Source organism: Strix uralensis, chromosome 9 (genome assembly GCF_047716275.1).
Source record: "Strix uralensis isolate ZFMK-TIS-50842 chromosome 9, bStrUra1, whole genome shotgun sequence".
Taxonomy (NCBI): Eukaryota; Metazoa; Chordata; class Aves; order Strigiformes; family Strigidae; genus Strix; species Strix uralensis.
The window spans coordinates 22,806,518-22,950,696 of NC_133980.1; the positions used below are offsets into that span (position 1 = coordinate 22,806,518).

At 40.3% G+C, this 144,179-nt stretch overlaps 1 protein-coding gene across 1 annotated transcript; it reads left to right on the forward strand.

Annotated features, from left to right (window-relative positions):
• The first annotated feature begins 14,262 nt into the window (after positions 1–14,262).
• Positions 14,263–109,178, forward strand: SPSB4 (splA/ryanodine receptor domain and SOCS box containing 4). Its single transcript, XM_074878250.1, has 3 exons — positions 14,263–14,523; positions 39,409–40,264; positions 107,880–109,178. The coding sequence occupies exons 2-3, from the start codon at positions 39,571–39,573 to the stop codon at positions 108,005–108,007; spliced, it is 822 nt and encodes a 273-aa protein (XP_074734351.1). The 5' UTR covers positions 14,263–14,523; positions 39,409–39,570; the 3' UTR covers positions 108,008–109,178.
• The last annotated feature ends 35,001 nt before the right edge of the window (positions 109,179–144,179 follow it).

Consider the following 144,179-nt stretch of genomic DNA (forward strand, 5'->3'; position numbering starts at 1 on the left):
GGATGGACAGACTGCAAAGGAAACAGGGAGACCTTCCTCCAGGTTGTTGCGTTAAGATGGTTTTTCCCTTACAAGACTTTCTTCTCTCTATTGGCTCAAGGTCAGCAGTGACTTTCCTGGCTCACTTGAAGCACAGCAGTAATGAGAACAGGCTTCTGGAAATGTCTTTGTTGTCTGTTGCCCTTGGAACTAGTCCTTAAAAAGCGTTTTGTCCTTAAAAGTGTGGAGGAGCAACATTCAGCCTTAGCTAAATTACTTTTCATTAGATTCATAGTTTGTAGGATGGGAGACCACATACGTTACTTACGCTCCCTGAGGATTTCTCCCTCCTCTGTCACCTCCCTTGCTGACCTTGTGGAGGTATTTGGCAGGAGCCGGCGCTGCAGTGGTGCTGGCTGACACACAGGAGTGGAAGAGCAGGAGATCCAAGCCTGAACTGCACAACTGTTAAAGCTGCTCTTTGGTATTTGCCAACCATAATTCCACTGGAGTTTTACATTAATTAAGACTTTGGTACATTGTCTTGAAGATTAGTTAATCCTGTCATTGTTTCAGTGCTGTTTACTGGTACAATTAACAGGTATTAATCCCTATGCTTTTTAAGAAATGAACAATAATAGAATTTCCATATCAGCTCATTTTTTGCAAGCATCTTTTCTGAGCTACACCTTTATGGCAAGATAGTACTAGATGTAGCTATCTGCAGTTCTACTAGGCTTAAAAAGTCCACCATTTAATTCGAAATGGCTTAAGGGGCCCTAAAAATACATTTGAGTTATAGTCAGTTTCTTAACATATTTCAGGTACCTGTACCAAATACCAATTTTTCTATTTTATATTTTTAGAATTTTCATATTCTCAAAGCAACACTAATTCAAATTACAAGTGCAGTTGTCAGCAGCATAAATTCATGTTATCAATCAATCTTCCTTCCTCCAGATAGTAATTTTCTAGAGGCTGCATTTTGCTATGTTGTAATGAAAGTAAAGTTAATGCATTTTTTGGCTAAATGATGGTTGAGATTTTGTTATGTATATGGTTTGGCTATTTTTCTATTTCTTGTGGCTCAAATTGGTTATAATTGTTCCACGCTTAATGTTATTTAATTATTTCCCATCAACATTTTAAGCTACGTGTCTCTTGATCTCAATGTTATATAATTAAATCAAATCTTAATAATAAATGGAATCTTAAAATTATTTAATTCAATTTTTAATATATACATTTATCATCTTCATTTTAGTAATCTCATCAAGATATTATCTGTCACTGAGAAATCAAAAATGTTTCTGTTACTTTGTTGGAAAAAGTCTAGATTTGAACTGAGCTTTTTCTTAGCTGAAGTTTTTGAGGGTGTCATTTTTTTTTTTGTTCTTAGGATATTTTTTTTTTTTATGAGGAGAAATATCAACACTTCTTTTGTGTAGTAAACATACTTCTTTTTCTGTAGTGAACATCTGTCAATATATATAGTTGAACTAACATTTTCTCAAAAGTTCCATATTCAAAGTCGAGTGTAACTATCTAGCAGTCCAGAAAGGGGAACACATTCACATGGATGTCTCAATAGCAAGATTTCAGATGTTTCAAAAGCAAACAAGCAATTATTTAAATAATAAAAAGAACACCTGCTCCTTAAAAGCCAAAAACAAAGAAAATCCACCCCCCCCTGCAAAAACCCAAATTCAGAAGCATACTCTTCAGAAGAAAATTAGTTACTCCCTTAGGTGTTTGCTGACATGAAAGATGATTCCAAGCTCACCAGTCGAACAATAGTCATGTTTATAGCATTCACTTTAAATAAATATTCTTTGGCGAGTGCCTCTTTTACTGAACATGCTTTTTGTTGGTTTTAGTTCTTCTGCAGCATCCTCCTCCTTTCATCTTCTAGATTTTGACAAAGTGTGATTTATTTAAAAAAAAAAAAAAAGGGGGGCAAAAAGCTTTATGCATCTTGTATGTGGGACTTTACAATTTTCTTAGGTTAAAAAAAAAAGGATCTTGTCAAAGTTGATTTCTGTGTTGATCTAAAGAACTCGAGTTAAAAGCTTTTTGAAGTGTGTAGCAACTGCAGCAGCAATTTCTATGGATGGGAGATCAGAGCTATTATAATAAATAGCTGCATATATGTAACTTCTAAAAGCCTACTATCTTGTCCATTAAATAACTTTTTTTTAATTAAAAAAAAGCCTCTAATTAACCATGTGGTAATATTGTGGTATGAGTAAGGGAAATTTCATTTGAACTAGAATTCATTTATTTGCCAACATGAACACAGTTTGGCAACATACTATTTAACTCCATCTCTGAGCTTTCTGCCTCATAGTAATATTATTACAATTTAATGATAGAGCTGCTGCCTTACAATATAACTAGTGTGCAATTACACAGCCTCTGGAGCAGCCTGCTCTCATCCCCAGCTCCGCCGGTAGAGACTTCCCTGGATGACTGCCCCAGCGATGGCTGACACTCTGTGGTCATGATGGTTCACTTCCACATCCCACGGCAAAATATTTGGGGGAGAGCGGTCTGTGTTACTGAATTATTTCTGGAGGGAAGGATTGAATGTCCCACCCCTACTCTATTGTATCAGGTTTTAACAGGGAACACTGAAGTTGTAAACCTAACGAGCAACAGTGAAATCTTCCTCCACACCCTCTGCCATTGCCTCCTGTGACTGTGTGCTCAAGCTTTGCTTTGCTTTCCTCCTGCATAGCTTAGGGAAAGGGTATCCATGTAAGATCATTCCCTGTCTAGCAGTAGGTGGGTGGTGAATGTGGTTTCATGCTCCTCTGAGCTGCCTCAGCAGGCTCTCTTGAGTACCAGCCACCCAACGAGCTGCTTGTAGGGAGGATGGCGGGGTTGGTTTTCCTTCCTGCTTCACTTGCTCTGGGTCGGTGGAATGGAGGAGCTGCACTGACTTGCTAAAGCCCGCTGGAGGTTAATGTCTTATCAGAAGCAAGTGTCCAGCTGTGCCTGCTCTTTCGGAGGCACCCGGATGTTCCAGGGAGCTCATGCCCAGCCAGTACCAAAAATATTGAGGATGTACTGCTAGGACAATCCCTCAAACTGTCTCTGATGTCTAATGTTATGCTGCTGAACATGATTATTTCAAGTAATACAGAAATGTGAGCTGATTTTGTGATAAAGTACCAATGTAGTAGACCTCTGAGCATCATCTGAAATGTAGAAGTCACAGAAATTCTCTTACCATGTGTTTTGGGATTGGACTGATTGCTGCAGGATATGAGAAGGAACAAAAGTCATTTGAACCCTCCTTCCAGAGGGTTTAATGCTAAACTTTAGTTTCCTAAGCCATGATTGAAATAGTTGTCTTTAAGTTGTCTCTTCATGTGAAAAATCTATGGCAGAAGTAGTTAAGCATATGATCTCCAGTAACATACAGGATATATAATTTTGATTTGGCTCATGCTGATGATTTTCTATCTACTGTGTGAAGACAAGGAGGGGTGACAAGATGACAATCTTTCCTTCCCTTTTTCTGAACAAAGAGGATAGTTTTTCCATATGTGTTTCATCCTAACATTTTAGGTCCCATATCTTTTCTCATGAAATGTTCAGTCCTGCTTTTTTTGTACATCTGAAATAGACTGCGTCTTTCATTTGTAAGGAATGCAATGCAGCTGACTGTACCAAAGGGGTAAGAAAATGTCTTTCCGGCAAAAATGTCCTAGAAATCAGGCTTAAAACAGGGAAGTGCAGTTGTGTATGTCTGTATATATATATTTAGGTATCATCAGTGATGTATATGTATGCTTTGAAAGGTCTGCTGGTTTGTTCTGCAAGGGTATGATATGGTGGGTAGCTAATGTAAGAGATGAACGTGGCCTCGCTGGCTGAGAGGGCTCTGTGGGATGATGGCAGCACAGGGCAGAGCCGGGTAAGTTGGCACCTTCTCTGGCACTGAAGTTTAACTTGCTCTGTTTAGATCAAAACTCAGCAAATGGATGGTTATGTATTAGCATTTTTGGTGCTGAGTTTTTTTCTAAATGGTACTTCATAGGCTTCTAATAAAATAGAAAGGGAGCCTGTAAGTAATATCACTTATCCCCAAATATGTTGCAGAGTGAGTGAGTTTGCTTTTTGGGAAGGCAATTCTGATGAGTTTTGGTATTCTGCGTGTATTCAAGACAGGTTTTATTGTTCTGGCAAACTATTGGCATGTCTGGCTGCTTGAATATGCTATTATTATCAGTTAACTTTCTGAACTCAGGCACTGAAAAACACGAAATTGCTGTCACATTTTCTTTCTTGGCCAAATTGTTCTTCTGTCATATGACAGAATTGGGAAGAAGTTACTGTTCAAACATACGCGTTTTTCTTGACAGAACAATCTCTAAATGTAGGTATTAAATGTTCAGTCTCATAACATGTATAAAGAATGCATAAGATACTTTATATTGTGGAATATACCCTGAGGATATAGTTTATTAATAGAGCTAAACAATGACTAATTTGTTTCTATTAAAGATGTCTTTTGATAACTTTCTGATTAAAAGAAAGAAAAAAAAAGTAGCTTTCTCTAAAAAAGTGAAAACAGCTGAAATGCATGCAAATCAGCATTATGAAATGCATAATACCATGCAATTATTATTTTAGCTACAATCCAGTTAATCTTTCAAAGGAAAGGAGTTCTTGACATATCCAGTTTCACGTACTGGCTGCGCTTCCTGGTGTCACCAAGCAAGGTGTGTGACAGCACTTCTTTCAAACAAGCAGTTCTCCTGTTAAAATGTTTGGCTTATGGCATCCAGGAAGAAATCAATTAGAGGTGAATAGCTTGTAGGTAGGAATGCTGTGTTGCAGAAAATGTGTTGATCCAATTAACGGCGGGGGCGGGGGCGGGGGGGGGGGGGGGAGAGAGAAGAAGAAAATCAGAGTTTCTGAAGTCCTTGTTTAACTTCCAGCAGAAAAAATGTTAGTTTTTCCTCTCTCAGTCTCCACAGTTTCCATTAAATGTCCTTTCCTCCCAGTGAATTCAAGGAAACTCAAGCTGTTAACTAGCTGGTAGGATAGTGTTTGTAGCATGTTGGAGTTTGTCTCAAGCTAAATGCAGGCTGAAATTTGGGAAGTGGACTTGCCTTAGAGACAAAATATACAGTGGCATTAACTCCTAAGAAAAATATTTTGATATAATGGAAATTCTGCCTAGCTCTTAGCTACATCAATATGAACAGTACCATTTGATTTATGACTTCATGTATAACTCCAAAGGTGGAAAAACAAAGCACGTTTCCAGCTGCACACTCACTTCATTTTTATTTTTGAGGGTTGGAGTGCTGCTGTGATAGAGATACCAAAGAAATCCTGGGTCTTGAGGTTTAAGAGCTTTTACACCAAAATTGCAGATAACAAAGGGAACTCTATATTAGTCCTGAAGAGCTTTTCCTTCTTTCCCTAAATAAATTAACATAGTCGTGTTCAATTTCTTTTTTACATGCTTAAACTTGTATTGTGTCTTCTCTGTGCTGATATGGCAGTGACATGCTTCTGTATTTGCTCATGTTGATTTCATTCAAAATTCACACACTTCCTGCATATTAGCTCTCCTTACTTTACTCCTCATCCTTATTCTTCTGTGACCTGCTATACTTGTTGGAGCAGCTGTTACTACGATACTACCTTTTCCCCCATCTGGAAGGCAGATGGGCTAATCCACAAAGAGCCACTATTTGTTCATGGATCAATTTTCAGAGACTCTAAAGTGAACAACTGACAACCTTCCCAAAGATGCTGAACATGTCCACGCCTGGGCAATGTTCCACAAAACAAGAAAAGTCTTTCAAGACTTCTATATATTGCTCTTTATATATAGGAATAGGAAGAAAGACAGACCATGGTCTTTTTTTTTTTTTTTTTTTTAAAGAAGGAGAGTGTTTTGCACACCCCCTTATACAAGTGTCCCTGCATTTTTTATTTCATTCTATTTTTTAACAGAGAAGATACTACAAAATCAAAAAGGAAGGACTTATTCTCTGCTCCTAGACAACAGCAACTGCAGTAGTTTAAGTATTTTACAAATTCAGCAAGGATTGTGCCATATCAGAAGACTAATGCTTGTTTGTATTGACCTATGATCTCTTAGATTTTTCAGTTTTCTTGCTGGCACCCTGCTCTTTATGTAAGTACTTGGGCTTTGTTGCCTGGAGGGTCACTATATCCGTGCTGTTTAAATATGATGTAAAATTATTTAGCCTCTGGTTTTGGAAATTTTGGAGAAGTACAAGAAGGGTAAGAAGTACACTTAGTCATTCAGACTTTAGTTAGCAGTGGGATGTATGCCATAGTATATCTTGACATCACATAAATTGTATATACATTACCATAAGAAAAAAGCTCTGTTGGAGGGCAACTTGTTACTTTATGAATCCTATTTTTAACTAAATCATAACAGATTGAAAAATAAGTGAATAATGGTTTTCAGGTGTACTTGTTGGGGGAGTTTTTTCTTAGTCTCCTCAGACCTTGAGTTTCTATTCTAAAAGACAGTCAGTGGGACAAGCAATTATGCCAGACTAGTATCTGTACTGCAGTCAGTGTTTTCCTTCCCAGAGATTGTATCTCTCTTGTGAGCCCTGTGTGTTGTCCCAGGTAGGGTAGGCAATACTTCAGAGAAAATATTAAGAGTCTGCATATACTGTAAGTTGCTGGAAAGTGGCCCTGTAGGTGTGACAGTCCCATAAAGAAAATGATACGTTTTCATTTCACAACATAGGATGTCACAAGGGTTGTAACATATTTTAATTGAGGAGTGGAACTGCTTTCTTGTATAAGCTGACCCACACGTATTGTGTGCTTTTCACCTTTGTTCACCATCTGTCCTTGCTGGAGCTGACGTCTGCCATCTGAGGGCTGCTTCCCTGATGCTTAATTCTCTTATTAGATGCTTATGGCACCCTCAAAAAACCCCCAGAAAACCAAAGACAATCGGGTGCCTTTGTATGGTACACACTTCCATATCCCCATGGTGCTTTTGTGCGTACACCCTTACGAACAGCCTTTTGTGTGTCCAGACCCCAGATGGTTGCCTGCAGCCACAGCCTTTACTAGAAGAATCATATTCAAATTATCTAATGGATAATAAACTGTACTGACTTTGCTTTTGATGTGAATGGATGTTTTCAGGTTGAAGAAACAAAAGATCTCCTGGGGAAAATTGCCAAAGATACGTATCATTGTAAATCTTGAAGACGGGAGGGCAAGCTGAATAAATTACAACTACTTACTGGGTTTGCTGAGGAAACAAACACTGCAGAAGTTGAAGATTAAAACCCAGAAAATACGGTAGAATTAGTAGAATATCTACCAAATCCTGTTGTCTAGATTATTGCGACTAAACAACTAACACAGACTTCTTTGTACGTTCTGAATTCACACAGGCCATATTTGATACTTGGGATACTTAGCAGCTTAATTTTACTGAAACAAAATGCTTTCAAGAAGACGACTTGACAGTTTCTAGAGTATTCTCAGAAATTTGCAATGGCAATAACTGAAAACCTTTGAGGCTCTCTCCCCTCCCCTCTGCCCTTCAAATCAGGGAACAGAAAAATGTGACACATCCTGAGAGTTTCAGATGTTGGTAATCAGTCTGAGCAAAAAACAGTCCACATGGATATTAATCAGGCTTAAGTGGTATCTTTAAGTATCCCAGGGCTGGGAAAACAAAGTTGTGGGTTTGTTTGTTTGTTTGTTTAACGTGATGAAAAACATATTAATGTAATTTTTTTTAGCTCTCTGAGGCATGTTGCTAAAACATGTTTTTCTAACAACTAAAAATTCTAACAACAATGATTTTTATCATTTTAGAAGCATCAATTAGCAGTGGATAGAGTTTTTTTAACATAGAAGGTAAAATTATGAAACAGCAAAACTCTTAGATATATCTAATATTCCTGTAATATTATATATATATTAAAAAAAACCCTATAAAACAAAGGAGAATGTCTGGAATATGCTGGGTAACAGCAGTAGTGTATTTTTACAGGGAGAATGTGAATAAATCCATCTTTGATACAGTTTCCACAAGTTTTGGAAAATGCAGGATTTTTGTTCCAGAAGCAAGGCAGAATGCAGGGTAAATTCTGCATTTTCAAAGAGAAGAATCTTTTTTTTGACATACCTCTTAATTTGTCTGATAGTTATATTTTGAAATCTCATGGAAATTATCCACTAAGCAGTTTAGAAAGCACTTCTGAAACAAAAACCAGTCTGTTTCAGTTAAAAAATGTCTGGGCACTGTGTATGAGAGATACATTATTACTTATATTTCCAGAAATACATCATGGGGAAATCTGGGTGACATTAGCTCCTCATGACAGGATTTGAAAGAACAGCTAATGTGGTATGGTTTTTCATGCTGAAGTTGCCTGTGACCCAAAGTATGCATCTTGTGGCTTTCCACAAGTAATTATTTTGGGATGTCGTATTCACATTAAGAGAAAAAGATAAGAGAGAAAGATCATCACAGTGACTTCTTGCTAACTATAAAGTCAAAACTTTTCCCATGGGAGGCCATAAAGACCTATTCTCTCACTTGACTGGCTCAATGAACAAGTACCAATATTACCAAAACCACCAATACTATCTAATCTGAGTTTCCTTCACGTGTGTAGTAGCTGATGTAACAGAATGAATACGCAGTGATCTGATGATCTAGGGGGGTTGGATCAGTCATGATTCGGTCTAAATCAAACTAAGATGATATTGATGTACTGAAGAGACTTAAGTGAGCTAATGAGGATCTGTCTGCACCCCAAACCCCTTAATGTCACTGTCCTTTTGCAAAAGAAGCACATTATGTACGGCAGCATTTGCAGTCTTGTATACTGACTTAGTCTGAGGTGTTCCTGTGACAGCCCTTGTCCCAGACTCTATATCCATCTCTTCCTACTGACAATTTTATGTTTGATTTCTCTCCTGAAATGGACCTTTCTATAGTTGCATCTGATTGCTGTAATGTACTCTGGGAAGTGCTATGTAGTAATACCACTTGAAAATTAAAGCTAGTGCAGAATACGATTACATTCATTATTAGATTTCAAAGCAGAGACCACAATGCCAGAGTCTTGTGATGTGAGTGAGCTGCCAGTCAGGTTCTGGTGGGGTTTGTGGCATTGTAATCACTTGAAAGGGTCTGATGGAGTTTCAAAGCAAGTTCTGAAAAAATGTCTCTTTGTACTGGACTGCAGCAGGCAGAGCAGGTACGGACTCTCTGGGCTTCCCAAACAGCACCTACCTCCTCAGAGATTATTCTCGGACAGGGGGTTCTGTGGTAGAATTTAACAACTGGAATTTGCCCTTTAGGTTGTGCAGAACCCAAAATAAGTGAGTAGAATGAGTTTGGGATTGTTTTCAGTACTGTAATAACTATGGCCACTGTTTATCAATTGATTCTGTTACATCCTCTGAGGTGTCCCTACCTTGTTTACTGCCAGCACAGGCCAAGTAGTCATTACAGTGTTTAAGAAAAAACCCTTCCCTAAAAACCATGGTCCTGTCTTGTTTCTGTGTTGGTAGAAACTTATGGCTGTCTATGTCCAAGTAAATTTTGCATGAAGGGAAAACTTGACTGCCAACTCCACAGAGGAATCTGTTACTTCAGACAGTCCTTGAGACCATGAGCTCTGATGAAAATAATACATGAGCAAACCGAAAGGGGACTTGAGCTGCTTTCTTCTTGCCTGAGAGTATATGTGTGTATAGTCTGAGTATTTTTTTTCCTTATCTGGTGTGTCTGAGGAAGAGACTTGGCTATGTTATAGGATATGAAGTATATAGTAAGCTTTGGAAATATATCTGAGAGTGTGGGTAGCTTTGCTTTTGGATAGACGGACTTTTGACATTTTAAAATAAGCTACTTCTGCGATGTTAAGTATTTCTGAATGTCATCCTTATTTCTCAAATGGGGCATGCAGAATCTTTATCCTCTGTTTAGAATCTTTGAACTAATGAAACGTTTATGCAAGTGCTGATTTCCTAATCTCTATGGGTTTTCTTAGTTGTGGTTGTAGAGGGATGTGCTGTAAGAAGGTAAATTCTAACTTCTGGCCTGTGGGAGTGGATCTCAGTAGCAATTTCTCAATTCATTAAGAGATTCACGTATCCTAGCTTCCTGGTTAATAGTTTTGGTAGACTCCAGGTAGCAGTGGTAAAGTTTGAATTCACTCTTCACTGGCCAGGTCAGAATGAAAACGCTCGTGTAGAGAAGCTCTGTCACCAGGTAGTGCTTTGAATGGTTAGAGGATGGTGTATGCTTCAGTGTTTCTCTGGGTGCTTTGATAGAAATGTCCAGCACTCATGGAAGCAGAGCTTTGGGACTGGAGTACTTTTAAGATTTAAACTTCTTACGTGGGAATTTTGTGAACTTTAGGCAATTATAGATAAGAGTCTTGTCTTTTCATGTGGATATCTAAAATTTGTGAAAACAAAGATTTTAATCATAATTCTCAACTTTGCTTCCCATCTAGGAATGATGATTGTAGTATTGCTGTACCTAAGAGAGCTGTTGCAAATAACATGGGTTGCTTAGGCACTTTAAATGGAAAATACGATGCAGTGAAACATAGTTCTTACAGTCCATAAATCTCAACTGTGTATTTGTGCTGTCTTGTGGACTTCAAGGTGGGCATTGTCCATACTGTCCATTCTGCTGGTGACCTTAGGTTTGCAGCCTCGCTCAACTCTGCCCTCTGCCCTTATCTGGAGCTTGCCCAAAACTCAGGCCTGCATCCAAACAGGAAGAATTCCAGGGATGTAGATACATGGGATATAAAAGCAGTGCCTAAATGGTCTTTTGTTGTGAGCTGCTCCTGCCTGTGCTGTGAGGCAGCTCTGATGGGAAAGCCCAGCAGCTGCAGGGTATGCAGCCTGGATGTCAGCAGAGCAGCTCAGCCTCGTACTAACAACCAGAGTGGATGTTGCCACCCTGAGTATAGCAATGCCCAGAAACCAAGTGGGTAAAATAATAGCGAATGGATTTGTTATTTAGACAAATCATAAGGTCAGGGCTCAGTACTTTGTGTGCGTAGCAGATGTTTCCTAATTACTTCTGAGTGGAGCTGAAAGTGGATGAAGGTTCACCATGTGGTAAGCATGGAACTTTCCCTGAAGTTGAGTCTGTACAGGAAGAACAAAGTTGGGCAGTTCACTCTTTTGTGGTCTGTTTGCCGAGCTTAGATGCCAAGATACAACTTCAGACTATGAATCTAATGTGTGGTACAAGTAGAAAGCAAATTACTGCCTTCTCTCATCTAAATCAACTTTCTTTTTCCTCATCTCTTTTTTCTTTACTGCACTTAGTCTTTCATGGGCAGCTTTTACTGTCAACTGGTCTGCCCAGCAATTCCAAGCAGATAGGAGAGGCAGAATATTTCTCACTTGCCTCTCACCACCTAACGGTGGTGTTTCCCAGTCATGTAGAGAAATATATATTATTCTTAAGCTTTCCTTTCTGACTGTAGTTTTTATTTTGTGAGGTAAATCAAACCAGTAGACGACTTGGGAAATCTGAGTGATGCACAATGCTTACGATACAGTCTGGGATCTGCCCTTCGTGGTGCCAAGTTCCAGAAACTATACCAAGTGGTTGGTTTTGCTGATGGTATGTGTCACGGAGTTTGCCTTGAAAGGTTCATAATGTTGTTGTACAAACGTCCACCTCTTTCTCACCTCCCCAGGTATTGTATGAGATCATCTCGAAAGAACTGGTGGTATTATCTATACCAGGTTTTAAGTCTGTTTTAAAACTGTGTTAATATTTTAAAACATTATTGTTTCCTATTCTGTTAATGAGCCCTGTGAAGAGGTGCATACATTCTCATCTATATACAAATAGCATGTTTTAGCCCTCATTAATCAAAATGACACCTTCTATACCCTCGAGTGTTTTCACATTTGCACATGAAGTGTGTTCCCAAAAACTCTGTGCTGCCTGATTGATCTCTGCATTGTTCAATTTTCAGACCTAGGTGTCTCAAGCTGGCGGAAAAGATATGAAAGTTGACTTCTAATATGATTTCTTTAATCTTCTTTCATAGAACTAGTATTACAAGCCATGTAGAAAGTCTCTCCAAGTTTGCTTCATGCATCAAGCTTGGCATAGGCAGGAAGGACCACATCCCATCTTACACTGAAAAACATACCGCTTACTGCCAAAAAAAGTGTTAGGAGGCACTGCTTGCATGGGGAAAGTGTGTAAGAGAAGTAAGTCTGTCAAAAACTGAGGAAAAGAGAGCAAAACATCCTTCAAGGCACAGACTTGCCCAACTTACTCTGTTCAAACATAGCCTGTTCCACGGCTCCTCTCCCAAAAGAGTGTGGTGGAACAGACATTAGCCGGTACTCACATCCAAGAGGAGGATTTAAATTCAGCAACTTGTCTGCTAATAGAGAGCACAGACAACTACTCATTTCAAGACTTCCACGTGTGTATATATAAACCAGACAAAGACTGCCTGAGGGAATGGGAGGCAGCAGAAAGCCTTTTCTAGGCTTAAAGAACTGTGGAGCATATAGAAAACTCCCATTCATCCTTTGTATCCCAAGGGCTGGGGGGGGATGGGTGTGTGTGCTGGGCCTGGAGGGGAACTTGAGTTTAGTGCTTCTTTCGGAAATATTTCGTCAGGTTCAGGAGCATCTGACCCCTGGAGGCACCTCTAGGTCCCCTTAGAAAGGGTGCTGCCATTATCTTACGCTTTTTTTTGCCCACATGGCATGTGTGAAACACACGGCCAGTTTTAGTGCAGCTTGTACTGAGGATTTCTTGACTGAAGACTCAAAGAATTTGCAGAATTTCCTCTCCTTTTTTTTTTTTATGGTCAAAGGGTGGGTATTTCTGTTGTCTGGCTCAGTTCTTTCCTAAAGGTCTGTCTGAAGACTTTAGTAAAAGAAATAAAAATAATGTAGAAATAAATATCACCATGAAAGAGTGTATGGGGGAAATCTTGCCCAGTCCATTCTCAGAAATATAAGACATAGGTAGAAAAGCAGAATTTGAGGAAAAATACTTTAAATTACCTTTGTAAGTTGTTGGTTTGTTGGTTTTGGTTTTGTTTGTTTGTTTTTTTTGTCTCGTCCTGCAAGAGACAGCTATTTTATGTCACCTTTATGGATTGCTCTAAGGTCTCTGAGAGGTTACCCTCGTTTTTTGGGAGGAAGTGCATAGACAGGGTGAAGAGAAGCAGTATCTGACGTTTCTTGTCTTGAATGCTGACCCAGGCGCTGTGTGTGAGGGAAAATGCGACATCTGTGTAAACCTGTGCTGGTGTTCCGGGGGTGTGTGTGTGTGTGTTAGAGCCAGAGATTAGAAAACAGTGATTTTCAGGTTGGTATTTACGGATGTTGAGGAGCAGGGATGGAAGCGCTCGCCTTTTGACTGTTTTGTAACCTGCACTGGTTTGACAGGACTTGCCTTGCCTGTAGCCTTGTAGAAGACTCGAAGCTTACCTAGAAGTGTGGGTTTGGTTTTGGCATCCAAAAGTGTAATTAGAGCTTCACCTGCATGTCTATGGCCTAGAGAGATCAAACAGTGCAGCACACACACCCCCCCCCCCGCCCCGCAGCCTCCGCCCGGGCCCCAGCTCCGTGTCGCCCTCGCAGCCCAGGCGGTGCCAGCAGCAACCCCCGAGCAGGATTTGTGGCGTTTCCCTGCTGTCCCCCTCCCGAGCGGCCGGCCGGCAGCCTGGCTGTGGCGGGGCCCTTTCCCGGCGTCACAGAGCAGGCTCCGCGGTCGCGCAGCGCCGCGCACCCCCCGCCCGAAGGGCTGCGGAGCCAGGGGGGCGGCGGCGCGGCGTCCTGTCCTGGCTTTTAAGAAAAGTTTGTAGGTGCCCCAGGGTGAGTTTCACGCGTGAGCGGCGGCGGGGGGGGGGGTCGGCGGGGCGGTGCGGAGAGCGGGCGCTGCGCGGCTCGGCGGACGCCGGCGCTGCCTCCGCGGGGGCCGGGCCGGGCCGGGCCGGGCCGTGCCGGGGCGGGGGGAAGGGGCGTCGCCATCTGTTGTTAATTCCCCGGTCATTGGATTAGTAACCCGCGGTGATGAGATCAGCGGGATCGGCTTTCGCGAGGGGGCACGGCGCTGGCCGCGCTCCCCAGCCGCGCCGGCTCTCGCCTGCGGCGGCGGGCGGCCCCGGGGCAGGCAGCGCGCACAAAGCCCGGTAGCCGCCACCGCCCGCCTCGCCGCCGCCGGGCACCGGGCACCGGGCGGGGCTCCCGGGCGGCCCGGCCCAGCCGAGCCGAGCCCAGCGGGGCTGCGCCGCCCGCAGCCCACCCCCTTCACCGTCCCCGGTGCCGGGCCGCGGCGCCTCCCGGCTCCCCCCGGGGCAGCTGTTGGCAGTCGGCGGCCGGGATCTGTCCCCCTCCCGGGGAGAGCGGCATGTGGAGGGGACGCTCCTGCAAGTGACGGTGGCTGGGCTTTCTGAGTTTGTTTACTTGTGATCCGCGGCTCTTCCTCCGGATTCTCTCTCCTCCCGTAAGGGCTCGGTTGCGCGGCTCCGGGGGGTGTTTATGGTAAGTTTGCGACGGGTGGGCTCCTCTCCTCGTGGGGATTCTGTGGGCTGTTGCACTGTGCGTAGAGACGAGGTGGTTTTTGGTTTTGGGTTTTTTTTAAAAACAGTGCTGTTTTTCAAGCTGCTGGTTAAAGAAATACACTTCTGAGCCGTTTTCTGGTTTATAATGAAATGCTTTACAATAGCAATTAGTTTCCTGAGCTATAAAGAAAATTATTTCTAGATGTTAGATAGCTACATAAACTGAGTTTATTTGAGTTTGCGCTGGTGAAAGCAAAGCCTCTTGCCTAATAATTGCCACAAGCTAGTATTTCACAGTGGTTAGTCCGTGCTTTTTCGCGCAGTAAAAGCCAGACCTCAGTTCGACTGCTCAGACGGATCTGAAATACTAAACTATCTTCTCGGCAAGGGTAAGAGGCGAGCTGACTCCTTGTCAAGTGAAGCCTGAATTTGAATGCGAGACTTGGCTTTCGACAAAGAAAGGTATTGACAGGCTTTGCCCTCGCGTCGGTTCCGAGCGCTCCCGGCCGGGCGTGTGGCCGCTGCCGCTGGAGGCTCCGTCCGCGGGCCCCGGGGCCGGGCCGGGCCCCCCCAGCGCCGCCCGCGCTCCCGCCCGCTCCTGGGAGCAGCAGCCGGGGAGGTTGATGTGGCAGCGTCCATGCTGGCAGCAAATCGGCTTCATTTCTTTGTGTGAAGACTGCTATGGGGGGGAAAGCGTCCTGTCGAGAGAGATGGCCAGCTCCTACTTCGGTCGCTGGTTTGATGGTGGCTACGGCCCTTCGGTGCTTAAGTCATACCTGATATTTTCACTGTGCTCTGTTTGCCTTCGGTGACAGAAGCAATCCCTGATAAGCTATCTCCACGTTGTGAAAGACCTTATCCTCCTGGGAAAAAACAGCCCCAGAGAGTTACTCTTGATGCCTGTGGCTGAAGCTGGCCAGGCTTGTGCAGCGTGTCTCAAAGGATGCTACATTTTTAATGTTGTTTCTGTAACTAAAGCAGCCCGTCAGGGACGTGAATATCAAATTGCCGTTAGATTATTTGGTGCTGCTGACAGAGTAACGCCAGATACTGTATGTTCTCTTAACAACAAGTGGAAGTTTTATAACTGGCCTTGGTAATGGAAGTCTGGTTTTCTTGGTAGCTAATGTGTCTCGGTGTCGTGCTGCTGACTCTGAATGTCCTTGGATGACCGTCCTGTGCCTCAGTGTCCCTGCCAGGGCTGAAGGGAGGCCTGGTACTTCCCTGCGTCACAAGGATGATAAAACTTCACAGCTCCGTGCCTTGCTGAGGCCCTCATGTGGGTGTTGCTCTGGAAGTACATAGTGGCGCTGCTAGGCTCCGAGCACCCTGTGTTCACACCGACACCATCCTACCAGTGTGCTCTCTGGACTTCTGTTTGTCTTTGCAAATGTCACTTCAGCCAGCTTTGAAACGCCGGGCTTCCTGTCCGACAGGCTTTGGGGCTTGGGAGGAATAACGTGGGGCCACCTTTTCGCGAGGAGATTGTTTTTTTTTTTTTTTTTTTATCGAAACATAAAAAACCCCTAGTGAAGTACTGATGGAATATCTTGCTTCTTGAAGGAACCGGAACTTCAGATTTTTGGTTTGACCAAATTACAGTCATCTTTATGACTTGATTTTGTGCAGCATAGGAATTTCTGAACGATGGGCCATCTCTCCTGCGACTCCACAAGCGAGCAGCTCATTAACTTGTCAGGCTTCACTGTTGCTGCGTAAACTTCTCTAATGGATTTTCCATGTACCAAGAAAAATCAAGCAAGCTATTTTTGTCTCACGTGCTTGCCTGTCTTCCATGTATAGGTCACTGCCCTCTTTTTGTGGGGAAGGAAAATAATTTTCACAGTTGCACTCAATGCCATATTGCAGGACTCCGTGTGATGGTTACTTTGAGATGGCTTTTTAAAATTCAGACAGCTGGAGACTTTTCCTTTGAGGAGCTGTTTTGCCTATACATTTGAGGCTTAGTGACAGCAATCAAGGGTGCATGGTTTTCTGAGATGGTCTTAAAAATACTTGGTTAAAGTGATTAGCAACATCATGTTAGATACTCAACTGTCCCATCCTCATAATTATTCTTGGCAAGAAGAGAAGGGTAGAAAGAGGTTGAAAGAGCCTTTACCAGATTCATGTTCTGTAAGCCATGCTGCGTTTCAGCTGTCTTCTCTATTAAGCCTGCTTGGCTGCTCTCTACTACTGTACTGACATCCTTTACTTGATTCTTTTTGTGCTGGAGCAACATCACTTCAGTGCAAATTTGAGGCTTTCAGAGTGCTTCTAGGCGTGGTAAATAATGGGAATGCAGAGCAACCTTGATACTCACTTCTGTTTCCTCCCTTGGTTAGTGAGGATAAATGCATTCTTCTTCTTACTAGAATATCCATGTAAAGGAAATCTAGACATGTTTTCTTTTAGCAGGATTCCCAGGATAGAGATTTGATGTAAATATTGCTGGACTTTGTAAACTCTGGCCTAAGACCAAGGCAAGACTGATGGTAGAGCAGAGTGGAGGCTGGTATTGCAGGGGTGCCTACCTTCCTGACACCATCCAGGAGGCAAACCTGGGTTCGTGGCTTGAGTGGTGAAGGGCACCATGATGGCAAAACTCTATTTAGATAGACACGGCTAACTTGGTGTAGTCTCTCTGAACTGTGTTAATGCAGTACACAACTTGAGGCTAGTGGAGATGTAAGCCACACGTGTTGTCTTGGGGACTTAAAGTATTTAAGCCAGTATAGATCCGTTTTCTGTGATGAAGGCAATGTTAAGGCTGCCCATTGAACAGTTAACCAACGTTTTGAAGTCAAAACTCAATGTAAGGTTGCTATGCATAGCTAAATATTTGCTAATAATTGTGGAAGTTAGTGTTGTTGGACTTGCTGTTTGAAAAATAAACATGTGCTGTGGATTGGAACTTGCCAGACCAGATAACTACCTCGCCCACACGTATTTTTCGTGGGATTGTGTACATGCTAGTGAATCTGCGTCACTCCCTGCAGCACACACATCCTTCAGGGATGGCTTTAAGCTGTCTTTGTAACATGCAATTTAGGCAGCTGAGAACTCTGTCAACTGATGTGCTGTAGGATAAGATGTTAATGCATCATGTGCTTCCTGGAAGAGTAGTTTATGTCTTCAAACTTCTTTAGCTTTACTCAACTGATGCTCAGGTCATTTGTGGGAGTTGGTTGTGTGAGGCATTTTGCTTATTTGCTTTTTGCTTTGAAAAGGTGTGTGTGGATCACAAAGACGGTTGGTAGACCACATCTTACAAATCTACTGGAGTGTGCCACTCCCAAAGGGCTGAATCCAGAGTTTACCAATAACAATCAACTTTGAGAAATTTTTTTTGTAACACTGTCCAAGCTAATGTTGCTTGAAGACAGCTGTGTACTTGACCTATGCTCTCTCCAGAATAAAAGTATTTGAAGTGGTGTGTGCTATCTGAATCCGGCTTTAAGGTGATGTCCGGTATGATGTCAGGAAATGCCTTTGCTTTGCCTCAGCTGCTTGTGCTGCTTTACAGCCCACAGTCTTTTTAGATTGTATGGTGATAAAATTGGGTTTGCGTTTATTTTTTTGAGTTTGGAAAGCTGACAGTATAATCAGTAGCATTCATGACGTATCAAGGAAAAAACCTTGCCTTGAAGACATTTGATTTTAAAGCAAAGCTTAAAGCAATCCGTGTGCCCCAGTAGCCTTGGTGGCAGCATGGAAAAATGCATCAAAGAGGAGAGCAAGAAAACGTGGCTTGTTTTTGCAAACTGTGCTGCATAAGAGAGCAGTGCTCGTGAGGTGCCATGACTTGGAGCTAAGAACCGCAGTTACATTTGGTTGGCAATATTTGATTAAAACCCAGTGGCTGTATTTTGGCTACCTCTGCCCTATTAAAGCCTGGGCCTGCCAATCAGGAGGGCTGAGTAGAGCTTCTACTTTCCTTCCTTTGGCTCCTTTTGCACCAGAAATGGAGTAGTGACAGGTACTAGCCTACTTAAATTTACATGTGTGTATATTTATAGTTTTTTGGGGGGTATCTTTTTTAAATGAATGTCATCTTTGCCTCAGAGGCCACTGCAGTGCAGCTCCTCATTTATGTAGAATTGAAATGCAGAAATTTAACATAATTTGCTGTATTTTGGCCATAGCAAAGAAACAAATGAGGGAGAGTTTACATCTGTTTTCTTCCTTAGTAAGAGGAGAGGTGCCTAGGCTAAACATGGGTGCTCAGCTGTGGCCTAAATCTGTTCATACTGAAGTCACTTGAACTTAGACCAATGCTGAGCAGTATTTTGTGTATTTTTTTGCTTTTCTGTGCTTATTTTGTGTATCATTGGGTTGAATATCATGGAGTAATCCTACTCATGACTGGTGTCAGATGACAAGTTTTATTGTGTTGCCCTGCAGAGTGCGAGTGACTTTAGAAACTTTATCTTTGAGGATTTGTCAGAGGCTGAAGTGACAAGTAAGCTTTGGTGTGCAGTAGAAGCGCAGCAATGTATGAAATCCATCTTTGAGCTGATTGCAAACTAATTTTTTCAGAGCTGTTGCAGCAGACTCTTTTCTTGAGTTTGTTTTCTTAATTTAAGTATGTACATTTCCAAAAGCTCGTTCTAACACTGCCTTTCTCATTTTACTCTGTCTCTAAAGTCTGGCGTGCATTTGGCTTCTGTGAGGCTGGGTTGTCCCTTTCTGTGGTATCAGTTCCTGAAGAAGATCTCGCAAAGGGATTTTGAAAGAGAGAAAAGGTTGCCCATGTTTATACTGTCTTGTCAGAAGAACAAGGCTTTCCGTCCTGCAGGAGCAGCTCTGTGCCCTAGGACCTAACTAGGGTCCAAACTGCAGTAGCTTCAGTCTCCCAAAACCCCTCTTGGTGGGGTGGTGGCCGAGCCTCCTGCGGTGAGCTGGGCAGCCTGGGCAGCCTGGACCTCCCGTCTCTACAGGGCTGCAGTAAGGACTGCTGATGGGCACTTTGCTATTTTATTTCTTCAGTAGTTTTTTCCGCTTTGTACCTGGATGTAGCAAAGCTCTGTGCGAGGGGGGGAAAGGGAAGCTGGTACCTAGCGACCATTCAGGCTGCTCCTACACCTAGCAGCAGCAGCTACCTCATGTGACTTTTTTCTTGTTTTTCTTGTGATTAGACTGGGATGTTCAGTGGTCTGAGCAATGCTGTTTCTTTTTTTTTTTTTTTTTTTTTAAATTCAGTAGCCTTTGTTAAAAATCGTTTTTGAATATTTAAAAATCAGCATATTTAAAAATCAGCATATTTAGAATTGCTCTTTCAAGGGGGCGTTAATCATGAGAGCACTTGCATAGCTTTAGGCATGGAAAAAGGTGAGATTTTTCAAAGGAGCTGAAAGGTTTAGGTACTCAGTTGCCATTTTAATTTTAACTGCTTCTCCTCCATGAATTCTTCAATGAGTGCAAAACCAAATTGCCTCCAGTGGAAGGATACATTTTTTCATTAGATATTGGAGGTCATAATTTCAAAAGAAAGCCTTGTTGCACAAAGTATTTACGTCAGTGGTACATTTCATACTGAGAATGTGCTGTCCACAGAAATCCCTAAGTGGTGATTGTAGGCATAGTCGTGATCTGTGTGGTTTTTTGTTTTTCTTTAAGAATATTCTGAAAAATAGTTTTATTAGGGAAGGACAGAATGGCTTGGAAGAAAGTTAGCTGGTTTTGTCTTTGAACACTGAACTAATTTCCCAAAATCTTGAGCTTATTTCCTAATTAAAGAAACTATTTTATGACAGAAGCCACACGAAATTAAACAATAAAAGCACAATGTTGTCAACGAGGATGGTATTATTTCACAGGTGAGAAAATGCTGTGACTGTCAAACCTATGTATAGCCAAGGAAATAGTTGTATTAAGTCTTGGGGAAAGGGAATTTTGGATTTGGAGTGTTAACTAGTTTGTAAGTTACTAGCTAAATTCTGAAAGGTTTCTTGTTTTGAGAATTATTTTAAGAGTAGCTTGGACATACAGAATAATCTGGGGGCCAGTATTGATACTTCAGAAACTTTGTTTTCCAAGTTAAATATTTTAGACTTCATTTCCAGAATAAGGTCTGCTCTGTTCCTTGCCAAAGGCTGTCATGTGCTTTTGGCAGCAGAAACATTGCAGTATTTTGAAGTTAATAGTTGCTTCAAAATAAAACTCAAATATTAATTTGTTCATAGTAGTATTTCTTGCTCAGTATTGTCATTGCATATAATTTTGTGGTGTATCCTGTATATGTCTTCATTTATGTGAATTGTTGGCTCAAGTTAAAAATGATCCAAAAATTCACTGTAGTTGATCTGGGGATTTAAGAGTTAAAATTGAAACCTGGTCTTATGGCATTGTTTGTGTTGTATTACTTAGTTTTCTGCCTGAGACAGTTAATTGAGGTTAAAAAAAGCCCATTAAAATTTACTCCATTTGGTTATCTTTAAAAGTTTATCCTTATTTAACCTGTAAAAAGATGTAGATTTTTTTTTTTTTTTTCAGATTTGTGTAACATATTTGCATGGGGAACTGAGTATCTGTTCCCCATGGTTTATCACCAGTCCACTTTGGCCTTATATTGAGGATCTCAGTGTGGGATACTGGCACGTGCTCAAGTTTTCCAAGACCCTGGGAATATTTTGGGGCTCCAGCTAGTTCTCTTGGGCAGGGCCGTTATTTCATCCTTTGCATAGGAAAAAAGCAGCAGCAGTAGGCCCTTTGGACATGTGTTAAACCTGAGACCGTTGATAAATTCTGACCTTTGATGGTTTCATCCCATGCTTTAGCGAAGTCCCTGTCTGTGGAGCACAGTAGCTAGGTGGTTATTTTGGGGATGTAACCCTGCAAGGATGTTTAGGTGCATTATATCATCTTGCTTTCATAAATTATGATGCCATTGCTAAAGAAGCCAAAATACTCCGTTGCTGAAAACTGTTGTCGAGCATGTCAAAGATGACAGAACCATAGAGTGGTTTGGGTTGGAAGGGACCTTAAAGATCACTTAGTTCCAACCCCCTGCCATGGGCAGGGACAGCTTCCACTAGACCAGGTTGCTCAAAGCTTCGTCCAACCTGGCCTTGAACACTGCCAGGGAGGGGGCAGCCACAGCTTCTCTGGGCAACATGTGCCAGGGCCTCACCACCCTCACATGGAAGAATTTCTTCCTTGTATCTGATCTAAATCCATCCTCTTTCAGTTTAAAACCATTACCCCTTGTCCTATCCCTACACCCCCTGATGAAGAGTCCCTCCCCATCTTTCCTGTAGCCCCCTTTAGGTACTGGAAGGCTATAAGGTCTCCCCAGAGCCTTCTCTTCTCCGGGCTGAACACCCCCAACTCTCTCAGCCTGTCCTCACAGGGGAGGTGCTCCAGCCTCTGATCATCTTCATGATCCTCCTCTGGACCTGCTCGAGCAGGTCCATGTCCTTCTTATGCTGGTGCCCCCGGAGCTGGACACAGCACTGCAGGGGGGGTCTCACGAGAGCAGAGAAGTTGTCTGAACTAGTGATGGTGACATATCAAAGTGTGTAAAAGACAGCAAACATTGCCATCCCAACCTCATTTTGACTGTGTTGCTGCATATTAGTTTTACACCTGGTTTGTGCCAGCGGTTGACTGCGTCCCTGCATTTCACTATTGTCAGTCTCTGAGGCTGTTAACATCTGGGTAATACTGTGATATTCTCACTTCTAATTCAGAGTGTACTGATCATCCACTAAATATTTATATAGTCCTTTGGTTTTGATGTTGAAAGATAAAAAGGGTATGTTTTCTATCATCTCTTGTATTCAAAGGCAAATAATGCATTGAGGATGCTGATTATTTAAAATGATTAAAAAGTGAAGAAGTTCCTTTGTACTTTGGTCAGTGCTGACGTAACTGTTTCCAGCAGTCTAGAAAATCTTACACGTAGTTCATTGATGGCTTGTTTAGACTGAGATGCAGTGTTTTAAGTGCAGTGATCATCTACCAAAGATGTGAGAATGTGCTCAGGAAGGATTTGTTACAACTTGTATCATATCTTTTCCTTTGAGGTTTAAATAAAACAAGATATATTAAACAAGCATGAGCATGACACCTGCTATATATACTGGTTGTTCCTAAGTTTCTTAACGTTCATATTAATGGTATTTGAAGCAAAATGTGTGGGTGTAGAGAAGGAAGAGAGGCTCACCTGTGCAATAACTCTCCTGGTAGCCACTGAAGTACTGAAGCGTGGACATAGCAGGAGGAGGAAAGGAGAGGATCATTCAACAGGACAAGTTCTTGGAGGCACACCTGGAGAAAAGGTGATTAATTTGTTAAAGGGACTAAGCCTAAGTATTTATCAGGATTGAAAATGAAATGGGGAGTGGAAATAGACTTCAGTCAGGGTGCACAAATGAAAGTGTCAGACTTGCTGCAAGATACTTCTGTGATGCTTAAACTCCTGTGAGGAGTCAGCACTGGTGTGGTAACATACCTTCCCTTGCCTCAATAAGCTGCAGTGGGATGGGAGAAGTGCAGGAGGCTGCTGCCTTGAATTCGTGTTTAGGGATACAGTGGTATTTCAGTTTACAATTTTTTTTTTTTTTTTTAAAGAGCCACCTACAGTGTTGATAATTGGCTTGCATTTCCTGCTCTTAGACCCTATAAGAAGAATTGAGTGGTTTATTTTTACTCATACACACCTTTTTGTAGCAATGTTGAATGATAGTACAAAAGAAAAAAAAAAAATCCATACATGTCAGGCCATTACAGCTTGGCTGCTGGAAGAAGACACCAAAGGGAAATTCAAGCTGAAATGTATCAGCACTCCCAGGACATGAGAATTGACTGATGCACTGGCTTTTACTGCTGTACTCCATCCACATCCTGGTAATAGAGGATGTTGGAGCAGGAAGTCTTAATGAATACAGAAGCCAACCCTCTCCCTTTATTCCCTTTATTTTTAGATTTTGTTTTCCCTGTGATAAAATAGTTTGGAACTTGGGGGAGCTATGCCCAAGGTTTGGCAGAAATGTGACTTAGTAGTGAATGCTGTCAGGTGTGCAATTATTCAGGAGATGAGGGCAGACTATTTCTCTTTTCCTGTAGCTAGAGGTTCCTGTGATAGATTGGTTGGTTGTTGGTGTAACGTAATTCCAGTGTGTGGAGGCCTGACATACTGTTTGCTTCTTCAAATGGATGAGGATAGTGAATTAATGCAAAATGTTTTTATTTTGGGTGTTGGAAAGAGTGGGAAAATGACAGCCTAAATCTGGCATCTAAATTTAGATGTCTGAATTAGCAATGCAGGAAACATAGTAGTGAGTGTAGCAAGCAACTCAGTTCCTCCAGAGCACTGCTGGCAGTATAGACAACTTGGGCACTTAACTCATGCAGGCATCTCAACTGTGCAGAGCAGGCATCTCTTTACACAATTTGTGAAAAATGTGTGTGGGATGCTTCCTCTTGATATCCTTACACTAAGGCATAACTGGCATTTTAATACAACTTTCATCACAGAGTTCCCACTGAAGTGATCTTCACAAGGGATTTTCTGCTTGTACATTTTTTTGATCTGAATATTTGCATATAGTGGGTTTTGCTTCCACAGCTGTTTTGCATTTGGTTTCCAAAGTGGTAAAAAATGTGGTATGCTGAAATCAAAGCTGAGCCTGATAGTCTATTGCATAAATACAATTGTAAGGGAAAGCTCAAGCAGTTACTGTATTACAGCAAAGATGTGTGGGTTGATGGTCTTGGTAAAATTCAGTTCTTGCTTTTAGGTCTCTTATGGTGCAAGAAGAAATTTTTATTACATGTAATAATTAGCTTTTGAAACAAAGGGGATTATCTTTGATTTTAGTCACTCTGCCTTTGTAAGAGTCCCAACTCTGTTCTCAGTGTTTTCTAGAATGACTTCTTAATTTAATTTTATATTTATGGGACTGATACTTAAAATTTGTCATTCTCATGGGTTCTTACCTATTCCCCCACTGTATATTAATTGGTTGTATTTTTAAAGAGTGTAAGCTTCTGTCCTCCTTGTCTTACCAAACAAAAACTCAGTAAACAATTTTTTGTGAAGAGAATTATTACTTCCATTGGTCATTTTTAATGTGTAACTACTATTCAGCTACATTTCTCTTGTTAACGCAAAGCGTTATATAGTTACTTCATATCCAGTATGTGACTACCTTGTAAATAAATAACAAAAATAGGTTTAAATTTTATGCCTGTTCTTACAAATCTAATGGATGGTAATTAGTGTAATGGCTGATGATAATGACTGCACTGTGCCATCAGGGGAACTTGCACCCAGAAGTAGTAACACAAGATTGAAAATGGCTAGAGACTGGTTGGTGAATGTGTTCTTCCCCAGATGCTTTCTTAATTCCTTCAATTAACCTGATTAAGCAGCTTAGCTTAAATAAGCAGAACTTGTGACTTGGAAGTTCTCCCATGTATTACCTTCCCATTGCCTTAGGAATCAATTCCTTTAATACTTTGTCCATGTAAAGCAGGCAGCCTTGGTTGCTCCTGTGTCTTGCACAGACACGAGATGGTGTATGCTCAGTATGAGAGGCACACACAAGGGTGGGTTTTTTCTGCTCTGCAGTTGGATCTAGGCAGAAGTCATAAATCATAGTGATTTCTGCACAGTGCAATTGAATGGAGACTGACTACCTTATTTTTTATTAGTACTGAAAGTTCCCCCCGCTTAGATCACTATGAATCCTTTGTCAACAGAGAAGAGCGTGCCCTCATTTGCCTTTGCCTTTTACTCTGCTTTGGAGCTGTGTTTTGTAGTGCCAGGTTAGCTCCGAATGCCTGAATCCGATACCTGAGCTAGGTAGCAGGTATACCTATGGCAAAGCCTGGCCAAAGCAGCGACTGAGAAGATTTTATACGTGGGATTCTTTGTTCAAGAATGCTACGTGCTGTGTTCCAATTATAGCACTTTAAGGTGCGTTTTCTCAGAGTTCTTGGGTGTCTGTGTTGGGTGCAGCTGTGGCATAGTTCAGCAAATATTTTTCTTCTACACTCAAGTGGCTGCTCTTGTATTCTGACCACCATTTTAAGGCAGTGGTTCCCAAGCAAGGGAATTGTTCTCAGGGACCACCTTGGAATATAATTAAATTTCCTAATTGTACCACCAGTGTCCTTACCAGATATACTACTTCAGCCTCTTTCCTGCCCAAAGGCTTTATCTTCACAGTGTGTGTCATTAAATAGGCAATAGGGATAGGGATGTTAGATAGGGAAGTTAGATGGTAGCACAGGGTTCCTGTCCATCTCTCTCTGCCGCCTTTGAGGATGTCTTCTCCCTTTCCAGTAAGGATGATAGTTATGTTATAATATCCTATATTTTTCAGACTGCAGAAAGTGAACTCAGAACCAATTTCTGTGTATCCTGCAGACCCTGATGGTACTAGGGAACCCAGTCAGCAGTAACTGCTGCAGTGCAGAAAGGATTGACTTCGGGGTATTGTGGTAGCCTGGAGCTTTGTTTGGATCATCTCTCAGGTTTTCAGCTCCTGGCCCAACAAATTGTTGATTTCCAAATTATAGGTCTTTCAGTCTGGTTCTTCTGGCTTGCCCTCCAAGCAGCAATATGCCCTCAATTCCACTGGTACGTGGCCACAGGTTATTTTGAATAGTTTTTGAATAAATACAAGTATTTTTGCAGTATTAGAAGTTGCAGTGTCTCACAGAGATTGTCATTAAATCCATGCAGTAGCTTCAGAGATTGGGATCTGTGTTTATGTTTCTTTTTTCTCATGAGAATTTCAGAGAGGACCCTGACCCTACTTCTACCTTTTCTACTCCCTTGATTATACTGCATTAATCAAAAGTGATGACATGTTTTGATAATTACTGGTGAGTCTAGACTGGGATTGAACCAGGTATCTGCTACCTAATGAAAGGTGGTGGTTGAGCGAGCTTCCATGATCCTTCTCTTTGCAGCAGTGCCAGGAGTGCTGCATTAGCCTTAAGAGCCTGTGCTGTAGAGTTGGAGGTAAATGTCTTAAAGGAATATTAAAAAATGGGAAAAATATTAGAATATTTTTGGTGGTCTTCATATATGCATCAGTTTCTTCCCCTTTCTCTATGTTGATTATGAGGGGAACATTAAAATGAGTTAGTGTGTTGGTTCTGGAAGTGTGTGAGATGAATTCCTTCCTCTTCTTTCTCCTCTAATTTTGGACAAGATTCACTTTTATGTCCATTGCAAAAATGAGCATTTACTGGCCTTAATTTTATCCCAGTGATGAGTTTATCTGCATCATAGAGTCTAAATTTAGTCAGGCAAATCCCACCTGTGGGGTCTGGGTAATATTTGCTGCTGATTTTTATAATTTGGAAACAAGTGGTCTATCAGTAATCAAAGTGGGCCGGTACCTGTGGAGAAAATAGGAGCAGCATCCACTGGTGATTAGTTGAGATGATGAGGCCTCTGAAGTGAGGTCAAGAAGACTCACAGGGGAAGGAGCTCTGAAGGTGGGGGAGAGGCAAAGCCTTAGTTCTTAAAAAGGGAAAATCCAACAGGGACAGACAAATAAGGTGGTTCCTTCTGTTACGCAGTGAGATGAGTTTGGTGTAGAATCTTGTGTCTCGGTGACTAATGAAAACTGGCTAGCTTTTATAAACTGGTCTTGCCTATTTGTAATTATTTTGGGGATGTTTCAGTTTTTTGTGAATAGTTGAGTCCTAATATGAGAGCAGATTTAAGTCCATCAGGAAGACCGCATGATTAATCAAGCTGCATGTGACTTCCCAATGTTAAAGAACCTGACAATGGGATGTACAGGGAGAGGAGGAGGGGAAGGGGTGGAAAGGAGAGGGAGACTCGAAAGACTGGGATTGTAATAGCAAGCCCTTTGCCATATATCTGTGATGAAAATGATATATGGGGCAATTGAAAATATCTGTTTTTCATTCCTTCCCTCAGTGGAGGAAGATCTCTGTTCATGAGAGAGATTCTTCAGGTAGTTAGAAGCGTTACTGAACAACTGGATTTTAACACTCCATTTAGCTTCCATACCATGTAAATTACTTTCTTCAAACTTGGCTCTATTTTTGATCTGTCTTTACTGTAAGTTGTAACAGAGTTAATGATAAATATAAAAATACCCAACTGTTCTTGATCTCATGATTCTGGTAGTAATTTCTGTGTCTGCACAACGCTTCTGGGAAAAGTATGTGTCAGTTTGTCTTTTGAAAGAATGATTGGAACTTAAAACCCCTCAGATTTCTAATATCTTTAGATATTCTGTTTTCTTAACCTGTTGGCCAAACAGCTTCCTTTCCTCTGCTGAAATAATTTGTAGTGTTTGTGCAGAATCTGATGTGGTTTTACGTTCAACAGAGTGGTGTGGTTTGTATGTCACATCCAAGTCTTTTGCAATAGAAGACCATAGTTTGCTTGATAAATGCAAATTTGCATTTATGCTCAATACCTTGGTCAGATGTCAAATGATTCTGGAAGGTTATTTGCCTTAGTCAACTTGGTTCTATCCTGCTTGTGCTGTTCTTGAGGATGTGGTAAACAGAAACAAGTCTAGCTCTGATAAAATTAAATTTTTTCTTTTTTTCCAGTATTTGTTTGGGAATGCAGGCCATAGTGAGTGTGCTCTGGTTTTATAATTCAATGGGAAAATGATTTCCCCCCCCACAGGTAGTCACTTACTTTTAAAGATATTTCTAGTTGTTACTGCTATTCTTTATTATGCTGGAAAACAAGGTGGTCTGTATATCCCACTGCAGTCTAGGGTTTCACTTGGTTTTCCAGAATACAATTTTTTTTTTTTTAATATTACACCTGTTGATGGAGCTCAACTTGGATTTACTGATGTGCTTTCTCTTTGTGTATGGTGCTGCTGATTCAAATTCAGACTGAGCATATTCTTCTTCAGGGCAAAGCAAGGGCCTGCCTGATTTACTGGAGAATCTGTGTCTGGCAAATTTAGGTGACGTCTTGAAGATTCTTTGCAATAATATCGAATATGTTTGTTTTGTGCAAAGATTAATTGGAGCGTGCTCCTTTTTGTATAGCTTGCGTGAGACTTCCAGAATGTGATGCTAGTTATTTTATTTCAGTGACACTACACCTAGAGACTGAGTACTAATATCTTTTTATTCCCATTAAAACTTGCATCCTTGTACGGTTTTTTTCCAAATAATTTTCAGTCTTTTTCATTTTTCCGTTTTCCCTCAGTGCATTAAAGAATGAAATACAATTAGTAATTAATTGTTACAAATAAAATGCTGCTTGAAAGAAAATTCTCTGTGGAAGACTGAGTAGCAGTGGGAATGAAAGTGTGAAGTTATTTTGAGAAATACAGACCTTGCATTTGAGCTTACAGATCATAGTCTGTGTTGAGACTCCTGTAGGTAGGCACAAACCTGATTTATTTTTATCCATATCTCTATTGGGAAGTCTAGTGTGGATTTTTTAAAATACTTTCCTGTGGTCAAAAATACCTGGAGTTGTTGGCACTTGTAACATGCAGTTCTTCTAGGATGTACACTGTTAGGTCAGCAGTAAAGAGATGCAAATGCTACTCAGAGTAGCAACTTTCATCATGGCTTTTCCTAGTTGGAGGCCCTCTGATCTTAACACTGGAAGCAGTCTGGGATACTTTGTAGAACAGTATTTGTTTGAAAAGGCAGCCTTTCCACTTAATCTGTCTCTAGGACAATGAAAGATCCAGAAAAAAAATAACATACCATGTAGCCTTCACCACTATGAGACCCAGACCCATCCTGGGTTCTCACCAGGGCGTCCGTTATGTCTTCAGGAGCAGACTCTTGACATGGGGACATAACTGGCTGTAAATCTTTTAACTCCTTAAAGCCCTGTGGCCTTTCCCAGCCTCTCCTGCATTACCAAGTGCTCTGTTTCCTAAATTAATAGCAAACACAAGCAAAAATACTACTCTGTAAAATAGGAAAGCTTTTTATATGCATAAGGAAAATCAATTTTGTTGCTTAGAGCTCAGGCGGTTTGTTTCTATGATATTACTTTCTCCATCATCCCCATTTGTCTGTGCAATTGTTCTCTACTGACAGATCGGCTTTAGCAGAGGCGTGTGTTTAAGACAGGAAATTAATTGCTGTTGCTTAAAAAAATGTGTTGAGTTTTTTTGAGAAAACATTTATTTATTTATCAGGAAGTTGGTTTGTCTTTTTGGTAGCACACAAAAGCTGTATGTAACTTTGCTACCTCACCTGGGAAATAAAAAATCATCTGCACAATCTGAATTGGTGATGATGCTTCCTTGACATATGTAAAGTGTGTTTACTTAGTTTCTGTTCTTTAAAAGAACTCACTTTAGAATCTGCAGGACTGATGAAACTGCTTCCTGGATTTGTCTTGTGGCTGACTTGATGTGAAATCTTTAGGACACTTTGCCTGCAGTTGGAGCTTTGAAGTGAGCTCGTTCTCTTCTGGGTTCCTTGACAAGGTGTGAACTCACAGCCCAGCCTGCTCTTCCATGTGGTCACTTCCAAGCTGTCTGTCCTCTCTCCGGCTGCCTCTCCTGTAGGAACAGTTACCTTTGAGCCTGCTGCTGTTCTGTCAGATTTGATGGTGGCTATTGACTGAAATAGTTAAGGGGGAAGAGTTAGGAGGGATGCAGATGGTGTGATTGTGTAAGCCTATTTTCCTATTAAACAAAAGAATACGCTTTTGTTCAGGATCGAACTTGTTCTCATGTATTCATCTCCTACGTGTTTGTGCAAGTACAATGGCTGGGTTCCCTCCAACCCTGTCCTCCCCTCTCCCAAGGCAATCCTGAGTGGAGGGAATGAGCCTGAGCCCCGTGTGTGTTGGTGGCTTCTCTACAACAGATCACCCATGGTTTGTCCAAGACAGCCCTTTTGGGCATCTCTTCTGCATCAGTCTGTTCAACTCACTGTAGAGGGAAGAATGTCTTCAACTCTTGCCTGTTGTGTTTGGCCAGAGGCACAGTATGTTTTTGTCACTACAGTTTGGCAGCATTGTTTGAAGTATTAAAGTCATCCAGGTCAGATCAGGAACTGCCTCTAATGGGCTGCTTTGGCTGGAGCATCTGATGGGTTTGCTGCTGGCCCACCAACAGTGTGAGCATCTGACAGGTATTGTCTGTATGCTGCTGCTTCAATTCAAATGAGAATTAAACAAAGTAAGGCTTAGAAGCAAAAGAAGACAAAAGTATCCTGGCCATTCCAGGAGCATTGCAAATTTTAAGCTGTTAATGAATGTCTTTTTATAGATGATACAGAGGCTAAGCACTAGAATCATCCACTGCAAAACATATAGACAGGCACTGTGAGAGTGGAGCCATCTCTTGTAGAGTCTGCTAAGTCTGCAACAGCCTTGTGATGCTGTAGATGCCTACAGAGCTGCTATTAGTAGGTGTTCCTCCTTACCCCCATCCTCATCATGATACTGCCCCTAGAAAACTCGTTGTAGACCTAGGCTCTGTCATGATTTACAAAGACTCGCCAGGCTTGGAAAATGTTGACACGCATAATGCACTAAGACTGAAGCTTGAGCTAAGGGGCCAGATTTTCACTAGAGCATGTTATTGCAGCTTCTGCAGTTGCAATAAAGTTCTGGTGAACAGTTGTGTCAAGCTACAGGAGCTCCTGTCTGTGTGACTGTCGCTTTCTACCATCTTTGGACCTTCCCTCAGTTTGCTCAGGGATTGTCTCTGGCAAATTCCTTGGGATTTGCTGCTGCCTAGACAGTGAAGAATGATGCTATCCAGGAGTCTTTTTCTCATCTATGGCTTTCTAACTTTTCTTTCATTTTAAAGGCCAACTGACTCCACTGTACATTACAGCAAAAGGAATTGCAGCAGAAGAAAGGTGGTGGGAAGGTATTCAGCCACATCTGAGGTCATTGTTTAATGAATGTTCTGGTTTTGAAATTGAAGCTGTAGGGGTATTGATCCTCTACAAAGCTGTAGAGGTAAATGTAAAACAAATTGTCTAAAAAAAGTGTTAGGCTGGTGAAAAGTAGTAATGACTGGAGAGAATTACAACATTAAAACTTAATTATTCCTTGGGCTTTAAATCTCACGTGGTCTGACACCTATTGGTATTACGTACTTGGTGAAGCATGTCTGAGTAGAAGTGTGAAATGGCAAATGATCCTGTAAAATGCAAAGTGGAGCTGAAAACATAATTCTCAATTTAGTGTTAAGCCTTTTTCATGTGTTAATTTGCTCTTTTAGTATAACCCTGACACTTGAATATTCAAAATGGCTACATCAGCCATTCAGGAAAGACAGGAAGGTATTCACTGTAACAGAAGGGTGGCTGAAGGATGAAAGATGCATGATTTTGTTCCAGAAGGGTGAGGAAGATGTAAGCAGAAGCTCATGACTGTACTGAATTTAGACATGAAGTTCAGTTGTGCCCCTTAGGGCAGCTTGAAGTGACTGTGGAAATTCTCTCCATGCTGCTGCCTAAATAGATGTTTCTGCCTTTGAGTTCTTTCTTTTTCTTTTGTTTCATTCTCTCTTTCTTGATGCCAGAGCAAGCATATACATGACTGTCTGATGTGTCAGATCAGAGGGCTTATCTACCTGAAAATAACCTGGCAAAACAAAATACAAGGTTTTGCCCACTTTAATTTTCTGAGGCAGATCCATCTCAGGGCCCTTTGAATGCAGGTGGCTGCAAGACAAAAGGGAAGAATGAATAGGAAGGAGTGGTAGAAGGGATGTAGCAGCTTGAACATCTGTAAGCTTATGGTAATTGTCGAACCACATGGGTATTCCTGTTAAATACCCTGAAAAAAAAAAAAAGTAAATGTTTCCTTTCAGTAACTTTAGAACTGGAATGTTGCTGTTTTAAAAAGTACTTGCATAGTAAAAAAAGTAATTTTTATGGTATTATGTTACTGTATTTGTTTTTCAAATTACATTGCTGTGTTCTAACTGAGAAGTCGTTATGCAAAAAACCTGTTTACAGAATTGAAGTGGTTTTTTGTCATCTTTCATGTTTCTTCAGAATATAAATGTTTGCTTCTAAAACCAGCTTTCAGTACCAGAGAGACAAATTCCAGAAACACATGCAGAGAGACGGAAGGCATAAAACCAACCCAAAACCTCAAATCAGCTCAGTTCCAAAGTACAGTAGATGGAAGTATTTAAAAATACACATTCCGCTGTATTCAGAGCTACTCAAGATTCTTTCTGAATTCTTCATCATATGACTAAACTGCTTCTAACTGTGGCAGTACAGATGGTGTGGTATGTCAGATTATTCTAATTCCAAGCAGCTAAATGCACAGTCTATTTTAATAACAAGCTTATCTTGAATTTTGAAACAATTACATTTTTGTAACGTTACAAAACAAGTTACTCTTTGCAAAGGAACGTCCTTGGGATTTTCAGGATTTGCATTCCTTTCAGGAACTGAAAAAGTCATGACTTACTGCTGCATTGTTCACCCCACATATTAAATGTCATTTGCTAAGTGTGCATGCAGCATAAAATTTTATCTGTAGCACAGGATAGTTTAGAGTATCCAAGCATTTTTGGCTGGTTGCTTTGTTACTGTATATTCCCAGTTTGACAAAGGAAGCCAACATTGTTCAAAATGGGCAATAAATCAACAATGTTGGATACCAGGATCTGTAGTCAAATCCAAGCTGGCCAATCTTTTTAGGGTGCCAAAAGTGTGCTTAATTAATTGTCACCCTCAAAACAGTATTGTCATGGTTATGTAGCCATGTGCACACTGGGAACATAGTTGATAGACACTGGGCCTCATGCCTCGACATTGTCTGGGTAGAGGTAAAAGTTGTTGTTCTTGAACTTAGAAACCCTTCTTCATCAACTCGCCCAGCACAGCAGAGCTGGTGTTTTTCTTCTTTGTTGCGGTCAACGGCTCGATGTCCCAGTGGAGAGCAGTGACAAGTGGCGTTCCTCAGGGGTTGGTGTTGGGGCCAGTGCTGTTTAGCATCTCTGTTGGTGACATGGACAGTGGGATTGAGTGCACCCTCAGCAAGTTCACTGACAACACCGAGCTGTGTGGTGCTGTCGACACACTGGAGGGAAGGGATGTGCCATCCAGAGGGACCTGGACAGGCTGGAGAGGTGGGCCTGTGCAAACATCATGAAGTTCAACAAGGCCAAGTGCAAGGTCCTGCACATGTGTCGGGGCAATCCCAAGCACAAATACAGGCTGGGCGAGGAGTGGATTGAGAGCAGCCCTGTGGAGGACTTGGGGGTATTAGTGGGTGGAAAGCTGACTATGAGCCAGCAATGTGTGCTCGCAGCCCAGAAAGCCAACCATGTCCTGGGCTGCATCCAGAGAAGTGTGGCCAGCAGGTCGATGGAGGGGATTCTCCCCCTCTACTCCGCTCTTGTGAGACCCCCCCCTGCAGTGCTGTGTCCAGCTCTGGGGGCACCAGCATAAGAAGGACATGGACCTGCTCGAGCAGGTCCAGAGGAGGCCAAGAAGATGATCAGGGGACTGGAGCACCTCCCTTATGAGGACAGGCTGGGAGAGTTGGGCTTGTTCAGCCTGGAGAAGAGAAGGCTCTGGGGAGACCTTTTAGTGGCCTGCCAGTACTTAAAGGGGGCTACAGGAAAGATGGGGAGGGACTCTTTATCAGGGGGTGTAGGGGTAGGATGAGGGGTAATGGTTTTAAACTGAAAGAGCATCAATTTAGATTAGGTATAAGGAAGAAATTCTTCCCTGTGAGGGTGGTGAGGCCCTGGCACATGTTGCCCAGAGAAGCTGTGGCTGCCCCCTCCCTGGCAGTGTTCAAGGCCAGGCTGGACGGGGCTTTGAGCAACCTGGTCTAGTGGAAGGTGTCCCTGCCCATGGCAGGGGGTTGGAGTTGGATGATCTTTAAGGTCCCTTCCAACCCAAACCACTCTATGGTTCTTCCTGTTCCTTCTGTAAAGACATTAGGACCAGGGTTAGATTCAGAGTACTCAAACACTTAGGGTATCGGTTCTGTTCAGGCATCTGAGGAATGAACAATTTTGGTGCCCACGGAAAAGAGGCAGGCCTTGGTTCAGAGCCTCTTCTTGCAACTCTCTTAACATTCAGGAGTCCTTGCTTGCTGATGACAAAGCCCAGGTCAGCAGGGGAGGTGACAGTGAGGTCTGGCTGCAGGAAGGAAACAACCAGAGTCAATAGCAAAAAGAGTGGGAACTGCTGTGTAGAAGTTTGGAATGCTGGTAGCTAGAGGGATCACCTTCCCTGCTTTTTCTGCTAGACAGTTTCACTGACCAATATCGTTAGTTGGGACCTACCTAGCTGCTTCTCACTTTTTTGGTAGGTGTCAACTTAGCAGACTTAACCTAAGCCTTAGCACATTCTTACTGTAGTTTCGAATTGCATCTATGTGGTGTCGTTTCTCATGCATGTTTTTCAAGCTTTCTGCACATCTAGTTCATAATCCAGAGGGAAATGTAACTATGAAGGCTGAAAGCTGACTTTGCAGAAGGCATGTTTCTTTTATCAGCAGTTATGTTCTACTGATGCCAACATACTGCATTGTTAAAAAACACACCCTATTTAATTACAGCGAAGTGATGTCCCAGCAAGCCTTTCTCTGGTAGGTATCGTTTGTGTTTTTATTGTGAATAATTTCCCGAAATATTTTGGCAGTCTGCATAAGGACGCTGCTAAGCGACATTGACACACTTTTCCTGTTTGGAGTTGGCTTGTTCTTGTACAGTACGTTTAATCTAATCATCATATCCTGACAAAACGTGGCATGAATGTGAAACTGAGACAAAAATAATTCAGGTTACAAAAACTAACAGTCTTCTCAACCAGAGATTTCCAGTTGCTGAAGGAGTGCACTAATGTGGTGATTCTTCATTTCCCATGGAAATACTTTATTTTCCACAAAATCTTTTATCATAGGGATAATGGATGAAACTTAGTGTTTCAGTTGTACGCACTAAACACGTACAATGGAGAGGTCATATATTAAGTCAGATGGAAATGTTTTCTTATTTCCTAACTCCTGTAGTGGGTCGGAATTACTGGAAGAGCAAAGCTTTGGGAAAACCTTCAAAGCAAAACTATACAGTGAAAATGCATGTTCTTTTAATTTCAGAATATTTATGTGTCTAGTGAGAAGATACAGGCAAGGAAATCTAAGTTTCTGTAAGTAGTATAAGATTACAAAAAGTCACAGCAACTGAATGACGATCCTGTGCTTTGGCAAGTTTTTATTAATTCAGGAGGTGGTAAAAAGGTTTTACAACCAAATATTTCTGTATACGGATTGAATAGTACATAATCTGAAAGAAATAATCCTTTCAGGTTGACCACAGCTATTACTGATCCCGAGTGGTGTAGCCATCCAGTCCTGCAGACAGGAAGCCAGTTTGGAGTACATTTGCCAGATGAATTGGTAGTTGCTCTGCTTCCCCCTGCAAGCATTGTGCTCTGCTTTCCCAACAGCCTGTGCTGCGTGAGAATTGCACAGCTCCGTGGGGAGAAGCTGCCTGGAGATCCTGACAGTAAGAGTGCGAGTGTGACGTTTCTGAGGCTTCTGTGTCGGAAGGGTGATGTTACCTGTGGAAGTAGGGCGGGGATATTTGTCAGTGGAGGCGGGCTGGGCCCTGGTAAGCTGCAGTCCTCCAGCTGCAGCTTCTGACAGGGTGAAGAACAAGGTGATGCCTCTGCTGCTGTTCCTCGCCTCAGCGTGGGTCTCTGCCATCTGCTTGGTGTAAATGGACAGCATGCAGACGAGAAAAGGGAATAGATGATCTTGGCTTTGAGACAGGTTGCTCCTGCAAGCAAGCAGTGGGACCATTGAGCTGCCAGGAAGACTTTCTGCATGAGTCACTCCCTGTGGAGCTCACGTTAATGTTGTATGGGTTGTGAGCAGGAGGCATGCATTGTGATCCCTCACTGCCTCCTCATATAAAGTTTTCATGTCAGCTACTACTAAGCACCAGCAATCCGAGCTGTTGGATCACAGCCAGCACAGGGTTACACCTTTATTGCCGTACCCGTACAAATGATTAAATGTTCACTTTGGGTGTGGGGTTGGTTTTTTTTGCATTTACTTGGTCAAGTCCACTGATACTTGTATGGGATTAGTGTGGCTATAGTTGGCCTTCTAGTAGAAGCTGAGAACAGCTACCAGCTACGCAGAACTAGGATGCAATATGGTGGGTGGGAGAAAGTATTTGATGAAAGGTATCTTTTGAGCTGTACCACTGTTTAGGAACTGCTGCATCTGCAATGCATCAGTAACTTTTTACAGTATTGTTCAGCCCTATGTCCATACAAAGCTATTTGGCAAAATGCTACATTATACAATTAAATGATGTGGTAATGTCTGTGTGTGAAGGAAGACTTAATATTCTAAGATATAGTTTCAAACTGAAGTACTTAGAGCACATCCCAGAGTAAAGGCACAGTTGTGCCTGTATCGAGGTACTTATAATAATGGATTTTACTCCTCTGGATTACCAATCTATCTATTAGAATCCTATTTATGTTACAGTTGGGGCACAATACGAAGAATGTCTGTGGCTTGCCAAGTGAGTCACTTTAGTGTTTATAATCTCTTGGTGATTTTCCAGCTAAACATCTGTGCCAAGTTTAGTTTCTCATGTGATCAGGAAGTGATACAGGAGGATGCAGTGAGGACTTCCCCGGCCATCTCCCCTCAGCACCCTGACAGGAATGTGGCAATTGTGCTTTAAAGAGGAAATTTTCAAAGGCACGTAGAGCTAAATCTCATACATAAATCACTGAGGTTCCCTTTGAACATCTGACATTTTCCCTTTTCATATCCTTGTTTCAAGCTCAAACAATCAGGCACCTTTTTAAAAGGAACTACCCAATCCCTGAGCATGTGTCCTCTAGGAAAGCTTGCTTACCTGATGACATTTACTCCCTCTTGCTTCCCCGTGTGTGTGTTAGTGTCACTCTTTCATTTCCCCCAGGATTATTAGTGTGGAATAAAGTATTGAACTTGCTTTGGTGGGCCAATTTTGCCATTGTACCTTTGAAAAAACCTATGAGTGCTTCTGCAATAGTGGAAATGGCATGCATCATCTTAAATCTAATTACTGTTTAAACTTTTAGATTTCTTTTACATGGTTTGGAAAGAAGGAGGGAGGATTGTTCAAGCTGATCTCATGTGGGGAGCTCATGTGAATTATTCTGAATCCTCCTGCAAGCATAATATAAGGGGCTTGGGGGCTTATGTTTAATTTTGATTTTTTAAAGGTTAAAATTAGGTGCAAAGAGGTGTACACATATACCCATGTGGGACCAGCCACCAGAAAAGACTTTTTTATATAGTAGCGTGACTGTCACAAGGATTTGAAAATCAACTTTTTACTTTCCTGTTTTGCAAAGAAAATTTTCACATAACACAGGCATGGTTTCATTTCTGTATTTAATACATACAGAAAACACTGTACATGGTATTTGTCATGGTAAATAAGGACTTCATTCACTTCTAAAACATGGCTGGTAAATTCTACAGGTGTTCTTTTCCTAGACTTCTTTTTATTTCTTTCCATTGTGAGTACATGTTTCTTACTCATCTTCTTTCAGAAATGATCTTTATAATGGGACAGTGTATCTGGGGTAGAAGTTCTTTAAAAGGAAGAACGTGGACTTGTGATTTACCAAGTAAAGTCTTGCAACACTTCTTTTTTACAAGACATTTATGCCCCTGTCTGTTCTTTGGTGTTTTATGAAAACTAGCTGTCACCTAGGCTTTTGAGAGTCTGGTGATTTTTGCTGCTTCTTGAAACACTTCATCACTCTGTCGGTAAATAAGCAGAGTAGGTCTACTCGGCTATATTTGAGTGTTTCTGGACTTGGCATTTATTTTACTAGAAGACAGAAGTATGTCTGCTGGTGCAGATACTTGTCACATGTCAATCATCTACTTGATTTTATAGGATTTTGTGTCCATTTTTATTCGTTTAGTACTTTTAGAGGTTCTTGACTGCCCTTTGCACTCTACCTGAGCTCTAAAATGTGAAGGAGTCTAACTTTTCCAGGCTGCAAAGAATCTTTCCTAGGTGCTTTTGAGCACTTCCAGATAAATTACCATGCTTATCTATGGAAGTGCAGAAATAATACATTTCAAAATCATGTATTCCCTTTAATGTGTCTTCCTGTGTTCCAGTCCCTTTCATCAGCCTAATACTGAAATGCAGAAAATGTGGATTAGCCTGCTGTCCAGTACCATGAAGAATATACCCAGTTGTAGTAGCTGCCCATTAGAAAAGTCTGCCAAAGAACTGAAACTTCGTTTATCCTTCCATGACTCCTCTTCCCTCATTCCCTCCTATTTTTTTTTTCTCCTTTTTTTCCAGCTCCTTTATAAAAAACCTAAAGCTTGTTGAATTTTTGTCTTGTCTTTTATTTAAGGACAGGGTATGTTAAAAGGAAACATTTACATTTTGCAGCCATTTGCTTTTATGTGTTTGAATAACGGCACAGAAGCTGAAGCCCTGTTGCCAGGGCCCAGGGAAGAGAACAGCTAGAAATAAAAGGAGATTCTGACATAGTGCATATTTCTAAGGCTATGAAACAAAAGCGTAAGTGAAAGTGAAGCTACTGCTGAACATAAAGTTTATCACTGTTGCTGGGGAATGGTGTACGCCTTCTTGAGGACTGCTGTGAACTTGGCCAGACAAAATAGGTGGAAGGGCAGAAGGTGGGGAATGTCTGCATCCTATTATGAATTGGAGGAAATGACTGTCTGCACTCTGTACGCTGGTCGGCTCAGTATCCTGCTGGCAGGCTGGTTCGTGCTGTAGGATCCTGAACAAAAAGTGGTGAATTGTCAACTTTGGTGTTTCAAATAGCTACTAGGGATGAGAAGGAGTTCTTTAAAAATATGCTGTGGGTTTTCTGTTGGCTTTCTTAAACTAACTGGAAACTTTCTGCTTTCTTTCAGGAGCATTTTTTCTGTGAACACATTGCTGCTAAAAAGCTCCAAACGGGACAACTAAATCCAGTCAGCTTGTCAGGTCACTGGCTCAGTGTAAAAGTGCTTTCATGAGGTAACGTTGGGCCAAAGTCAACTTTTCTTTCTCCTTTGTAAATCTGCAGCCAAGCAATGGGCCAGAAAATCTCAGGGAGCATAAAGTCTGTGGATGTGAGGGAGCCCCCTTATAGACCTGTTAAACGAGAGCTGAGAGGCCCGGATTTTTGCAAGCCAGCACGACTGGACATGCTGTTGGATATGCCCCCTGCCAAGCTGGAGGTCCAGTATAAACATGCTTGGAACAATGAAGATCGCTCCTTAAATATATTTGTAAAGGAAGATGATAAACTCACTTTTCATAGACACCCAGTTGCCCAAAGCACAGATTGCATCCGGGGCAAAGTCGGCTACACGAGAGGCCTGCATGTCTGGCAAATCCACTGGCCCACGAGGCAACGGGGAACTCATGCTGTGGTGGGCGTCTCCACGGCCGAAGCTCCGCTGCATTCAGTGGGATACACATCGTTGGTTGGTAGCAATAGTGAATCATGGGGCTGGGATCTGGGACGCAACAAACTCTACCACAATTGTAAAAACCAGCCTGGGGTCACGTATCCTGTCTTTTTGGAACCGGATGAGTCTTTTGTACTCCCAGACTCCTTACTGGTGGTTTTGGATATGGATGAAGGGACACTTAGCTTCATGGTAGATGGACAATATCTTGGAGTGGCCTTCAGGGGACTAAAAGGGAAAAAACTTTACCCCATAGTCAGTGCAGTTTGGGGGCACTGTGAAATTACCATGAGATACATCAACGGACTTGACCGTAAGTGTTACCATATTTCATCATTACACTGTCAATGTTTCTCATGCAGGACTTTTTTCTTTATCTTTTTGTTGTGAACAGAGTCTGCTGGGGGTGGGAGTGCGACAGAGTGGGCTTTCCACTGTGAGTAGGCTGCATCCCATAGTGACTGCACACAACTAGTATCTATCAATTTTGTCTTGTAATGATGGTATAGATTGTATCAAAATATCTTCCCTTTGGCAAGCAGAGTGGCAAGAAGTCTGTGGCCAAAGAAAGTGAACAGGCTGAGAAAAAAGATGTTGAGAAACTTCCTGGGTATATTTAACAGTAAAACTCTTGTTTACTGGAAGATATGTTTTAAATCTGTGGTTTTCAAATAGGATTTGTGGATCCAGTAAAAATTTCCTGTAGTAGTGGGAACTCTTACATGGTGTGCATAAACATACTTGAATTCAGGCCAGTAGGCTTTCTTTTCATAGTTGCCTTTCCAGGACCCTCAGAAGCAGCTGTGGATCCCCAAGAATCTGGTAACGCAGGTCAAATAATTACTTTCAGCAGTTTTTCTGAAAGAAAGCTCTGTTCCTTAGTTCATTTCAGAAGGTGCTATCTCAGGGTATTTTCTTCTCCAGAAATATGAGGTTTTGGATAAGCATTATCTACTCTTGATCTAAAGGGGTAATCTCAAATTAAATAATTACATAGTAAGGAGCAGCATGTTGCTGCTGACTTTGAAGTAGTAGCCCACCAGAAGATGAGTTGCAGAACTGGGTCTTACCCAGTTCTTCCCACTGCTCAGGAAGCCATGCTCTGCCAGGCCCACACACAGCACAGCCTGCGTTCAGTCAGGCCCAGTTGTCTACAGTCAGCTCTTGGGCTGCTGTGAGTTGGGGAATGGAAGGCTGAACGAGGTAGTAAGTGGAACTTTGTTCCTGTTTAAGACTGTATTATCTGAGCCATAGGAGGGACCATGAATATAAATACATAGATTTAACAAAAGTAGATGACTGATCAAAACTTATATTGTTTTGGGCTTTATGAATAGAACTCGGTCTTGTAAAAAGAGAATAATAGCAAGTGTACAACACCTGCCTTTCAGTTAGTAATTTCTAAAGGAATTTCTTATTCTTTCTGGTTGGGATGGTCTGATTTTTTTCCTGTCAAAAATTAATTCTCAGCTCATTAGCCTTACATCTGTCATACAAAATAGAAACATAATTAAATAATTTGACCCCGTTTTAAGATTACCTCTTCATAAACATCTGTAATAAGCACTGGGGGAAAGAATCTTTATCCACAGAAGCCCTGCAGGTTATTACAGCCAGATGCTACATGGCTGCTTCCTGAGTGCTTTCGTACAGGGGAATATCAGAGGATCGCAAGTATTTTGCAATTACTCAGACATTGCAAAGAGTGTACTGACAGTCTTTTTTTTTTTTTTTTTTTTGAAGGTGGTGGGGAAGAGATACTTTTGCAAACAGAATATTTGTGTGCAAAAGCAGTTTTTATAATACTGGGAATATCTGCCAAACTAAGCAAAGTACAGCTCGGGTTGGTCCACCACGTCCACACAAGGAATCGTTCTGCATTCCTTTTGTAGCCTTTGCTCAAGGGAGCTTTAGAAAGATGAAAACACAGGAGGAGGATGTGAATGAGTTTGGTAGAAATTATAAAATAAAAGGGGCGAAGTAGAGAAGGATAGCTGTGGTCTGTGAGATGGCAGAGAGAAAAATTCCCATCCGGTTTCTCGTGGGATAATTTTGCTGGAAGAGGCAGGGTAGTTTCCTAAACTATCCCTGAGAAAGTTGTAGTAGACTTTTTTTTTTTAAAGCATGAACGCGTGGTTAAAAGTAAACTTGAAAACTAAGCTTTTATGTAGCCCTGGGTGTTAATCTGATCATGTGAAGAGGAAGTTTAAAGCTGCTTTGCCGTGGGGCAGTTTGACATCCTGGAATCACATCATTTGTTATCACATGTTCACTGATCCATTACTGTCCTGCAACAAAAACAGCATTCAAGAAACCAAAGTAGCTTGTTTAGCGGGTGCTCTAAAGCAAATACCACCTCTTCTCTGTTAAAAGTGCCAGCCAGCCCTTGTGTAGCAGTGCAAGTCTGGTCATGGCACTCTGCATGTTCACTCTCTTATAGCACTTAATATTACAGGTTTTTGTAATTGTTCTTGTGAAAACTGAAGAACAGCGAGATGCTCATGTTGCATCCACAAATTTAAATACATTTGAACATAAATATGTGGGGTCTGTTGTTGTTTGGTTGCTGTTTAACCTTACAGATTCTCTCTGTGTTGTGTGTGTGTGTGTGTGTCCCATTTCCTTGGAAGTATCTCATACTACTGATTGCAGCCTTTAGTAGATCTGGCAGTAGTAACTTAGCTGTTCTTGAAACTGTGCTGTCAAACAGTGACGTGTAACTTGCTATTTAGTGATTGATTGTTACCACTCGGAATGCATACCACAGCTTGCAATGGTTGTTTATGTGGTGTCTTACAGGGCAAATGGAGACCTCGACTGCAGGGATTTCTAGTGTTTTCAATACTTGCTGTTTAAATAGAAGATATCTGAATACTTTAAAGGCCCATGTATTTCAGTTGCCTGGCAAAGAGTGAAAGGCTTGCCGGAATGGAAGAGTGAAAGGATCAAATGATGGGCTTGTACAGCTGCAATGAACTTAAACTTACGTTGTAGTGGTATAGAGACAATGCAGACTTTGAAGTATGTTAATTGCATAGATGGCAGAATCATAGAAGGATGAAGCTGCAGGTCAAAGATTTGAGAACCTGTGCTCTCTCTGGACTCTGAATATTGCTCCTAAAATAATGCTGTAGTTAAAATCAATCATAGTTCTTCCAGCTGCATCTGATACCCTGAGTATTCTGCTTCAGAAGCTACTCTGAGCATCACATGATGATGTGCTGTGACTTTCACTAGACAGTTTTTCACTCACATTTGAGAGACTGGGAGTTGCAAATATTTGTCAGGGTTTGGGAGGGAAGTCAAGGGGACAGGATGGAGAGTGCTCAGCATAAGCACATTGAGTTCTTCCAGGACAGACTTCTTTGATCAAATGTGATCAGTATTTACCACACTGATGTTTGCCCAGCCGCCTAAGTTTTACAGAATTTTACATCAGACTTCTGACTCATTGGCTATTGCAAGAATTAAAAAAACTAAATAACATAAATGCAGTATATGTTATTTTTCAGATGTTCTTTTCATCAGGGTGCATGTATGTTTAAAAGCAGCTAGGCTATTTATGTCTGTTGTCTGATGAGGAATCCTGAAGACTTTATAAACTGGAACAGAGAAGCAGCAAAACACTTCTGTATAAATGTACATTGCAGATCGTGACTGACACATTAGTACTTAGGTGTTTAAACAAAGCGACAGGAGGACAATATGACAGTGCTGTGGTGCAAAACTTGATCATTGAGTGAGTTGAACACAGTGAATTATTTTGATCCTTAAAAATACCTGACAGAATAGTCAGTATTTTGACTTTTCATAAGCGTCCATTACAGGTCCGACTCTGCCCTGTTCTGAATCGGTGCAAAGCAGATGGTGTGTATACTGTATATAATGATAATAATAGGTGATCCATAGACAAAGAGTTGATAATGCAACTCATAGGTACTAAATTTAGAATTTAATATCTTCCTATGCAGGGAGAAGGCAGAAGGAGGCTGCAGAAAGATTATTTTTTTTCTTTTTTTCTTCCAGCCTTCCTTGTGTGATAACATAGAGTTGGTTGAAATGAAATACCAAGTGCTGGCACGAGGGTTTGTGGGGCTCTGCTTGTCTTGGCAACCATCCCATGTGCGTACGTCAGCACAGCACGCTTTCACTAGTGTCATGAAGAAACATCTGCAGGTGTGCATCAGCACTGGCCTTCTGGCCATCTCTAAAAATGCCTGCTGGTAGCACTTTTAGATTTCTTCATCCTGTAACATACACTCTTGCTGAAAGTGCAGTGCTGGCTGCTACAGCTGCTGCCTTGGAGTGAAACATCTGGTTGGGATACGCTGTGGGATGCGTCCTAATTAGAGACACCGTCTCCATGCAGTCGTGACAATTTTAAAGAAAGTTACAGTTTACCAAACTCTTGCCTGAACATTTGACTTTTGTGCATTTGCATGAAGGAAGGATAAGTCAATGTGTAAATGAGCTGTAAAAAGCTTGACATTGCATGAGAAAGGACTCTGTGTTGTGTATTACATGTTGAGTAGGCTACAGTAACTGAAGATTAAAAAAATCACACCCACTGCTGCCAATTGATATGTTTCTAGTTATAAATCCTAAAGCTATTTCTAAGAGATGAATAAATTTGGCAAGATTTTGGGGTAATGCTACCCAACCAACTTCTCAGTAATAATGTCTGATGGCATAGCCATGTTTTACTCTTAGAGTATCTTTTGCCTTTTTAACTTCTAGAAAGAATAACTCCTGGTTTGGTTGAAAATAGACTGTAAGACTTTTTGAGATACACAATAGTATCCGATTAGTTTCCTTACTTTCTTCCATTCAGAATTTAGCCATCTTGTCTTAAACTGATATTTTCTTAGACCCAAGAATTACATTTATGAGACAATTGGGGTGTTGGCTGATCTTTATGCCTGAATCTCCTCCTCTTAAAACTAGGAATGTTGATTTACTTTCAATTTCCCTTATGTAATAGTACAACTACTTTGAAATATTCTATAGCAGGCTGTTTATTTCCTTTTGTGTGGTATTTGCAGTTCTTTTTGCTGTTTAGGTGTGAAAGAATGCTTCTTGATACTGATAGCCCGTTGTGGTTCTTGTGCTAAACTTTGCATAGCCCTTACACGGTTTTCAAAGTGTTGAGGTCAAGGAGCTGGAAGCATTTGTCTCAAAAGAGAAGACAACTTTACTTAGAAATGTAATTTATGGAAAACATTTGTGTGTACCTGTTCATATTTTAACCTACAGATCCTTCTTGTAGTATTTGGTACTTACCGAGAAGGGTCCCTAGGCTCTCTGTCAGCTGTTACTGACCCCTGCCCTGCAGCATATAGCCTATTTTTAACATATGTAACTATTTACATCCCAAATGAAACAGAAGTATTATTCAAAGTATGTGCTTCAAACTTACCTGCAATGAATGAATAGGGGGTTTAAAGTAATCATCCAAACAGAAATTCTGAGGTCCTGTTTTTACATGCCAGCAGCCTGTTCGCTGTGCCTGCAACGAGCTGGTGTGAACATAAAACTGAGGATGTTTGGAGAACGTAGCTCAGTGCAGGCAGCTGTATCTGCTCCTGCATAGAGGCCCAGAACAGTAGTTTGTGTTTTGGGATCCTGTGCTCCCTCTCTGCCCCAGGTTGCCTAGGGTGATCTCTTTGGCTCCTGCCTCTCCCAGGTTTGGCTGCTGCTGCTGAGGCTGTCTGTGCCCCTGCAGCCCACCGGGACAAAGCCTTGGGGTTGTTCTGCATTGCAGGTGTAGGGAAGGCGGGGGGGGGGGGGGGGGGGGGGGGGGGGGGGGGGGGGGTGAGGAGGGTTCAGGGCACATCCCCTTTGTTAGCTGATAGGCTACAGAAGTTTTGGGATGTGGGGTGGGTTCAAACCTTTTGCTCTTTGCCTTGCAGGAGACCACAACTTAACCCTTGAATCACTTGCAGACCTTAGGTTGCATGTGTTCAATACTGTGAAAAAAGAATGCTGTTTCTAAGCTAAAACAACTTTGGAGCTATGGAGCTAAGCACAACTTCTTTGCCCTTTACTACTGTTCTCAGTTTATTTTAATTTACATTGTTCTGTCTCTAACATACCACAAATGCTAAATATAAATATGGAATCTCCCCCTTGGAGGCCTTTTACCATAAAGTAATCTAAGTCAAAATTGCAGAATTGTTAACTGCCAGGAGGAGTATGTAATCTCTCTTCAGACACTCTGGGTTTCCCCCCAAATGGTTTTAAATTAAATTTTTTAAATGGATATCCTAGAATGGTTTGGGTTGGAAGGGACCTTAAAGATCATCCAGTCCAAACCCCCTGCCATGGGCAGGGACACCTTCCACTAGACCAGGCTGCTCAAAGCCCCGTCCAGCCTGGCCTTGAACACTGCCAGGGAGGGGGCAGCCACAGCTTCTCTGGGCAACCTCTGCCAGTGACTCACCACCCTCACAGGGAAGAACTTCTTCCTTATACCTAATCTAAATTGATGCTATTTCAGTTTAAAACCATTACCCCTCATCCTACCCCTACACCCCCTGATAAAGAGTCCCTCCCCATCTTTCCTGTAGCCCCCTTCAAGTACTGGAAGGCTGCTGTAAGGTCTCCCCGGAGCCTTCTCTTCTCCAGGCTGAACACCCCCAACTCTCTCAGCCTGTCCTCACAGGGGAGCTGCTCCAGCCCCCGATCATCTTCGTGGCCTCCTCTGGACCCACTTGAGCAGGTCTGTGTCCTTCTGATGTTGGGGCCCCCAAAGCTGGACACAGCACTGGGGTCTCACAAGAGCTCAGTAGAGGGGGAGAATCCCCTCCCTCGACCTGCTGGTCACTGATGCTTTTTTTGTTTATCTAAACCTGTTTATTTTAGAAGATACTTAGATAATACATTATACTGGATATTGCAGTGGAAATAGTGTACCCTGAAAATCCAGTATTGCTAAACCTTAGGAAGAATTTTGCCTACAGACGTGCAATCAGAGGATGAAGCATTAGTAATTAAACTGCTAACGCTGTGAAGAAGCAATCTTTAGCTTTTGAGATAATTTAACAGGAAACAGCATTTTCAGTTCCTACTTCAGGAATTAGATAGTTCATTGTGGTTTTTTTTTTTTGTCATCTTCTACATTCACCCTACTTCACTGGGTTAAGTGCACTTCTTGTTCTTTAATCCTAATCTGTTGACACTTTCTAATTAATTCTCAACCTCTTCTCAGCAGGTTGAAACCACTACATTGTCACTAGAATATGCTGCTTGGTTAATTGGCTTTTTGCCCCAGCTACCTCCTGCCCCTTCTTGGTGGTCTTTGTGTTACATCTCTCTCCAAGATACTCTTCTTTTTTTTTCAATCCTCCTGCTTATTTCCTCCCTTCCCCAGTTGAGTTTCTCTTCTTCTACATTATCACACTCTTAATAACAAATTCGTACCTACTCCTCCCCCCCCTCCCCCTTCAGGTAGTTTTTGTTACTGATAACAGTAGAACATTAGGTGCAGTGTCACTCTTCCAGAGGAACTACAGTTCAGATTTAAGGGTGTGACTTTAGCTGTAATGATGAATGGTCTTTTTAATGGTCTTTCTGTGTGAATGTTGAATACTTATATTTTTTCATTTGTATAAATTAAACATGCAGAGAATCATCTGATTATCTCAGGTTGATAGCAAATAGTTGCTTATGAAAGTATGTAGCTAGAAAGACCTTCACAAGCTCCTACACTTGTTAGACTAGCCTTGTCTTGTTCTATACAACTTTGACCTATTAAGACCTCCAGTGATAGATACTCCTCAGGCAATCCAAAGCACTCATTACTTTACAGATAACAGGTTTTTTTTCTCCCTTACAATCTAGCCTAGTTTGTTTATTTAGCAGGGAATCCAGTTCTCATTGGCCTAAGACATAAGAAGGTGCTGGCATACTGCTTTAAGTTCAGTAGCTCCCAAGGCTAAGAACAAGCATCAATAGTCCACAGCTCTGTTACGGTTTATTTGCATCCTGATATACCTATGCTTTTTTTTCCTGCTCTGGTTCATAAAGGTGCCATGGCAACTGCCAAATCTGACAGTTATAAGGAAAAAACGTGTGTTAACATGTTCTGGTCACGTTTCCACTGATTTCTCATGTATCTTGTTTTTAACAAATAAGAACCTTGAAGAGCATCAACCCTCTGTTCTCAAAATTGAAGTGAATGTTGTAATCTAAAGGTACACTTTGAATATTGTATTTATTACTCTAAAATAGCAATTAGAAACTTGGTAGCCTTGCTTAATCCTTTTATGAATTTGCTCAAGCTGCAATGCTGGAATTGTTCAGCAGTGTGAACTAATTCTCACAGGTTTGTATTAGAAATGGAAATTTGTAAAGGGTATTTATTTTCGGATTTGCTCTATCTGTATTGCTGTTGGGCATTGTACACCATAAATTCAAACTTCAGTGCACATAATGATGCTTCTGCAATACATTATCCAGTGATATATTTACTTTATTGCCAAAAATGTGTGTGCTTTGTCCATTTTGATTATGATTGTGTACAAGTTTCCTCATAGGTTATATTTCTCTTTAAGATACTACTTTATTTGTCTCTCTGGCCATGGAAGTTTCTTCCTTTCTCTGATGACAAGCTTTTTCTGCAGATGGCCTCTTCTTGTTCTCTTAAAGACAGTGTAGCTTCTCTATTAGGAGAGGGAGATAGCAACCTGATTTCTAGTTGGGCTCAGAGCAAATTCCACTTAGAAAAGATAAACATGAGAAGATCCTGATCTTCCTGGAGGATATTGTGGTGAGTCTTCATGTTATGGCAAAATCCATATGTTTACAGTAAATCAACAGGCAATGTGCCTGAAAAAGAGTACATTCAGAAATGCTGCTGTGTTCTGCAGATGGTTCCACTGAAAGTACTGATGGTGCGTCTACCTCCCTGTGTGAACGAGAGGAAAGCTGCCCCAGCAGTAACACTGTGTTAAAATAATGCTGAGGCTGTGAAGTCAAACACTCAGAAATTGGCAAGTGGCAGAACAGGATTTGCTTTTTTGCAGCTGTAATTCTGAGCTCAGCAGCCTTCAACTGCGCTGTGGCCCACTTTCTCTCTGGTAAAAGGTGGTAAATTCTGCTGCAAGTCATCCTTTTGTCTTCCTTTTCTGCCAGCATTTTTCCCTTGAATCTTTTCTCCCCAGTCCTCTGTGTGTGTGACCTGGTGTATTTTGTAGTTTCCCCAGGATAGCCAGCAGGGAAACCTGACAGAGCATGACAGTCCCTGTGTTCTCAGGTTCAGTTTTGTGTTGGCCTTTGAAGATAACAGATGAAAAGTCCTGCTAGTGAGGACAGGACTGGATCAAAGCTCCCCCTCGTCTTGGTTTGTGCATATAGAGAGAATTTAAATAACTTTAGTCTTTTCACTTTTAAACTGTTCTGGGGTGGGATGGATAATCAGATCTATCTTCAGGCCTGTTACCAAACCTGATTTTTGATGAAAACCCTCCAACACTAGAAGTGTGAGATGAGGCATATCAATCTCCAGCGCCAAAACTCGGGGCTGAGGCAGAGGAGATGTTACGTTATAGGTTATTGACACAACTTCATGTTACAGTTGTTTAAACATTACTTCTAAATGTTAGTTGGTGTTGAAATCAGAAGATAAAATGGTGACACTCCTAAGAGGATTTCTGTTGGTAATTTGAAACAAACTTGAGCATTTTGTATAGCCTTCTGTGCATTGGCCAGGATTCTGCATGACTGGTTTTGGAGTTGCACATCTTCAGCGTTGGTGGTAAGAGTGTCTGTTGCAATGGGAAGATTGTTCACTAGGAGCATTGAATAAAATAATTTTGGTAACGCTTCTTCAGAGTGGACTTAGCAGGCAGTAATTGAGTGAGGCAAGTGTCCAATGTTAGATCAGTTAGTCAGAGCTATAACTGTGTCTTCCGTGGACATGCCTAAGAAAATGCAAGTTTGGTAGATGTGTCAAACTTGTATGATGAATAACAATAACAATCCCTGCCTTATGTGAACGTGTCTTTCAGAAAGTAATGAACTTCCAGCTCTTTGGGCTGTTTTTTCTTAAAAAGAGATTACTTATTAGCTCTGTCTCTGCTGATTTCTTATCACTGGTTGGCCAAACTAATTATCTGATTCCAGAAAAGGGATTTGTATGAAACCAAAATGTATTTTGAGCAAGGAAGTAGGTAGCATTAAAAAAGGATAATTTTTAAGCTTCACAGTTGCATTTTCTCACAACATACATTTTTATTTCTGTATCTCCATTGCAAATGGGAGTTCGTGTCTGCATGTATCATTTGGACATGAAATTTAAAGCAGATGTTCTTCTGCTTTTCAATACAAAGTAACTATAAATGTTTAATAATATTCTTTTTGTGTATGCCACATATCTGTATGTCTATTCAGCATGCCACTGAATAGGCCACAAAGCCTTGATACAGCATCTTGAAGCTAAAACAAATTGCCGCTTTTTCTCTGTGGTTTTGCAAGCTTGACAGCTACAGTACATTTAACCAATCCAAAGTGATCAGATTCTTTTAGATCCTGGTGCTTTTCCTCATTTCTTGTAGTGTTTACCTTTTATTTTTTGGTATTCTCTTTAAAGCAGAGAGCCTGTAATTGCTCTCAAAAATACCTTCCTCAGTCCATCGAAACAAAACAGAGCATGGAGTTATATTAGTACCCCGTTCACTCTTGCAAAATTGAAACAATTTATGCTTCTGAAAATGCCTTGTTTCCAGGTAATTTGTATTATGTAAAATATGCTGTTTGGAGAGGTTTTTTAAAGTATCTTACTCTATAAAGGTTAAAATATTTTTAAAGGCTTAGGAATTAGGTTTTTTAAGCACTTAATGATTTTTTTCTAAATAACAAATTCTAGTTTTAAAACTAGCGTAAGTATTATGAAAATAATATATTTTCACTGAACAAAGAACTTCTCCCCAGTAAGTCTGGTGAAATGTATCATTCAGTCACGGGCACCGTATCAGAATTTGGCATTTAAACAAATGCAGCCCAGCAGCCTGCTTGGAGTTCATGTACCTTCAGTGACCGCTTCTCTTCCAGCCTTGCCGTGTAAGCTTTTATATTCTATGCAGTATTAACTGCCACAGTGCTGCACTAGCACTTGCACTTAAAAATATGTAAAATTTTGACACTGATGTCAAAGGCTGCCACTTTTTATGAAAGTTACAGTGAATGACTTGGGTTAGACCAGACTGAAATGTGTGCATTGGCTTCTGAAGAAATGCCAAATAATTTCTTAGTTCATACTGAGTTTCACTGCACTGGAAGGTCTCCTCATCACGTATGTGGACTCTCACTGTATCTTTGTTATTTTAACTAAAGCAATTGCTTTAATGTGCTGTGTATGGTTGTAGCCATGACTACATTACTGCTCCATGCATGCTTGCCATATGTGTAAACAGTTTGCTGATTTTAGTGGTATGACCTATTGGCCTCTGCCTGTATAAACAAATGAAGGCCAAAGTTCAGAGAGATCAGAGGGGAAACTTTAAACATCCTGCAAAATCTGCAGTCCATTAAGTGTATGTTAGTATTTGGTTACAGCCAATCCTTTTGTACTTCTAAATAATTTGTTCATGACACGTTTGAGAAAGGAGGATAGCTTCACCTGGTGCATGGAGACCTCAGGGAGCATAATTGCATTGGGTTTATGTTAAGAAACCAGCTTCAGTGGTATTTTCTTGCCTCGGGAAGGGAAGTAATGCTAGCACATGCTTTACTTTTAATTTAGATTGAGATTTAAATGTTAAAGTGGTGGGGACAGACCACTGGAAAAACGGCTATAGTGTACAAAGAATGAACAATGTCATGAGAGACAGATGACCCACAGGCAACAGAATGAAATGTGTGTCAAGGGAGGAGGAAAAATAACAGGTAACTTGAGAAGTGCCAGCAAGATCTAGGAAGATACGTTTGAAAGAGCAAATGTGAACAAGGCGCTAGTGCTGAAAAGAGAGAAGGCAGAGAAGTGTGGTAAGAGGGTTAAAAAAGGAAAGATGCTGAGATTCTGACAGAAGGAAACAAGCCTTGATGTAGTAAGCCAAGTAGCACACGGAAAAGAAGGGTCAGCACTATCCAAGCTCCTGAATGACCAAACATCCCTACTTCACTCACTTTCTTTACTTTCATCAGCAGTTTTTCTGGCAGGAGCACAGAAGCTCAGATTCCAACCCCCAGCTGTATGGTAGGGAGTGAAAATTCACCTGGCTCTTCCTGGTGTTAAGCACAGCCATCCTGGGCTTTCCTGACTGCTGGTAACTGCTTGTTTTTCTTCAAACTAAGAGCCTGTAAAAGTCAAAAATTGACAAAGGTTTGCTGTGTTTTCGGTATGAACTTTACAGGAATCACCGTGATGCTGTTGGCATCTCACAGGGTCTTTTGTTTAGAGAATTTACAGAATTTACAACTGAACTTTTCAATTTGAGTAGAAATGAGTGAACTGTTAATATTTATGGATGTGAGAGGCTGAATTAATCCTGCAGACTTTTTCTGACTGAAATATTCTTAACTAATTTCTGATGGACTTTTATGTTTCTAAAATGCTTTTTTTCTCTTAATTTTCTGAAAACTTACTAAAAATTTAAATATGTTATTTATACGTAACAGATCTTGTATCCTCTAAAAGAATTGTGTTAACTTCCAGGTATAACTGATCACCAGTAAGAATTTTAAGGCATTTTATAATTTCATTGACCAAGAATAAAGCAGAAGCTAAATCATCTATGATGCAAATGTTTTCAAAATCCAACATGTAACTTGCTATAAGTCCAGCATTTCATGTACATCCTTTTACCATCATCCTGGGCAACATTTCTGAAATGAAACTCTGATAAACTGGCAGCATGAACAATGCTAGCATCTGTATGCAAACAGCAGCTTCCTGAGAATGCAATTTTTTTTCTCAAATCACTTATGCAGACGAACTTTCAGGCTTCCTCTGGCCTATTTTTTCAAATACCTTTAATACATAATGCATATATAAGCTATAACCTTAAAATATTAATGAAAATAAGTTTGTCTGTAAACCATAGTGGAGATAGAACAAAACAGAATGACTGTTTGGACTTTGTACCAAAGGGGGTTATGCCTTCAGCAGCTTCTCTAGCTGTGGAGCAGCAGCGGTTCTGTACTTCTGCTTCTTACCCACGTGCTGCTGCTTCCTTGGCTGTCCAGACGTCCAGAGTCTGGTGCAGTGTTGAGATACCCGATGTGAGAACCTGCCTGATTGAGAGGTGTATATGACTTGCTGCATGCATGAGTAGTTATCGGGCGAAAGCTCACTACTGAGGAGGAGTTGCAGTGGAAACTGGCTAGTGATGGACTGTTCCCCAAACTACTAAAAATGCGTGCCTTTTGGGGCAGGGTGTGTGTGTGTGTGTATCCACTTAGAGGGGCCTCCCCTGCGATGTTTTGCTGTTGTCATTTGAGATTTTCTATTGGGGAATACAGTATTGTGGAAGTGGCCCATCATTTTATGCATAGTGCTACTTTCAGAGCAAGAAAAACCATTACACTGTTGTGGCGGATGGGTTTCTCAGCAACCCGCTGGAACACGCCGGTCAACAAATCCCAGAGCTCCAAGTAACTTCTCATCAGACTCGTCAGCTGGAACCACCATCTGCTTTCTGTTCCCCAGATTTCTGTGTTGTTGAAACTTCCTTAAAATGCAAGTATCGAGAAACATCTTATGTATGAAACATGAGTGAGCATAAAATCTAAATGTCACTTCAGTACACATAGTGTACTGAATCACTCTCCATTATTCTGAATTATTGTAATTTTCATTGAACAGAAATTCACCTTAAGTGTACCTGTTTAATTTATAAGGCATTTTAATAAACTGTTACAGTAAGCATGTTGCATTAAATAGGAAAAAGGTTTGCTTTCCTAGGTAGGAAATAACAAAATACTGTGGTAACGATGTCAGTTTTCCTTCATATACTCTGAAGAGAACAATTTACTTGCAAATATAAATACTCACAACTCAGTATGAGCTCTACCATTAAGTGGCATTTACAGATGTGCATTTTATATTCACAGATCCTAACTGACCCACAGATAACATTCTAATTTTAAGGATTTTTTGTAGCGTCATGCAGATGAAGTCCTTTGCAGGTGAAGGAAGACTATTATATGAAAATAGAAAAAGCATGATAATAATCATTAGGCAGGAGGGAGTTGAATTAACATTTTGTACAATTGTTTTTCCAGCATTGACAATTACAATAACAAATGTCATTATTTGCTATTTTCCCCCTCTATGTTTAGTCACCCTTGTAAACAGGATAATCTGTAGCTCCAAATCCCATTAATTTTAATGTCTTCTAGGTAACGTTCATTTCTCAGTCCACAACTGCTTTTGCAGTGTTAAATTTTTAAAAAAGAGGTTAGGCTTTTAAACTAGAGCTTTTGGCTAACTCTACGTGGTTAGTATTTGAAGTAATACATGAAAGTAGGTGTTTGATAGGAACTGACCTGCTCTTAGAGTAGGTGAAAATGGTAATCAAATGTTCTCTCTACTTGGGAAGTTGCTCAGTACTAAGAAAAGAAGAAAACCATATGTATATGACCAAGATGAGAACACATTAAGTGTAAAACAAAAAAAAAAAAAACCCCTTGGTTTTCAAGTTCTTAAGATTTGAGGCAAAAGGGCAGACGGTAAATCCATTTCCCAATGCTAATCTGACAATAATGTTCTGATCTCTGTGGAGCTCAGTAATGCTGTGTGCTTGTCTGAAATCCACAGGCTGCTGGTAAATGGTATCTCCTCATGCAAAAAATCTTCTCTGTTGATTTAGCTGGTGAGGGAGGAGTGCCTCCTGCTAGCGAGCAGGTATAGGTAATGCTGTTTCTCTGTAGTGACTGTTACAAAATACTGTTTTTTCAGAGGACAGGGAAGAAGATATGTTGTCCTTTTCTGAGTGGACAGCTATGAAGTATTTTTTACTCAATTCTTTTTTCCTTTCTTTAATCTGCAAATGATACTGTATCTATTCCTACAGATTTGAAAAATGGGCTCTGTTCAGCTGGTTTTTGCCAGTTTTGTTGTTTTGCAGAAACAGTATTTGAAAATAATCTTCTGAGGTAAAAAGTGAGAAATGACCTTTGAAGAAATTGGGGTAAGCCAAGGGTATGAGTCATAAAAATGCAATTGTGCAAAGCTGTCTAGATGTCTCGAACACATCTAAATTTTAATTCATCCCCTGAATAAACTAAAATTCTTGATTTTTTTAAAAAAAGTGCAATTTTCTTTGACTGTCAAGAAGTCATTAGTTTTTTTAATGTCAAAAATCATGATAAAACTGATTCAGTTGTAGAGAACTCCTTCAGCCTTAACCTTGCAGAATAAGAAGCTGCCAAAGAGCTGGATTTTCAGCTGGTAGGTGGAGGGGAGCACTGACAAAAGGCCCTCTGGACCTTCTTACTGCTGGTGCTGGGAAGGGCCTGTTCTGTTTCTGTTTCGATGTCAAAGGTGGTCTCAGCCACAAGATTTCTTAAGGGCTCTTTGATTTCGTTTGGTAGCTTGCTGCCATGGTTTGAGCCCAGATGGTGACTGAACACCATGGAGCTGCTCACTCACCCCTCTGCCTCACAAATGGGAAGGAGAAAATAAAGCAAAAGACTCCGGAATCAAGATAAGGACAGGGAGAGATGACTCACCTATTATTAAAAGACAGATTCCTTAGGGGAAGAAAAAGAACATCAGTTTAATTCAGATACCTAACAGCATCAACACCTAACAGAGCAGAACAGTGAGAAGCATTACCATGTCTTAAAAACACCTTCCCCCACCCTTCCCTTCTCCCGGGGCTCAGCTTTGCTCCTGCTTTCTCTCCCTCCTTCCCTCCAGCAGGGCAGGGAATGGGGTGTGTGGTCAGTCCCTCACATGATGTTTCTACTGCTCCTTCCTCCTCAGGGGGGGAAGGACTCCTCACGCTCTTCCCCTGCTCTAGCACAGGGTCCCTCTCGTGGAAGACAGTCCTCCACGAATATTCTCCGACATGAGTCCTTCCCACGGGCCACAGCCCTTCCCGAGCTGCTCCAGCGTGGGTCCCTCCCGTGTGTCATGGTCCTCCCAGCGCTGAACAGCAGGGGCTTCCCTCAGGGTCCCGGCCTTCTTCAGGCGTAGCCCCCTGCTCCAGCATGGGGTCCTCCACGGGCTGCAGGCAAATCTCTGCTACACTAGTGACCCCCAGGGGTGGGGGGGGGGGGCCCTGCCCTCTTGACATGGCTGCACATTCTGCCCCCCACCCCTCATCTCCTTTCTTCCCCTGACCTCAGTGTTTGCAGATGTGTCTCTCTCACAACTTCCTCTCGCAACTCCCCCTCCTCATCCACTCAGGTTCCCCTTCTTAAATATGTTATTGCAGAGGTGTGGCCACAGTGGGTGCAATGTGGAGCGGGGGGAGCTTCAAGAAGCTTCTCACAGGGGGTCACGGCTGTAGCCCCCTCCCCTGCTACCAAAACCCCCACCACTCAAACCCAGCACACTTGCTTTTCTGTTTTGCCCAGAGTTCTGTAAATTGGTAAGCAAATGGAGTCTTTTTCACACAAGGGATGACATTTGATATTACATGATGCTTTCAAAGAATGAAATGTACTGGATTAAGCAGGATTAGATCTGTAATCTTTCCAGATCTTTGTCTTTGATTTCCACATTTGGCTGAATTACAGTTTTGCAAATAAGCTTCTGCAGATAGAACCAAAGTATCCATGCCCCATATGGGCCATCCAAGATGAATTAATACCTATATTTCATTTTTACCCATTTTAGGGCCTATTTTGAAATTCTCATAAAACATGTTCAGCTATTTTTGAAAAAGTGAAACCAACCGTTTCTTTAGACACATAATAATAGTGTGGTGCAGACAGCAGTCTCCGAAGATGTTACTACGCTTTTTGCTAGGTAATTGTAGTAGGGAATTCACTGCCCTCTGGGGCACTTCTCCTGCCATCAGTCTCCAGTTGTTTCCTGCCTCACAGGAAAAACAGCAAACATTAAATGATTTCTGGTTTTAATTAGGCTGACAAAGATGTGTGCCCTGAAGTACATTAGAAGGTGCAGTCATTAAATGCAGTGTCCCTAGAGGCGTTTCCTGGATGTCCCTTACAGTTGAGCGTGTCCAGGGATTTTCTGTTCAGCAAGCTGTGAGGGGATGCCTGCATCTCTTTTGACTTGTTTCTCAAACCTGCACTAAACTGCCATCCCTGGTGGTCTGTATTGCCTGGTGCTGGCTGTCGCTCGGATGGCCAAGCCTCCCGGCTGGGCTGCCCTTGGCCTTCGCTCCTCCATGCTGTTCAGCCCCAGCCCGTGGAGCCTCTCAATTCAGTGCAGCTATGGAAAAGCCGTGAGCATGTAACACGGCTCTAGCAGGCTCTGCAGTGTGAGACGTTGTTAGCAGCGGTGCTGTTGGTGCTGAAAGCAGTGTTAAATTCACCTCTTTTTGGCTATTGAGAGACCAGGGATTCATTTTTATTGCCTATTTGCTGCTAAAATTTATACTCAAATTATAGTTTTGAACAAAATAACTGGCAGCAGCAGTGGTCTTGATGAATGCTTATTTAGACTCTTCATATAGAGGGATTTAGGTGTCTTCAGTCATGGCAATTTGAGTTCAGCCCCTGTTTAATAATGTGTATGAAACTAGAACTTCCACTGCTGGAGTGGTGACTCTGCAGCACTTCAGCTAACATTTTTGTGCTCAGACTACAGAAATTTTCAGTTTGCTCCCACTAAGGCATCAGACCTACTTCTGCAGTGCTTTTCAATGTATCTAGATGTTCCAGATGAGAAAAATATATTTTCAATTATCTAGTCAACATTACATACAGTAGATTCTGTTACAGAGGGAAGCTTACAGTTTTTGCTTCTCACTGATCCAGGCTGGAGATCCAGTGTTCAGATAAAGATTAAATTAAAAATTTAAGAAGAATTTGGGCTTCTGCTATTAGAAACTGTAATAAAGAATGGAATTATTAGGCAAGTGAATATATATGATGATAATTGTGATCGTTTTGCGGAAGGGAGTCAGTGTAATGCTTTTCAGAGTTCTCTGAAGGTGGTAACGCATGTGGGAGTAAGGGCAATCCACTAGGTTTTGAAATTCCAGGTACTTCAGAGAACCTGATAAAGGCATCCCTTGAAATAAACTTGTATATTGTTAAAGTTGAACAGTTCTTTAGGGAACTTTTTTAAAGGACAGGCAGCAAAAGATAGACGCAAATGGTCAGATTTTAAGTTGGAAGGAGATTACTAGTAGGATCTCTGCTGGGATCTACTCTGCTCAGTATGTTAATGATGAACTGGAAAATAAAGTAATAATTTGCACAAAATTATTCAAGGTGGATAAATCTAAATTGGACTCCACAAAGAGTGGTAGAAGAGTCCTGCAGTACGTAACAACTGGATAATAAAGTGGTAGGTGAAATTCAGTGTTGTTACGTGCCTAGTAATGCGTAGTGGAGGACAGGGGTGAGGAGAGGAAATCTGCCTTTATGTAGTGTGTTAAGAGTTCCTGTGCACAATGAACTGTTGCCACCTGAAGAGAGATTCTGGAGGCATTGTGCATAACGTTATGAAAATATCAATAAAGAGTGATCTAAAGGGTGAATACGATCATGTGAATTGGAACAGAACAGAAAACCTGATTGTGTTATTGTGGTCAGCTTGTATCTTGAGTGCTGTGTTCTCTTGTGGTCCATACCTGTCCTCCTCTAACCCATCTCCCCAGCTGTAAAAATAAGTAAACAAATACTAAAAGTTAATAGCCTGGATAAGAAGGAAAGTATGGCTTCTGCACAAGGAAAGAATAAATAAACCTGGATCTGACCGATGGTCCACCTAGTTTGGTATTCAGTCTTCAGTAATGACAATTAATAGCTGGCTAAGGGAGAGTATGGGCACTTGGTAAGCTTATAGGGTGATCCCTGTTCTTTCCCTGATTCCTATGAGGCTTATTTCTCCTGGGTGATCCCTTAGCCTCTAATCGTCTGGATTTCAGTGACTTACTTGGCCAGATGTATATGTGTTTAGTAACCCTTAATAGAATCTCTAGTCTTTTGAGGAGCTGAGTAAGTTTTTTGCATCCAGAGCGTGTGGCAGTTTACATACGTGTTATTTGACAAACTACCTTCTTTGGTTTGTTTTGGCTTAACTCTTAAGCCTGTAAAAGAAATAACTGCAGAGAATATTAAAAAAAATGTCTATGCATTCATAAATGGCACAGAAAAAAGTGATTATGGAAGGTCTTGTGTCAAAATCTGATGACTGAGGTGTTCCCATGAAATATCAGGTGCCTTTTTTTTTTTAAAAAATAAAACTCATACATTGAAAAAATCAGTACTATGAATTATTGCAGTGAGATTATGTGGAAATCAAAAGTATAAATGGATTCAAAAAGGGATTAAATATATGTATATAAAGGATCTACTAATGTTGGTTGAACGTGGCAGTCCAGTTACATCTTTCAGCACAGGATAAGTCAGAAAATGGAATAGAAAATAGCATTAGGTAAACTGTAATAAAATTACCTGCTCATAAAAAAGTTGAAATTTCATATGGTGCTTCCTTGTATATTAAAATAAATGCAAGATTTACCTATATGCTTATTAAAACTAAAATGCTGAAAGGTAACAAGTGAATTTGTGGCTCTGCATATAATGATCTATGATAAGAGAGAGAGCATAACTTGATTATTAGTAAAATGTCAAGTAATTTTGAAGAGCACTGAAGCTGTTATATGACTCACAGCAGGGATTACAGGATTGGTTTGGTCATACAAGGTTGAGTATAATTTCCACTTTGCCTCTATGAATAAGATTAGAATAAAATATGGAAATATTACTGTTAGAATTATTTGATATTCTGTTTCTCACATGTGTTTTCCATTACCAACTAAATGCTTAAAATAGTTCCAGGAGACTAAAAACAAGTTTTTGTCAAACACAGTTTATAAAATAGTTTCAACAACTTAAAATGGAAACAGTTTAAAACAGATTATTATAGGTAAGTCTAAAAACTGCCCTCAATAAAGATTAGACCATGGCAGAATTCCTGCTGTTGCTCGATAGTGGAGTTGATTCCACCTTTTTTCTTGAGCTGAATATGGGCATCTATTCATATTTAGGTAACCTTTAAATCTAAAAGGAAGCTGTATGTGTGGTTTGCGGGTATTCTTATAGTCAGTCACCAATCATTCATTCGGAACTGGTCATGCAAACTAATTGTAAATGAAAACCTTCCCTGCTGAAGAAAATTATCAATTATTTTGCCTTCTCTCTCTCTCAAAAGTAGATGCAGCCCAGCCTGTGAAGAAGGAAAATGTTCTATTTAGAATTACATACTTTATTAGGTCTGATCTAAAAATCCAGCTGTTACTCAAACCCATTACCAGTGCTTCAGGGTAGCAAGGGAAGCAAATGCCGCCTCCTGCTTAATTTTATTTCTGCTTGATTAGACACAACTTTGAGAGTTATGTTAGTAGGTTAGCACTGATCAAGTAACTGGTACAGTATCTGAAATAGGAGTTGTGTTCAGAAGATGGGTAAAAACTGATATTGCTAAGATTGCTGATATGTACCCTTGAAAAAGTTCACTTTAAGTGAGTTTTGTCTGAGTTAACAGCAAATTTGCCCTTTCTGGTTCACCTCCACTATGTATATGTGGATCGATTCCTTTTAAAGATTGTGTATTTATATCCTAAATGCTTGGTGACTGACAGTAGCCTGCTCTGTATTGTTTCTGCTTATGTTTGGAGATTGATGCTCTATAACATATTCTTAAAGCATTATGTAACATATGACCAAAACTACCTCTTGCCTCATGTTGTTGAGTGCTGAGTATTGGTGCAAGTTTGGTCTCAGTGGGCTGGTTGTGGAACATAATTGCTAATGAATCTGAAAGCAGGGAGTAAAGCGTTGGGATACCTTTCTGGCAGTCGGTGAAGTTGGTATGACTCTCTCTTTGTTGCAAATCTTCAACTCCCCCAAAACGTAACTAACAAATACGTCACCGAAATAGTGTCCCAGTCAAGCTGTCTATTAGCAACACTTTGCTATCTAAAAAAGATGGATTATAAGAAAAAAGCATTCATTTTTAACTTAGCTCTTTTTTAACCCTGAGAAGTTTATTAAAAAAGGTATTGAGTTTTAAGAAAAATTTGTTACGGATACCTTGAATCATTGAACAGCCTTGGAGTAGTTCATTTGCAGATTGACTTATCTGCCAGCAAGCTTAATCTATTTGACATGCATTGATCCAGTCCATTAAAGAAGGTCACATTCTCATTATTTCCTGAATTGGAGCTTAAGATCCCAAACTGCCCAACTTCGGCAGGGCCTTATATTAGGTAGCCACGTCTTCTCCCAGCCCCTGGACACCACCACCACCCCCTGCCTTCTTTCTTGCATGTTTTATCCTTCAGTAGCACCAGATGTCCAACAAGCTTATGTTTTCAGCAAACCTCCTGGGCCTGTTTATTGTCGGACAGTTGCACTGGAGACTGTTGGGGAGGTCAGCAGTTGACCTATTTAAAAAAAAGTAATTGATTTCAGAGGAAAATTAAATGCCTTAAGTGACACGTGAAATTGGTGTGCATTTTTAATGTTTGATTTTGTGTGAGAGAGTGAGTGAACCAGAGCTGTTTTGTTGTTGGCACCTAGTGGTAAGTTCTTAAAAAAAAAACCAAACCCAAACTGACTTTTAATTCATTGAACGGGAAAACTTTTAGTAGCTTCTGCTTAATGGTTTAAAATCATACCAGAAGCATGGTATTTTAATTAAAAAAAAAAAAAAAATTCAGTGCTCTGTTCACTTTCCCTTAGGAGGCTCTCTGTTTCTGTGGTACAGATGCAGTGGGCCACCCCCTCAACTGCTGTAAATCGGTGCGGTGCCAGTGTGCTGGGCCAGCCTGTGTGTTGGGTGAGAATTTGAGCAGCTGTCTGTCCTCTTTGACTAGTTTCTGTATTTGCTGGGATTTGCAGAGCATTATACGGGCCAGTATGTCAGGACAAATTCTACTTGGTATCTGGTTCACCATTCTGGCTTTTCCATTCTTCAGTTAAACTCATAATTTCAGCATTTCTTCTATTTTGGAGCTGTGTGTTCTTCTAAAGGAGTTACTTGAAGTCTGTACCTTTGGTATTTTATTATTTTTGTCTCTTAAACACTCTTTTCTTCCAAGTGTTATTTTAAATATGGAATGTAATTTGACAGTATGGTCTGCACAATCCTCCCTATATGCTTCCTGCTGCTGTTTTATTGAGAAAAATTGTAACTTAGCAATGCTGTGATGATGTTAGGGCTTTGAAACACTTTCTGTACTTTCCTGATATTAAGGTCCTATTAAAGTGCCAAAAATACTAAGGAGGGGAACTGATAGCGTGTTGTGCACATCACTCAAAATACTTGGCCATGGAGAATGTTGCTTTCCTTTTAATGTTGATGTTTCAGGTTTATTGTCAGTTGTCTTAATAAATCATCTTTAGTAGTCTTGGCTGATAAGCCCAAGAGGGGTGCATTTGAAGAAAACAGTGATCTCCCTCTTTTTCCCCTCTTCCTCCACCCTCGCCCCATCTGTGCTATGTGTACTTTGGGGTCAGTTTTGGTGTTTTAGCCATAAGTTGTGCTTTTCATCCTTCACAAGCATAGAATTTGCTTTCCCTTGGGAAAATTAAAATATTGAAAGTAAGCAAACTGACTGCAGTCACAAGATAAGAGACTTACTGGGTCAGTATTGTCCAATGACATTTAATACTTGACTACATTGCTTCCTGGGCATAGGAGCTAAGTTCAGTTACTGATGCTGTGTTGAACGTACTGAGTTAAACTTCAGGGTGGAAGAAGAACATGTAAAATTGCACAGCATAACTGCCTTATTTGTAAAGCTCTTGTTTTGAAGTATCTGGACAGTGTAATGTATAACATTGTATTGAAACTGTAATGAATCCTGGACTGAAAAGAGAGGAGGATACTTGATAGTATGGTCACTTTTGGATACAGGATGATTTTGGGGATAGGCTTATTAAATGTAATTTCATGAAGAAGATTATTTGAGCTCCATATTGGGACTGTCATTCAAATGGGTATCAGCTTATTTAAAAAATAAGTTCTGTAGGGAACACGGAAAATGGAGATAAGAGGCTTTTGTATAAGAATCAGTTTTATCATATGCTTATTTTTGTATTTTTGTTGGTGTGCATTCATGTACCTTTTTATATTTGAAGCATTTGTTTGTTGCATAAACTCTTAGTACGAATTTTTATTTGCTATTAAATTTTATTACAAAAATCTTTCGACTAGAGTACTACTGTATTAGAAACACAGGCTGTATTATTTCGCTTCCTGCTTGACGTTGCTTTATTACAAAGAAACTTTTTGTGGAGAAAATGGTTCTGTCTGTCTTGCTTTAGGTAGCTATGATTACTGTAGAGTTAACATGGCCATGTGCTCCTAGAAAGTTCATAAGGCAGGGAAAAAAGCTTGGCATTTCTTTAGCTAGAAAGCTTGTGTTGGGAGGAGGCCAAGCTAAACACCAGTGACTCTCTGGGTTTATGATTTCCATCCCTCTCTTCAGCTGTTGGGGTTCATGGGATTTGTATCATTGCTCAGGGTCTGCCTGCTGGCACTATGGATCTCATTATCATATAGAACAAATACATGGAGTGCATCTGGGGAGAAATAAAATTTCTATTCTTTGACTTTAAGAGAAATTTTACTGCATCTCCCTTGACAAACAGTTCCTGTAGGTGAGTAATTACTGTTTTCCATGAGGGGAAATGTTGAAAAATGTGTGGGTGAATCCACATGTTTTTCCATTACAGTTTAAATGTGTGCCTTCAATGTTAGATTTTAAAGTATGTGTAAACCAACTGGCAAACCATAAATCCTCATTAAAACTTACTGAAATTATTAAAATGCATTTTTTTCTTAAAATCGCACTCAGGCCTTGTTTGTTTGGTTTTGTTTAGAAAAGTTCAGAAACATTTATTATTGAGAAGACTCCGTATCAACTCCTATATCAGATTTTTCTCTCTCTCCATACGTCTACATATCTATATAGATATAAATAAATAAGAACAAGCAACATTCTTAAGCTTGGAAGAACCATCTTCTGTCTTTGTCTGTCAGGGACGAGGTTGCCCTCTGTACTGCAGCTGTCAGCTGCCTTGCTCCCTTCCCTGCATGGTTCACTTCTCCTCACCGAATGCTCCTTCAGGCAGAAACTGCATCATGGTTTAGGAGTTTGTATTCAAGGAGAAAAATGATGAGAAAGAGCTCTTTCAGTTAACATGCGCAGGGCCCAGATGGATCTGCTGGTTAGAAGGAAAATATGAACTGGAAGTAAGGTGCGTGTTTTAATCGTGAGGGTATTTTATTATCCTTTGGAATGCTTTATCAGGGGATATGCAGTAAATTCCCCTACTTTTGGGGTTCTTTTTTAATTTAAGTTCAGCTACCTTGATAAAACTATTCTGTTTATTGCATCTGATAGGGGGGTTGCAGCGTGAGATTGTGGCTGTTGCAGTGCAGGGTTAAAGTTGGGTGATTTTGATTCCCCTGGCTGAACAGGGGCTGCTGAGATTCATTCAGTTTCAGCAGAAGCAAATACTGATTTGGCTTTGTTCTGCCACAGCCAGGGCAGCTCTGCTCCTGATTTTTCAGTGGGAGTACAATTGAGTACCTCTGAAAATGCCACCCGTAGTCACCTGCGTAGTTTGTAGCTATGGCAGCCAAGGTTACTTGCGTGTTGCTACTCGGAGCAGGTTTATAACTGTGACAAGTAACATTATGTGGCCATTGCATTCTCCGTTTTAGAAACAGAAAATTAGTGCAGGCTGGTGTTCTGTTGGCTCTTGTGCACAGCGAGACAGCCGCTAGTCTTTCCTTCCCTATGAGACCTGGAAGTCAAAGGTTTTCAGGAACATATGTTGCAAAGTAACCTTTAATACTGGCTGATTTACATGCTTGGCTGGATAAGGCACAAAAGATGCCACAGTTTTTTGGTCTGTAAAGCCTATGAGGCCCTTGGATACAGCATGGCTGGCTGACCAACAGCTGGTGTCACAGGCTCCTTGTCAGGAATTGGGGTTGGCTGTTGTGAGCAGGCTCGCCCCCAAGAATGCCACCACAGGATTCTTGTCTTTTTGTCATTAAATATCATGTACTTACTAACATTTCTTTTAGGTGGCAGCTAATGGAATTATGGATATTTTATGTCATCTCTACATCAATAATGCAATATGGGCCACATAAAGCATTGATTTTTTGTTTGTTTGTTTGAGGAGGGGAGCAGAAAGATAATTTAACTCTTGGCAGTAGGAGATTTCTTTGAGTAATTCCAGTTTGATGTACATTCTAGTTGTGACCTTGAAGTCACATCTAGAAGCAAGGAGGCTAATTAGGAAAATTTTATAATTACTTTGGATGACTCCCTAAATTATAGCCATGCAACAAAATCAATATCCCCTGGAGCAAAGCAAGTTGAACTGCAAAGACAGGTTAGTGCTTAGGACTACACTGGTGGTATTGCTATGCTAAATAGGTTGTAATACCAGTATTTTATTGTGTCTGGATACTAGGTGGTTGGGGGTTTTTTGTGTATTTTTTTTTGTTGTTATTCTTTTGTGGGTGGTTTTTATTTTTTGTTTTTGTTTTTTTTCCTCCATGGGATAGCCTGTGAGAAGAATTGTTAATTCTTCTGTGTGCTATTTCCCCGCCTGTTCTCCTTCAGTCAGAGAAAATCAGCATTTTTCTTTGCTAGTGCTAAGTCTGCTGTGCCCTTTGAGAGGATCAGTGGAGTCCTCTAAGCTGCCTTCAGAAAGCAGGAATAACTTCAGCTTGCCTGCGCCTTTGCAGATGGCAAGGAAATGCCGTGACTTAGCAGAAATGATCCAAGTCAGGAGCATGTTCAAAAGGAGATGGTGATTCCATGGTGCTGTAGAAAGCATTGGCAATGTTTGCCACTTGTAGATAAGCAAGGAACGGACTTCATAAGCTGCAGTTTAAGTTGACAAAACTTCCCCTGAAGGCTGACAGTAAGCATTTAATTCAGTCTTCAAAATTTCAGAAGCCTGGATTTTGTATGCGTGAGTTAACATACACCTGCTTAGTTTTGTTCACCCTGGATACTGAGTACTGAAAAAACAGTATTGATGTGTTTATTTCTATAATTTGATTTTTTTTAAATTTTGCACACTGTAAATATATATTCAAATGTTTGTAGCAAACATGAATTTGGGGAGATGATGTGTAAGAACTGGAGTTTTTAACATATAATTGCATTTTTTTAAAAAAAGACTATTTCAGATGAAGCTTTTGCTCATCTCTATGGTACTGGAAGATTTCTGTTCAAGAGGCAGCATTCCTATGTAGCAAATACTTGAATTGCAATTATTGCAATTACTGTTAATCCATAGTTCTAATACAGATTAATCTGGATGTTGATATTCCTAACATAAATTGGATAGTGATTTGTACATAAAGGATAAGGATTTATAGACGTGGCCTTCACCTAAAGCTGCTAAAGAGAAGCCCTTTGGACACTTGTTCTTTTCAATTTATTATTTTTGGTAAAATTTTTTTTTTTCTTAGACTCAAGATTAACCCTTTTTTTCCTTGCCACTTCGGTTCTTTACACTATGAAGGAAAGTAATGCATTTATGAAATCTTCTTTTATTTTAGGCTTCTAGACTGACTGTGGCAGTGTCAGATCTGCATCCATCACATAGTAGGATTCCTACAACTGATGAAATATGAGTGTAGCTTTGCCCAGCAAAGCACAGGGCCAAGTGGATAAATTAGTTGGGGAAAAGTTGGAGCATGTTGTTCTACCCAACAGGTCATTGTGGAGTGTATGAAAGAACGTGAGATGGCTAAATCTGTGTTTAAACTCCCATGTTGTGGATGGAATGTATGCTTCAGGTAGCATTTTCAGATTAAATATCTTGCTTCTTTCTTTGTTTTTTACGGTAAGGTGATAAAGATAAGTGAGATTTCTCTTCCATGTTGTTTTCTAGTGGTTTCTGCATAAGTCCTTGAACTGATAAATGGGGTACTAAGATATGAGGAAAGCCATTTTGGTTCTGAAAATCCCCCCACATATATCATTCATTTCAAGAGAAGCTTTTCTTTGGTAGGCTACATCTTGTGTCTCTGGAGTAGCTTAGCAGCTCCATTTTGACTTCTGACATGGGCTTAAACCATAAACAAGCAAACTTCATAACTGAAGAACCATGCAATCAGTAAGTATGAATGTGTTGGATGCCTTTTACATAGCACACAATATTGTATTTTATTCAGTATTACAGGTTCTAGTTCCATGTAATGCTACAAACCACTCCAGGGCTTCCTTGTATTGCTCAAGAAGTTCATACAGAAACTATTTGTATGTTTGCCCAGAAGCTATTCACCCAGTGCTGTGGGTACCAATATTATACAGAAGTCAAACTTCAGTGTCCTCATGTTTAGTTCAGCAAAGGCATGTTTGGATAATGAGAGAAGCTGAAAGTGCGGATGCCGTGGCTGTGTACTGAGCACCAATCCCAGTTCACAGCATTATCTCTATTTAACAAATTCTTCTATTGTGTGCCTAAATTCATTTGAAGTCAGTGACATGTAGGCACACGCTTAACTGTCCTCGAGGACTTCCCAGTGCCTGGCCCAAATCTGTAGAAAGAGACCAACCTACCCGTGGCAGAAGTTGGTTCCATGCACGTCTTACTGAGCAGCTGGTTCATTAATACTGACGGAGCTTACGAAAGACTCGCTCTTCTGTTGGTACACCATACATTAAGATAATCAGCTGTGATTATAAACTGACTTACCCGGTTTTAAAAAACAAACCCACAAACTCTTTTCAGTCTTTCATCAAATAATATTTTGCTGATGCTGACAGAAATGAGAGGCAGACATGCTATGAATACACTTACCCTCTTTTAAATTTGTCTGTGATAATGAAAACTCACATCCTTCCCCATTGACACAAAGAGTAGATGTGCTTTTTGCCTGCAGGTTTGCTGAGTTGGCAGTCTCTGTCGCTCAGTCTCTGCTATCAGCCCATCATTTGGTCATTTTTATTCTGCTGGCAAATCTGCACCATCTAGATAGCTGATGGGAAAAGTCCAGTTTTTGTTTCTACTGACACATCTTCCTGTGATATATTGCATTTATGAGCATTGATTTTTAATTTCTTGTATTCTGTGTAATGTGCATGACAAAGGGACGTGCACTCATGGCATTGGGCCATTAGCTGTTGCAAGCACATGGGTACTGGAACTTCAAAATAAATGCCTGTTTATTGGTGGGTTTATATATACCGAAATCTTAAAAATTATACATTTTCTAGGATTTTTTTTTTGTCATTGCATATACGGGTAAAGACTCACATTGTAATGTATTTTAAAGGCAGAGCAAGACCTTTGCAGCTCACCTCACCTCATGCAGGAGTCTCCTGCGGCAGGAGAGGGGAGCAGGGGCAGGCGGGAAGGGATCTTCACTTCCCACTGGCTGTTGTTCTGCCTTCATCCTACTTCTAGTGATTTCAGCTGAAGGGGGAAAAAGGATGAGTCATCCATCAGCTTATTGTAAGACAGTGTAGACAGCTGTAAATATATCCTGTCTGGAGATTTGATTCCAGTAATCAGCACAAAATAACCGTTGACATCACACAGGGTAACTCTGAGTCCGTCTCCCTGGAAAAAAGCTGGGGGGGAGGGAAGGGATTAATGGTGCCAGATTAGCAAAGGGTGATATTCCTTCTTGTGCAGACCATGTGTGTGTGCCTGTGGTGTGTGTTGCCTTCACAGACTACATGGAAACAATTAACTTGCAGACTGTTGCTCTGGGCTAGTCTCTTAATATGGCTTTCTTTTAAAAAATAAGAATAATAATAAAAATCTAAACATGAGGGTACGGCAGTTTCTGTGCCTGGGGCTAAACTTGTGGCATGGGGAACAGGTTTCTCATAGTACATTTCTGAATTGTAGACAACTTGGGTTGAAATCTTGAATTTAGCTTGCAGAAACGTTTGAGAAGGATGTGGCCGAAATAGGTTGTGTATTTAATTTTTATGAGCATGGCTTTTGTATTTCTGTGGTTAAAGGCTTATGAATTACATGTCTCCATTTGAACTTTGAAATAAGAGGAAGTGTGTGAAGTGAACCAGTTTCCCCTGCATACCTTGTGTTTGTTTATTTGGAGTGCTTAAATCTACCAGGGCACTAAAGCAATGTAGCTGCTTCCAAAGGCAGATTAGAAACATGGCCAAAAGTGAGGAATAGCATGAAGGTTTGATACTGTTTTCTGGCTGGCTGCACAACAGCCGTACAGACCACAAATACCCAGGATAGACTGAGTGAGGAAGAGATTGCACTCTCTCAGTGTATCTATGGCCAGCTGTAGCGTTCCTTTAGGAATAGTATTTTAGCAGTCAAAGTGTTTCTTATAAAGCCCCTTTTTCTTGCTGAAGCTGCTAGTGTGGTTAGGATCACTCCATAATAACCCTGTCCAAAACAGCAGTTATAATTGATTTATTTTCTTTTATCCAATATTATGAATTTCATAATCTGTTAAATATGTGCACAGAGTAAATTAGGGATTTTGCATTCATTTGAAAAAGGCTAATTTGTAATGCCTCATGCAAATCAACTCTTTAGCAAAAAGCCCCAGGGAACATATGTATACTTTGTTTTCATGCCTTTCTCAAATGGATCTGTAGGTTGGAAGCTTTCACAGTACAGAACAGAAGAAGCAGGTTAGTTCTCTGCTTGGCATATGGAAATGAGATTTAAGAAATCATTCAAACAGTGATGTCTAGATTTGCTGCTTTGAAATGGAAATTGGTTGCAAAACAAAGATGTTGCTTTTATATGGATATGGGTCTCTGATGGTCTTGCTAGTGCTGCACAGGAGACAGGAATGAAGTGTAAGATAGTAAAATAACAAAACCACCAAATCCTCTTTTTTTCCTTTCAACCTAGCTGTATGTAGTCCACATCCAGAGTGGTTGCTTCTGTCAAAAACTTCTTAGATTAACATAAAGTTTATAATTCTGCTAAACAAATGTTTAAAATGTTCACATCAAAGGTACGTGCAGTAGGATCCACACGCACAGGTCTGGAAGTGGGTAGCCTGAAATTCCTGCCTGGCTTGTGGCTCTCGAGGCTCCTGTGCTATCACAAGCCCCTGAATTCAGTGTACGAGTACTGACAGTCCTGGGCCCCAAGTACTGTGTGTGGTTCAAGACAAGCAGGGAACTGAGGTCCTAGTCTGGGGTTTTAAGATACTTAATGTCCTGGAAATAATTAGTGTCTCTATGGGAGCATATAGGAGTTAATCAGTGCTACTATAGGGGTTTTTTTCTCCTTGTTTTCCTCCCAAGTTTTTGGGACCTCACATTATAAAATATAATTTTAGGTATTTTAGCGTGTGCGTTCCTCCTTGGAGCAGGAGCGGGTCTGAAGTGGCCCTGCCATATATGCTGTTGCTGGGGACAAAGTACAGGTGACTGCAGCCAACACAGTGCTGTTAATGAAGAACAGAACTTGAACAGGCCAGATCATTAGTCCTCTCTCATACATAAAGTACCAATAACAAAGTTTCCTCTTCTGACTTATGACTGAGTATTTTTCATGCGTTAAAATTTTAAAAATAAGAGGAGGGTGGTGATTGTGTGTGGTCTGAGGAAAGAGATTCACTAGTTTAATATTGAAGGATGTGTGTTAACTGATGAATCATCCTCCTGGGGATCCTTTGAACTTTAATGTAGCTGAAAAGAAGTGAACACACATTTTCTGTGCAGTATAGCATAAATATGGTATCTTTCTCTAAGGGTTTAGTATTTAACGTGAATTTTGTTGTTTGCTCTTAAAAAGTTGTTTAGAAGTTTATAAATGAGCTGCACCTACTGGTTAATTAGCATGTGAAAAATGCATTGCTCTTTCCCAGAGGGAATTCTGGACAAGCACTTTGAAGTTTATTCTTTGTGCAGCTACCTAATTTTTTTCGGATTACTTGAAAGGCTGCCAGCTTCTCTGCTGATTCAGAACAAGTTGATAGTGTTCTCGCTCTCTGCTGCAGAGATATCTGTGTCTTTGGTGACGGGCCTGAATGAATTAATGCAATGTTTATGGGGCAGAGTCCGTGAAGCCAGTGCAGAATGATTTTTAGAAAGCAGTGGTGTCTCTTTTCATGTAAAATCAAACAAAATAGAAGTATATTTCATATACTTGTAATTAGGAAATTTCAGTGGGGTGGGGTGTGTGGTGAGTGTTACTGCTAAGAAAGGTCATAAACAGGTGGAGATGAAGAGTTTAGTATTTATGTGTGTTTTCCAGTAATTTCTACATCAGCTTGAGCTGTCAGCACCAGTGTCATGGCATGTGCTTCTCACGGCTGTTGATAGGATCGGTATTCTTGTATCAGTGTCTCATTTTATTTTGGAAGAAGCTTCAATTTGAATGCTGTTAAGTTTCTTGAAGATAATGGAGAATATGTAAACAGTTATTGTAAACAATTGTATGCAATTTGAAATAGTCAATTCTTTTTTATTATTCATATTTCTTTTTCTGGGCCAAGATGACAGTTTTACTGTATTGTGGTCTACTTACTGTTTTAAAAACCTGGGTGTGAGTTGCAATCATTTGCACAGCAAGATTTGTGTGGTTTTGATTGCTTGTGGTGTAATGTGGGAGGTAATCCTGCTCTCCCTTGTGTCAGTAGGATTTGCAGTAAGTGCTGTGGACTTGATTGAAAACTACTTCCATTAGTTATTTCACCGGCTCCAGGCCTGGCATCTCCTCTTCCTTGAGGGCATGCTGGCCTTTTTCCGAATGTTTCCTACCCCTCAACCTTTTAGTTTCAGCTGATACAGTGTAGCTCCATGTATTTGGAGTAGTGGTTATACTCTAGTTTTCCAGGTGTATTGCCATAAGTGTGGGTAACTTTTCATCCTTCTGATAACCAAGGAAACAAGTTTAGAAACTTGAAGTTGTATCATCCTCCAATTTAGGAGAAATTATCAGATTAGGATTTACAGGATTTTTTTGGAAACATGTTTCTTTCTGCTTTATTTCTCCTTTATTAAAAACCAATTTATCACCATAAGATTTTTATTGATAACTTTGCGTTAAATTGTTGTAGGTTTTGATATTTATGATTAGACATGCATTAAAATGTCTAGTGTTTAATTTGATGTCAGTGTGCAATTGTGTGCATGCAATATAGGTGGTATATATTTGGATTTGGATTTTTAGTACTGCAAAATAACATTTGCTTCGAAGTAGAGCTATGCCCTACAAAATGTTTTTGTATAGGTACGTGATACAGAGTGACAGAGGTTTTGCAAAATTTGTGTTCCACTTTTTTCTATTAAAATGCAGCCCTTAACCTTGTATCAGCATAGTCTGATAATGATCCAGGATACTTTTGCAACAAGTTTGAGGAAAGAAGGTAAGTCAGCGAAATGCAACAGATGAAGAAGCAGTTGCTGTCTGTGGAGAGAAGGCATGCTGGTTTCCTGGGACAGTGGTGATCTTGGAGACTGGGTCCATGCCTGGCTAGTCATGATCCAAGATGGTGAAAGCCTGTTGGCACATGGCTGCAGACTATCAGATTTTTTTCTTAAAATCCTGGGAATGAGAGTATGAGGAGAAGGAATCCAGTCCGGGCCATTTGTATCTGTGAATAACAGTCCTCAGGAAGATACTCTCAGAGAATAAATCTATTTTTTATGAACAAGCACCTGTTGCTTTTCATGGAAGTGATAATCCTAGAGCAGCTGCTGGTTAGGACTAGGAGTATCAGCTCTTGGGCCCGGCTGTTAGCACAGCGTGTTTAAGACCCCATGTGTGGACTCACTGATCTGCTTTATGATAAACACAGGTGGTACTTGGACTGCAAAGACTGACAAATGGAAAGTTACAGAAGGCTCCTTGTTGCAACTCGGCATAAGTTTCTTTGCCCACTTCAAGAGGCAACATTAGTCATCTGCAAGTGTTAGATGCCATGGATCCGTGGTTGCTTTTCTTTGACGCTGCAGGGTGCAGCAGCTCTCCCACACTGCCCTAGAGACTGCCTACTTCTGTCATTCCCTTCCAGCCTATCTAGAGGACAAAAAGTCCCACAGTGTTTTAAAGTGAATAAATGTGTATATTTCTGTTTCTTTAATCTGATTTTAAAAATGTCAGGGCATAGAAAATTGCTAAACTGGGAAAGGCTTCATGTTGCAGGTTGTGCTGCTCTTGTGGGCTGAACTGGTACTGGCAGGAAGACAGGACTTCAGGAGGTCCTGATTTAACAGGGACTTTGAAGCCTGGTGGCACTGATAAGCCCTTTAAAAACTATTTTTGGACTAGAAATAGTGAGGAAAGACCGACTCTGTAGTCTTTTAGGGTCAGTCTTTTCCCATCTTTCTCTTCATGCCAACCCAATGGCAGTTTTGTTTGCAGAATGATTACATAAAATGAGGAAAAAAACAAACCCATAACATTTTAAGCTTTTATAGAATCTAATAAAAGCACAAAGTTCTTTCTGTGTAATCATGGGAACATGCTTCTGAAACAAGTGACTTCTTTCCTGTATCTTTTTTTCTTCCCCTTAAAGTTCCTGAAGATCACGTTCTGAAGATGCAGTTATCCTTACAAGGTCTGTCATTTGTATAAACTCCTGTGGCTGGTATCTTTCGGTTATTTTATTTGAAAGAATTGGACTGATAAAGTCCCGGGTCGATCCACCAGCCAGGATCAATCTGGCGAGCTTCTCATGGTCACTGCTCCTTAGCAAAATGTAATGGGGGAAAGAGGCAGTGGGTCATAACAGCTCTCCTGTCACAATTTGCCTGGGTTTCCCAGGAGCTGATGCTCGGCCACCTGTGGGAAGCTGTACTTATAGGATGCTGTTCGTATAACCACAGCAACATGGTCTGTCTCTCTTCCATTCCTATACCTGTGCAAAGGTCTAAAATCGTGTGGCCTATGTAAGCAGACACATGTCTTTATAAGCAAAAAATCAGAGGATACTACTTCATAGTTGACCACTGCCTTTATTTATGTGCTTTTTGAAGAAGATTCCATACACATATATATACATATACATATACATGTGTATATAAATGAACATTCCATATACATATATGTATATATACAAATACACACAGAGTATTTACATGTATGTATGCATATGCACACCCTCTCTCAGTATTGATATCATAAAACTTCAGTTGAGGCACAGGACAAGCAGAGATATCCCACGGTGTCCCCAGAAGAAACCCTCTGTTCTTGGAAGAGGCTTCCCAGCCCTGATGTAGCTCACAAGGAAGCAATTCTTATTAGCAAGAGAGCTGTGGCTTTCTCAGTCATCTAAAGATCACAAAGCATGTCGTAGTCATGTGAAAGAAGAGATAAAAAATCCCTTTCCCTTCCTCCTCCTCTCCTCACTATCTCCACTTCCCTTTTCTATCTGTTTTGCTGTGTGTCTGCGTAACCAAGGTTTATTTAAAATTTTTGAGAGGCAGGGAAGTTTGGGTTTTTTAATCAACCAGAATACTCCTTTAATGTATTTGAAATTGCCTTTTTTAATCTGCATTCATCACAGTGTTTCTTGGAAACTGGGAGGAGGAAACGACAAGAGAAGCAGGAGTTGCCTGTTAGATGGTTACAGCCTATAGCACACAACTAGCTCAGGAAATGACCAGATATTTATTCATGCTTCAACGTCTTTCTGTTTAAAATACAAAAACCAATTTTTAAAATTCTTTTTGTTCTGGCTTTTGTTGTTGTTGTTAAGGTATCATTTGTCAAGGTCAGGCAAGAATGGTAAATCCATTTGGCAGATGCTTGTGCTGGGCTGCTGTGCAGTGCCTGCAGTACGCTGCACCCTGGGCCCACCAAGGCGCTTGGCCAACCCAGATAGGTTGATAAATCTTGATAACGCAGTGGACAGTGGGTCAACTTTCTGTATTTGTCAAGGCATTAAATATGGCAGAAAATATAATTACAGTATTTTTAGGCATGCAATACGTGCTACGGGTTGTACTAATTTTCTTATTATGCTGCATTTACTTGTTTTGGGTTTTATTTGCAAACTGTCAGAAGAAGTTGTGCTAGGTTGTGCAGCAGTGTAAATTGGGCTTTCAGGGCACAATTTAAAATTTCAGGTCTAAATTCCTTATATTGCTTTGAAAATGGGGTGATCGACAATCTGTTCATTGATTTGCTTAGCAAGCGTTAGGCACCATGAATAAAACTGTAAATGCTATTTAGATAGTTAAGGAATACATAGCAGCTCCAGAAAGAAATACACTTCACTTGTATTTTCAAATGTCAGATTTCTTTTGGTTCTGTTTCATGTGATGGGCTTTTGACATGCAGACGTATGGCTCAGAGGAGGATCGTTTATTGATCCTCAACATTTAATGAACATTGTGACTGTGCCGATGCAGGAATGGGGATCAGAGTTCAAAAAAACCAGAGCAGTGTGTGGCTTGCCTACAGAGTTCACGGCGGTGTTTGCTTCCACACTGTCCATCAGTGACATCAACTCAGAAGACTCCTCTTTTTGTAAAACGTGACCTGAAAGCTGTTCCCTGCCCAGAGCTAAGTGCTGTAGGCTCTGGCATAGTTTCTACCACTGATGTGTCTTGAGGTGAAGAGTGTTTTCCATGGGGTTTTTCTTTTGTCCAGGGTCGGTTATTACTGTGAAGCATAAGCAGAAGGTATCAAAGTACTGGTAGAAATAAATCTACTGTTTCTTCAGTCTAAGTTAGATGTAAATCCTCATGTGGAGGTTTCCACTATTTCTCCTTTCAGAAGTTCTGGTGAACCACAATGTTTCTGTAAGTTGGGCTATGTTATATATTTGTTAGTTTTTCAAGAGAAAACATTTATCACAGCATCATTAGCCACAGTGATTGAAACAATCCACTTCGGAATGTGCATAGATGGATAACTGTAAGTGATTGTCAGAAAATAAAACAAGATTCATAGTTCAGAAAAAGGAGTACCCATTACACAGTCTTTTGGGAGCGACCTGTGTGTCTTGTACTGCCCAGTATGAGAACACCTGGCCTTGACAAAGAGGATGTCTCTTGTTGGACAAGGTAAGTTGGTGGATGCATCTCCTGAACCTGAGAAGTAATAGAAAGATGAGGCCACTTTTCAGAGAGCTTTTTTTAGGGCTTTCTGGATGTTTGCCTGCAGAGGAGAAGCTTTTGTCAGTACGTGTTTACTGTCATGAAATGCAGTGGCATTCTGCTGACTTCAATAGCAGCAGATCAAGCCCTGGCATGTTTGGAACAGCTGAAGCTCCATTTTCTACCTCACTTCCCAGTCCGGCAGCATCTGGTGAGCATCTGCGTGCTTTGGGTTGGAGCCACAACAATGAAGCTTTTGTTGCATCGAGTATTTAAGGAGAGGAGGAGGCTGTGTGAAAGTCAGTTTTGGGTAGTAGCTCACCACTGTTAGCATGTTTCCCATCACCCTTTGGTTGATGCTGCTGATGCAGTGATAGGTTGCCTGGTAAGGAAAACGTGAGCTACTTTTTCACAATGGAAATTAAACCGTGTTGAGGAAATAATTCTCTGGACCCTTTTGTGGTCTCCTTAATGAGTGGGAGTTCAGGTTTGGGAAAACCATAGAAATAGGACTGATGAAGTGGAACTCTTCCTGCTTCTCATCTCTGGTAGCTTATGATTCAACTATTGCTTTTTGCATTCAGTTATCTCTTTTGGTCTCCTACTGTAGCCAGGTTTGGAGACACATGCTGATTAAATTGTTTAGTAGTAATAGGTCTGAAGCACTCATGTATAAATTTACAAGAATAATAAAGAAATCAAATGCTATTTCAGGTAGGAAATAGTATGTTGAGAGATGATTCATAATAACATAAGCTCTTCAGACTTTCTCAGAATTGAGGAAGGGGAGGTAGTTTGGAAACACAAACTCTAAATGTGAAGTTTATTGCTTGTTGTTGTTAATATCTATATATTATTGATAGTAATGTATCCCATAACCGTGCTATGCAGTCAAGTTTGGGTTTTTTTTTCCCAGTTAAGCAAAAGGGTTTAGTGACTGTAGGTATCAAAAAGAAGGGCACAAAATCAAACCGTTAAAAGTCTGTGTTTGTGTTTGTTCTCAGCCTGTTCCTCATTACAGAGATGGCTCAAGGCTGTGATGGTACCTGTTCCGGGGAGTGGGCTAGGTGGGTTTTTTGTTGTTTTTTCCAGATCTTATAGTGGAAGTGTCTTATGACGGAGAGTGAGGATTCCTGTCACTGGATTGCCAGGGGGCCTTTCTGCTGGTCACACTGCTGTCTCTCATCCTCCCTCAGTGTCCCTGTATGTGATACAGGAGTGGGCACAGTCTGTGCCCACCTGATTGCCTCTGAGTCCGGTGCTTAGTTACAGATTTTTCATGCGTGTTGAAACTTACTGTACTTTAATTCAGCTTTTAAGCAGTCGATAACGTTTCTACATTTAAATGTTTTTAACGAAGTCAGAACAGACAAATTCTGGTTTTATGGTGAAAGCTGAGCACATTCTACCAAAAGCTAAGAAGGTATGATGGGTGATAAAGCTACTTAATGCATTTTTTCCCTATTTACTGAATGTTAACAGGTGTCTTTCTAAAAAGGGAATCACTAGGCAGCCAGTGTGAGGACCATTTTGTTTGATCATGGGGTTGCGCCCCGCCGTCACACGGAACCCTGGGGAGGAGAGGGGTGATGGTTCCTTCCTAGAAAGCAGCCTTGTTTGCCCAGCCAAGGGGTGGAAGACAGCAGGAGTCACAAGCCTGGAGGTGAGCTCCAGCTCCGCAGGACTCAGGCAGCTGCTGGGAGGAGCAGGAAGCTGACGCACAGCCAAGGTCTGTGTCTCCAAGGTAATGGAAGAAATAGCTTCTCTGTGCATGTGCTGGGGAGAATTTGTTACAACCCAGAAAACTGCTGAGTTGATTAGCAAAAAGCAAGCCACACAGAAAGGACCTCCACCGCCAGGCCATGGCAGAAGGTTTCTTTACAAACCTTTTACACTGAATTCTGTTTTACCTATGGGAGCCAAATTTCTTTATTTAACATTATCGTCTTCAGTTTGTTCTGATGAAACCAGGCTTTGAGAATGGGTTTTTCTGTGGTGTTTCTGGGGTGCTTACTTTAGGGTAAAGGTTTGGGAAGATTTTTCCCCAAAATATTTGCACACTTGCACATCCTTTTCTGTGGATGACCGCACTTATTTCTAGTATAGCTGTCCATAGGTTTCATCCATTTAGTTTTGAAGTTAGTGTTCCTAGTGGAGGGAAGACTTCTGAGTTCTATCTGCGAAGTGCCTGGATGAAATCCTTGTACTGTTGAGCAATGTGGGAATTATCTTGGGGCTATAATTTGCCCCATTGTTTTGTTTTGTTGTTTTTTTTTAAATAAGACTCCTTTTGTTCTCCTTCACATGCTCAATATTTTACTGCATTACAAAATCTAGTACTTTGATAGTGCAAATGCCTTTTCCTGAGATAATTTGAAGAATTTTGTTTTACAATTTTCTTTTTTCTAAGTAGTGGTAGAAGATGAACTCTCCATGGGAGCTAGTTGTGGATAATGCCATTCAGTTCAGAATCTGCTATACTGCCTTTCCACTTTTTTAATATTGCATTGGTTGAGACTAGAATAGGTGTCCAAAAGAAAAACTTGATATTTAAGCAGAAAGAGATGAGAGGCTTGTATTTCTGTAGGTCTTGCAGAAAGGATGAGGATATACTGCCTGCTAAGCTATAGAATATGTGGCCACTAAGTTTTATCCAGAGGAAAAGATGACAGCAATGTACCCAGGTTAGTTTTACATTCTTGTTTGGCTCCATTCCCTCTTCTTTGGACAATGCTAACACATGGTATTTATCATACGATAAAAGCAGAACTTGTAGCAAGGAAGGTAGAGCTTGCTTACAAGACTTCTACCAGCGATGTTCTTGGGAGGACTCCCAAATTGGCTCCTTTGAAGTAAAAACAATTAGTGATGTACTCCTAGACAACAACAACAATTTAAAAAAAAAAAGGCTTAATGTTTGTTACTTAATAAGCAACAAACATAACTTAGGATAGGAATGCCTGATATTTACACTTCTGTTCTTATGACAGTAGTTATTTTTGAGAGAAAAGCTTCTAGTGAGGAATCAGTTACTATTTTCAGTCCTCCTAAAAACAGATTTTTTTCAAACTTAGTTGCTAATGTTTGGGCATTAGGTATTACTCAGAGTCTCTATGGAACATCTTCTTTCCTTGATGATCCTAAGTCTCCAAGTATCAAGAAACAAGTAATTTTTTTAAACTAGAATGCAATTGGAAAAATGTTCTTGTAAGTGCCACCAACCGTAGCAACTTCTTGTTTCATATTTCAACTATTATTTCTATCAATAGAATAACAAGCCAAAGATAAAGGATTTACTCCAAATATTTGATATCTGCAGACTGGTGTGTGTATGCGATGAAGCAGCAGGCTTAGGTTGGTTTATGGTGAATATTACAGAAGTTATTTCAAGTAAGGTATTTTACTGAGGTCACGCTTGCTAATGAGTTCAAAGCAGAGCTTTGTCATGGGATTTAATGTCTGTATGCTCCAGAGAGGAGGATAGGGATTTGTGAAAGGAAAGTAGGCTGCATAGAGTAGAGCAGTGAAAAGGTCTGTGGTGATGCTGTAATGAAGTAGTAATTCATCAGCAAGGTGGCCAGCAAAGAGAAGGGGGTGTGGGGGAAAACTCTTGGCTGAAACGATGTTTGGCAGACAATAAGCGAAGCTTTTGCATGACAAGAGGCTGTCAGTTCAGTAAAAGAAAGGCTTCAGTGGGGGAAATAAAACTCATGTAAACACTGAAAATACAAATCTCTGTGTCACTGTCATGAGGTTCTAGAGGTTAAAGCTGTACCCCAGCATGGGGAGCTGCAGCTGGGGCTGGTGGCTGGCTGCAGTATGTCTTGGAGCGGCTGCGCTGCGCAGGAGCCCGGCAGCCTTCGTAGCAGAAGGAGAAGGAAGCTGTTGTGGATAGAAGGATGAACTAGCGAAGGGGTTTAGATAGTCTCAGTGAGCATTAAGTATTTTCTTCGTGGGAAGGGATTTAGCTTGTAATTTTTGCTTTTAAGGAATCAGAGAAATCACTTGGAGTTTATTTGCAGGGCACAATAAGTACTACCGTTGAATTACAATTCAGTGCAGCTGGTCTTTCTCTGGGGTCCCCAGGTTGTGCCAACCCCCTCAGAAAGCAGGGAGGGTCCTCTTGTGCTGAACTGTGTGGAAGGGGTGAGCAGGATGGAGTGAGCAGAGGTAGCTTTACCACCTTGCTCCACTGGCAGCATCACCCCCGGGGTGATATAGTGGTTTTCCTGGGGAACCTTGGATCAGGCCTTGCAGAGGGCAGGAGGTTGCAGGTATGTACTGCAGCAGCTCCAGCGTGCAGTAGGACAACGGACATTGGGGTGAAGAACCAGCTCCTTTGCAGTGCTCTTCCGTTGCTGAGCACAGCTCAACATCCAATCCTGTATTTCTGACTTGAGAATTTTGCTGTCAGATACCCACTGCAGGACAGACCAGCAGCTATTCAGCTACAGAAAGGCATGGCTGAGATGGAGATAAAGGATGAGCTTGTGCCCTGCCTAAGGATGTACAGAAGAGGAGATTTAGACAGTGGAGGAGGGGCATGCATAGCCAAAGCAGAAAATGGGGGAAGGAGGAAAGAATCAATAGTTCATTAGATTTGTAGAGTACAAGAAAGCGAAGAAGGGTCGATAGTTCATCATGTCTGGAGACTTAGATTGTGAGAAGTGGTTGGTTAACACAAGAATATTTTAGTGGAGTCATTGTTCACGTTCCATGTTTTAACTAGTGCACATCATGTAAGAGTTCATATCACTATATGTAAAAGAATAAAGAAGAATAGAAATGAAGGGTAGTCAGCTTGAAAAGCCTAGTTTAGGGGAAGGCATCCCCTTAAAGAGAGCTTGTTGACAAATATGAAATAATTCTTTGAGATTCTTCAGCTCTGCTTCACCAACACTGTCTTCGCCATGAACAACACTGCTCAAAATTCTGCAGCTTTCAATTAGGATTTCAGTGAATGTGAGTTTTGTCTGCAAGATTTGGCGTTGTGGTTTTAATAGTTTACAGGCCAGGTGAAAAGTAAATACTGTATTATAACAGGCAGATTTTAGACACGGGTGTGAAATTTTATACAAAATGAGCTCACTTATTTAACACATACGGGCTAGAAGTAATGCAGTCATGGAGTTTCCATGATTATACTGTAGAGAAATAATAGCTACTGTACTATAAAGGTGTATTTTTAGAAAGAAGGTTGCAAATATGCAATACTAGTTTGGACTGGCACTTCATAGCGGATGTAAATAGTTTAAGTGAAGAGGGCTACTTTTAGTACAAAGTAGCTATTTTCTGTGGTTTTATTGATTTAAAAGGTTGTGTATTGGCTGGCATTTAATGCTGATGGTCTCATTAGAGCCCATGAAAGCATGCTGTATAATAGCCACATGCTCTGACATCTTCTAGTAATACCAGAATTCTTTCTTGCATTTAGGAATATCAGTTGGTTTAAATATACCTCCGTGTCCACTTGCTGTGTCCAGGGGAGAACAGTCAAGTGCTTGTGTTAGCTCTGCAATGGGAGCTCCAGCAGTCTCTGTGAGAACTGGAAGCAATCTCTTTGCCTACATGTGGCTCTGTGAGAAATGCAGTGGTTAACTATTGTTTGCTTTCAGATAAAATAATGCAGCTAGCCTTTTTAATGGCTACAGATTATGAGAGCTTCAGATTTGGAGTTCTCTATAGCCCTCTAAGCTGATGAGTATACTCCTGTCCTCCATGCATGAATAATGCATGACCTTGCTAGCTTTAGTAAGATACAGTTAATTCTCTTGGCCTTTAAGGGTTTTTTCTCCCCCTATTATTACTTAGCTGCCGTCCTGTTTGAAGGGAATGAATTAACTGCAAGTCTACAAAGGCTGGTGAATTTAGGAGACAATTACATTTTATGGATAAAGCCACTCCAGTGTTCAAATCCTTCAGCAGAGATCTGTCTCTCTAGACTTACTAAATGCCTCTTGTGCCATGGATGTTGTTGGTATACCAATATTCAGATAATTTTGTCTGTAGGGCTTTATTAGATCTGGGTGAAACCCTCTGGGCATTGCCGTACAAGGGAGGGGAGCACCTGGCGCAGTAGGCAGGGCAGAGCCAGGAAGGGGTGCACTGTGGGGCAGGTGACATGTTGGGAAACATCTGCAGCTGGTTCCACGTGTGCTCCCACTTGGGCCTGACCCTGCCAGTTAGCATGTCACAGAGGTACAGGCAGGGTTGCCATTTGCATTTTGTATGTTTGATACCATTTCTGAAGGTCAGAAGACTGTGAAACACCAATGCACCCTTCCTAGGATGGCTAGGGAATAGAGACTTGCCTTTCTGTCTTTGTTTATCCAGATGGAATATCCTTTTGAATGTCTTAATTAAAGCTGAAATCTATTCTTCTCTGCTTTACCCAGCACAGCTGTGGAGAGATCTTGGTGTGCTCTGTTAATTTTAGCAGCATATTCTCTCAGCGTTGAGTAGGTAAGGCAAAACTTGAGAATGGCAGGGATTGACAGTGCACCTGCTAAAACAGACTGCTCTTTATAATCTGTAATTCAAATGTTTATTTTAAAAGGAAATACTTTTGGTTGGCAGGCTATAAAGCCTGTGATGATAGCTGAGTAAACCTAAGCCTATCTGGATAGCAAGAGGTAGAACCAGGTCATGACATGCTGTGCTTTTTCTCAAGGTGCTATATTCAACAGTTTTTCAGCTGGTTAACTTGATTTGCTGACCCCTGTAAAGAATAACTGAACTCTAACAAAATGATTTTTGATTCATGAAAAGCTGTAGCTGGACCGGAACATTAAAATTCTTATGTAGTATCTAGTGCCTTTTACATACGGTCCTAAAATGGTTGAGAATGGGTGAGATTTATTGGCAAAGCATGCTAACAGTTCAATGCTGGATCTTAGTTTTTTTCATTATATACTATTTTACATCAATTTATTGTTATTATAGTTATTGGCAGGCCAGAGGTGCGGGGCTGGATTCTCTGCTGGTGTGCAACCGCCCAGCTTTGGCTTGATCACATTGCTACAGCAAATGCTTAGGCAGTAAAACTAAGGAGTTCGTGCCATGCAGTCAGACCCTCTCTGTGGCATCCAATCGGTCTGAACGGTTTTCTTGCTAAGAAGTTGTACTACCTGCATCGCTGCTGCTGTCCCTTCCACTGCCCCGTTTCCATTACCTCCAAAATCAAATCACTCATTTCCACTGTGCTCTCAAGTTGAGGAGTATGTATAGACATCACTCCATGCAGAAAGGCCACGTAACATCAGGAGTGCACGCAGGTTTTTATGAAGAGCACTGGATGGGATGAATTGGTGTTGAGTAGTGCTGTGCTGCCTAAACTGCCCTTACCAGTGTGGTGCCAGGGGTCTGTGCAGGCAGAAGGCCCTGCAGGAAGCAGATACGATAACCAGCTGAAATGGGATGGCTCTGTTGGATTCCTTAGTTCATTGTTTTTCAGGTTGGAAAAGTCATGCTTCTTCCAGACTCATGTTGAGCTTCAAAAATATTTATTATCCATTTCTCTCTTGGAAGCTGAGAATCATCCAGGCATTTATATGTTTTTCTATATATACATATACATACCTGCATATATATATTTCAATTATACTTATCAAATCAAGTTTCTAAATGTATATAATTCAGTCACTTTGTGATATTAATCACTGTCATGCTAAAAGCATATAAATGGCAAGAAATTATGGTATCAGCTAATTTAGTAGTTCATAGCTGGTTTATTCCTTGGATATCTGGCTCACTTTATTAAGCATTGCCATAGACAAAATGAGAAAGGGAGTCCGCTTACATTATTTTATAGCACAGGAGAAACATTGGAGAAAGACATTTGGTGGTGGTAGAAGCGGTAATTTAGGCTGACAAAATTGTGTGTTATTTACTATGCTTAACTTAATTGATATTTTCTTATTGAAGAAACGTAGTATTGTTAGATAAGATTATAAATCTATGGGTGCTGTGTGGTATATGCCGTATTTGTCTGGTTTAAATTTTTGCAAGTTCTAACAATTGTTTAATTGTGGTGAACGAATTACTACGTTTCTTGTTCTTCTCCCTGACGATGTTCCACTGAATTTTGTAAAGACTAATTACTGTCATCCCCAATAGAGATGCTTTTTTACATCAGTAATCATTCACAACTTGCTAGATGCCTGCAGCTACAAATCGGTCATTTAAGCAACCCTGGGAAGTGTTTTGTAATTTATTTTTCACATTATACAGCCCATCTGGTAATGGAAGAAGCTAATAGTTATAAGCATATTATCAACTTGAAATCAAGCCATTTCTGAAACATTGCAATTACCAGTTACTTCAGCCACTGAGCGTCTCTGAGCGTGCACACGTGTGCTGCTGTGTGTGTAGAGAGGACAGGGGCTTTTTCCTCTTTCTTTTTTGCTTCATAAAAGACTTCCCGGAGGACAAAAAGTCTCTTAATAGTGGCCTTCCTATGCTTGGGCAGTGCAGTGCCATTTTCGCACTGTGCCAGCTGCACTTTGTAGCTGCAGCCTCTCGTGCCTCGCAGTGGGGTCAGGGCATCAGGCCGTGCCCCCGAGCGCAGGTAGGGGCTGTCGGCTGGGCCCACGCTGGCACTCGGACAGGCTGCGCTGTGTGGTGTGGTGTGCTGTCATCCCACACGGTGCGGTGTGCCGCGTGATGCACCCTCATCCCGCACGGCGCCGTGTGCCACGTGATGCACCCTCATCCCGCACGGCGCCGTGTGCCACGTGATGCACCCTCATCCCACATGGCACCGTGTGCCGCGTGATGTGCCCTCATCCCGCACGGCGCCGTGTGCCACGTGATGCACCCTCATCCCGCACGGCGCCGTGTGCCGCGTGATGCGCCCTCATCCCGCACGGCGCCGTGTGCCGCGTGATGCGCCCTCATCCCGCACGGCGCCGTGTGCCGCGTGATGCGCCCTCATCCCGCACGGCGCCGTGTGCCGCGTGATGCACCCTCATCCCGCACGGCGCAGTGTGCCGCGTGATGCACCCTCATCCCACACAGCACCATGTGCTGCGTGATTCACCCTCATCCCACATGGTGCCATGTGCCGCGTGATGCACCCTCATCCCGCACGGCGCAGTGTGCCACATGATGCACCGTCATCCCGCACGGCACAGCACTACTGCAGCCTCACGTTTCAGAGGAAAAGAAATGGCAGGTTGAGAACTGATCTGAAGACAGATAATATGGACAAAATTTCAACCAAAGGCCACAGCTTTGTTTAACTGACCAGGCAATTTCTGAAGGGATTTAAAGATTCCCAAGAAAAACGGTTCATACCTTGAGACCTGCTGCCTTTGAACAACATTTCTGTCTGGAACAGAGTAGTGGCAAGTTTTAATTCGGGAGGTTGTCACTCACCCATAAGCTTTAGAGCCAGGGAAAGGGGTCATGGAGCCAACTGCTCAGAGCAGGAGTCAGATCTGTCCAGGAAGAGGAGCCACCTCTTCGGGCAACCCTGTGTCGCCTGCCCTGCTCTGCCCTCGCCACAGCGCTCCTGCCTGTGCCCCGCTCAGAGTCTGCTTGGGAGCTGCGAGCCAGCACAGACTCAGCATGAAAACTGTTTTAAAGGCACATTTTACATTGGTCCATGGTAATAGTGGGTACATTTTACAGCAGGAGTAAATTTAAAAGAAAAAAATCAATTAATTAAAAAGGTGTGTTTTGCTAGGTTCCACTGTTCATCAGAGATCTTTTCAAAACCAGTTTAATTTAAATGGACTTTGAACAGAAGCCAACCAGAAGTTTACTGCAGAAATGCAGAGCAACTTCTCTGTAGGTCAGACGATATTTCTCTTTAGATTATAGCTGTATATTTGGTGTTTCATTTTCCAGTGCCTGTTTGAGTAATAAGAGAGGACAGAAAATAAAAATTTTTGCTTATCACTTTTCCAATTTACCCAATCTAGTTAGAGATGTTAGGGCTGACCCTTTACTATTCTTTCTAGTAGTTGTTACAAGGGAAAGAAACTTAGGCTGCTCTAAGATAAGGTTCAATCAGTGAATGAAATAGTCTATATTACATTTTTTACAGTAGCACAATAGCAAACTCAATGACCCAGTCTTTTTTTTTTTTTTTAAATGGCTTCTGTTCATCTGCCAGAAGACTTAGTTGTTCTGGGTTGAATGGTTTTAGCATCCTTCCCACATACACCCTTCCTATTCTAAAAGTATTGAATGATGAAACTCCCATACTCTGGTTTAAGAGGTTATTCCACAGCTCATTTCTGATACTCATTTTAGACCACTTTTGTTTCCAGAGTTGTATGATTTCCTAACCAGTTGCTCTTCATGCTGAGAGCTGTGACATTTGATTTTTGTCTGTCCCATCATCACCTCATTATTGCTTTCATTTTAACAAATTCTATGGTGTGAGTTCTTTTAATCTCTCCTTCCAAGCTAAATTTAGTCAATCTTAAATCAGGCTTAAATGTTGAATTATTGCATACAAATGTTAAAACATTAGAAGTGCACTAATGTAATCCATTCATATACCATATACTACAGTTTAATGCTTCTGCACTAGGAAACTGGATTAGGGATTTCATTTTACACCAAAATTGAGAAATTGAAGGCTGTTTTTTCTCCTTGTTTCAAGCTGGAAGGAGCTAAGGGTATGGCTGAGCTTTGCCTTTGACTCACGCTCCATAATTCACTGCCGACACTTTCTGTGTCCATCCCCTTGACATGTTTTGCTGCCCGTTTTCAGAACAAGCCATCTGTTATGCTCTCAGTATATTTCACAATCACTTTTATTCAAGTATGGTGAAAGCTGCTGAAGGAAGAGATTTTTTTTCAGGCACTTAAGTCTGACTAAGTGGAATGAGTGATGTCTAGCTTTGCTCCTCAAGACTGAATGGTTTTATAATGGAATTAGGCTGGGCACATCCAAACCAGAGCACTCCAGTGTTGTTCCTGCCTGCATGAACAGCCATTGTGATTCTTTCCAGCTTGTCATGATAAACCAAACTAAGATGGTATTCATCATATGAAAAAATAATTTGACAGGCATTTTTGCTACTAAGTTAGCACTAAAAATTTTGCCAGCAATACTCAGGCTCTTTTGGTGCTGGCAAATGAGTAACCTCATCTCTGGGCTTATTTGCAGAAACTGCTGGCACTTAGGTGAGCCCTTTTAATCTACTTCAGAAGAATGCTCCAAAGGCATGGTTTTTTGGGGTTTTTGTTGATTATTGTTTTTGTATGGTTTTGTTTTAATTTGGTGGTTGTGCTTCAAAGGCAGGAATGCTGACAGAGTAATGGAGAGCTCTTGGTAAATGATTTAAACCATGGTTGCCGCAGCTTGTTGAATATTGTCTTCATATTTTACCTTTTATGAGCAGTGATTGAGTGTAAGTGAAGGTGAAGCTTTATTTTAGATTAGACAGACTTGCAGTGGGTCAAGCTGTGTTGGTTTGCAGTTGCTGTTCCCAGCTTTCCTTGGCCGCTGTGCAGCAGGCCAGGCAGGCAGGGCACGTGTGTGGCCGGAGGAGGAGGGGAGCGGTGACATTCCCGGAGCCCTCACTCCCTCCCTCTGTGCAGAGCCAGGTTGGTTCCACAGCCTGCTCACTGGGGACACGGTACTTCTGTCCCAGTCACTTGTGGGGTGCGTGACCCACGTGAACAGCCCACAGGATAAGCACAGTAAACTGTGTGCTTACCTTACTCTTGCTTCAGGAGTCAACAGGTGTTACAGTTCATTTATCCAGCTTGGGTATCATAGCATCTCTTCTGTATTCTTGAAAAATAAAGAAGTAATTGTGTCTCAATTGCTCATTTTTATTGGTAAAAAGAAAGAAACAAGCATGCGATTTAATACATTAACTGCCTCCCTCCCCGTTTCTCCTGAGTGGCACGGCTGGTTTCTTTTCTGAACTTCTTTCCTTGGTATTGTTTTTAACTGAGCAAACCTCATTTCATGGAGGAGGCACTGCAAAGTGCTCATTCTCTTAATATCTTTAGAGATTTTCCTCACTGTGTGAAAACTGCTGTAATGGAAGCTGGTCTGACAGAAAGGTCACATCCTTTTAATGACTTGCTTTTTACTTTTCTGTCTCAGTAACAGCAATAGGAGAACCGAAAAGTCTTTGGATACTGGTCTTTAACATGTGTGCTTTGGAAAGGAAATGTGGTTTAGTTTTTTTTTTCCAGTGAGGAAGGCAGATAATGTTGATGCACTGTCAAATGTTGCTAACAGGACAGAGGTCCACTCTGAGCTGTGCTCGTCTGCTGCCAGAATCTGTTAAACTACATTGCTGTATCACAGGGTGATTTTTTTTTTTGGAAAAAAACCAAACCAAACCAAAAAAACCAAACCCACAAAACGACCCTCTAAAATTAAAATGTGGCTTTGTGAAGTAAAAATTGTGTTAAAAACAAAATTAGGGGTGTAAAGTCTAGTACACTTCTCATGTTGTCATCTGACCATCTCTTCAGTGTTAGAGTTTATCAGGGAAAGGAGCGGCACAGAGCCCCTGGGTGGCAGAGCAGGCTTGCCTCCTTGGCACGTGGCCCTTGGCTTGCCTATACCAAACAGGTTGCCAGTGCTAAAGGCAATTCCCTTTGGACTGGAGTGGCTTCTCTGGTGCGTGTGTTGGGCAAAAGATCCACCAAACTCCTTGTGTGGCTCTGTGTGGGTGTTTGCTTCTGGACAACAAGACTCTGGATCTATTTCATGTCAGTTGAGTTAATTGTAGTAACATGTGCTTGTGGCCTTTCATTCACACAGGGGGATTTCTCGGCTCTTCAGGCCTGTATTATGCACACACAATATTTGGCAGGGTTGTCTGCCAGTTTCGACCACATCTCGTGTCCAGCACATTCCAAATGTGATCCATGGCAAGACAAACATTGCACCTAGCTCAGCCTCTTGAGCTGAATCTTAGCTGCTTCAGCAGTTGAAACAGAGGGCATAGATGGACGCCTACATCTAAATGTAGCTCTCCACTGAATTCCAAAGCAGAGGGCCCCCCAGGGACATGTTGCCAGAAAGGTTGGACCAGATGATCCTTGAGGTCCCTTCCAACCTGGTATTTTATGTCAGGTCAGATTGCAGCGCAAGTATGTCAGTTCAGAAATGGCTCAATGTTGCTGTGCAGTGTGATGAACACACCTCCTCTCCGTACATACATGCGGTATTGCTAAGTGGGTTACAGTAACCTGTGTGGTTTGGCCAACATCACGTAGGAAATGTGTCAGAGCTAGGAATAAGTCCTCTGTGACTGCCATGTTTTCATGTGTGTGGTGGTTTGGTATTCACAAAGCCTTCAGATTCCCAAAAAACACTGTGGTTCTTTTTACAGTGTTGAAATAATGATTTTTGTAGTGTTTTGTTGGCCCAGGGTAACCAACCCTGACATGCATTTACACCCAATGCCCACAATCTAAGTGATGCAAGATGATAATTTGTTTCTCTGATGCTGTTTTTTATTAGTTAGATGTATAGTTTTAAATTGATGACACTGTATTTTGTTATTCCTACAGATGTGATCAATAACTTCTCAGTGCTATTTCATTGTACGCCTAATATCCAAAGTTAGATACCTGAAAATTTGAAGTGCAAATGAAACAATCACTGGACCTGAGTGAACATGGCATGCTCTGTCCTACGCCTTTCCTGTTATTTTCCTAATTTCTGTCACCACTTAAAGGAAACTAAAATGTCTCTGGTGTGTGTAAATCATCCTTTAGTAGTAAAGTAAACCAGTGCATTGGTTGATGCCAGGTGAAAGTATTTACCACTGCCTGGTCCTTGCGTGTGTTTACATCTCTGCTGGTTTAGGAACGCTGCTCCCAGGCTGACGGCCTGTCAAAGTGCTCAGCTTCTATGGTGACTTCCATTAGTGATGCGCAGTCTCAGTTGTACTTAAGCTATTCTTTCCTTTCTGCAACATCTTTCTATAAATACTTTGAAAGCATTTTAATGCATTATTCTTAACCTGCAGTGACCATCCTGGAACAAAAGATTTGAATAGCGGATTATTAATAAAGGAATGAATACTCACAGGCCAAAATCGGAGGATGTATTGTGTAGGAGAAGCTCTTGTGGGGCAGAAAGTGTACCTGCTGTCTTGTATCAGAGCTCCAGCATTTTGAAAGGTACTGCCTGTTGTCTGACCACAGGTCAGATGCTCTTATATTCGAATTTAAAAAAATATTTTGCTGTTATTTGACAAGCCATTTTGAAGCCAAGTGAACTAATCTTTGCATAGCATTTTGATGCATTCCCCAAAGCTTTGTTCAACCCTGTGATGTTTGTTCTGTTTCAAATGTAGCAATTTTCCAAAATAAGGGCTAGTTTAACTTCCTGTTACTATGGCCATTAATCCGTGTAACATATAATTAATATAGAAAAAGCAATATATAGTTTGCTTCTGCAGATAGACCACAGTATTTTATTTTAAAGAGTCTAGTAAAACTCGATGGTTTACCACTTAGGAACATAACTTAAGTGTTCAGAGTCCATGGTATTTCCCCAGAGTGATTTATAATACAGCAAGAAATGGAAACCTTAAGAAAAGGGAGGATGGTTTGGATGGGAATACTTAAAATTTCTTGGCAGATGCTTACTGCTGGGGAAGCTTAGGTTTTTTCTCTTTCCTTCTGGGAATAAGAGATTTCAAGGAGGAAATGGCTGATCTGGGTTCCCGAGAGTGTTTCTGAAGGGAGGCTTAGAGAGCAACCTCATTTACATTGCAGACCACATCCCTGTGAAAAATGTAGCATGCGCTCTTGACCTGCTGAGGTTGGCTGGTGCTTTTGGGAACAGAGCCACAGCTGCCTGACAAGAGCGGCTGGCACCACTGCCCGAGTGGGGCTCCCTGCGCTGCAGAAAGCTCGTCGTTGAGTGGTAATAAATAGCCTTTTTCTGTTGGAGAGAATGGAGTCACATAGGTGCAACTGGAAACTTACGTTCTTATTTCTGAAAGCCAAGGCTGAAGACTTGCATAAGATTTAAAGCGTTCTGGCATTGCACGAAAAGTGCCATTTTGCTCTTATCAGATGAACTTTAAGGTTTTTGAAGTGATATTTTAAATTCTCACAAATGGTAGATGCAGACAGGCATCCTAGTTGTTATATTTTTAAAAAATACTGAATTACCAGCATTATGAATTGTTTATGGCACCTGGGGGAATCATTATTACTTGAATTTCTGATAACAGCTCTGAGTTTTATCTTCTTTTGAGCAGAGCTTCCCAAAGACCTGATTTAATGCTGTGGTAGGTAGATCTTTACTAAGGCTCTGCAGGATTAAGATCATACACTGCGTTACATCTGCAGAGGGCAACTTGCACAGAGCAAGAGGCAGTTTTCAGGGATCCTGGAAAGAGTCGGAGGCTTCAGAGAGCTGCTGGTTTGCTTACTTTTTATAATCTTTGTCCCTGCTTCATGAGCTCTAGATTAGTTTGTGCATGCAAATATAATTAGTTTGGACATCAATACTAAAGTTTTAGTGGCGGATTGGAAATTTATTATGGATGTGTTTCATCTGTATGGCAGTGGGTTTAGCTGTATAGTAGCAGTGTATTTGTGGCCCTCATTTTAATTATTATATGTCTAATGTACAGTGTTGCCCAGGAGGCGTGTTTTGGAAAAACAGGAAAGCCAAAGCATGGCAAGTGTCAATGTGGCTACCTTCCAACCAAAAATAAATTTGGCATTGCCCTCTAAGGACTTTCTATGTGTTGATGTTTGCTTTCATTTTCTCTGATGCTCAGCTTTGGCCTGGATAGGCAATGGAAAAGAAATGCCCCAAATCAGAACTTTGGCTCTGAAATTGGTTTTCAGGAACAAGACAGGCAGTAGCTATTTGGAAGAACAGCACTGAAGCACAGAAGTCTGTTGAGAGCCACCAGCACCTGAGAGTCACTAAGCGCTGGGAACTTACGGAAGATAGAAATACATGAAGGCTTGCTCTAAAGTCCTTTCTTTCTAAAAAGAGATTTACAGCTGATAAATCCCCTACTGTCCCTCTCCCTTCCCCCTCTGCTGCGTTTGTCCTTAGAGGAACCACAAGTCCCGGCCTTGATCAGAATTCTGATCAGAATTCTGGTGGGAAGCAGCATGGTTTAACTCCGGTAGCTCAGGGAAGAATTGCGTCACTGCTGCCAAGAGCACGGCGAAACCTGGAATGAGGCAGAAGTCTGTGCAGATTACTATCCTTAGAAAGGAAATAACTTGCTGTTATGAAGCAAAAAAATATTTTTAAAAGTTAGGTGAAGAACTTTTAGGAACAGAATTTGCAGACACAAAATTTCAGAGCAGGCCTTTGAAAGAGCTATGGTAGTCGCCAGAAGGTGGCAGTTGTATATGAAGACAACTTTGGTCTGTTCTATGTTCTCATTTCGTGATTAACAGGCAACTCAGCCTTTTGAACTTTCTAGATTTGTGGGCTTTCTTAGACCATGCACTATTATTTGGGAATGTGTTCTCATTTCAGGACTTGTTGAAAGTGGTCTTTCATTAACAAAATTCTGTAACCAGGATGTCTTCATAAAGTGCTTCCCAAAAGTGAGAGAGATTTCATTCGGATATTCTAAATAGCCTCAAAGAGAATCAGTTTTTGTGAGACATCCATGTTTGAATGGACCAAGCTAAATCTTTCATCAAAATTGGCCAAAGCCCATAAAGAAAAATGCACATAAAATTAATTGAGCTTTACGTACTTGAAAGCAAGGATTCAGTCCTGCTGTGACCACTGAGCACAGAAGAGGAACAGACGGTTTGGGAACAGGCAAAATTTTGTGACCTTTTCTGTCAGTGGTAATTGCTAAATCCATATGGATATTTGATGAAATGAGAAGTATTATGCACAATTGTCTTCTGAAAAATGCGATGCATCTAAGAAATGAGTAGATGAAATGTTTTTGTTGGGCCTGTCTTCACATTGTGCTGGAAGGTTACAAACGCAGTGTGCCAAGTGCTAGTCCGTACTGGAAATCCGGACACAAGGGCTGTGGTCTGCTTTCACCGCAGGGCGACTTTTGCTCTTCTGTGAGATCTTCAAGCAGTGATACAAGTTGCTCTCTATGAAGTTTGCTTTTGCTCAAGCATAGAAGTTCTTGTTCAAAGCTGTATGGGAGAGAGGTGCAGGAGTTTTGAACAATTGTTGTCTGGCTTTGATGTTTTAAAAGGAAGAATACCCTGGAAGGTCAGTTTTAATTGATGTTCTCTAACAAGAGAAAGGCAGTGATGAATACATAGTCCTGCTTTTGTCTTTGAAAGGTATATCAATAAAGCAAATCATATGAAAACATTTCCCTTCTTTACTGAGCTGGAAAGTTACCTTAGAGACAGTGAAAGGAATATTTCAACTGATACCAGGATCCCAAATATACAAACCCCAGAATTCTGAATTTGCATCAGTAAATAAAATTAAAGTACATACGATAAAAAGATTTCATTCAGAACATGAAGTGCATGACGTCAACATACAAATATGTCATTAATAGCAGAGATGATGTAAAGTAGGTTTGTATTGAAATCAGTACAGTAAACCTTAACACAGAGAAAGGAAAGAAGTCTTTATTTTTCTTTTTTCTTTGTTCATTGACATTTTTCCACTGATCTTAGTGTAGTGCTTACCACTCCCAAGTTGCTTTTGTCTTTGTCGATTAGTAATGTTTTCCTTAGCCCCCTGATCTCCCTGGTCTTCCCAGGCAGGGGATTGGTGGGAGGGAGCATGCCCTCCCCACCTGCAGTCCTGGGAATGTCTGCAAAGGAAACCCGGAGGCGCAGGTGAGGGAGGTCCCAGGTCTCCCCTCCATCGCCAGCAGTGTGGATCTACGGAGTGAGCAGCACGTACAAGAGATGCACTTTGGAGTTGCCGGGGAAGTACTTGGCATGGTCACTGCCCCTCTCTCCTCATTGTCTCTTGAGCTGGAAGTGCTTTCTTGGGAGGATCAAGTTGGTCTGTTTCTCATTGCTGTGGTGCCCCAGGTCTTTGTGTCTCTGCTTTGGTGGTGTTTGCTTCTGTCTCACGACTCTGAAGGAAACCATCTTCCTTGATTTATTAACCCTGTTTTTTGAAGAAGTTTTTCTGATTTTTGGAAGGACAAGAAGGAGATGCAAGACAAGTGTCAGCATTTTGGGAAGTGGGATACATGAGAGGGTCAGGTTACCCTAAACCCATAAGTTTTCTTGTCCCTGGTGCTTGACTACAGGCTTATTGGGGGTTGCAGTTTCAGTTCTGTGTATGGTTGAGTAAGATGTAAAACAAGCACAAGGTCTTGATCTCCCCTCCTGGACAGGAGTAAAAGCATAACCAAAGTAAACAACTAACTAATGTGATGGGTTTAGAGGATGGGTTAAATTGATTGCTCCCTAGGAAGTCTGGTCTGGGTGGCTGTTCCCACCCATATGAAGGACAATTTTGGAAAGCTGTGTGTAGCTTTTTACTCATTGTTCACATGATTAACTTAATTAGTTAAGAAATATCCAAGACATCAAAATGACACGGGCATATTCTTATGCCTGAGGGGTCAGTGTGTATCTCAAAGCTGTGAGTACTTGGAAGAACAAAAAAATCCATTTCATTTTACAGGCAGATTGACCTGCCAACAGGGGAAAAGCGAAATACCTATGGATGGGAGACCCCCACTTAACAGTATTTACCCTGGCAAAATTCCCTTTGGCTTTGCTGACAATGCTGGTGGAGTGAAAAAGTCTGGGTCAACAGGGAGCAGAAAGAATTTGGTGGGAAGCATTCCTTTGTGCTGTGTGTAATTCAGAATGTGTTTTAATATTTTGGGAAGTGGTACTTTTGATTAAATACTGAGTTAAAGAATTTGGTTTGATAATTTAACATTTCATATGTTGCACCAAAGTCACCTAGATTTTAGGTTAAAAAATGGCAAAATATACTGTGCCTGGTGTTTACAGACCCACAGGTAGAAGGGCTTTTCATTTTTAAACCCCAGTTCACTGAGTGACAGTGTTTGCTTTGAGTGTGGGAGCACAGAAGAAAGGGAAGGAGATGGCTGATAAGAGAAGAAAATAAGACATACTTAAATGGTTTAATAGGTCAGAAGATTTGGTTGAAAAGAAAATAGTCATAGTGGAGGGTTTTTTAAAAAATATATATATATAAAAAATATACATGCCACACAAGCATAAAACAGGATTGATATTTGTCTCTCACCCTTTTTCGGTTTTGTAATCACATTAAGAAAAAGATAAAAATTAGTGTTCAAAATATGAGGCTGATAGTAAAGGAGTCTGTCCAGAATGTATTAAAACATAATGGAAATTTAGCATCAAACTGATATTTCACTAATTAAAAACAAAAAACCAAAGAAACAAAAAAACTCCAAAATTCCACAGTTCTTCCCATTAAAGAACTTAATATGTAATTTTGAAACTGTCATATCCCAATCAGTAAATAAAATATCAAAGAAAAAGTTGGCAAAAAATGCCATCCCTTTTTTTGGGGGGCTGGAAATGGCCTCATTGTCTTCACTAAGCTCTGCTGCCTGCTTGACACTGCAATGAATCAAGTCATTTATTGCAGTATCGAAGTATGGGCTTGCATAAACACACTTATTCTTGAAAACCTTAACCTGCATATTTACCAAAGCCTAGATAAGAAAATGTATCCTCTTGTAGCTAAATCCATACTGAAATTATATTTTGTACTAAGAAATTATTGTACATCTGTCCATATGGTAGAATTATAGAAATATTTTGTATGTGCTATTAATCACAGCATTATTAATATAAGTAGAATAATACTAATTCCAGCTCATAGCTGCAATTGTCTATTTCCCTTTGTTTAAATCTAAAATCAAATAGTAACAGCTATTTTGTGTCACTAAACTCCATGGTGTGTTACTGCCACTGAAATAAATAAGTAAAGTATGTGTGTAGGAAGGAGAGGGTGGTTCAGATGTTTCCCTCATATTCATTCCTTTTTACGTTCTTGTGCATGTATGTGGTTTTTATATATATATACACACACACAAACACGTGTATATACACACACGTGCATATAGTACTTAGCTAAGTGCTTCAAGCTACTACCTGAATCTCTTCAGGAATCTGAAAGCACAAACACATAGAAATTGTTATAAGTATTGTAGTACATATCCAATTTCTTTCATTCTAGTTTTTTATTTGAAATCAGCTGTACTAGTGAGTTGATGGGATTCCCTTTCCTACAGAAATAAGGCGTCCAAGTACTTAAACAGGTGAGTGAATTGCTCAGCTTTGCTTTGTTGTTCCCAGATGCAATTTTTTAATTGCCAGCCTTATAGATTGACTTTGGTATCTGAAAATCTAGACAAATCTTTGTTCATAATAGCTTTTCTGCAGGCCAAATGATGCTTTCATTTACACCTGTGCAACTGCATTAGCCAGCTGGCAGCTCGGGCAGAGAGAGCTGGAAAAGGCTGGTTATAGACAAAGCATATTTGATAATGAGTCAGTGAGAAGCAATAAACCCAGACCCTTCGTGGTGTTTTATAGTTCCTTCCAGAGCATAGTCACAGTACTCGGTGGTTCAGCAGCACTTGGTTTTCTCCTCATCTTGTTGGACATCAATGATGTCCTGTGCAGATGGTGGTTATAAAACCACCGCGAGTGGATAACAGAAAGCACGAGGACAGAAGGACCAAGTGTGAAGCTGGGAGGTGTGTGAGGAGGGGAGGGCTGGGGTAAAAGCACCCCTGCTTGCTTCTTTCTGCCCTTCCCTTTATGTCTGAATTAATTGGAACAGCAAGCGAGCACCACTGGGGTAAGACTTGTTGTGTGTAGTTTGAGAGATCCAGAGAAAATGTGTTAGCTGGATCTGGTGCGCTGGGGGAAGACGGGAAAGAAGCCAGGAGTGGTGTGCTGCTGCAGGCCTAGTTCTCCAAGTATATTAAGCAGTGTTGTGAGGAGTAAGATGATGGATGAATGGAGAATGTCATCAGGTTCCACCACAGCTGCCACCTCCTCTTTCAGCTGTTCAGGCCAGAGAAGACAGCTCGGAGAGGGCTCCTGCTGTCCTTGTATCCAGGAGGACCAAGTACTGGAAAGTTCTTCCTAGGGATGCTGCCCTGGAAGTGGAGAAATTCAGTGTGAGCAAAACATGAGTTAGCTATCAGATTCTAGTAATCCCATGTGAAATTCCAGGGCGGGAGGGAGTGTGTGTGTCTTAATGTTTGTTGTCCTGTTGGATCCCTGCCATGCACCCAGGAACAGGAGAAGTCACTTTAGTGGCAAGCCATTCTCCCTAGCACACCTACACCCTCACCTCTCCCTTCCCATCAGTGGGTTTTATGCTGGTGCTTCAGAGACACGGGGTATGATAACACATCACAATACAGTGGCTGTAGGAATGCATAATGCGGAAATCATCTTTCCACACTCTCTCACAAAATGACCAGATGATCTGTAAGGCAACATGGCAGGAGTGCCAGCTGTGGGCAGTGGCACAGCAGGGTGAAATCTCAGAGCTTTGCCAAGGTTGAAAGATGATAACAGGAACTTGTGATGAGACAAGCTGAGCAATGGTGAGTAAGGGCAGCCCTCTGTGCTCTACCGGTAATAGGAGAGTGCATTTGTGTTCCAAATGAATGCTTTAGAAATGTCTTCAGAGAGCATCAGCTGTATTTGCATACCAGGAACGATGATGAATCATAAATTCAGTATGAAAATAATTCAGATTGTCTCTAGTACCCATTTGCTGCTGATAAAGATTATGGTACTTCATAAAAAAATCACTCTCAAGAAATCGAAAATATAAATGGTACTAAACCAATGGGATCAAATTCATTATATTGAGCCTAATTGCAACTTCATTGTTCCAGATTTATTCCAGTGTAATTCTATTAGTATCAAAACTAGAGTAACAAAGTGATGTGTCAGGTCTGTTGTTTGTAGATCTCCCCTAGAGCTCATCAGCTTCTATACAATTCCATTAAAATTTAAATGACAAGCTGCTGCCATTTTTTTGCTTGGTTTGAGGAAATCTGCATATGTTGGAGCCTCTGGGTGATTTAAATTGAAGCAGTTGAGGAAAATGTCGTGTAACAATGATATGAGGAATGTAGTCAAATATTAATTGTCTTAAACAAATCAGCACAATTTGTATTAATTTAAGTAGGAGAGTCATCAGTTCTGTTGCCTGGTCAATATGGTGAAACTTTGAAAAAAGCTGCAATGTGGTGCAGTGTGATGCAGAAGATGCTTTGAATCAATTTAATTGCTGACTAAATGACTTTATTATTTAGTATAATACTAAACATCCATACAGAAAACTACTGTGATAGGTTCCAGCTGAGAAAATATGAGTTGTAAGCAATGGAAATCTTGAATGTGCATGTTTTATTTTAGTAGGGTAGTATTTAGAAATTCTTGTGAGGCTCCAGCATGCTGGGCACAGTACAAGAAAAGATGACAGGGTGTACTTCATTGTCCCACACAATTAATATGCCATACGAAATGCAACAGGTAGATAAAATAGGCCAGTGGGAGAAGGGCAGATGGGGCAGTCAGCATGCAGTTCCAACATTTTGCCCTTTTGCATGCCTCCCTTTCATACATTCATTCTCTCTCAAAAAGGTGGACTTCATTAGCTTAACCCAAAATAAAAATGTGCCCAAGAACAGCTGTGAAAACTTGTAATTTTGAAGTTTAGAATATTTTAATCAGTATGATTAGGTTTCCCACCGAGAAATCTCATCATCTGCTGTAATACTATTAAGGCAGAAATGTGCCGATGAATTGAGGGATAGGAAAAGATTCACCTAAAGTCTCATCCTGATCCCTGCCCCCCCCAAGCAATAAAGACTTGTTCACAGCCATAAAGGTTGTTAAGGTGTGTGCCAGTACATCGGTATTTTATATGCCCATTTCTGAAGCACATTTCATGAAGAGATAAAATGCAAGGAATTGTTTCAGCATATTTCAGTCGTCATGTTGCATATAGTTTGCAGTGTGTGAACTCCTGTTACAATAGTTGTCTGCGATGGTTCGTCCTTGAAACCTGAACTTTCCTTCAACTTTCTCTGTTATTACTTTGCCTGTAAATCTGTCCATAACCCCTGAACAACATTGTCTTTGAACTCCAATGCATCTACTCAGTGAAATTCTCATCCAAGCTTTAATCTTCTCTCACCTTGATATATTTTAACTTCCCTCTTTATGGCCTGGCACACAAGCTGAATTTAATGGTGATAAATGTGTTTCTAAGAGCAAAAGCTATAAAGTATACATCAGAGATTAATCTAAGGCAAATCCTCATTCCCAACATGTTAAACTTGGGGAAGTTTGAGCTGAGAGCAGCTAAGGAGTCAGTGGTTGTATCTTAGGCTCATCTCTAACACCAAGCACTTCATTTTTTTTTTTGTTGGTTTTAAAGACTGTGTATTTATGTTATGTGTCTTTTCTACCACAGAACATTTGGATCATCACTGAAGTAACTGTCTCAATTTACCTTTCTACTGTGTTCAAGAACAAAGTGAAGAGTTGTTTAGTGTGGAAGTATTTATGGGGAGGAGGAGAAGAAGCAAATCAAGGCCAGAAAGCAAATCTTTCTGGCTCATCCTTCCTATTTGCATTTTAGGGAATGAAATCATACGTGCGCTTCCTCTTTCAGAAGGGAAGTGGCCACCATTTTTGCTCTCTGGCAGCATGCAAATCTATCAAGCTGTAGCAAAACCAGCTTATTACAGGGCTTTGCTCCTTTTTAAAGAAGCCACTTGTTTGCTGGTAAAATTCATTATTATCTGGCTCCATTTTGCGGCTTCTGAATTATGTAGAGCAGTACAATTAGTAATCAGTAAATTGGAGAAATTGCTAAAATGTTTTCAAATATGAATCATACCTGTGATTTTTTTTTCTGTTACTGGAAATTGAATTATTATGATGCATATGTACATTTAAATTAGCTGTTGTAATTCAGGAAATGAAGGTTTTCAGGAGAGTTTCCATGATGAAGTTTACTTGTAGATTTGGCCTGGGCCAGACTTTGTATTGTTCCTGTTCTACATATTAAATGTGCTTGATCTAGAGCTCTTTTTAGGTGGATCATAAACCCACGTAGATGGTAAGAGCCGTAGAGCACATTGAGCCCCTCAGAAGAGGGTGTCTACAGATGCATATGTATATGACTCTTTATATACAGCCTTCCTACAAATGTACACAGACAAATTACTTTTCTAGGAAGAACACTCCTATATCCAATATAATCAAAAAAGTGTTTAGGCATATGCTTAAGTCTACTAAATTTAAATCCTTAAGAATAAATTTTAAGCTTGTGTTGTATTCATTGGATTTAGGCATGTGCTCTGGTGCTTGTGAGTCGGGACCAGTTGCTAAGTCTTGTATTTTCTTCATAGGAGATTGCAAACGCTGAAATGCAGAAAAAGTTGCAAGGAGATAGGTACTTGTGATCAAACGAACCCCTAACAAGAGGCCACTGGCTTTTGGGATTGGTTTGTTTTCATTCTGTTCTGCTTTTCAACTCTTTTCCTCTCAAGAAAGCACAGCTGGAGAGCATTAACTGAAAACAAATGATGCTGCAGAATATTTGCTTGTTCATTGCTGATTTTTCAGCTTATTGCTGCTAAATGATGCCTGATTGAAGTTTTAAACTGTGTTTAACTGCATTTAACACTTAAAAGCCAAAGGTATCTGTAAAACAATCCTCCCTGCCCAGCCGTAGACATGCAGAGGAGGAGCAGGGAGGTTTACCCCTGAGTCCTTCCCTCTATTCAAGCTTCCTTGCCTTCCTTTTTCCCTTTAACATACTTAATTTCAAGTACCAAATTTTTGTGGGATGTGGGTTAGCTCAGATAGAGGGGGGTGTTTGGGATATTTTTGTAGTTTTACTTCCCTACCCTGTCTGCTAAAAGCAAGGTGCTGATGTGGTACAACATAAAGCTTTATTTGTTCTAGTAGACAACTGCTGGAGACAGTGGCTGTTTATCAGCCTTGACTGATAACAAAAAAATCTCACCATCTGCCACTGTTATGCTTTTGAAGAAGTGAGCGTGATAGCTTCCAGCTGTATGCGAACAAGCTGCATGGGTGGGAGCGCGATGTCGGAGGGGCTGAAGGAGGGTGTGCGGGTGCTCTGCCTGCGGTAACAGCATCAGCTGCTAACGGTGAGTTTGGAACTTTGTAGCTCCAAAAGCCAGCATAAGTTTGCTAGTGGCCTGCCAGGGGCCACTGCTCTCGCATGGATAAACATGGGAGTTAGACAAAAATGACAATGCTCTTTTGAAAAACCACAGTGTTCCCTTTTGAATTACAGAATTCTTGAGAGCGGTGCTCTGGATCGCCTCTGCTGTAATTAAAGTGTGATGTTCTAAGGTGCTTTGTTTGTATGGTTTGCTGGGTTAGGCTGCAGGGCTTAAAGACATCTGTGGGAAAAATAGATAAGTGATTTCTTTTATCCTGTTATCCTTTGACTGCATTTTCATTGCTGTTAGGAGATTTATTAGCATTTTTTATGACTGGTCATAGCCTGTGTTCTTTAATATATTATTTGCAATTTCATTTCTCTAGATTGTGCCATTGAAGGAACACGACTCAAATTTTCCATCAGTTGCATTGGGGAAGCCATAAATATGTCACAGGGGGTGTATTTATGTACCTTATTATGTGGGGAAAAGAATTTGGCCTGTACTGTGTAAAATTAAAACAATAATTAAGCTTTGGCAGAAAGGTTGGAAGGAAAACTGCTGGCTTACATATATTTGTATGTTTATTGTATGTGATAATTAAATGGTAGTTACAAATTCCTGTATTAGTACCTGGAGGAAGGAGGAAAATTCAAGACAAAGGATTAATAAAACCCCCAACGTGCTGCAGTCTGGAGTGGTGGGCACTCGGGTGCCCTGATGGGGGACAGAGGATTGTCTGTTGGAATAGGTACGTGTCAGGTACCAGAGTGGTGACAAGCTGCAGAGAGAGCTTTCCCTGCCCGCCTGGTTTACAGGAGGCCCACCAGAACAGGGACAGTCTGTCATCTCATATTGGATCCCCTTTCCGTGACAAAGGGTTAATCTTCTGGGGACGTGATCCCTCTGAAGATGATGATGATCGTTGATTGTGGCAAAGTATGAGATTACAATTGAGCAGTGAAGAGAAGTGCAGGGCAGGAACCTGAGTGATGCTGACTTAGTGGTGGCAAAGAGGAGAGGGCAGCAAGGGGCACGGGGCAATAGCCACCAAGTATGTAACGTATAGAAAACCTTCTGCCCAATGAGGCATCACGCAGTTTCCAGGACTCCTCTGTGCGCACATGCTACTTTTGCAAGAGGTTACCTTTACCCGTTCTTGAGGTGGTGCTGCTTCACCCGGCTGCGCTGCCGGGCGAGGGGCGTTCTGGGGGAGGGTTGGGGGTGCCACCGCGGCCTCGTTAATGCACAGGCACGGCACGGCTGGGGAGACGGCACCCGCGCCTTTAATGGGGTGCCTTTGCATCTCTGTCTCGAAACACTGCAGGGGATTTTGGTGGTTTGGTTTTTGGGGGTTCTTTTTGTTGGTTTTGGGTTCTGTTTGTGGTGGTTTTTTTTTTTTTTGTATTTTTTTATCTGACTTTAAAGATACCTTACAGCAGTTGAAAACAGTAACATGGATCACTGAATATACGTGCTTTTTAATAAGTTTAAGGCAAAACATATAAGATAATTTGGTATCTTAAACCTATAAAATAACTAAAAATTCTTAGTTTTTGGTGATGACAATTCTCACAATAACTTCCTTTGTTTTTCAGTCACCTTTAATTTTGCTTTGTGGGGTTTTTTTTCCCCCAGACAACTTTGATGTTATAAAATGAGATAAAAATATGTTCTCCATAGATTAATGAAAGCCACAAACATTATGTGCTGTTACAGCTTTAAAAATTTCTTTTAAAAAATGAGTACTGCCATTTGGTATATAACTGTTGTGTGCTCAAAGCTGCTCTTTTGTCTGAGCCTTATGTAACATTGCAGTTAATAACATTTAGTGTTACTGGATGCTAAATGACTTTAGTATCTCAACTATAAAAGCCTGTTTACAAAGATGAGGCAGTCTTGTTGGAGTGCCAGATTGTTAAATAACTCCAGGTTGCCAAAACGAAATGAACTTTTCAGCTGGTAATGATGTGCAAATTGCCATCGCAGATGCATATTTATTGGAGAAATGCTCACAAGCACATAGTTGTTTCTGGTTACAAATGCTTCTTTGCCTTTGTTCTTAAACCGTCAGTGATACCATTAGAACGAATATATCTATATATATAAACACAGCTATTTTGTGTTATTAATAGCCGCATAGCTACTAAATAGCTATTTTTATTTAATTGATTTAATTAATTTATTGAATAGCTATTTAAGCTATTTTTAAGCTCTTAGCTATTATGTTAAATAGCTATTTAAGCTATTTTGTACACCGCTCGGTGAAATGCAGCTCTGCATGAGAAGAGCAGCTGTTACTGTCTGTGCCTTACCCCCGCTCCCAGGGGTTCAGGTGTAGGCGTGCGTGGGACTGTAGTGTGGGGAGAGGGTGGTTTGTGACAGAGTACCCTGTACTGTGACCCAGGTGGGCCTATTGTAGATACACCTCTGAGAAGGAGTGGAAGCAAAGGTCTGTTTCTTAGTTTTATTGGGGTTTTGTTGTTTTTTTGGTTGGGTTTTGTTTGTTTGTTTTTATGAGCTGCCTTGTAAACCACTGGTACAAAATTGGGAGACATGGGAGTTAAACTCTGACACATAGATTAAGCAGTATTATTTCTTCACTGATTTTCTTTGTCTTGAAAAATAGTTCTCTGTAGTGTGGCAGTTATAAGGAGCTACCTTTGGGAGGAGAGGTTTCATAGTAAACCTTAAATGAGAAGACGATTCCTTACAGTACGTTCAGGATGGCGACGGGAGCTGGCCCGAGGCTCAGTGCGTGTGTTACCCAACAAGCTGTAGCTGCACTTTTCTCTCTGAGCTCTGCTGGAGCCTGAGAGGAAGCGCTGGGTTTCCTGTGCAAAGCTTGCTCCCTTGCCCTGGAGTGTCTCGCTTTGAATTTCTTAGCCTGGTTGGGAATTCAGTACAAAGAGCCATTCTTGTGAATCATGTTTTCTTTACAATTTTGCATTCCTGCTCAGCAATTCATTCTTCCTTTTTCTAATGGCAAGAACATTACTGGAGTTCACATAACTTCAGCAAAGTGGTGGGTTCGTGTTCTTCACTGCCCCAGTTCCATTCCATTGTGGGTTACTCTAAAAATACAACACTTATAATGCATGTTGGGTATACTAAGTAGTGAGATGTTCTGACAATCAGTTAATATCCCTGAATTTAAAAGTTTTTCAAAGGTAAGTGTTTAACGTTGTGAAAGAAAGACTTTTTCAGTAGCCAAACTTACAGCTAACCATGTGGCTTCAGAATATTCATCTTCCTCTCTCTTTCATTATTAGACTATTCCTTCTCATCATTATTTGTATGACCTCAAATGAAAATAACATTTTGGAAGTACTGTTTTGAACGTTTGAATGTGTTGCTGAGTGCTTTGGATACATCAAGTCTGTGTGTGTGTTTTAGGTGGGATACATAGCAATAGATACTCAGGATGGTCAAACTTTTCCTTTCCAGAAGGACTGAGTTACTTGTGATACTTTTATTTCTGACTGAATTTCCTAAAAACCTGAAGCACTTCCAGTGTTTGCATGTGTGTGAAGGAGATGGTTCAGCCCTTACAGCAGATGATGAGCAACCTCTTTGCAGCGGCCCATTTTGTTGCCGGCATGCCGCTGTGCCACCTTCATCCCAGTTCCCTGTCCCCGAGCTCCAGCTCAGGAAATGCCTCGCAACTGGGAATCGGAGCTGTGGTGGGGGCATGGCAGACCCAGGGCTTGGCACCCTGCGCGAACGCCAGGTATTGGCACCCGCTGAATGTTAAAGCATCTCTGCAGTTACCACTTGCTTATGTCCAGACCGCCGGGCAGCGGCCCTGCTGGGGCTGGTGGTGGCAGCCGCCTGGGCCGGGCCTGCTGGGCTGGAGGAGGGTGCGCGGCTCTGTCTTCCCGCTTCAGGGCAGGTGCCGCTGGGTGGGTGCCCAGGTGCCAGAGCTGAGAGGCGCTCCAGGCTGCCGGGCAGCACCGCATCAAAGGGCTGCACAGTCTTTATACAAGCTTTCTTCTGCCTCTTCCCCATATTAATCCAAATGCCTCCCCCTGGAACTCGCCCAGTTTTCAGAACCTAAGTTGTTCTTCTTAAAACCCAAACTTTTCTTCCAAATGATCCTCCTTTGCAAAATATGTAGTAAAAAATGTCAGGTATGATGGATGGGAGAGTGCTTGCATTAAGGTACATACCAAATATTTAAAAGTTCTGCTGAGTAAGACCATCTGAAAATTGTCGGTCTTTAATTTTAAACAGTTTTACATTTATCCCATAAACTATTTTGAAACCTAAAGTGCTTTCCTGAATTTAATTTTTGATCATTTAGTACTACTCACAGCTGCAAAAAGTTTTTACTTAAAATGCTATTATTACAATTTTTCCTCAAGTTCTTACAGCCAGCACCCCACAAAACATAACTTTTATTTAGTATTGTAGGACAAAACTGTTCTAATTCTGTTGTAGGTTTGAACTTCTGTTGGATAGAAAGGAGAATAAAAAGAGTATAGTTAAATTTTCAAGTTGCAAAAACATGTTCATTATGTGTAATTTAGCAGCTGTTGCAAACACTTGGGGGCATTTTCTTTAGCATTTGAAAATTCCCTGTAGAAGTGAAACAAGCATTTCAAGCTTGAAAAATATTTTAACCTTTCCTTAAATTGTGTTTTGAAGTTTAGGATTAACTCTGTGCCTGGCTGCACAGATGGCTATATTTTACATATTCCTTTGTCTAGGAAAAAGAGACCACATGGTCAGTTAATGGTTTTAAACAGTCTTAGTCTTTATTTTACATCTTCTTAATGGGACCGTAGAGATCTGGGAAGATACTCAGAAAATTGTTGTTTATGGTGTAAGACTTGTAAGATGTGTTGTATTCTGTGTCCTGGAACTCATGAGCTATTTTTGCTCCTACTTATTAATCCTGGTTAATGAATTTTACAGCATCATCCCTTAAGATTTAACATTCATAATCCTGGTATGTAAAAAAAACTAAGATCACCAATGTATAGAAAATGTTACTTTATTAGTGGAATGTGAGGGCTCTTGTTTTTTAATCTTTTAATAGCCAAAATCATAGATGAAGTGGATTTTTAAGGAGAAGCAGACTCCTCATCCAAGTCACTGAAGTGGTTATAAAGTTAAATAAGCTTTTTAGTCTTTCATTGTACAACAGAATGCTTTCTAAGCTTTTTGTCTAGACACTTTTAGGAAACACCATAGTGAACTGTGGACTATACAAATCAAATGTGGTGGTGGGATAAATGATGGAAAATCCATTAAGTCAGTGGTATGTCACCAGAGCAGACAATTATAGCATATAAACCAATCCTTAAATCGGATATTTTGTGCTTTGTAATGATTTTTTTTCCAAGTAGGTTTTAAAATAATATCAGCTAAAGGATTGCTAGTTTTAACATAGTTTGTGTAAATTTGCATGTGACACATCAAAGAACTCTTAATAAAACCACTGAGTGCTGTACAGTGTTGAGCACCTGTAAGTAATCTGTCAAGTTTATAAAGGTTATCACTATAATATAGGCACGTGACATTATATTTTTTTCTCCATTTGACGTTATATTTTTTTTTCTCCATTTGAAAGTACCACTAAGGTTTTAAAGGCCACTACTGTTTTATCATGTGAAGAGGAAGAGTTTCCTGTAGTCTTTGAAGCTCTTACCCTTTTAAACCCACATGTGCAACTAAATCCATCTGGTTAAAGTTGTTCTCGAAGATAGTTGTAACTGGTTAAAGACTTTACGGCTTTATTCCAGTTCCTGCTGCAAAAACTTTTCCATGGCAAACTCTGCAATCACAGAGATCGTTCCTGCTACTGTTGGATGGAAATTCTATGATGTTCCTGCAATTCTGTACAAGTCTTTCAGGCCAGCATGGGATATAGGAGTGAGATAGTTTGAGATACTGCAGATCAGTGTTTAGGCTTCCAATCTTAAGTGCTATCAGCCAGGCATTTCTGACAGATACTTAATTCACTTCTATTAAATTAAACTAAGAGCATCTGCAGATGTTGTTTCTATATTTTGGGGGTGTTTATGTATATACATATTAGAACACACACCCTGCCTTCTAGTCAGCTGAATGCTTCTCCCCTAATTTATTCATGGAGGAAAAGCTTAAACTTCCTCTAGATTTTTGAGGGTGTTTTATTTAGTTTTTTGCTTCCAATGGACTTCCTAGAAAGAAAGACTAAGAGAGTGCTGCAGGAAAAGCCGTGTTTGCTGAGAAGTTTGGTTACCCTTGAATACTATCTCCAGTTCCTAAGACACAGAAGGAACTGGTATGTAAAGGTCAGAAGTTGCCAGCGTAGTCCACATTAACATGACATGACAAATGTGTTATAAACAGAGTAGAAGCTCTTTGTCTTGTTAGAAATCTGGAAATGTAATAACTTCTTATGCTGCAATTTGGTAAGCCCGAAGAGTGGTTTTGGATTGTTTTTTTAAGCCTTACAGATAAGGAAGCTCAGTCTGAAACTTTGCAGTTATTAGGGGTGAAATTCATAGAATTCTGTCTTTGCTTCTATTGATCATCTTAATTGCCTGGTGGTTGTCAGGTTTTTCACAATACCATTACTATCTTTATGACTGTTTAATACAATACAGAACCTATGTTAATAAATAAAACATTACCTGTAAATGGACATGCTGAAAAATTAACTCTTTATTTTCTTCTATTTTTTCAGCGGAACCCCTGCCTTTAATGGACTTGTGCCGAAGATCAATTCGTTTTGCTCTTGGCAGAGACCGCGTGCATGACATAGAAATTCTACCTTTGCCTCTGTCTCTGAAAAATTATTTACAGTACCAATAAGACGTCTAGAACCCTCTGGCCTCACATTGGACTACATCAATGCAAATGGCAGAAAATTGTTTACAGCAAAATATAAATCGTCGTGATGGACACTTAAGTGTTATTTAATTTTTAATATATTTTTTTTCTGAACCAGTGAAAGCAGATCACTGGGGGGGGACTACTAAAGAATGTGAAAACATTGATTTGATTAAAATTCATGTATTACCTGTTGCCTGTTGTGTTTACAGTCCTGAAGGCCATTATTTTCATCTCTCATATATTGGTTTATCTTTGTTGCCTCTGATAAATGCCAATAGAAAATCTGACCTGCAAGATCCACTGTCATGCAGGACAGAGCATTCTTCAATAATGTGATTTTTTTTTTTCTTTCTTTCTCCTACACCTCACCCCAATAGATAAAAATAAATTAACAAAGGAAAAATCTTGACAGTAACTTTTGAAAAATATTTAAACCTTGCCTTTGGTATCCAGAGTTGTTGAGAGCTTTGAGTGTTCAGCACTCAACATTATCAGGCCTATCTTATCTAAAAGTTCTAACATTTAAAAAAGCAGATTATTGTCTAGAAGAAGACTACGTGATTTAAAAACATGAGAGGAAAAGAAACTGGTATATGTGTCAGATCAATTTTTGGACGTGGTAGCAGTAAGATGCAGTCCATGTTTTCAAGACCAAATCTAGTCCCTCCAAAGTTCTGCAGTTTGTAACAAAGTGTTCACTATCCCAAGAATTTAGGATATTCGTATTTTAGAAAGCTTGTCACTTTTTTTATTTGAACAAATTTATAATTTTTATGTGGTATGAACTCTAAGTACTTGGTTCTCTTTTTAATGTATGTGTGGTTATGTTTATTTATCTGTTTAGAGTCTGTGGAGTTCTCATTTAACTGTTTCCCATCTTGGGGTGACTGATTTTGTTTTTTTCCCCAGCTTCACCTGAAATGTATTAATTTTTCAGGCTCATCCCATTTTTTTAAGATGCTGCTTTCTATTTGCATTTCTTACATGTTTCAAGTTATCTGCCTGATCAGTTATCTAGTTTTTAAACTGGAAGTTGTTGTTGTGGCAGGATGTCAAATGTTTAGACTGAGCTGCCTTCAGCATATTTTAATGTGAATTTACTGATGAATGAGGAGAAAATTTCTAATAAAGTCTACTGTCCAAAATAAAACTCCTGTCTCCTTTGATGAAGTGTTAAATAACATAGCACTGCAGAGTTGAAGTTCACTTTCTCCTGCAGCTTTGCAAATGTTTCTGTTCAGCACTTCTTTGGAATTGTTGCTTTGGGTTGACGTGCGAGTGACATCGCAGGCAATGTCACGTCCTGTTCCTGATCTATCCCACTCACTCTGAATGTAGCTTTACTCTTGCTTTTAACAGAATTCTGGCCAGAGTCCTCTAAACAAAACCTCAGTTCTGTGCGAAGTTGCACTTTGAGACTCCGTGCTTTTGAGGTGGGTTGAAGTTTGACCGCTGTGCACTGATGATGCAGGCAGAACCACTGAACCACAGATGGCTGCCCTGCTCTCAGGCACCCCAAGGAACAGAATTACAGTTTCAGTCGGAAAAGAGAAACGTGAGATAAGCAAGATACCACAACAGGAGCAAGAGTGGAAGCATAAGGGCAAGGTAACACAGGGATGTCAAAAGTGAAATAACAAGTATTTGCTTCTCTGGGCTTAACTGTGTACATTGATGCTTGCTTCAGCATCAACTTTCTTTTGGACTTGCTTTCACTTAAGGTGAGAGGTACATACTGTATTCCTTACCTTAGTCTTGCAAAGGGACAGAAATTACAGCTGTGATCTGTAATTCTTACTTTTCCCACTTGCTTTGTTTAATTTATACCTTTTGTCTCAATAGGTATGTAGGAAGAAGGAGATATAAAGGTATAATAACTCACTCAAAAGGAAGAATATAGCTGTGTCAAGTGATCATTCATAAGCAAGGTAAGCAGCTGATTACTGACATAGTAATCCCGGTAGACCTTATTTTTCCACTACAGAAGTCCATTTTAGGTAAGCATTTCCTAAAATTAGTGTTTCACTGTGTGTAACTAAACTTCACGTTCCTTTGAATAACTGCAGTGACACAGCTGTGTTGTCGTCTCTGTTCTTTCACTTGACCAAGGCTGACAGCTTTTTAATATGACAATAAAGTGGGAACTGATATCATGAGACAAATTAATGATGCTTCTGTATGTTAATTAACCTAATTATTTTACAGTTGGATTAGAAATTCAGTTCGTGCCCCTTCTGTGATGATTTTTCTAAACCAAACATCCTTATTTTAACTTTCAAACATTTTTTCTAACACTTGTCTGTCTTCTATGAGTGCTAGTTTTACAGAAATGATAGTTTTATTCTTTTACTGTTCCCTAATTGCATCTTGTGATGTTGTGGATGGTAGATACACCCCTTCAGGTGGGATTAGGGCCCTGTTTTCAGGGTCAAAGTCTTTTTAATATAGTTTTCTTGGTCCACAGAAGTCTTGTAAGGAGGATGTACCATGGAGAATATTAATGATACTTCAGCATTCCTGCTGACTATCCCTTTGCAAATAGATTCTCCGCCAAGAGGGCTTACAGGGAGGCCAGAGTCCTCATCTGTATTGCTAAGAATGAGTCAAGCACTGAGGTTAAGCAAGTTGTCAGAGTACCTCCTCACAAAATGTACCAAAAAAAGTCTCCCTGCTGTTGCTGAACTCCAGCCTGGGTGGTACGTTCCTCACATTGATTCTCAAGACTCACTTTACTGGAATGCAAACATCGTTTACTGTCTGCTTCAGGAGTAAATTGAGCAATAATTTATAAAGTGGCGATGCATTGGCTTTTGCCCAAAACAGAGGTCAAACGCTAACTTATGGTTGTTCTTCAAGAAATGCAATTGAAACTTCTCAGTCTCTCAATCCTGGAAGCCTAAATGCAGCAAGATACCTACCCAGAAATCCACTCTGACACATGTCTAATGAAGAGGATGATTGATTACTAAAAAGCTGTATTACTTTGAGATTTGCAGTAAGATCTCTCTTGCATCATCTGTATTTTTAATTTCCAGCCACTTTCGGCTTTCATCACATGAAGAAACATAGGCAATAGATGTGATGGTTTTCAGCTTTTGTGTCCCTGTGTCTGGGCAAAAGGAGTACAGGTTTTCTAGACATGATCTGGAAGTGTTCCCATGGCTGGTAAACTAAGGCTAATAGAAACTCTTTAAAGCAAACCACACGAGTCTTTATTGTAGTATTTAAAGGAAAAGGTCATGTGCCTGGGAGCTGCTACCAAATTGCAACCTTTGTGATGGGTACATGCTAATTAGTGGGCTGCAATAGGAAGTATTTCACCTACTCTTTGGGATTTGGATCTTTAGTATGACCCCTTCCTAGGAAGTATTGAAGGTTCAGAATCCTTTCTGTTAAAAGTGTGGTTAAGACTTGTGGATACATACATCATAGCTTGTCTTCATTATTTTTCCAGTATTGCCATTCTGCATCCTTCTGCAACTCTTGTGAGAGAGGGGGCTTGATTTATCCACCCAGAGGTGCTGCTTTTGTGATCACAATTTGCAAATGCTATAACCTCAGTGACACTTTGGTTTTTGACTTACTAAAGCTGTAATTTTATAACACCTAAATTTGGGATCAAATATGAGAAGCCATTGTCCTTTGGTATAGCAGCTGTCATACACGTGTTGCTGCTATGAGGCTGACAAAATCAGTGCTATGAAGGCTTTATTTCTGCTTCAGATTGGACCAAGGGAAATGTATTGAAATGTCTGCATTCTCATCCAGAGGTAATGTAAAACAATCTGTAGAGAAATTGTGAAGTCTTATTTTAGACTTCACATGTAGTCTTTCTGGTGTTCAAGTTTTTATCTCACCAGATTGACTCAAACTGTTCCTGTTGAGGTAGGATCTAACCTTGCAAGTTTCTCAGTGTTCACTTGAAGCTGGGAGAAACAGTTACTGAAGCAGATATGTACGAATCATTCAAGTGTTTCTGATAGTTATAAGAGAGCAGCAAGCCAGAAATGCTATAAAATTTCCTTCTCGTCTCCATTACAGTTGGTATTGTTAAACTATAACCATATGTTCTCCCATCAGTCAGCGGCAATCACTACGCAGCAAGCTGTGTATCAGATCCAGCAGTACTCATTCAGGTACAATTCCCACTGACATCAGCGGGAGATCTGCCTGAGTCAGCACTGCTGCTTTTGGTTCCCATGTAAAGATCTCCAAACATTTCCAATATAATAAAGTATCGCATAATACAATGTATGTAAGCAATGTCAAGCAGATGGTTTCTGCAGCCGTTTTTCTAATTTGGCAAAACATGCTGGCAAGTGTAGTTAGGTAAATGTTGTGAGAAAGTTGAATGAAAAAATGCGTCTAGTTGAGGCTGAGAGTGATATTCAAAGGGGAAGCTAGACTTTTTGGCTCCTTGATGATGACTTTCAAAAGCTTTTTAGTTTATAAACCTTTAAAACTTTTCAGTGGTTTTTACTCTGTATACTTAAAGGAGTGTAGGATCTTTATCCATTCCTGTTTATCTCTCAAAAGAATGTCTGGTGATCATGAAGTGGAAATCCTTTGTTTGCTTGATTCAAAAAAACACAAAAACCCCTCCTTCCTCCTTGGGAAATGTCCTCAGTAGACATAGAGCCATGAGAAATATGCAACACACATCAGCCTGAATGCCCCCCACCTTTTTTTTTTTTTCTTGAGTTTGCAACTGTTCCTTCAGAGAAGAACTCTGTGTTCTGCAGGCAGTGTGTAAAATAAAAATGTTTTGAAGCATCTGCTACAAAGTAGAACACCCTGCTGAAGGTATATTGAAGCAAATTTGAATGTACTATGGTGGGGGTGGAGAACAAAGGACCAGAGCTCTAGAGAATAGCATTTCCCTCAGGGTTTACCTTTTACTTTTTTGAGCCCCACTGTAGAATACAAGTAAATTCAGGAGGCAAGAAAAGAAAAAAAAAAAGTTGTTCATTCTTCCACCACCAGCAGGTGTTTTGTGTTGATGTTTCAAGTTTAAGCAATAGCATCTTTTTCCGCACTACACTCTTGTTGCACAGCCTTAATGTTCCAAAGCTCTACCACTGACTGCATGTGCTTCAAAAGCCTCTGAAGGACTCTGGGCTCTGCAGTCATGTGAAGTAGCACCCTAGTCCACATATCGTCCCGTTGGAACTTAATGGATTAACTTCTAGGCAGAGAGCACAGCTGGTCTGTTATTATTACTATGACTGCAGTAACATATGGGGGTACCCAAACTAGCTTAAATACTCGCCAAATAGAAGCCCAGTAATTGGCAGAACAGAGCTCAGTATGGGGTGGTTTACTGTGCCAAGCATTAGAGAGACGGCAGTGTCAGCATATCTGAAGCGATTAATAAATGGCTGAACTTAAAAGGATCTACATTTCAATTTGGAGACTTCTTTGAAAATCCTTTTTTAAAAAGGTGTCAGGATCAGATTCTTCTAGTTTAGTTTGTGTAGCTGTGAAAAGTTGTAAGTTATATAGCCTCTAATCTCTCCAGGTGACAGTAGGTGTAGAAGTAGAGCTCATGTTTTTAATAACTTTAACATATTAGGGGGTACTTACTGTTGAGACAGCTATGTTCTTGGATTTTAAAATATTGTTTCTGTGGCTTTTGAAAGCTACATCACAAAAGGCAGGTGTCTTCAGACTTCTAAGAAAAAGCACACAAAACACAAAAATGAGCTGACGTTTCTGACAGTCCGTGTGTACCACGAATTCTACTGACAGTCTCAAATACCAGTCATAAGCCATCATTATAGAGGCACTTAGTTGAGGTCAGCATCTGTTCAGTGGTGCCTGGATCAGTTTCCTCCATATTTATTTATTTTTTTAAAAGAACAAGGTATTAAATAAGGTTATTCAAATTGCAAGCTCCACTTGAAAATGCAGTCTTTAATGAATAAAATGTACATATTACACTTAAGACTTTATTAACAGAGACACAAGTAACTGCTGCACACATACCTGGGAAGCTAATGCATGTTTTTAAAGGCAAAATGCTGCAGCCTTTTTTCTCTTCACTAAGGAAATCAGTTTGGCAAGTGCATTGCTTCTGGTGTAGCAAAATGTGAACAGCTCTAAGGCATGGGGCCAGAACTTCAATATACGCACTTGGAAGTGACTTCTCAAGCACAGTGAAAGTGCCAGTGGCATTATTTTGGGGACTGGAGTTTTAGATTATTTATAGATAAATTTTAACTGCATATAATTGTTGGGAATTAATAGGATATGGATCCTCCTGAGCTAAGTATTCTATCAGGGCTTGTTTAGAGATGGAACAAACCAAAACCAAACTCTCCCACAAATTAAGCTACCTGGGTAAACATACCCTGGCATCAGGTGCTGCTGCTATTAAAATGTTTCCCAAGTCCTACCATCTAATTGCATAAATAAACCCCCATTGGAAAAAACCCTCTAAAAAAGGAAAGGATGTTTTGAGTATAAATTGGCCTCCAGAAGATCTAAGTTGAAATCCAAGTTCTGCCAGAAGCTAACACCTTGATGATTTGCCAATGTACTTATTTTTTTTCTCTTTCACCATTTCCATCCAAAACAGCAGTCATTTTTCTTCCATCTTTAATAGCTAGTGTCTGTGTAGGTTCCAGTTCCTTCATAGGACTTGTTTTATATCTAATACTCTAATTACTTCTGTGGTGCTGCTGTAATGCAGATAACATCTCCAGCTGCATAGTCACTGGTACCAAATAGCTACAAACTTGGTTTATTTGTAGCTGGCATAGCAGAGCAAGGACTTCTGTTTCCATTGCAGTTGTTATGTAGGAGCCAGGCTCATCGCTAGTCTTGGCTAACTAATGAGTAACAGTACTGACCTATGGACAACATCATACTTGGCTCTTCCAGAAAACTTGCACCGTATAGTGTAAGTGGCTTTGTCTGCAACATACTAATGTTGCCCATAACCCAGTTGAGTTTCCATGGGTCTAATGCAGAAGCTCTGATAACAGCCAGTATGTTACCCTTTAGGTAGACGAGTTGGATGTCTTTTGTAAACAGATGCAATTTAATCCACCAGCTGCCTCCTAGACTGTAGTAAAGTCTGGTGTAAGCCCTGAAAGATGGCTTCATAATTTTTCCAATTTTTCTTTGTCCCTAAGTTTTCATGATACAAATAAAAACATCCAATTCATTTATTCATTGCTTTTAATCTTACTGCATTTTTTGTATCACTGGTATTTGGGAATCAGGCTGTGTTTCAGGCTGAGTTTCATGAAAATACGATTTCTTGTAAAATGTTTTATTTTCCAGTGGCAGTGTGTGCCATGCCGTGTCTGAAGGAAAGTGTTTCTTTTAGCTCATTTTGATTTTTCTACCTTATAATTTCCTTCCTTTCCTCACTATCCACAGTGGGGAGAGCATCTTTACTGTTGAATTTAACTGTTCATAACCCCAAGAGCCTACTCAAAAGCATGTTGAGACACGTGTCATGTTAGTGGCTTTCTGTTGAACTGACCTCATTTGTTTTTAATTTAATAACTGTTAAGTCCAGTGCCCCTGAATGGCCTCATTCTACACATACACACAAATACACAAGAGACCACTGCTAGGTTGCAGTTAACATGCTTTTCATCTTGTGCATCTTGTTTGCCTGTTATATGCAACTTTTCTTGGCTCTTCTACTGGGACCTCACTCTGGGAAAACCACTGCGGGTGCTTTAACCTTCAGTGAGCTTAGTTTAATTTGTCTTCACAGAGGGATCTGCAGTGTTTCAAGTAGGAATTTTTTTTAGATCAAAGTTCTTTGAGCTGTCACAAGAGCATTGCAGAAGATTGGAATAAATATGAATTTTAATAAAATTATTGTTGAAGTTTAAAACTCCACACTTTAGTTCCTCTCACATCTTTAACTGTCTCCCACTAAGGAATGTTGTACTGAACTTTACTATCAAAGATCACTCTGACATTGACATAAAATTAAAATAAATCTATAGTAATTCAGAAACATCCTCCTCTCTGAGATCTGTGACCTCCAGCTGCCTGCTGAAGCTAAGCTGGAAAATAAGGGATCTGAAGAGCCTGGTTTCTTCCATTACTTGCTATTCCCATCCCCGCCACAAGTGGAAACAAATGTTTTTAATTGTCAAATAGCAGGTGATAAATGGACAGTAGTGATAGAAAGCTCTCCTAAGATGTTGTGTCTTCTGCATTGAAAGCTGAAATGAGTATTTTTTCTTAAAAAACTTTATCTTCAGAAAGATCTCCTAAACATTTGTCTTCTAAACATGTGCATCACATTGACCATAAGGAGATGCTTCTATTAATTTTGAAATACTAGCCTTTTGGATCAGGGAACTTCTCGACTTGGAAAAAGGAAGGACACATTAGATCATGCCCTCTTTTCATGTGATTTTTAATTAAGGCTTTAAAGTTTTGTTTGCTTTCTGGTTTTGGAATGTACTTGTAGAAATATAAAAATACTCGTCTTTCTTTTGTGAGTTTCCTTACTGAACCTGTATGTTTTTGTGGTCTTGCTACAAGTAAGGAATCCAGAGGGACAAATGTTGTCTTTTATGAGACCAGCTGATTGAAATTCAAAAGAAGATACACTTTCAGGCACAGAAATTTTTCTCCACTGAAATACAAATGCCAACTTTTAAAGTTAAATTCAGATTAAGAACTGTTTAAGCTTGATTCTGCTACGCAGAAATTTGAGAGTCAATAAATGTATTGGTTCTGTGCCCTGTTATTATTTTCACATTCCTGAACCACCAGCAATTCCTCTGTTTTCTGACGAACCTGCCTTTCCCCTCTCTAAGAGGAACTAATGTCTCCTAATAACTAATATTAGGATTATTATAATATTATAATATTAGGAGAATATTAGAATAACTAATATTCTTCCCCTCCATAGTTGCAGGTACAAACTTCTTTGATGATGTAACTGATTAACTAGTGTAAGGTAAACTTGTATCCCTAGTTTCAAGTTCTATTTTATTTTGAGGATCAAAGCTTCAGCCTGCATATCCTGAAAGCTGGTCTGTTTTTTAAGTGTAACGTTAGTCTCATTAAGGATATTTTCTTTGTCTGTAAATTTGCTCCTGTGTATATCCTGCAGTAGTCGTGCCTACATTCACACCATCACTTCTTCACAGAAGTTAACTAAAAAGAGCAGATGTCATATATTTAATCAAGATCTTTCCCTTTCATGATGTTCCTGTTTAAAGAAAACAAAGATAAATGAGTTCTGAGAATTTAAATTCTCTACTGTTTGCACAGAGCTCCCTTTTGAATGTTTTCCTAGGCCTACACATACTCTGTTCTCATGGAAAAACATGATAGGAGCTTGCTATGAATTTCTATAATGGAGTAAAAAGAAGAAAAAATACTTCCAAAGCTCCCTTTTAAATACAGTATAAAAAAATCAGACAAAGCAAAATTGTTCCTCTTCTGTTTTTACCAGTTAGAGGGCTAACAGTGGACTCCCAGTTTGAGTGCAATAGTTTTATTTTCTATTCTGCCACCCATCCCATCCAAACACTTCCAGTTTGCTTGTCACACAGCTCCCTGGTTTGTCCACAGATTTAAAAACAATCGGTTAAAGGCACTTTTCTACATAGCAGTCAGTCTTTTTGCTGCTAAAGTACAGTCTGAAGTCTTGTCTTCCCTGGGCAGCCGTAGGCAAACACCATCAACCTGTGACTATGTTTCTTGGCTGAAAGCTCTCTCTGTTAGTCTGTAATGGAAATGGGAGCCCTCTGCCTACAGGTCCTTGTGACTAGAGGAAATTTCTAACTCCGTGAAGTCTCCAGAACCTGTTCCAGAAGTTCATCTGTGAGGTACTTCTAGATTTATGGTTGTTCATTAGAACATGCAATACTGAAAGCAGCCTTTCCATGAGTTTAGCAAGGGTTTCTAAAAAGTTACTCCTCGCTTTGGGTAGTGCAAAAGTTGTATAGAGACAAACAAAGCAAATTAAAAAATAGGTGTATTTCCAGGCCTTACTTTCCTTCCCATCATCAACTATGAACAGGGGTTCTTTTAATTAGTTTAGGCTGGAGTGTTTAGGATGCCCTGAAATTTGCGTATCAAAGCTTTTATTTGAAATCACAGGGTTTTTTTTTTTTTTTCACTTTTCCTTATCCAACATCTTAGCTTTTAGTCTGAAACTGTGTCTCCTGGCACAGAAGTATGCCCTCTGTGTTCCTCCCTTATGCTGTCAGTTCCTGGAATGTACAAGTTATTTCACAATTATTTGTTTTCTTTTGTTCTGGAGACACTCCTTTGCTCTAATCCTTTTCTGCAAGAAAGCAGTACAAAACTTGTTGCCTCCAGGATTGTCTGGAAGTGCTACTTCCTCTATTAGCAGAAGAGGTGTGGAATGGTAAGGAGAATGCAAATAAACCAGAATTTATAAATTGAAGAGATGGGTTCTTCAAATCACAAAACCTACATGTCTTGGCAGGCTAAGTTGGATCAAAAATCCAGTTTCACTCTTAATAGGAATTGCTAAGCAATGCATGGGAAACGTGGCGCCAGCACATGTCTCCGAGTTCCTCTGTCAAACTCAAAGCAGATTTTCAGCTGTCAGTGGTTCCTAACTCAAGAAATTCTAGGCAAGTGAAGCTGCTCTTGGCCACCTGTAGCTCTCCCAGTGTCCCTATGCCAGATGTTTGCTCTGTCTCTCCAGCACAAGCAGAGCAAGTAGGTCCCAGAACATCATTATCTGCAATACACATTAAGCAATGCAAAAAAAAATTGTGTTTCTTTGGCAAGCTGTGCTGCTTGCCCTTGCTGGTAAAGAGAAGGAAAATGATGATGGAAGATTTTCTGGAGAACAGGTTTTTTCCATAGCACCCACATGGGAATTGAAAGGGAAAAGAAATTAGATGTTTTCCCAGATTTTTAAGTCTAGAAGAAAGTGTTAGCTCATTTAATCTAATAGTTTTATGAAGAAGGTCATAACATCTTACTTTAGCAAGTCAAAACCCTTCTATTGGACTAAGATGCTTAGCTAGAAGACAATAAATGTTTCTCATTCACCATTTATTATAGCTTGTTCCAATTGTGCATAACAATGCTGAGAATTAAGGTTTTTCTCCCCCACCTAAGATTATCTACCTTAAGCTGCTAGCCACTGGTGGTTCTTTTTGTATGAAATTTGTAAGAACAATGTAGCACCCAGTATTGTCTTACCAGGCTGATACATAGGCACTGGAAATGAGCAACAACTTGATCAATTTTTGATGATCTAACCATATGATTAAATCTTAAATTGTAAGGAAACATCTCTAACTTCTGATAAAGGACAGGTCTTTTTCTATGTGCCAGATTCTACCATCTCTTAAAACTGATTTTGTCAGTCAGTGGTCTACAGCCAGGTAAAAATCTGTCTCTGCCCTGTCTCCCACTTCATTATTGATGTGAGGAACAGATTATCCTTTCTTTCCTTCACTGTCTTTCCTTCTTTGTTTCATTCGCCACAACATTGCTTTGAAAACTCATATTTTAGCTGCATGTCTATTGTGACCCTCATGTTTTTTAGCTGCTACTTCCTGAAATAGTCTCTTCTCTCATAATTAAAACCCGATGTCTTGTTCTTTGATACCTAACTTTGTTTGGCTTTTTCATCAGCATTGTGTTTGAATGGGTCTAATTCTTCAAGTGACAACTGCACTGTACTCCCTCATTATCTATCACCCCATCAGTCTTTTTGTAGTCTGTAAATTTGATAAACCATGATTTGATAGTTGTAACCAAATCACCAGGGAATCTTGGCCACTCCTGCATTTAGAGGTATTTATATGCAGTCACTATTTCCAAGGAATTAACTGGTGAAAATAGTTTTTCTAAAGGTGCGCCAAGCTTTGGTGCCCCAAAAGTACTTTGAAAGATAAAAGGATGGCTGGTGAACATGATGATGATGTACTTGAGGTTACAAAGGATTGCAGGGGTAGTTTCCATTAAGCATCAGTTTATTGTTCCTACAGAGGCTGATCCTACCATGCTAATGGATTTATAGTAATGACACTGTATCAAGATACTGTATGACTGACTTCTGTGCACACAGGTTCTCAGGAGATGCCTAGTTCTTACAGCTTGGCAGCCTGACACATGTCTGTTCAGAAAGGAAGGTTATATGGTTTAGTACCTTGGCAGGGTTACCCGATGCTTTGTTAGCAGCACAAATTGAAAATATGCTTGGCCAGATGAAGTTTGGCTCAGCAGAGGCAATGAGGGGGGGGCTTGGGGAGTAATGCTCCGTGAATCACTGCATACCAGCTGGCTGCAAGCTCGCTGGCGAGCGCTCACTCCTGCCTGCCACAGTGGGAGGCAGGAGCAGACCGAGGTGGGCTTGTGATCATACGTCTCTCCACAGCAGCTACAAGCGAAGCTTGACTCTGAAATCCTGGTTGCTCCCTGCCCTTCTGTATTAGCACTCTCATGTTATGATTTAATTTATTTCCAGTCAGATATAACCACTATCTAAAACAGATCAGGAAATGCAAAACCAAACAAAAGCTGCCATTATCCTTACTTCCTCTTAAAGAAGACCATTCTTCAACTCTTTGGGGATAAGCTTAAGTACATCTTGCCTTTTCTGTCTTAAAGTTTCTGTTCAGTTCTGCATTTTATATTTTGTTTCTTTCACTTGATGATACCCAAAAAATCACTGAAATGTGGTAAGTCACTAGGTAAAGCCTTCAGCTATCTTGGCACCACCCCATAAATTTATGGAGCTACATTGCTGGTGAACTTCTAGTTCCTGCCTCCATGTCATATAGCAAAATGCTGTTCCATAAAAACTAAAAACTGTGCTTGTTTTAAAGCTTACAAAATGCATTCATATTCAGTCTACGCTCCCTTTGTTTCTAGGCCAAAGAGTGACCGCTCTTCTGTGTCATCTTCCCATGGTGTGGTTACAGACAGCAACAGCATCCCCTCGCCCATCCCCTGTTCTGCTCACAGGCGATGTTGTTCAGATGTCTTCCATGAGCAGGACAGTCTGTTCCCCTCATGGCCCTTTCTTGGGCACAGGCAATCACAGCTGTTGATAGGGCTCTGGGTGAAGTCCCACAAGGACTCCATACATCCCCATCTCTAGGTATGTTTTTAGATTGTACTTGCCTTATTCACAGGTCTGTTATATTGGCACTCACAATCACAAACATGAGCTGTTCCTCACGCCCTTTTCCCCTTGGGTATATTTCTAGACTACAAAATAGAGAGTCAAGGACTATTCTCTAGGGCGGAGCGACACAGACTGGCCGATGTCAAACTGTATGGCAGCCATGTCTTTATGAGTCTTTCAGTTGAAAATGTCTGAAATGATGAGGAGAAGTCATGGCCTGAAATCAGGGCCTGCCAAGGCACCAGAGGCACCGAGCCGCCGGGGCGACGTGGCCTGGAGGAGCCAAACCCGCAGCGGTGCTGTCCCCGGCCTGCTGGAGCTGTCTCTGGCGTGCTGTCTCCCAGGGCCTGTCAAAGGAATGCCATGCCTGGAGACTTCCTAACAAACAACTCCTCGTCTTTGGAGGTATTAGTGGGAGGCTCTGTGGTAGTGACCAAATCACAATGGAGTTTAACACTGCAGCAAGGTGAAAGCAGGCTGTATAGATTCAGCGTGTAGACATCCAATTTGGGAAAGGGGTTGAAATGGATTCCCCCACATGTCGACTTCTCCCTGCCTGCTGGCACAGTCCGCCTGGCTCCATGCCTGCCTGGCCGCTGTGGCAGGGCCCTTGTCACACGGCCTGCAGGGTCAGGTCAGTAATGGCGGGACCGTCCTCTGCCGGCACCCGGAGGGTAAATGTGTTTGTGGGCCACTGACCTGAGGGGCCATGGGCTACAGGGCTGCAGGCCTCAAACGTGTCTTGCCGTTGCCTGAGGGGCAGTTGTTTTTTCTCCAGATGAGGGAAAGCTGGTGGAGGAGAAAGGCAGGGAGGAAGGAAGGGTGGGATTTGATTCAGTTGTGTCTATGTGGGAAGGGGGGCAGGCAGTCCAGATGATGGGGGAAAAGAAGTTGAGCCTGACTCTTGCAAAACACAAACCTCCAGTTGGGGGGAGCCCCCCTGAAGTGCCAAATGGCAGCAGAGGGGCAGTGTCAGTGTGTAACATATGTGCCAGGGAGGAAAATGCAGCTTTTAAGGTGAAGAGAAATACATGTTTTCCCAGTGAAGAGTAACACAGCAGATATTCCTGAGGTGGGAATGGGCCAGCCTTCTCAGGGGCGATGGTGGTGGTGCCAGTGAGGTGAGAGGCCGCCCCTCAAACCCAAAAGGCTGAGCTGGGGGGATGCAGATGCCCCCGTAATGTGCTTGGTGGTGTTAGGCCTCCCCGGGTAACTGCATGGTGGATTTGATGCTCTGTCCTGCGTCACAGGAAGGATTTGGCTGAGCAATGGTTCAAGAAGTGTAAACTGATTTTGAAGTTTTGGGTGTAATTCATCCCTTCAGCCTGATCACCCTTGTTGGATGTGAGTCAAAATCAAAGAGGAAATTCAAAAATCATTCTCTATCCCTCAGGTCAGGCCAGACACAGTTTTCATCTGTCCTTTTCCACAGCTGTATTTAACTTCTCTACTCAGCTGCTTCTGGCCTTAACTGCATTGTAGGGGAGCAGGAAATGGGGCAATTGTTTTGGTATACTTCATGTTACTGCCGTATTTTTCTGGCATGTTTGTAGGTACATACATAAAGTCAGGAATCCAGCTTGGACTGAGGCCAGCAGCAGTGTCTTCAGACTTTCTTCCCTGAGTGAAATCATGCGTTGCTGTTAAATAATTCAAACTTATTCAAATTGATCCATTTCAGTGTATAAGATCTGAAGAGATCATAGGATATGGCAAGAGGCCACAAACTCATCAGTTACTACAGAGGGGAGATACCCAGTGTTGGCACAGCCCGTTCAGGCAGACTGACAAATATTTGGATTTTTCTTCTTTTTCTTTTTTTTTTTTTTTTATGGTGTCCTTTTTCAATTTCACTTAAGAGGCTATGCTATGATAATTGGGTGTTATTAACTTTTGCCTAATTGCATCAATATTCTGTATTTGGCTTCATATTTTACAACACCCTATTCATAAATTATTACATCATGATTCATGTCCTGTTATGTCTGTTGCTTAATTAACTCCAAAGAGTGAAATATAGCATATATTCAGCACTTTTTGCACAGAAAGTTTGTGAGTGCACTGAGCTGCCTGTCTTGGAAGACTGCCTCCTAATGCTACGTGGCTTGTGGTGTACTTTATTGCAGCTCTTCTATCTCGGTGTTTCAGGTTTCTCATAATTCGGAGTAATAGGAAAGATTACAAAAATGTGGTTATTCTACGATCTTAGTTTCCCAGGTTTACTGCCATAAATCACCCTAAGAGCCTGTAGCTGCTGCTGAAAAGGGCAATCCAATCTTTTCCTCTCATCCACAGAAATGATTGTGCACTGCCTTCCCTGTGTTGGTGCTAGCAGTTGTGTGGCTGTGCAGGCAGCAGAAGAGGAAGAAAACAAATTAACTTTCAGCTGTATCAGCAAGTTGGTGACTTGCCACGTCCCAGTGATTGCTGGTGGGTGACACAAAAAAGGGCAGGATCATAGACATGAGTGTGGGTTCAGATGGGTTTAAACTGAAGATGAAACCACATCTTAAGAAGCAGCATAAAGGGAGGAAGCATTCATCCTTTGTGCGGATATACTGTATCTTGAAAGAGACTTCTGTGTTGCTTTCATCTTTCTAGCCTATGGACTCTTGCACCCAGCCATCTGTTATCACCTTTCTGCATGCAGTGCAATGCAATGCAACATCTTTTCCTCACTTTCCCAGTTTACTTTTTTTTCCAAATTAGCTACTTGCAAATAAGAAACATTTTCTCAGTTTTTATGTGCAATTTTTAAAGCTTTCTCTTGTGCTGCTTATCTCATATTCCTCAAAACAGCAGAGTATTTACTGAGCAGAAGGAAGTGCAGTAGCTGAGGAATCAGGAATGTATGTGAAATCCTTTTGGTAACACTAGGATTTCATCCCAGTGTGTTTTTCTTTTCTTTCTGACTTCTGTTGATCTTAAAAGGTAGGTAGACAGCTGTTACTAGATTATGAATGGTAACCCATTATGTCTTTTTCAGGATCTCATAAATCAATCTTAGCGCAAGTACTTACCTGTTAGCTTGGTTGAATTTTTCTTTTGATTTTTTTTTTTTTTTACTTGAAGTTTGCCCTCTGTTTCAGGTATTTATAGAGTTCTCTGTTTCAGAAAACTTGTTGTTTTGGTTTTTTTTTTCCACAGTGTTATTGGAAAGCAACTGAAGGTTACTGTTTTAGGCAATTATTATTAGAGCTGTATAGGTCACAATACATTTTGTAGGTTTTCCTCCATTCCAGACCCTTCCTCAGAAAGGTTTTATTTTCATTCTTTTCTGAATATTCACTTCATATTGAATGCAGTGGGGGTTTTGTTTCTTTTAACAATATCCATCTTACTGACAAATAGATTTATATTCCTTCTGCTTTTAGGGCAAAGTCCCATATATTCTCACAGAAAAACCCAAACTTTCTCTGAAGTTTTTTAAAGAAGCCTAAGGATTTTCTAATCCTCTCTGAAACATGGTATATATTTGAGATACAGATGTAGAATCCTTACTAAATGTTTCATGTATGAAATACTGTAAACAGCTAACGTGGCCAGGATGCAGTACGGTACATCAAATGTTTCTCTCCTAAAGGGGATATTTTGTTTGAATGTTCAGGTCGTTTCTGTGGTGATATGGATTCAGTGAAAGACCACATGGATTTTCACTATGTTTATTTTTGGCTTTGTTTTCCTTACACCGCCACTCAGCGGTCAGTAATGTTGTGTCATCAGGATATTCTAGCTCCTGATAGCTGAAAAATTGCTATCCTAAATGTTCAGCTCTTTGTTTTGGGAGTTCTTATTTCGTGGTGGGATCACACTAGAACTAAGTCTCAGCATTCAGAGTAAGTCTTGCTACATTGCCAGATGAAATCTTGTTTAACCACAAGGTTTTCAAGCAGTGCAACTGAGTCCCATGCCAAGAACTTGCTGTACTGCTGTAGAGAAATAAGATTGCAGTTCCATTTAGAGAAATGAGAATCACGTAAGAAAAAAAGGTTTTGCTTCATTTTTTTAAAAATTATCTTCCTATTGATGTTTTATATGCATCTTGAGATCTTGTCTGACTTAGATGATTCATCTCTCCAAAGGCCAGTAAAGAAATGGGAACACCTAGAGGGCAACTCATCCTAGCCTGAAGTCATTCCAGAGAAATGAGAAAGGAAGGTGTTTGGGAGGGGAAATGAAACATATTTCATGTCCAAAAATATAGTAATGTAATTTAGAATGGCGATATTTTAAAATTGTAAAGTTTTCTAATTACATGTAGAGAATTGAATACATTTAAATGCAAGGTATTTTTTATGGATAATCTAATTATTTCAGTTGTAATGATTTCTTAATTGTTTTAATTTTTTGATTAAATGCATTGCAAAATGGTGAATGGTTTTGATCAAGTAACCATCTGGAAAATTTTGTTCTTCTTTGTTTTCCAGAACCATTTAATCTTCCATGTGCGTTTGATATTTAGTGGACTCTTTCATAGGATGCTGCAAAACAGACATAGCAATTCCATTTTAAGGGAAAAATCACAAATGAGGCACTGTTCATCCTTTTCTGGGAATGAGTAAAGAGATCAGTGGGACATATCTATGATCAGTTTTTGAGCTGAACATACCTGTGTGTTCTCTAGTACTTTTCTATGATTATTTTTCAAGGTCTAATCTTATTGAGACAGCTGCATTTTGTCATTTGAATTCCTGTTCTTTGGTTATCTACATCTCATGAAATAATTTTTCAATCTCTGATTGCGTAATAGTGGCATCTTCCAGCATATAAATTATTAGGTAGATAACTTGGATATCAAACATATGTTGTTATAAAATGTTTCTGCAATTAAGGATGCTTGTGAAAAGAAAGACTTGTAAGTGCAGGAGATTCATCAGACTGGTACAAGGTAGGACATACAGCATGTATAGTCACCAGTGAATTGTGCCAGGACCTACATTTTGCTGGGGTTTTTCAATTAGGAAAGTTTATAGACGCTTGGACATGAGAAAGTTTAATCTCTTTATGGTAAAAAGTTGCAGGAATGTCAAAACTGTTCTCTCCAGAGCTACAGGGGCAGTTTGAATGCCGCCTCCTCACTACACATCCTTTACTGGCTGTGTTTTGCTGATGGAGTTTGCAGGGTAGGGGTGTGAAAGGCTCAATAAACAGACATTTGAGGTGAAATCCAAAGGTAACTTTCTGCTTGTGTCCTGATAGCTAGAAGCATCTGAGGCAAGAAAAGCAGCACAAAATTAAGGTAAATTTATCTTCTTTCTAAAAGGAGAGAAATGTTTGGGAAAGCATAGTAAAAGTGATGGATGTGAAGAACTGCAACAACCACTGACTCTGAACTGGAAAAGAATACAGTTTGTTGTGGTAAAATTTGGTGTTATTAGCCTTATTTACAGGGTCATCAGTAGAAAGTGGGATAAAAGGGAGAAGAAAGATGGTACATTGTACTGGCAGAGGTGCAGGAATACAGAACTGAGGAGACAGCACTTGGCAGTGGTGTGCAGTAGTTAGAACTTCTTTGGGCTGTTGCCATGCAGTGCTGGCTGTTTCACAACAGGAAGGATATTATCAGTGAGAAGCTGTGACGTTCAGCAGTTAGGATGAAACCCAGTCCCAAGACATCAAGTTAAAGGAATGTTTAAAAGAAATGCTGCTTTTTTTATCCCCTGCTAGACAATATTCTTTAGGGATAAAGCGAAGGTTTATGTTTTGGAAGGAGGGGACAAAGCAGGTGGAAGCAGATGGCTTATGGTGGTTACCAATAGAAATGTGAGAATCGGAATTAAATAAAAAACTTGGACTACAGATTTCTGTGCTGAAATAAATGAACTGAATAAGGCTGCAATTCAGCAAAAGCTTTTCAAAACCATTTCCAAATCCAGCCTTATTCAGCAACAGCTTAATTTTTCAAAAATGCCAACCTGCAAATGAACAACACTTAGTCTGCTAAATTCCTTGAGTGCTCTTGAAAATGTTACACTATAACACAGAAGTACTGAATCAGGAAGACATCCCTCATGAGGAAAGAGTTTAAACAAGGGTTTATGTCCATTTCTGAATTAGGACTGTTAATGTTCCTTCCATGACAAATTGATTTTCACAAAGCTTAAGAACACGTTTAAATTTAAAGACAATGAAATGGCCTCTTGAATTAGGGCCTAGCTTAGCAGAAGGAAACAGCTGAAACAGGTGTGATAAATTAATCGAAAATATCTAGAAATTGTTTTGGGAGTAATATGACTGAAAATCAGGAGGATGGGTTTAAACTAAGCTGAAAAAGATTGTGATATCAAGAAAATGGGTTAATTCAATATTTTTTCTTTACCTTCTTTCAAGTATCATGAACATCTGTAAAAAAAGTCCACAATTTTGCACCTATGAGATAGGAAATCTACAGATTCTGAGGACAATGAGCTGTATGCAGCAGTCCTTAGAGAATAAGCTTCTTGAGGCAGGAATAACTAACACAGATGAGTAACAGAGTGGTGGTGTTTAGTGTCTTATGGTGGTGGTTCTCTCCATTTAAAACTTTCTTGCCTATTAATCATCCAAGTCAGTACAAGCTATCTTCTCTCAAATTTTAGGCTTTCACAGTTCATGAAAATGTGAAATTAGTCAAGCAAAATAATTCTGTCACCACTCTGTAACAAATCTTTAAAGGTTTATTGAACACATTTGAAAATAGTCCAGGAGAACAGCTGCATAGGATTAATCATTCTCAGGGCAAAAGCTGATTTTTCCAGACCTTTGGATAGACTTCACAGTCTCTTTTTCTCAAATGAAAAGCCTGTTCCTAGTAAAAAGCTGAAACAAACAAATTAACAATTAATTTTAGCAAATTTGTCTTCTTGACAAAGCAATCAACTAACAAAAATCTCTGGCAACAAGCAACTAAATTATGACCCTTTTGAGTGTGGGCTTTCATTAAATTCCAGCCCCATCACTGTGCCTTCTGATGGCTGTTTGGTCCTTATGTGAAATTAGGTCTTTGTATGGCAGTTGGCTTCTCCAAGCCTACACGACTGGTTCTTTGTGTCCTACTTGTTTATAACCCCAGGCCTGAAGTGCATGAGGACTGAAAAGGTCCCTGAAGAGGTCTGGAGCATAGTTTCATGGGGTTGTGTAAGAAGCATACATTGTCACTACTTACCTTATATCAACTGCATGAATTTAACAGATGTCTGCTGTCTGTCTCCTGGGTTACCAGTTGAGTATTTCTAAGTTCAAACACATGCCAAAAATAACAGAAGTCTCAATTTATTTTTATTTCATCTGTTTTTGTTTTCGTTAAGTAAAGGGAAGCAAATAAAGAGTTTATTTATGACAGAAGGAAATAATCTGTTTGCAAAAATTCCATGGTCCAAATTACCCTCTGGCTTTACCACATCCGCTCCAGGATGAGAGTTTTCTGTCAGCTCTTCCCTTAGCTGTAGCTGTATCAGTATTAGCCAATGGAACGCTGAAGTCTGGGGGGCGAGAGCTGCCATGTAAAGAAAGGTCTCTTTAATGAAACAGCAACCTTTGCTCTGTGGAAGCATTTTTGCAGCAAGTCAGTGATTTCTCCCTATGCATTAATATCAAATACAGTTTCCATTTAAAATCTGGGAAATTCATTACTTTTTCTCCTTGTAAGAATGGGGGTTCTAATTCTGATCTTACATGTACCACTGATTTTGTGGGAATGACTCCAAAACTAAGTATGAGATCAGGCTGAGAACCCAGGGTGCTCTTGTACCAAAGTTAACTTGGTCTGGAGCAGTTTATACTTTTGCAGATAGCTGATCTCTGAAGATGCACAAGAGGTCACCACTTGGCAAACTACTCTGCTGAATTTTACATCAGTAAAGATGAGCAGCTTTTTTTTTTTTTCCTGAAAAACTGACGATAGATGTAGTGCATCCATAAGTAGAGATGGCAGAGGTACATCAAAATTTTCTGATATTTGAGCTTCCTACCTACATGAATTCTAATGTTTATTTCATGGAAGCATATTGTTTTGGAATTTATTCACAAAGGCTGTCCGTTGAGGTACACTGAATTTTCAGCAGGTATGAGCTAGCAGTTTGGTGATGAACAGAATGAACAAGCATTCAGTGGGACATATTTTACTCACACTTTCACTTTAGAGAGCTGAATTCTAAGTATCTGATGAACCCGAAAGCACAGTGGCTGTGATGAAGAACTGATTGGCTTTTGCTAGACAAACACTTTTTGGTGTTTGCTGTAAATAAATAGCTAAGGTGCCCGAGAGATTAAAAGAATAAAACACCATGATCACCTGCCAGTGATGTGGTCTGTTGTTCTGTACTGTAATTAATTTTAAAGATATTCAAACTAGAAACTTTTTTTTTTTTTTTAAATACCTGCAGTTCCTGGTTATATTCTTAATTGTTAATAAATAATGGGATGTGATGGATTTTTCCAGCTTATTTCAAGGACCAGGAAAAAGAAAGATGTTTAAGTAAGAAAGCAGTATGTGAGCATTGCTCAAACAAGCCTGCTAGACTTTTCCAACTGGAATCCAAGAACAGCAAGAGATCATGTTAGAATAATTGAACATCCTGCATGCCACCCCAGTGATTCTGGGATTCAGTAACCACAGTGCACCTGGCGCCAGACGTGTCTGCATTTTCAGAATGTTTCTCTGGATAAGAATGATCCAGCTGTCAAACACTGAGTCTGGAGAACTAAAAGATGAGCATGATACAGATGTACAAAACTCTCTTGTCAGATTATATTTCTGAGAGAGCAAAGTTTAAAAGAATTCATAAAAAAAACCCACTCTAATTTTTCAGGACAAAAATAAACATAATCATTTGGGGGATAAGTCAAATGCTAAACAGGAGACAACTGCGTATTTTTAGGAGTAAGGAAATGAGCTAAAACAGGGTTGCATGGAGCCACACACAAACACATAAATTATTAAAATGTGTTGCTGCTATTACTCAGATGCTTAGTAGGATGAATTAAACTTGCCTGCAAGGAACTAGGCAGGAATCCTTTAACCCTATTACTGCTGTTTATAAGCTGTACTTATAGCTTAGATGTCTGGAAAAGGGATAGAGTGGTTTGTGGGAACTGTTACATGAAATTTGCTTCTTCAGGAAGTTGTTTAAATCAATGAAAACAAATTATACCACTGTAACTGTTGTTATTTTTTAAATAATTTACTCCAATGCTTTATGAACACCAGTGTTTCCAGCATCAAGCCCTTTGTAGCCCAAATCTTGAGTAGTATTATCCCGTTATTATATCCTCTGCAGCCCACCATCAAAGTAAGGATCTTTCAGACAGGTCGATTCATGTGAAAGAGTGACAAATACTAACGGTCATTCCGATGTTGTAATTTTTCATTGGTGGAAATTAAAGTATTTTCAAGGTAGTTCCATTTATATTATGTGGTTGGGGATATTGAGGCTAGTTGGCTTCCCCAGGATCACAGCAGCAGGGCCAGCACAAGAACAAAAATCTCATGATAGCTAGCTGCTTCCATGCTGTACTTATAGCTGCATAGGGCACAGATCTTTGTGCCTAAAAGGGGTGTTTCATGAACAACTGAGCACGTTCATGTTCTTGTAAAAAACATTTTATAGCCATAACAGTAAGACAAGAAGAGACCAAGAACTCTAACATAATGTAGATGTTAGGCAGGTTTAAGTTAATTTCCATTCCTCACTTATCTTTTATTCAAATAAAATCTTTGGCATTTAAAACAGTGAGAGCTGGAAGCACTGCACTCAGAAGCAAATTGAAGTGAATTTCATATAAAAGAGCATAGAACAAAACATTTTTTAAAGGCTGTGCTGATAGGTAAACTTTGCATTAATTTAAAGTTCTAATACATACTAATAACTTTTAAATGTTCAAGACTCAGAGAGAGATTGCCTTAAATAATTTAGACTAGTGTTTGCTTATGGCTGTGCCAACCAGAATATAAATATATACAAAATTCAATGCAGATATAGTAACCTTCTTGTCTTACTATAAATCTATTTACATTCAAATAATTTATGAGTTGTGGTGTTCATAGTATGCCTATAGAATACATATTCAATGCAAGAAGAGAAATAGCAGTGGCAGTATGAAACAGCAGATTTTTGTGTTAACCTTTCATAGGTGGAATATATATCTCTGTATAATGGAGCCCTTATTCATCTATTTATATGTTATTCTATTCCTTCACAAACCAACCCTGGGTTTTTTTGTGAAAATGTGTTGAAGCTCTTTGCCTGTTAGTTTGAGAGTGCTGCCTATTTGTGAAAAACTGAAAATGTAAATAACCCAACCAGTATGATCAATAGCCTCACTTTGGCTCTCCAAAATATAGTTATCTACTCAGTTATCTAGACTCCTCTTTAACCAGTGGAGAAAGAAAGGTAGTTTAAAAGATGACCTCTTTCACATACCCTAGATATCTATATTAAAATGTGACTGAGTATTTTGCATTGTCTGACCCATATTAATGGACTATGGAGCAAAATGGTCATTGTAGTTAAGTAGTTTGTAGTTAAGAGAGTAATAAGAATAAAATATGTTGCATAATAGTTCCAATGAGCAGTATTTAGGTCTAGATTGTGTGCTTAGTTGTACCCTCCATCCTCACCTCTGAATTATACATTTAAATATTTGACTGCAGTCTAAAATTGAGCCTTTGCAATTTTAAGGATCCCTTATTGTGTCTTTCAAGTTAATAGGAATTTCTTGCCATCTTGCGTGACACCAGATGGACCAGATCCTTAACGACCTGAGTCTGAGGGTATGATGCATTCGCAAATAGCGTGCCACACATTTCTGATGTGTGGGCTATATTTAAATCTGAGGCATTATACTCCATGGGTTTAAAGGTAGTTAAAAAACCCCATTTTTTTATGTTTAGAGCTACATATATTTACTTTGCTTGTCGCAGTAAAGTCTCTGATATGACAAAGTGAGTTTCTAATACAGATTTCAACAGGTGTATAGTATATTCTGTTTGTGTAAGTTGTCCCATGTAGATTCTTTATAAACACTATTTGGTGTAAGAAGTTGAGGTAGAAAGCCTATGTATTCCCATGTTTCTGAATAAATCCATTGTTGCCACTTTTTTTTTTTCAATTTTTTTTTCACCGGAACTATTATTTGAATCTTCGGTTTATGGGAGTTTTTGTTTTCAGAGAGATGGGTGACTGCTAGAAGGCAAAGCTAGATTCATGATACCCAGCTTCAATTTCTTGTTTTACCAAAGGTCTTCAATGCAACCTTGAGTGAAGTACATCTCAGATGTCTAAATGTCTCATGTACTTCTCAGCACATGAGCAAATTAAGATCAGTCATGTTCTACTTCACTTCCTCGTCTTTCCCATTTTTTTCAAGGAGGTTCTGAAGATAAAATAAAGGCTTTTTGGTGCTTAGATATTACTGTGAGTGAGGGAAATTACAAGAGTGCTTGAGACAATGAAATTAAAGTTCCTTTCTAGACAGTGCTTGACACAGTCCTCAGCAACCCCCCTCACAATGTCATTGTGTGTAGCTAATGAGGCTCCTGTAATGCAGAGCAGTCTGCTTCATTATTTAAAATTCAGGGACATTCTTCAGCTGTAGCAGCATCACAAGCCCTGCGAGCTGTTATCAACATTAGCAAAATGCCACTTTCCTCACATCCAAAAAAACCACATTGGCTATTAGCAACAATCTGCCCACCTGCCAATGGATTCAGTGCATAACCTACACAAGTCACTCACTACATTTCAAGATGATGATATGCCACTGCAGAGATGACATACAAGAAAATGGTATCCTTTGCCCAAGCTGTCAAGTGGAGGCTAGGTATTTGTTATTGTACAAGGGGACATGCTTATTTTTGTACCACATCCCTGAGTAAATTCTATGAATGATTTTGAATGATGGCTAAAATGTGTCAGATGTCTTCTGTGTCAAAGAATGTTGTAAATCAAACCAGGTATAAAAATTCAAGAGCTCTTGAGAGCACTCTACAACTGATACAAAATAGAGTAACAATAAGTAGGCACTCTTTACTGCAAATGTTTTCTGGTACCAGAAAATGAATATTTACTTTGAAGTGAATACTGAAGTGAATTAAGCAAAACTCCAAAACTCTCTCTATTAAAGTTACAGTTAACAATGCAGTTGTTAGGTTCTATTTTATCCATTTACAACCATAAGTGAAGATGTTACCAGCCGTATACTTTGGCTGAGCATGGGAACACTTACTAAACACAAGTAAATAACGATTTCCTACAGACCTGATAATTCTAATCCAAAGGAACAGACTATTGTAAGAAAAAAAAAGGGCAAATCACAAGAGCTGAAGGAGGTGGAAAATATTGATAATTTTTAAAAATGTCTCTTTCCTTCACTTCATTGCTTCCATTTCCCTATCATTAATATTTTCATCTAATGTGATAACAATTATCTGAGGGTATCTGAGAGTCATACTCATGAGGTTTTGGTAATATGTTAATTTCCATAGTAATGTGCTTCATTTTTCTTTTATATTACAGAATTAGGTTTCTGGCAGTCTCTGGAGGAACTTCAGAAATGGAAGTTGGAAATGAATCAACACTACATCAGTCCCATTTTACACTCTTGCCATGAGAGTAAAGCAGTTGTGGGCTGGGCTCCGAGTTCCAGTGCTATAGGTACTTGTCTTTAACACACGTAGATAAATCGTGTCACTGTAACATAGATGCATGAGAACATAAAGTCAAGCACCTTAATCTAAGTGAGATCTCTGATGTATTTGCAGGAAATGTCAAAAATGTTAGCTGCACTAAGGTTTTGGTTTTGAAAGTGACAGGTTAGCTTAAACATGCTTTCTGTACTTTGACTTCACTGCATTATATTTTTTATATCAAATATGAACAAGTTAAAAGACTACTGTGTTGACTGCTAAGCACTGCTGTTTGGTAGCGTTAGGCAATCAGCTCTATCAGCAATACTGCTGCTTTTCTCATGCCAGTCTTTGCTGCTTTCAGACTAATATGCTGCACATTTAAATCTTCCTGAATCACATGGATGTTGTGTAGATTCAACGAGTCCTTGTTTGTAATGAGCTCTCGTGCAGCCAAACTTTCTCTCCTGAGTTTATCTGTGAAAGACTCCCACTTGTGCTTGCAACCATTGCCTAAACTGCTTGCTGTCTGATTTGCTGTGTTACTTTTTATGATACAGATGAGTTAACAGCTATGTGACGTACCTGTGATTTTCCAAACAGCAAACATAGCACTTCATTTTGTAATAAATCATAATGAGCATGAAATCTGGTGAAAATGGGCACAATAGCAGCTGCTATTCAGTGCTGACATTCCATTTCAAAGTAATACACAGATTTTGAACCACTAGCAATGTGTTCAAATGTACAACAGAGATGTCTTGGGAATACCTATAGAGAGCTCTGCACAAACCTCATCTCACCACTCTCATCTGCAGTGGCACCGGGGAAAAGAAATGGAGTTTTTAACAAAAATTGTTGTATTTGTGCAGCATTACAAAAGGAAAGGAGGATAACAGTAAATATTATACCATTATACAAATGAGTGGTATGTGCTTTTCTGAAATACTGGGTTTACTCTTGGTTTGTACCATTTTTTTCTTGCAGTTACTTTAAGGCTGCAGTTAGGAATTTTCTTTATATGAGATTATATTCTGTGACAGTCCTGGTGAATAGCTAAAAACATGACTAAGACTTGTTGTAGTCATCAATTTTATGTGCCTTTCTATGCACTTGTAAGTTCCTGGCTCCTTTCTTCCCATAATACAGGTATGCAACAAGTAGCTGTTGTCCTTACAAAACTGTTCTTTTCTCCTACTTCATTAGTCTGTCATAACTTTTTAAAAACCCAAGGAACAGCTTTGACATATAGAGGTGTGGGCACCTTGTCAGAAACAAAATCAATACACTAGAAAATAGTTTCATTGAGAAATTTAATGTACAAAATAATTGGTTTGTCAAATTGTGTAGCACCATGTATGTCTGTGAAAAGGGGGAAGTGCTAATGAACACGTATATTTTCTCATGTCAGAATAACTGTTGCCTCAGCAGAGCAGTAAAGACAGAGAGAATGACTAACTCAAACCCTCATTTTTATTTTTCTGGAACAGACACAGTGGACTATCTTAATGTATCATACGGTTGCTATTGTATTAGTTTTCAGGTTTGGGAAACTGGGAAAGTATGAATACTGGAAAGTATGTCTCAGAGCCATAGGAAGCAAACTCCATGAATCTCCTCTGTAAGAGATCCCAAGTTCCTAGCCTGAAGTTGGTGTGTGTGTGATACCTTTTACAGTTGCAAATTCTTAGCATAATACCAAAACTGACCTAGTTAATAGTGGGAATATCCTTTAATAGGGATTAGTTTATATTCTTGCACACCTTGTTCATCTTAAGATAGGGCAGTTAAGTTGTGAAAGGCCCCGGTCCATCTCAGGTGGTAGGGAAAGATGTAATTTACCCAGCATTGTTCCCTTAGCCATTCCCCATCACTTCTGTGTTTGGTGTCGTCTTGTAAGTATGATTTCTTGGAAGTGACAACCTAGTTGTGGTTGCGATTTGTTGTGCTAGGAAGGACTCCTTGCAACTGAGGCTGTACTATGCTGACTGAAACATATTAGCTGCCATATTTATGAAAATGAATGTGGGAAAGGAGATTGAACAGCAGTTTGGTCAGGCCTTGCTTACTATTTGTTCAAAACTCCGGTATATGTGTGCTTTACTGAATACTCATGCAGTCTATGTCTGTTGTAACCAACTAGTTTAGGGTTTGTTTTTTTAAAATACGTGTTTAAAGGCAGATAATGGACACATTAAAGAATAAGAATGGTGTTGGATTGATGGTTCCTCTGTTTTTGGTCTTGTAGGGAGACTCGTTACATGGTCTATGTAGGAAAATCCATGTTCCCTTGTGTTACCTCCACTTCAAACCAGGAAGAGACAGTCTATGACTCTGCTGCTTTTCCACCTGCACTGGCAGGTAGTAGCAGAATTTGCTTGTGGAAAATCAGTAGTTAGTACAGCAAGAAAAGTGTAGAAAAGAAACTATGTGCCTGCAAAAAGATTGGTAGAGCTTGCTTGTCTATCAAGAAGCATGGACTTGGGCTTGTACTCGACAGAATCGGAGTTTGATTTCTGTTCTGCTCATCTGGAGGCTCAGGAGAAGAGAAAGTAATTTTTTGATGTAACAGTTCTAAACCCTTTGGTGACTATATTGTTATGTTTTGGCATAATCTTCCATGTAAATTTAACTTTTGCTATCTGTATGCTGTGGCTGCAGATGACAGCCCAACTCCTATACCTCTAGCTAGGAAATGTTTATTGGCCTCGACTAATAAAAATATGCCACAAACAAGTTGCAATGCTCCTTTACTGAACCGGTAATGATTCTGGGGCATGGATTTTCTCCCACAAGTGATTAAGCCAAGTAGGTTAGTGAGATTGAGAAGTGCTTTGGAAGAAGAGGAAAAGTAAAAACAGAAACCTGCAGTTGTATGATGGGGGTGTTCAGACTTTAAATTTCAGGGAGCAATGTGAGTATGTGTGAAAACTGGGAAGGCATTTACCCATTTCCTAAAACTTTACCCATTTTCTTTGCTTACTAAAATAAGATTCAAAGGAGGTATGAAGTTGTGCTAGAGGGATTTTGAATGGGTTCTAGAAAGGCCTTTTTTTTTTTTTTAAGAAAAGGGGCAATTCGTTAATTTGAGCTGTTTGTATGATTGCATTTATAATCTGCTAATTATCCCTGCCAAAGAGAACTCATGCTTTCTTTGTAACAGTACCCAGATATGTCTCATTTCCTTCAGAACAAGCAAGATGCTAGCTTAAAATAATCCATCTGTCTGATCTAATGCAGGAATGCAGGGCCTGTATGCTGCAGAGAAACACATGTAGTCATGTACCCGTGACAGGAGAGGAGTGAGAGTGTCAGCCACAGGTTGGCCATGGTGATCGAACAGATCTCATGCTTACACTACCCCGTACATTAAGCCCTCTCCTCTCCTAGTCATACCAGGCTGCTGAGGAGACCAGCGGGGGGCATGTCCCCAGCCCCCATGCTTGGGTGGTGTTCAATGAAAGCAGTGTTTGCCCCTACTGCCTTGCAAGAGCCACAGTTTTCTGGACTCAGTATGGCTTCATTCATTTCAGGGACAAACTGAGAGTTTCAAGGTAACATTTTGGACAAGCAACTGTGCATGTGCTGGGGAGCTGTGGGAAGTGTGTCGCTGTGCCAGCAGCATTCCCACTTGGGGTGAGCCTTTGCGGTGGCCTCCCTTGGCAAAAGTGGCAATCCTCTGATTGAATAGTCCTTGTACTTTTATGCTCTCTGGGCTAGTCATTCAGCTCTGGTTTTTGCAGTTCTTTCTGGGTATGCTGGAGGTTATTTTGGTGCTGTTTTGATAATTACAGAATATGTATTTTGCAAAGGTTTCCAGCTCCTGCTGTTATCTGTCCTCTACCACACCACATAAAACATTTTTTTTAACCAGCACTTGTTCTCTGCAGCCACAGGAGCTGGTGTGATGCAGATTCAATACTGCTAGGGACAGGCAGCCCAGCAATGGGTAGAATGAGGTCTTTGTAATAATTCTTGTGAGGTTGGATTCAGAATGGGAACTATGTCTCTGTCAATCTTAAATTGGGTTCCTCTGTATCAGAGATTTGGAATGGGCTGTTGGTAATATAGGAGCACACATGAGTGAGCCTGGGAGCTAGACATTCATTGTTAGAAATAAATGGTGTTTGACATTCTCTATAAAGATTTCCTATTTAAGCTGTACGTCCCCTTGTTCTAGGGGGCCCCATCTGTACACATCATTGCCTTTTACAATGGTAAACTTAATTTACACCATGCTGAAAGTGCCCCAGTTGTCCCTGATGACTCCTTGCCCCCAGTGACCTCTACATCTGTCATTAAATTTAGTTTTCTCTTCAGTACTTTAGTCTTTAGAGTTTAGAGTGAAACAGAAATGAATGCTTCAGAGCACACAAGAAGATAAAAATCTGTTAGATCAAGTGGGATAGTCCCTCATCTCACTATACCCAATAGATAAGTATGATGTGGATTTATCAGATCTCTCTTCACTTTATTCTGAGTCATAGCTTCTTTTTTTTTTGAACTTTGATGAGAATAGCACTGTCCTCTACTTACCTCAGGTGCAGACCATGGACTACCTGATACAGCAGTTTCCAAACAGATGGTTGATTTCTATCTGTGCTTGAATGCAATTTCTTTTCATTTTTCATCAATATTGTAGCATAAGGGAGATCACTACTGAAAGTTGATAAAATTCTCCTTGACTTCTATTGCTATAATAACGTAGGGGGTCACTTTGTGATTTGCGGCATTATTCCCTTGGGCTTTCTACTATCTTAGCCAAATTCTCTACCATGAAGCTTTTTTACAACTATGTTCTTAACTGAGATATATTGCTCTGAATTAGCTTGTTTATTTTCTGTCATTACAGTGGCCCAGTGGCCACTGTGGCTCATTACTCTCAGTTAAGTAGTTATGTATATTGTCACTGATTCCAGCTTGTTTCAGAAACAGAAAACCCCTATTCCAAGATAAAAAAATATCCTTTCAAGAAGATAAAAGCTAAATCCTACTTTACAAAAGAGATTTGAAAAGTATTGAGTAAAATGTGCATAATCTTGTCGAATGTTACCTTCATTTAACTAAATCTAAGAATAATAGGTCTCTAGCTGGTTTAATTTCCTCTTAATGAATAGAACAAAGACTATAAAGAATAAAAGAATAAATCTTACATCAATCTTGAACTCAGCTGCTCCATAGCAAAAGCTTGCAGTGAACCATTGAGAAGGAAGAGATGGAAGTGTGAACTGCAGATATAGATGATTGATATTAAAAACCAATGATGTTTGGAGATAGAAATAATTAAATAAGGAGGGATGGACAAATTGTCTAACTCCTTTAACATTATAATCTAAAGATTTCCTAATGATTTCCACTACAATTCACATTGCCAGGCAGCAGGGCTAAGCATGTAGCTGTGAAGCAGAAGGGATGAAAGGAGTGTGTCCTGGAATCTCATGGGGACGGCGTGAAATCTATCGATCCAGTGGATTGTTGAAAAGGGACTTATCAATCTACGTTTTTACCCCCCTGCCAATGAACAGAGCGTCTATTTATGATGTTTCCAAAGTAGCTTTTCAGGTTTTTAGAGGGGTAGAAGTGATGGTGCTGTAAAACCACCGATTTCCCTTTCTTTGCCCAGTGGTAGGTAATTCCACTTCTCCTTGAGGGGCACTCAGTTTTAGAAACTTTTTCTTTAATGTTTCTACTTCCACCCAGATTTTTAACAGATGTCTAAAGCTGCAGCCACTCTGAAGGGTGAACAAGACCATGACTGTTGGCTGGTTGGACTTTTTATGTATTCCATATGGAAGTAAGAAAAACATTTAAATGACAGTATATTAGTGCTGATGACTGTGTCCAGAAGAGCTTAGCTAGCAAGAAGAGCAGGAATGGTCTGTACGAACTCCTTGGAGGCCCGCAGTTCTGTCCTCATGAAAAACAAAGGAAACAAACAAAAACCTTTTGAAGAAAAATAACTTTGCTATATTCTTTGTTGCTTGTTAGTTCTGTTGTGCACAAGCTGAAGAATGTGAGGCAGTAGAGAGATGATGGGTTAAGACAGACTTGTGAGATAAGTGGCAAGGAGTTGACTATAGTCTTACTTTAATCCCACCATACGTGCCATTGTCACTGGGAAGGTCATGGCTCTGGCACCTTGTATCTCTGTCACCTCAGGTAGGGAGCCTGCCAGTCAGACTGGGAAAGAGTACTGGACTGCAAAAGAAATGGGATGAGTTTTCTGTATAACAGATGAGATGGGAGAAAGAAGAAAATCAGAGAACATGGCTAGTTCAAGTGTTTTTTCCAACCCTTAAATTTTATTACAGTCTTTACAGGTCAGGTATACACCAAACTCAGTCACAGCTGAATTTTTATTTCAGAAGCTACTCTGTTGTCTCACCTGAATCACTGAGAATCGCCATTATATGGTATATGCTCATATGGGTGTTTGGTACAGTGAAGTGACCTTTCACATTCACTGATGCTTAAAGGAATTATTACTTATCAAAGTTTATATTTATTTATAATTCTGGATCATAATGTCCATGATGTTTCTCTGGCTTGTTTGATTTATGTGACCTAAGATGGAAGGAGAAAGCTGAATTATTTCTATGCAACGCTATTTTCTTCTGTCAAGTTGGTTAGGTATAGGACTGGACCGTTTTATTCAGAACCTGCTGTAAATTACACATTTCACACTTTGTTCTCAAGTCCCTGCATTATTTACTTGATAAGTTGCCACTTCTGATTTATACCAATAAATGAAATCAGAATCACATGTCTGTCCACCTCTTTTCCTTTGCAGAAGATGCTGCTGGGGAAGCCCCACTTTCAGAGATTCTCAAGTGTTCTGTATCCAATTAGTTTATATTCATGGATAGATAAAGTTCTCTTTAATATTGCCATGCTCAGTTTTAATGCTCTCAGACAAAATATTAAAACATCAGAGAATGGCAAAACCGTTTTTGTATGCTGGTTCTGTATCTGGGATACTGCTGTGATTTTGTCTTTCTACTTCTGTCTCTATAGGTGAAAAAAGGTCAAATCAGATTAAATAGGATTCCATGTTCTGTGTCACTTTAGTACTTCTTTTTGTTATATTACGTTTTTAGTGGTCTAACTGAAGATTTTTGATCTCAAAGGGTATTTTAACATTTATCCTCTGTCAATTTATGATTAAAATAAGTAATCAGTTGTTTGCTAAAATCAACATATATTTTAAAAATTTTGTATCAATAGTGGGACCTTGGAGGGATTCTTAGCATCACAAAAACATTTTTTAACAGCTGTGTTTGACATCAAACTGTGTTGACAAGGGCTACTGCAGTGTTACTTTGAAGCTTCATATCCACATGCACTTTTGTGGGTAGGGGCACAGGATGTCATAGCAGGGACTGTCTGGAGCTCATCTGGAAAATGAAGTCTATGATGAATCCTGGGACACATAGTCTAGTCAGGAAGCTCCAGCTCTGGGGTGAGTAGAAACCAGATATATTTTGGCACCTTTGGTGAATATTTGCTATTGTTGAAATGATCCAAAGTGATCTTCAGATTGAACGCAACAAGTAAAAATTTTTCAGAACAGGTTCACGTGACCTGAAGAGAATTCCCTTTTCCTCATCAGGGAAAGAACAAAAATAAATACAACTTTTAACAAAATCAAAACTTCACTGTAAAAATATGTCAGTTTTGCAGAAGCTGCAGTTGAAACTAGGTAGTATTGTACTCTAAAACTTCTTATCTTACAGAAAACTCCTAATTTACATTGCCCAGACTTTGAGTTAGGTGATTAAAAACTGATCCTCCTTTTCCGTCATTCTTTGAACAGTGGAAGGAGTTTTTCCCATGTGGGAAATGGGAGGCAGAGTGCATGTGATCTCTGGAGAGGAGTCCTACGTGGATGTAATAGGCCATCTTCCAAAGCAGCAAGCGTTTCACCCCCAAAGCTCCCTGGAGGTATTTTACCTCATGAGCTTTAGTCCATATGATTTCTGATCCAAGGTGTAACATAAGAATATAATTAACTAATATGATATAATTAATCAGCAAACTGCCCTTTTGAGTCTTGAGAATGAAATTTCCTTCCCACTACGTCACAGTTCAGTTCTGTCCTCCTTTTTTGTGCAGTGCTTTGCCACACAGCCATTCCTGTGAGGGAGTAGGGGCAGGTACATCAAAGAGAGCACTCTGCCTTAGCAAGGGTGACAGAATCAGACCTTCTGTGAGTTCACTCATCACAACCAGTTAATCCCTGTTAAATAAATTTGTAACTGTGGAGGGAACAAGGAATTCTGTGGGAATCAAAACCTTCAGCAGTGCTCAGTTCCTGCAGAGAGAGGTTTAACGCTTTCAGTGGGAAGGTCAGCCACTGTATGTCCCCAAGGGTGTACATCAGCTGAATGTGAAGATAACACATCTCTAATTGTTAGTGATTGTCCTCCTTGCAGCATTAGCTATTATATAGAGCTCAGCTTGTTCTTCAGTTTGATGTAATTAGTTAATGTTCTTTCTATGTTCAACTCATCAGTCTGGTAACTTACACCATCGATTCATTGAAGTCATAATTGGTCATCATATTTATTTAACTACTAAGTTATTTTCCATAATGAGTGAATATACTTAGCCACTATTGAGAGATAATTTGTTAATCTAATTAAAAATGACACACATATGAGACTTATAGACTTATTAGGAATGCATAACAGGCTAAGAAGTAAGATCTTTTAAAGCATCATATTGTTAATCTTGACCACAGTGTCTTTCCTACATTGTGATCTCCTTTTGACCAAATGCAAATGTCAAAAAAGAACATATCCACAGATCAGGGGGCACAGGTCCAGGCAAACTACAGCTAACTTCATTTTAACATAGATCAGAAAGAAAAAATTAACTATTTTATCTCAGCATTTCCAGTAGGCTGTTTATTCCTGCTTTTAATTTATAAGAATAGCATTTTCCCATCTTATTTCTCATGTAGTATCAGAATTTACTATCACTTGCCACAGAGAGTGATTATTTTTATTTATTAAGTACTTATATATAAACAGAATATCTGTACTCAGTTAAATAAAAATCTTAAATATCTATATCTGTAGAAATAAAATATCTTACCCATGCCATGTATGACTACAATCACTATTTTAATGTGTTTAATATGCACAGAATATATTAACTTTGTGGCACTGGAGCTTCATACAATGAAAAAAGAAGCATTCGGGAATTTAATTTTATTCTGCAGTTTACACTTTAATGATTCTATGATGAGTTTGCTTTCCTCAGAAATAAAGCAAGTGCTGGGAATCTGATGGCATGGTTCTTCAAAGCCTGCCATAACTGCAGTGCTCATTTTATTTTGCTCCAGTGCTGCAGCAGGAGAATGTTTTAAAGAAAAAGGAGGCTAGGGTTTTCTCATCAGAAAGCACCATCTAGTGTTAGTTTTTAAAACTTTGGCCAAAAATATAAAGAACAATGCCAAAAAAAGAAATTAAAAAATCTCAGAACTTTACTGTAAAATAAATGAAAAGTCTTGAAAGGAGAAATGACACTGGCTGCACAAGTCACAGCGTTGGTTCATGGGACTAGTATACTAAAAAGATTTCTCTGAGTAATAAGTTCACACTAGGGTCTTTCCAAAATGTTTTTGAATCATTGCTCACCCTCATGTATTTTTGATCTCTTGCATTCCAACCTGAGATACAGGGCAGAAACATTTCCTCGTGACCTAGATGCTTGTAAAATGGCTGTATTTCATACAGAACATAAGAGAGAAAGGACTCCCTTCAGTGGAGGGATTTTTACTACAGGATTCTGTAGTAAAATCTGAATTTTTCTTTTCCTAAGTATGCTTATTCTTGTCACAATGTCAAAGCTATTTTTTTTCTTCTAGTTTATGTATTTTATTGTTTAGGCTTGAATCTTAAATCCATTCACCGTCTTGCAGCACTCAGCAGAGTGACTATGTTTACACTAAACCTCTAGGGTAACCTGGCTTCTCTGGCAATAGCAACTCCCAGATGATTAGTCCCCCTGCCTTGTGTGATTCAGGAGAAAGCCTAAGTTTTGGTGGGATGAAAATGAGCAGGACTAGCTGTAGAAAGAGGTTGTAGTTAGGACCACACAAAGGGATACCTAGGGTCTCTGCACTGTCCCAATGAGCATTTTGTACATGTTCGAACAAAGCATTTCATACAGAGTACAAGAGTTTCAGCAGAAACTCCTGAGAAAGACTTGTCATTGTATTCCCTCTAGCCCAGAGGTTAGAACAGCTTCACTGATGTGGGTAAAAGCTGTTTGTCATGTTATCATGTTTTAGCTAGTAAAGAAAGCAGCCAACTTTCTGCTGACAGGACCAGTAAATTGTGCGAATGGTTCTTGAAGTTGTAGAGTACTCAGAGTCTTCTTACCTCAATAGAAGCTCTAGATGTAAAATCTCTCCATGAATTGCGAATATATAA

Bases quoted from the DNA above. Each gene is read 5' to 3' on its own strand.
- SPSB4 (XM_074878250.1), top strand. From the start codon at position 39,571: ATGGGCCAGAAAATCTCAGGGAGCATAAAGTCTGTGGATGTGAGGGAG. The intron at 40,265-107,879 runs GTAAGTGTTACC...CTATTTTTTCAG, and splicing joins ATACATCAACGGACTTGACC to CGGAACCCCTGCCTTTAATG.